The sequence below is a fragment of the Muscardinus avellanarius genome (assembly GCF_963383645.1).
Source record: "Muscardinus avellanarius genome assembly, chromosome: 22".
Lineage (NCBI taxonomy): Eukaryota > Metazoa > Chordata > Mammalia > Rodentia > Gliridae > Muscardinus > Muscardinus avellanarius.
In genome coordinates this window covers 45,280-188,144 of record NC_137808.1, presented here as the reverse complement: position 1 = coordinate 188,144, position 142,865 = coordinate 45,280, and the positions used below count along the sequence as shown (strand labels likewise).

The 142,865-nt window shown below is 48.1% G+C and overlaps 3 protein-coding genes across 3 annotated transcripts in view; 2 read left to right on the top strand and 1 right to left on the bottom strand.

The window, feature by feature from the left end:
- Nucleotides 1-11,082, top strand: part of FGD5 (FYVE, RhoGEF and PH domain containing 5) — a gene marked incomplete at its 3' end in the record, with an annotated part of 144,002 nt that extends 132,920 nt beyond the window's left edge. Inside the window, exons 14-21 of the mRNA XM_080718145.1 lie at nucleotides 111-190; nucleotides 2,988-3,087; nucleotides 3,367-3,504; nucleotides 4,887-5,016; nucleotides 5,427-5,560; nucleotides 6,555-6,683; nucleotides 9,517-9,671; nucleotides 11,046-11,082. Of these exons, the coding sequence (XP_080574271.1) occupies nucleotides 111-190; nucleotides 2,988-3,087; nucleotides 3,367-3,504; nucleotides 4,887-5,016; nucleotides 5,427-5,560; nucleotides 6,555-6,683; nucleotides 9,517-9,671; nucleotides 11,046-11,082 (903 nt within the window). The remainder of the gene's footprint in view (nucleotides 1-110; nucleotides 191-2,987; nucleotides 3,088-3,366; nucleotides 3,505-4,886; nucleotides 5,017-5,426; nucleotides 5,561-6,554; nucleotides 6,684-9,516; nucleotides 9,672-11,045) is intronic.
- A 22,999-nt stretch (nucleotides 11,083-34,081) lies between these two features.
- Nucleotides 34,082-77,840, top strand: NR2C2 (nuclear receptor subfamily 2 group C member 2; the record flags this gene model as incomplete). The annotated part of the gene is made up of 14 exons (XM_080718089.1): nucleotides 34,082-34,141; nucleotides 49,219-49,329; nucleotides 50,947-51,147; nucleotides 52,894-52,996; nucleotides 55,728-55,907; nucleotides 57,404-57,551; nucleotides 58,262-58,355; nucleotides 68,369-68,502; nucleotides 69,309-69,486; nucleotides 70,725-70,846; nucleotides 73,031-73,170; nucleotides 73,502-73,639; nucleotides 75,397-75,502; nucleotides 77,666-77,840. The coding sequence occupies 14 exons, from the start codon at nucleotides 34,082-34,084 to the stop codon at nucleotides 77,838-77,840; spliced, it is 1,890 nt and encodes a 629-aa protein (XP_080574215.1).
- Nucleotides 77,841-84,826: 6,986 nt separating this feature from the next.
- On the bottom strand, nucleotides 84,827-92,288 carry MRPS25 (mitochondrial ribosomal protein S25; the record flags this gene model as incomplete). The annotated part of the gene is made up of 4 exons (XM_080718144.1): nucleotides 84,827-85,028; nucleotides 85,331-85,418; nucleotides 88,397-88,503; nucleotides 92,155-92,288. The coding sequence occupies 4 exons, from the start codon at nucleotides 92,286-92,288 to the stop codon at nucleotides 84,827-84,829; spliced, it is 531 nt and encodes a 176-aa protein (XP_080574270.1).
- Between the last annotated feature and the right edge of the window lie 50,577 nt (nucleotides 92,289-142,865).

Sequence of the window (142,865 nt, the reverse complement as noted above, 5' to 3'; positions counted from 1 at the left end):
ACCGAGGCTGAGAGAGGACCAGGCCGCTTGGTTCACCCACCACTGATGGAAGCGGCAGGTCTGGGCTCCCAGCTCTGCGCTCCCTGAAGGGGCTGCTCTTGGTTTTCCAGGTCAGCCGCCCTGTGATGGAGAAAGTACCCTATGCGCTCAAGATTGAGACCCCCGAGTCCTGTCTGCTGCTCTCTGCTGGGTACGGAGGTGGGAAGGTGGCAGGTTTATGGGACCCCAGTAAGATTATAAGGATGCGAACATTTGGAACCACAGATAACTGGATATGTTGTTTTTATTCTGATGTCCTTTTAGATCCAGTGTCTTCTCATGTGTCTTAACCTTTTTTTTTTTTTTTTTTTTTTTTTTTTTGGTGGGTCTCAGGATGGAACCCAGAGGCATTCTACCTCTGAGCTACACCCCCAACCCTATTTTTTTTATTCTTTATTTTGAAACAGGGTCTCACTGAGTTGCAGAGGGCCTCACTAAGTAGCTGAGGCTGGCCACGAACCGCGATCCTCCTGTCTCAGCCTCCCAAATGCTGGGATTACAAGTGTGTGTGCGCCATCACGCCCGGCTTAACCATTTTATAGTAACAGATCCCTTTGAGAACCTTCAAGCAAAACAAAAACTTTAGCCAGGTATTGTGGTGCACACCTGTAATCCCGTTACTTGTGAGACTGAAACAGGAGAATTACAGGTTCCAGGACAACTTAGTTAGACCCTCAGCAACTTAGCAAGACCTTATTTCAAAATGATAAAGGCTTTGAGAGGCTGAGACAGGAGGATCGCGGTTCGTGGCCAGCCTCGGCTACTTAGCGAGGCCTTTTGCAACTCAGTGAGACCCTGTTTCCAAATAAAGACTAAAAAATAGGGCCAGGGGCATAGCTCGGAGGTAGAATGCCCCTGGGTTCCATCCCCAGTACCATAAACAAACAAATAAATAAATATAAAATAGGGTGGAGGGTGTAGCTCAGAGGTAGAATTCCCCTGGGTTCCATCCTCAGTGCCACAAAAATAAATACATAAATAAATATTTGTTTTTCATGAGCATAGATTCCCCAAGTTTATTGGCTGCTTTTCAGAAAAATTACTTAGTATCCCCCAGGCACATCCTCTGCTTCTTCTTCTTATTCTGTAGACCCTAATTATACCCAAAGGTACTACACTCCAGCGGAGCTCCAATAACCCTCGGGGCTGTTATCACTGACTTTGCAAATCCCTGGTCTGGAGGCCTGGAAGTCCAAGATCAAAGTGCCTAGAGTCTTGGGGTCTGTTAAGGGCCCTTCCTCACAGGTGGTCCTTTCTCTCTCTAACTTTATATGTTTTATAAGGACACTAATCTAACCCTTGTAATCCCAATACTTAGGAGGTGTAGGCAGGAGGATTGAAGATTTATGACCAGCCTCTGCAACTTAATGAGACCCTGTTTCAAAATTTAAAAACAGCCGGGCGTGGTGGCGCACGCTTGTAATCCCTGCGCTTGGGAGGCTGAGACAGGAGGATCGTACAGGTTCAAAGCCAGCCTCAGCTGGTTTAAGAGACTGTGTTTCCAAATAAAATATAAAATGCGTCTGGGAGTGTAGCCCGGAGGTAGAAGGCCCCTGGGTTCTATCCCCAGTACTACCAAAAAAAAATTTTTTTTTTAAACAAATTGGACTGGGGGAGTAGCTTAGAGGTAGAATGCCCCTGGGTTCAATCTCCAGTACTAACCCCCCCTTAAAAAAAGCACCAAATCCATTGATGAGGGTCTTACCCTTTTGACATAATTGCCCTCCAGCACCATCACCTTAGGGTAAGGATTTCAACATTTGAAGTTTGGGGAGAAACTACACATTCAGATCAGAGCACACAGTAGGGCCTTTTTTAAATCAGATAAGTGCATCACGAAACAGACGAAAAGAATAGAAAAGAAACATCAGTGTTTCGTTCTGGGCTGGCTTTGTGCAGGCGGGGGGGTCCTGGGAGATGAACCCAGGAGCACTCTACCTCCGAACTGCACCCTCAGCCCTATTTTATTTTTTATTTTGAAACAGGGTCTCACTGAGTTCTGAGTTAAGTTACTGAGTTAAGTTACTGAGGCTGTCTGCGAACCTGCGATCCTCCCCTCTCAGCCTCCCAAGTCCTGGGATTACAGGCGTAGGGCCAGCTGTAGCCCTGGCTTTAAAGAGCATCCTTAGCTGGGCGTGGTGGCGCACGCTTGTAATCCCAGCGCTTGGGAGGCTGAGACGGGAGGATCGCACAGGTTCGAAGCCAGCCTCAGCTGCTTAGTGAGGCTCTCAGCAACTTAGCGAGACCCTATTTCCAAATAAAATATGAAAAATAAGTCTGGGAGTGAAGGTCCTTGCGGCCCCTGGGGGTGGCTCTAGGTGGATGCACACACACCAGCCTGCCTGCGGGCTCTGGTAGGTGTGTTTGCTCTCTGAGCATTTGTGAGCACACCGTGGTGCCAGGCCCCAGGCCGAAGGCGGGATGACTTGGCCCTCCCTTGACGTGCTCAGGAGCCTGCATCGCGAGGACCAGTTATAAACTGGCCCGATGCGGATCAGCAAAAGCTGTAACCATTGAGAGTGGTAAGGACAGGCTGGCACACCTGCCAGCCGGGTCCTGCGTGTGGTTTATTTGCTCCGCGGTCACCCAGGTAGGTGACAGATGGTTTTCAAGGCCTTCAGGTAGGGATGCCCACCACCCCCTGGCCAGGAGCCGATGCCCCTGCCCAGCCTGGCACCTTCCCGCTAGCCCAGACTGAAACTCCTGGGGCAGCGGGCCTGTGTATTTCCTTCAGCAACGGGCATCGGGCTCTCTCCCATGCCCATCCCCTTCTGCCCACTGCCCTGGCTCCCTCCACTCTACATGGTCCCTCCAGCCACTCAGCTTTCCTGGGCAGGGCGAGGGCGCCCCCTGGTGGCTGTTGTGAGGATTTCTGTGCTGTCGTGGTGGGGTGAGAGCCTGGGTTTGGGTGCAGTGAGGGCGGGAGGCTCACCTGCCGGTGCCCACAGCTCCTATGCAGAGCGGGACGATTGGTACAGCTGCTTGAACAGAGCCATCCCTGAGGATTGCAAGACCCAGGCGCTGGCCGCGTTCCACCACAGCGTAGAGGTGAGTGGGGCGTGGGGCCCCGTGCCAGCCTGAGCATGGGCACTCCTTGGCAGGCACACTGGGCTGCTCACCAAGGGGTGCCTCCCTCCTATCCTTGGGGCACTGGGTCTGAAGCCCAGCCAGGCTTCGCCGTGCATCCCCCACCACGCCTCACAGTGGTTGCAAACCCAGGAGGGGTTCATCAGACACTGGTACCTGCGGAAGACGGGAACGTGGGCAGGGCTGCCGAGCTGCCCTGCTGCCGTCTGCCAACCATATTGCTCGCCCGATTCCCTCCAGATCCGGGAGAGGCAGGGGGTGAGCCTTGGGGAGAGGCCCCCCAAACTGGTGCCTGCCACAGACGCCACGAGGTGCATGAACTGTGGCTGCGACTTCTCCCTCATGCTGAGAGGCCATCACTGTCGCGCCTGCGGCAAGGTGAGTGGCGCCAGGGGAGTCTGAGGGGCGCCTCTGCCCAGCCCCAGTCCAAGGCCCCTCCACATCTAACCCTGAGGGAGAGGGAGGAAGAAGCACAGCTGTCGCTTATTCCCATTTTATCAGTAGCCTCAAACCTTGGCTCCAAATCCCAGGCCTGTTCTGTTACCCATCATGTTTTGAAAAGAACACAGTAAGCCGGGCGTGGCGGCGCACGCTTGTCATCCCTGCATTTGAGAGGCTGAGACCGGAGGATCGTGGTTTGCGGGCAGCCTCGGCTACTTAGTGAGGTCCTCTGCAACTTAGTGAGACCCTGTTTCAAAATAAGGAATAAAAACTAGGGCTGGGGGTATAGCTCGGAGGTAGAATGCCCCTGGCTTCCATCCCTGGTACCATAAAAAAATAAAACCTCCAGTGCCACAATAAATAAATACATAAACAAACAAACAAATATCGTAAGGGGGTTTGGTGGCACACACTTGTAATCCCAGTACTTGGGAGTCTGAGATAGGAGGATCACAGGTTTGCAGCCTACCTCAGCAACTCAGTTGAGGCCCTGCTTCAAACTAAAAAGTAAAAAATACAAAAAACCAAAAACAACAAAAATTGACTGGGGTGTAGCACAGAGATAGAATACCCCTGAGTTAAATCCCCAGTACTACAGAGACAAAAATAAAAAATAAAGAGAATATGGTAAGCCAGGTGTGGTGGTACACACCTGTGATCATAGTACTTGGGAGGCTGAGACAGGAGGATTGCAGGTTCAAAGCCAGCCTCTCTCTGCAACTCAGTGAGACCCTGTTCCCAAATAAAATATAAAATAGAGCTGGGAGGGTATAGCTCAGAGGTAGAATGCCCCTGGGTTAAATCCCAAGTACCCCCCCCCAGAACATGGTAGCATGCAGGATTATGTGGGGTTTTTTTTGTTTGTTTGTGGTACTGGGGGCAGAACCCAGGGGCTTTCTATCTCCGGGCTATACTCCCAGACCTATTTTCTATTTTATTTGGAAACAGGGTCTCACTAAGTTGCTGAGAGCCTTACTACTAAGTAGCTGAGGCTGGCTTCGAACCTGTGCGATCCTCCTGTCTCAGCCTCCCAAGCGTGGGGATTACAAGCGTGCGCAGCTACTCCCGGCCAGGGTTATGGTCTTTGATGGAGAAAGTATTGTGTCATGGTTAAGGGCACAGCCTCCTCAGAAAAAGAAAGAGACACTTACTCAGAAACACGGCACCATTGGAGCTAAAAAGGCAGGGCTCACTGCACTGTGATGGTCAGAACTCGGGGCTCCCTGGAGGAAGCAAGGGGTGGGTTTGCAGGGGAAAAGGTGTGGGTCCTCTCTGCGCATGCCGAGAGAGTGACAGGCACCCATGCGTGTGGTCTGCAGATCGTGTGCCGGAACTGCTCTCGTAACAAGTACCCCCTCAAGTACCTCAAGGACCAGGTGGCCAAGGTCTGCGACGGCTGTTTCGGGGAATTGAAGAAGAGGGGTGGGGCCATCCCGGGCCCCATGAGAGGTAACTGGCAGCTCTCACCTTCTCCTAAGGGGCCTGGTGGCTTCTCCCCCCATCTCCGGGGGCATCTCTGTGGCCCTCGGTTTCCCCAGAAAGGAGCTATGGTCTGCCTGGAGGGAGAAGAAGCTCTGCCCCAAAGTGGCTCTAGGGTCCTAGACAGCTCGGTCACACCAGGGCGCCCTCTCCCTGCCTCAGTTCCATGAAAAGTCAGCTGGTGCTCCCGGAAAAATGTTCAGACTAAGGACCTCCAAAAGCCCAGCTGCCCCTTAAGAGGCCCTGTGGGGAGCCAGGCAGGAGAGAGGCATACCCCGGGGCCTGCTGAGGTCCTCAGATGGATGACAAACCAGCCCCTGCCAGAGGAGGGGGGCCCAGAGAAAGACCCCCACCTCCCTACCCGCTCCTCTCCTCTGCAGAGCGACCTGTGAGCATGAGTTTCGCCCTGTCCTCACCCCGGTTCTCCTCGGGTAGTGCCTTGTCTTCCGTCTTCCACAGCATCAACCCCTCCGCCTTCAAGAAGCAGAAGAAAGTCCCTTCGGCCCTGACCGAGGTGAGCGGGGGATAGGACTCGGAAGGTGTTTGGTCCTCCTGGGCAGCCCTGTCCCCGCCTGGCTGGTCTCTTCTGGGGACTGCCTTGCCCTTTAGGAAGGGCAGGGCTGGAGCCAGGCACGGGGACACATGCCTGTCATCACAGTACTTGGGGGGGCTAAGACAGCAGGATCGCAGGTTCAAGGCCAGCCTCAGCAAGTAGTGAGGCTCTCAGCAACCTAGCGAGACCCTGTTTCCAAATAAAAAAGAAAATAGGGCTGGAGGTGTAGTTCAAGGGTAGAATGCCCCTGGGCTTAGTCCCCAGCAACACGCATCTGTCATCCCAGTACTTGAGAGGCTGAGACAGAGAGATTATAGGTTGAGGCCAGCCTCAGCAACTCAGTGAGACCCTGTTTTGTTCTGTTGTTTTTTTTTTTGTTTTGTTTTGTTTTATACTGGGGATGGAACCCAGGGGCATTCTATCTCCAAGCTACATCCCCAGTCCTACTTTTTATTCTTTCTTTGGAAACAGGGTCTCACTAAGTTGCTGAGAGCCTCACTCAGTAGCTGAGGCTGGCTTTGAACCTGTGCCATCCTCCTGTCTCAGCCTCCCAAGCGCTGGGAATACAAGTGTGCGCCACCACGCCTGGCCCCCAATTCTATTTTTTATTCTTTATTTTGAAACAGGGTCTCACTAAGTTGCCGAGAGCCTCAATAAGTACCCGAGGCTGGCTTTGAACCTGCGCGATCCTCCTGTCTCCACTTCCCAAGATAACAAGTGTGCTGGGATTACAAACTGCCAAGTGCCTGCGAGGGCTGCACCCCAGCACAGTTTAGGCGCCTGTTCTCCGAGGCCCTGGGAATCCTGTTCCCCACACCCTGAAATACTGTTTTGGCTAACTCTAAGATTGTTTTGCTATCCAGAGATCCTGAGGCCGTATCCGATTGCAGACCGGTTTGCTGTGGCCTTTTGGCGGCTTGAACTGCGGCCTGAACACTCTGTTTCCTCCTGACAGGTGGCCGCCTCCGGAGAGGGCTCCGCCATCAGCGGCTACCTGAGCCGGTGCCAGAGGGGCAGGCGGCCCTGGAAGAAGCTCTGGTTCGTCATCAAAGGCAAAGTGCTCTACACCTACGTGGCCAGCGAGGTAGTGGTGTTCCCGGCTTTCTCTCCTCTCTCCCATGCGGCCCCCCAGTGCCCAGCTGGGGCCCGCCTGCACCCTGTCACCTGCCTGAGCCCCGGCGCGTCCGCTGCCAAGTCTTGAGAGAGTGGTGCTGCAGGATGTGGGTTCCCAATCCAGAGGCGTTCAAGGTTTCTCTGTGGAGATCAGAAGGTCCAAATATGGACCCCTGCAACAAAGCAGTTAATTAATTAGTTAATTAATTCAGTGGTACTGAGGGTTGAACCCAGGGGCATTCTGCCTCTGAGCTACACCCTCCACCCTATTTTTTTATTTTACTTTATTTTATTTTATCTTATTTTATTTGCAGTACTGGGGATAGAACCCCAAAGGTATTATACCTCCAAGCTACACCCTCCACTCTGTTTTATTTTATTTGCAATACTGGGGATGGAACCCAAAGGTATTTTACCTCTGAGGTACATCCCCAACCCTATTTTTTTTTTTCGGTACTGGGGATGGAATCCAGGGGCGTTCTACCTTCCAGCTACACCCCCAGCCCCCCTTTTTATTATTCTTTATTTTGAAACAGGGTCTTACTAAGTTGCAGAGGGCCTCACTAAGTAGCTGAAGGTTGGCTGAGAACCTGAGATCTTCCTGTCTTGTCTCCATTTATTTATTTGTTTCTTTTATTTTTGAAACAGGGAAGGGCCTCACTTTTCAGCCTCCTAAATATAGGGATTACAGGCATGGGCTACCACACCCGGCTGCGATATAGTACTTAAATGCCGCAGGCCCAGCACCTAGAGTAACCCAGGCGTGCTACCAAAGAGCACTCCTTTGTGTTCTCACTTTGTTTAGGACAAAATTCAACTGCCTTCAGGAAGCTACTCCTTTTTTTTTTCCCGTCCATCCATCTATCTTTCTTTCTTTCCTTCCTTCCTTCCTTCCTTCTTGTGGTACTGGGAGGAACCCAGGGGCTTTTCTGCCTCCAGGCTACACTGCCAGACCTATTTCATACTTTATTTGGAAACAGGGTCTCACTAAGTTGCTGAGAGCCTCACTCAGTAGCTGAGGCTGGCTTCGAACCTGTGCCATCCTCCTGTCTCAGCCTCCCAAGCGCTGGGATGACAAGTGTGCGCCACCACGCCCGGCTTCTTTTTCTTTTTTGTAATGCTAGGGATTGAACTCAAGGGCATTCTACCTCCAAGCTACACCCCCAGCCCAGTTTGAAACAGGGTCTCACTAAGTTGTGGAAGGTCTAAGTAGCTGAGGTTGGCCGTGAACCCGGAACCTCCTGTCTCAGCCTCACAAGTACTGGGATTACAAGCGTGAGCCACTACACCCAGATTGTCCATTTCTTTTAGTAGCACAATGCTGATAACCTTAGTAACTCTTATAAATAAGTAAAATATAAGCCCGGCATGGTGGCGCACACCTGTGACCCTGGTACTTGGGAGGCTGAGACAGGAGGATCGCACAGATTCGAAGGCAGCCTCAGCTACTTAGTGAGGCTCTCAGCAACTTAGTGAGACCCTGTTTCCAAATAAAATATAAAAAATAGGTCTGGGGGTATATCCTGGAGGTAGAAAAGCACCTAGGTTTGATCCCCAGTACCACAAAAAACAAACAAAAACAAAGAATGAAAAATAGGGCTGGGGGTATAGCTTGGAGGTAGAATGCCCCTGGTTCAATCCCCAGCAACACAAACACACACACACACACACACACACACACACACACACACACTAATTAATTTATCTGTGGTACTGGGGATTGAACCCAGGGGCATTCTATCTGAGCTGTAACCCCAGCTCTATTTTATTTTTTAGTTTGAAATAGGGTCTCAGTTGTTGAGGGCCTCCCTAAGCTGCCGAGGCTGGTCACAAACTTATGATCCTCCTGTCTCAGCCTCCCCATAATGGGTTCCAGGTGTGCACCACCACAACCAGCCCCAAGTTTTCTTACACAAACGACTTTCCTTCCTCCTCATGTCACCATTCTAATGTGCTTGATAATCTTTGTTTACATGTGTTTTTATGAAGTCTGTATTATGTACATGTAATTTTCAGATACATAATGAAGTGGGTGAGCATAAGAACACTGATATAAAATCTCTTCCCACCGATTACTTGTTTTTAAGATCTAAGCCGGGCATGGTGGCACACACTTGTAATCCCAGCATTTGGGAGGCTGAGACAGGAGGATCACAGTTCAAAGACAGCCTCAGCTACTACTTAGCGAGGCCCTTTGCAATCCAGTGAGACCCTGTTTCAAAAATAAAAAGAATAAAAAATAGGGCTGGGGGTGTAGCTCAGAGGTAGAATGCCCTGGGTTCCATTCTTAGTACTGCAAAAAATAAAAAATTCTGTCTGTAATCTCTGGAGATAGTTTGTTGAATTGCTAGCAACTTCACAGCAGATGTTGAGTGCTTGCTACTGAGATATACTATCAATGAGTCTGGGGGAATAGAGACAGCATTATGTTATCAGAAGGAACTCCGGAAAACGGAGACACGGAATAATCTTGTCCGTGTAAAGAGTACGAGGAGGTGACTCTAAGCCCGAGTTCTGGTGTGTGCGTAGCCGCGGGATCTTGGAGCAGAGCCGTCTCTGAGCCTCTGTTGGGTCTTTGAATGGGAAGGGAACCTTCAACGATTGCGGTGGAGAGTAAACAAGGTAATGAAGGTGAAGAAGTCCTGGCTCCTGGTCCATTGTCCCAGACGGCACACTTCTTTCCCGGGTCATCTGCGCCCTGGTCCGGGTCACTCTTCATGCCGCTGGAGGCTGCGGTCCGTGCCGGCCTCCCCACCGTGTGTGGCGCTGTGTGTAACACCCGTCTCCCCTTTTACTCTTTCCAGGACAAGGTGGCCGTGGAGAGCATACCTCTGCTGGGCTTCACCGTTGCCCCAGAGAAGGAAAAGGGCAGCAGAGAAGTAGGACCTGTTTTTCACCTTTACCACAAGAAAACCTTATTTTATAGCTTCAAAGCCGAGGATACCAGTTCAGCTCAGAGGTACTGGAATTGATTATGCTGTATCTCCTCGCTGCCCTCAGAAACAAGTTATTGTCCAGAGCTTTGGCCTTTATTTTGTGCTGTCCATCCTGTCCCATCAGTCCCGTAGGGCCACGGGACCACCTCATTGTTCCTGGCCATAATGTGTGTATGTGTGTGGTTACTGGGGGTTGAACCCAGGGGTCTTCTGCCTCTGAGCTATGCCTCCGGCTCTATTGTTTTGTTTTGTTTTGTTTGGTGGTACTGGGGTTCCTGGAAACCCTTCTATCTCCAGGTTACACTCCCAGACCTATTTTTATATATTTAAAATTTGGAAACAGGGTCTCTTAAGCCAGCGAGGCTGGCTTCGAACCTGCACCATCCTCCTGTCTCCGCCTCCCAAGCGCGGGGATTACAAGCGTGCGCCACCACGCCCGGCCCAGCTCTATTTATTTTAATTTGGAAATAGAGTCTCGGTAGAGGGCCTCGCTAAGTTGCTAAGGCTGGCTGCAAACCTGCTATCCTCCTGTCTCAGCCTCGCAAGTACTGAAACTCCAGGCATGCACCACCGCACGTGGCTAGGATTTTTAGACCGTTACAGTTCATTTGTACAGGTGTGCACTGACTCAGTAAATGTTAAAACTGTGTTCCAGGCTTTGTGTATGTTGCATGTGTGTGTTATCGGAGGTTGAATCCAGGGGCATTCTACCTCTGAGCTACACTCCCAGCCCTATTTTATTTTAATTTTGAATCAGGTTCTTCTAGGTTGATTAAAGCCTCACTACTTGCTGAGGCTGTCTGCAAACCTGTGATCCTCCTGTCTCAGCCTCCAAATACTGGGATTACAGGCATGCACCACCATGCCTGACTTAGGCCTTTTGCTAATATGAAACGTGTGTTCTTTTTTTTTTTTTTTTTTTTTTTGGTGGTACTGGGGTTCTTAGAAGCCCTTCTACCTCCGGGCTACATTCCCAGACCTATTTTTACATTTTTTTTTATTGGAAACAGGGTCTCCTAAGCCAGCGCACGCGGCTGGCTTCGAACCTGCGCGATCCTCCTGTCTCTGCCTCCCAAGCGCGGGGATTACAAGCGTGCGCCACCACGCCCGGCGAAACGTGTGTTCTTTGACCTCAGGCTGACAGCAATCCTGGCCCTTGTCATTTTTTCTTTTTTTTCTTTTCTTGCAGTACTGGGGATAGAACCCAGTATCTACCTCTGAAACAGCCCCAGCCCTATTTTTCATTCTTTATTTGAAACAGGGTCTCACTGAGTTGCAGAGGGCCTCACTACATAGCTGAGGCTGGCCGCGAGCCGTGATCCTCCGGTCTCAGCCTCCCAAGTGCTGGGGTTACGAGGGTCGCCGGTCATTTCTGTAATACTGTCTTCTTCTCACAGGTGGGTGAAGGCCATGGAAGATGCCAGTGTGTTATAGCAAGTCGTCAGGCGCATGGACTCAGAATGAACTCTTAGGCTGATATGTGAACTTTCTAGAAGCGACTGTGGATACGTGTCTGGACTCATTGTGGGGCTTGGCTTTCCTGCCGCCGGGCTCCTCGCGCACACCTTCACGAGTGGATCCTTACGGAATATTTATGGACCTCTCCTCTTCTGTCTTCGTGTTTCCCAACCTGTCATGAACGATTTCCTTACCCAGCAGTGAGGTAAAATTTAGTTAACCTGAAGAAGATGTGGAACCGGTAGGAAAATCTATTTAGAAATGCGGGCTTTTTAATAGAATTTTTTTTTTTTTTAGTAGGAATTTTTCCCCACTTTTTCCTACTGTTGCCTTTCACTGGGGAGCCTCGGGAGGAGGAATCAACAGCTACTCTCATTGAAAGCACTTTATTTTGCTGAGCCGACACCTCCAGTTCTGTGTGTCCCAAGTCACTTCCTGCAGACCAGGGAGGGAAGGAAGAGTTCCCCAGGCTGATTATGCCATGGCTTACAAAAGGAGGGCTCCCCCTCCCCCAGGTCCTCCACAACACCCCAGTGCTGGAAATGAAGCTGGCAGGCCAGGCCTTGCAGGACAGCTTTCTGTTACTGTTTTACACAAAGCAGAGAGGGTGTGAGGAGAGAGATTCCTCGTTAACTCTCATCGCAGTCAGGAAAACCACATCCTTTCCTGACACCCCGTGTCCATGCTCCTGTCCTAGGCTCCACGGAAAGGCATTTCTGACCGACCTTTTGGGAAAAGCCCCATGTCAAGGACTTATTTACAGGAAATATTTTCAGGGAAATTTTGTTTTGTTCCTAGTTTGCGGATCTTTTCAAAGGTTTGCAGTAAATGTATAATTAATGATTCAAACCAGGTGACAAGACAGTTCTTTTTTTTTTTTTTTTTTTGTGGGTCTGGGGATGGAACCCAGGGGCACTCGACCTCTGAGCTACACCCCCTGCCTTATTTCTTATTGTTTATTTTGAAACCGGGTCTCACTGAGTTGCAGAGGGCCTCACTAAGTAGCCGAGGCTGTCCGCGAACCGCGATCCTCTAGGTCTCAGCCTCCAGAATGCTGGGATTACAAGGGTGCGCCACCACGCCCGGCTGAGACAGTTATTTTTGTGAAATTTTTTAGGGCTTAATTCTAGCTGAAACATTTTTTGCCATCAGACTATACAGAGATGGGCCTCCGAGCCAGACCCCCAGCACAGCAGCCCCCTCCATGCTTACACTTCCTGTGGTTCGTTACCTGAGGTCAGCTGTGGTCTGAAAATATTAAATGGAAAATTCCAGAAATAAACAGTTTGTGTTTTAAATAATTTTACTACAGTATATTTTCCCAAATGAGCATTAATCTTATTGAGACTAATTTATAAGTTAAATTTTATCATAGGTATGTATATAGAGGGCAATATGCTGTGTGTCGTGTGATTATGATTTTTTTTTTTTCGGGCATCCACTGGGAACCGTGTCCCCCAGAGATAAGGGGGAGACTTCTTACCAGGAAGTGGGAGTTTCCTCTACCTGCCTTTGTTTCTAGCTTCAGTTAAAATTATGTATGAAAGCCATCGCGAGGTCTCTTTTACTTTTGAATTATTTTATTTTGCAAAGCTGGGGATGGAAGCCAGGGCTTCATGACCCAAATGCAGGCCAAGTGCTTTACTACTGAGCGACACCATCCAGCCTCCTTATTCGTGTGTGTGCGGCACTGGAGATGGAACCCAGGGGCGTTCCACCTCTAAGCTCCACCTCTGGCCCTATTTTATTCTTACATTTTGAAACAGGGTCTCACCAAGTTGCGGAGGGCCTCATAAATAGCTGAGGCTGGCTGTGAACCTGCGATCCTCCTGTCTCAGCGTCCCAAGTACTAGAATTACAGGCATGCACCACCACGCCCAGCTACCCTTTTTTTTGTGTGTGTGGTACTGGGGTTCCTGGAAGCCCTTCTACCTCCGGGCTACACTCTCAGACCTATTTTATATTTTTATTTGGAAACAGGGTCTCTTAAGCTACTGAGGCTGGCTTCGAACCTGCGCGATCCTCCTGTCTCCGCCTCCCAAGCGCAGGGATTACAAGCGTGTGCCACCACGCCCGGCTTACCCTTTTACTTTATATGATCAGATTTTTAATTCTCTGAAAGAGGTAATAAATAGGGATTTTATTTCTCTGGTCATAGCTACCTTGATAAAACATCAATAAAATGTTCTGGAGCCAGGGGTGGAGGCACAAGCCCTGTAATCCTGACACTTGGGGGGGCTGAGATAGGAAGATGACAGGTTTGAGGCCAGCCTCAGTAATTTAGGGAGACCCTGTTTCAAAATAAATAACAAGGCCAGCAATGTAGCTAAGAGGTAGAATGCCCTTAGGTTCAATCTCTAGTACTCCCCCTCGCCGACACACACACACACACACACACACACACACACACACACACACACACACACGGTGGATTTTGTAGAAGGAAGCCCGCAGGGCCCTGTGACTCGAAGGTTTATAAGGATGGTGTTGCTGGGTAAGTCATTCACCCGAGGCGCTGGGAGCCGTGGTGTCTTCTGTGACCCAGAGCCCACTCACGCTGTGCCCATGGGCTGAGGGAGAACGCTACACATCGGACATTTTTGCCCGTGGTCCAAAACCCATAACCCAGTGGGGAAGAGCTTGGCGTCACCATAAAAGCAAAGCCAAGCCCTGGGTCCTGCTCTCTAACAACACAAAATGACGGTAGTATGTACGAGAACTTTCTTTTTATGCAGGAGAATTACAACAACGAGCAACGGGTGCGGTTAGGCCTTTACTTATTCATCTCGCCTCTCCGTTGTTTATTTTTTATTTTTATTTTATTTTTGTTGCAGTCCTGGGGATGGAACCCAGAGGCATTCTACCTCCGAGCTACACCCCCGGCCCTATTTTATTTATTTATTTATTTATTTATTTATTTATTTATTTATTTATTTTGGCGGTACTGGGGTTCCTGGAAGCCCTTATCCCTCCGGGCTACACTCCCAGACCTATTTTATTTTTATATTTATTTGTTTATTTATTTATTTATTTATTTTGGCGGTACTGGGGTTCCTGGAAGCCCTTCTACATCGGGCTACACTCCCAGACCTATTTTTTTTTTTAAACAGGGTCTCTTAAGCCAGCGCGGCTGGCTTCGAACCTGCGCCATCCTCCTGTCTCCGCCTCCCATGCGCGGGGATGACAAGCGTGCGCCACCACGCCCGGTCTCGGCCCTATTTTTTTATTCTTTATTTTGAAACAGGGTCTCACTGAGTTGTAAAGGGCCTCACTAAGTAGCTGGGGCTGTTTGTGAACTGAGATCCTCCTGTCTCAGCCTCCTAGGTACTGGGATTACAGGTTCACGGCCAACTTCATCCATCTCTCCTCTCAATTGTTTATTTTTTTATTTTTATTTTTTTTTTGTGGTACTGGGGATGGAACCCAGGGGCATTCTACCTCTGAGCTATACCCGCAACCCTGTTTTTTTATTCTTTATTTTCAAACAGGGTCTCACTGATTTGCGGAGGGTCTCACTAAGTAGCTGAGGCTGTCCGCGAACCGCGATCCTCCGGCCTCAGCCTCCCGAATGCTGGGTTGACCAGCGTGCGCCACCGCGCCTGGCATCTTGATTGTTTTTTTATCACCTCTGAGGAACACACACACACAAGGCTGGCTCTGGCCTGTTTCTCAGAGTCAGTGAAATCCCAGTTTCACTGAAATCAGGTAGCGCTTCTTCCCCAATTACAGCTTCACAGCTTCCTGCAGAGTGATATTTTTCTCCATCCTGGGCTGGACTTTGTAAGTAATGAGAACTGGTCTTTCTTTCTTTCTTTCTTTCTTTCTTTCTTTCTTTCTTTTTTCAGGTCTGGGGATGGAACCCAGGGGCATTCTACCTCCGAGCTTCACCCCCGGCCCTATTTTTTATTCTTTATTTTGAAACAGGGTCTCGCTAAGTTGCAGAGGGCCTCACTAAGTAGCTGAGGCTGTCTGCGAACCACGATCCTCCAGTTCTCAGCCTCCCAAATGCTGGGATTACAAGCGCGCGCCACCACGCAGTCTCTTTAATTTTGAAACAGGGTGTCACTGAGTTGTGGAGGGCCTCACTAAGTAGCCGAGGATCGATACTCCAGTCTCAGCCTCCCAAATGCTGGGATGACAAGCGTGCGCCACCACGCCGGGCAAGAACTGTTTCTTATTACTAAAGCATATCAGAAATGTAGTGCCAACAGGCACGGGATTCCTGGGTTCTAATAAGCATTCTCTGGCATACAGAGTTATGGCTGAGTTTTCTGGCCATGTTGATAAACCATCAGCTTTCCCCAGGATGCAGCCTGGCCCTGGGCAGAGCTGTCCAGCGAGGGGCTGACGCGGGCCTGGCTTTGCGCATGCGCTCGGGGCCGCGGCCAGAGGGTGGCTTAGTGAAGCCTGGTCTCCGCTCCGTGCAGCCATTCAATTGAGCGGTAGTATAAATGTCACCATTAAACACAGAAGCTGCAGCCGGGAACCAAGGCCACTGAGGCCGAGGGTGTTAAGGACGAGGCCTGGAACCGACATTTTGTCCTGCTACAGATCAGAGTCAATGCCTTGGTGGGCTCTTCCTCTAATTAGTTTAGCCAGTGTTTTGTGGCTTCTGTGGTCACAGAGAATCCTGTGCTTGGTTAAGAGGATGGGTGTGTCCGTGCTGAGATGTGCGTGGCGGCACATCCCTGTTACTCCAGCTATTTGAGGTCCAGGCCAGCCTGGAAAGCTTAGCAAGACCTTGTCAAGAATAAAAAAAAAATAAGAGCCGGGCGTGGTGGCGCACGCTTGTCATCCCAGCATTCGGGAGGCTGAGCCCGGAGGATCGCGGTTCGCGGACAGCCTCAGCTGCTTAGTGAGGCCCTCTGCAACTCAGTGAGACCAAGTTTCAAAATAAAGAATAAAAAATAGGGCAAGGGGTGTAGCTCGGAGGTAGAATGCCCCTGGGTTCCATCCCCAGACCCGAAAAAAAAAAAAAAAAAAAAAAGGATAAGAAATAAGCCGGGCGTGGTGGTGCACACCTGTAATCCCAGGATTTGGTAGGCTGAGAGGAGGGTCGCAGGTTTGATGCCAATTTAGCAAGGCTCTATGCAACTGAGTGAGACCATTTATTTTCTTTCTTTCCTTTTCTTTTTGTGGTACTGGAGATTGAAAGAAAAAAAAAAAAGGCAGAGGGTGTAGCTCAGAGGTAAAATACCCCTGGGTTCAATCCCCAATACCACACACACACAAAAAACCCAAAGTTAATTATCTCAGGTATTTTGTTAAAGTGATAGAAAGCCGACTATTACATTAGCTGAGTAGAGAGGGACAGGTGCTGGGGACCCCCCCCCCCAGTGTCGACCCTCTCACCAGATCTTCTGGAAGACTGTGGTTTGGATTAGCAGAAGTGCAGCGGCTGTGCCTTGTCAAGGATTTGGGGGATGATATGGGACAGAAACCTACAGGGCAATTATTTGAGTTGTCTATGACATATATTTGATAAATATTATAATAAGCGGTATTGAGCAGGCTGGCTTGATATTACCTGTATTCTAAGTTCCCGATGGAACATAATTGTCAAACCAGTAGCCAAGCCGTAATGAACTCTTCTGGGCTCTTGGGAGAGATTTTGTATTATTTTGTGTGTATATATATATATTTTTTTTGGGGGGGGGGCTGTGCGTGTATGTCTTTGTGTATTACTGGGGATGGAACCCAGGGCGTTCTACCTCTGAACCGCATCCCCAGCCCTTTCCACTGTTTGGAGACAGGGTCGTGCTAACCTGCCCATCTGGCCTCTCAACCTCCTCTCTTTGATTTCATTACCTGTCAGGAGCTTGAGATGCAGAATTTGTTTTATTGTGTGTGTGTGTGTGTGTGTGTGTGTGTGTGTGTGTGTGTGTGTGATGTGTCTGGGGACTGAACAGAGGGGCATTCTATCTCTGAGCTACACTTTCAAATCTCTTAAAATTTTATTTATTGAAGATTTAGAGGAGTTTATTAAAAAGATTCAGGAGATAGTCACAGCCCCATGCCATTCAGGAGTGGCATGGGGGGGGGGGCGTTGGTTTGAACAAATTCACCGAAAAAATTTTTATTTTTTTAGGTACTGGGGATTAAACCCAGGGCTTTCTACCTCCAGGTTACACCCTCAGTTCTTTTTATTTTTTCATGTCGAATGAGGGTCTCGCTAAGTTGCCGAGGCTGTCCTTGAACTTGTGATCCTCCTGTCTCAGCCTCCCAAGCGGCGGGGATTACAAGCATGAGCCACCACGCCCGGCTAAAAGTCCACATTTCTTCCCACATGCACCACCCAACGTAGCTGCCCCTAATCAGAAGTGCCACAACCCAAACCAGTGAGCCCGGTGTTTCGGTGAAATATGTTGCGGTGTGGGAATGTTATGGTTTTGGGGAAACTGTCCCGGGGACCTCTGTTAGGGTTCCGGACACAATTACCCTCAAATCATAGCAAAACCTGAAAATCAGAAAAACACTTGAAGATTTAGAGAAGTTTATTAAAAAAGAGAAATACACAAGTTACAGCCCCATGCCAGAATGGCATGGGGGTGTGGTTCAAATGAATGCCCACCCAAGATACAGCATGTGGACAGGACTTTTTATACCCATGACCTCCATCTTGTTTACATAATTCTGACTACTAAACATCCCTGTAAGGTCCTCCCCAGCAAGGTGTGGCGAGGTGTCTCCTTTCATGAAGGTCGAAGGTCTATCCTAGCTAATCATGTAGGTCTTTAGAAAGTCCTAGCTCCCCTCTATTGACTTGCTAATTACTTTTAGCCAAGTCAATCTAAGTTTCAGTAGCTGTTTGCTTCCTGACCGAAGCCAAGCCTTTCTCTCTCCAGGTCTGCCATTTTGACACAGCTATTTCTGAACTATATCTATTAATAATCAGAGCTTTCTCAAATCTTCCTAAGCAAGGGTATTAACTTTGTTATTCTCTAATTGAAACTGATAACACCATTGACTGGTAAGTATTGACTTTCCTAATACAGGGAAATATTGGTTACCTAAGTCATAATCAAAACATCAATGTACAAATCAAATTTAATGTTGAAACCCAGAGCCTAGAGGAACATTGGTATTTACACCAGGATTAGTTATCATAGTTATCATCATAGAGATTGTTTCCTGGGGCTAGAAACTTTCAGTTGGCTCTGTCAGAAGAGAGTGCATTACGTTGTGTGTGTGTCCACCAGTAATCCCAGTACATAGGGCTGCCCAGGTTCAAGGAGGTGGAGTGTAAGTGGAGACAGCATTCGGGCTAAATCATAAGGGAGGCATTTGACCTCCGAGCTACACCCCCTGCCCAATTTTTTATTCTTTATTTTGAAACAGGTCTCACTAAGTTGCAGAGGGCCTCACTAAGTAGCTGAGGCTGTCCGCCAACTGCGATCCTCCTGTCTCAGCCTCCCAAATGCTGGGATGGCAAGCGTGCGCCACTGTTTTTTGATGACACTTATTTTTTTTTTGGCGGTGGGACTGGGGATGGAGCCCCCAGGCTCACTGCCATTGAGCCACACCCTCAGCATTTCCTATTTTTGAGACAGGGTCTTGCTAATTTGCCCTGGCCGGCCTCAGACCTGTGGTCCTGGCAGCTGGAGTAGTGACTCACTCTTGGGCTTCGCTGGCCAGCCTGGGAAGAAGCCCAGGCCACGTAGGGAGGCCAGGGAGGTAAGTATTCCTGTGTTAGCGTCGACCCCAGCTTCGGCCACTATCTCTGAGCACAACCAGGAGGGCCCTGGGAGAGCCCTAGATTATTTACACACACACACACACACACACACACACACACACACACACACGTATTATATATATACATATATATACACATATATATACACACATATATATACACACATATATATATGAAGTGATTATTGAGCCAGGTGTAGTGGCTCGTGCCCGTAATCACAATACTTATGGGGCTGAGACAGGATTGTAGGTTCGAGGCCTTAGCAACTCAGCGAGACTTGTTCCAATATAAAAAATAAAAATAGACACCGGGCGTGGTGGCGCACGCTTGTCATCCCCGCGCTTGGGAGGCGGAGACAGGAGGATCGCGCACGTTCGAAACCAGCCGCGCGCGCTGGCTTAGGAGACCCTGTTTCCAAATAAAAATGTAAAAATAGGTCTGGGAGTGTAGCCCGGAGGTAGAAGGGCTTCCAGGAACCCCAGTACCACCAAAATAAATAAATAAATAAATAATAAATAAATAAATAAACAAATAAATAAAAATAAAGGGCTGGAAGCGTGACTTAGGTAGAATGCCCATGGGTTCAATCTCCAGTACCAAAAAAAGATTACTGGCTTTTAGGCCACTGAATTTGGGCGTGACGCAGCAATAACAATAGCACGCCTTTCTCGGCTCTCTCCCCAAACTCACTAAAAACAACAAATGAAACAGATAATCCGAAGAATAAAAGTGCAAGTGGCACAGGGTCCAGACAATGTTCTAGAGATGGAACTCAGGGTCATTCTCCCTCGGAGCTACAACCCTAGCCTTATTTTTTAATCTTTTTTATTGTTGAAACAGGGTCTCATTGAGTTGCAAATGGCCTAAGTAGCTGAGGCCGTCCACAAACTGAGATCCACAAACTGAGATCCTCGCCTCTGCCTCCAGAATGCTGGGCTTACAAGGGTACGCCACCACGCCTGGGTCAGAAAATGTTCTTGGAAAACAGAACTGCGTAGACAGTTGGCAGCTGACTCGACAGGGAGGGGTCACCACATCCCTGCAGAGGGGCACGCCAGTGGACGCACCAGGGGCCCCACTCCTGGTGACTCAGGAACAAGGCCCAGGTGTCTTGCAAGGCCAGGGTGGGACTGAAGATCCAGAGACGCCGAGTGTGGTGGCGCACGCTTGTCATCCCCGCGCTTGGGAGGCAGAGACAGGAGGATCGCGCAGGTTCAAAGCCAGCCCCACTGGCTTAAGAGACCCTGTTTCCAAAAATAAAAATAGGCCTGGGAGTGTAGCCCGGAGGTAGAAGGGCTTCCAGGAACCCCAGTACCACCAAAAAAAAAAAAAAAAAAATCCGCAGAGACATCAGTTGAGCCTTTGTAAGGAGTCATGAGCACACTATAGAGGCAAGTGCCTGTCCTTTCTCCATCCTGGCAGGAAGCGGGTTTATTCTTTGGGAAGAAAATAAAAGCTGGGCATGGTGGCACACGCTTATAATCCCAGCATTTGGGAGGCCGGGACTGGAGGATCGCGGTTCACAGACAGCCTCAGCTACTTAGTGAGGCCCTTTGCAACTGAGTGAGACCCTGTTTCAAAATAAAGAATAAAATATAGGGCTGGGAGTATAGGTTGGAGGTAGAATAACCCTGGGTTCCATCTCCAGTACTGCAACAAACAAAAACAAAACTAGAAGAGGCTGCAGACTCAGACACAGGCCTGGCTAATACTATGTGGTCACCAGAACGCTTCACCTCCCAACCTTCAGTCCTAATACACAGTAAAAATGCAAGAAACAAGCTGGGCATGGCGGCACACACCTGTAATCCAATTGCTTGAGAGGCTGAGACGGAGGATCTCAGGTTCAAGGCCAGCCTCAGCCACTCAGTGAGGCCCTTCACCACCTAGTGAGACCGTTTCAAAATAAAAAATGAGGCTGTGGGTGTAGCTCAGTAGTAGAATGACCCTGGCTTCAATCCTCAGTGCCACTACTAACACACACACACACACACACACACGGTAGCTCATGCTTGTAATTCCCAGTACGTGGGAGGCTAAGATAGGAGGATCCTAGGTCTGAGGCTAGACTTAGGAACTTAATGAGACCATTTCAAAATAAAAATATAAGGGTTGGGAGTATAGCGTGGGGGTAGAATGCCCCTTGGTTAAATACCCAGCACCACAAAAATAAGTAAAATTGGCTGGGGCTATAGCCCAGAGGTCGAATCCTACTGGGTTCAATTCCTATACTCACCCCCCACAAACAAAATAGATGAGGAACGATTTTACCACAAGCAGAGACCTCCCCAGGTAGCCTGCCAGAACTTGACTTTCACAAAGGCGTGGATGGGCAGAAAGGGCTCTCTTCCTGTCAGTCCAGGATGGAAATAATGATAAATGTTATTTATTCCACTTGCTAAGCACGTGACTGTGGAAGTCACCCTCCCTCTGAAGAGGTCTCAGCCGCTTCCTCTGTGCAAACAGGATAGTAACATCTGCTTCAGGAGATGACTGTAAGATTAGTGTAAGTGGTATTCAGAAAGTACGCCCCTTTTGATTCCACGTTCTTAAAAATATAAGGCCAGGAGCAACTGTAGGAGGTTTAAAAGTTTATTTTACAAACATGTAATAATTATGCTAACAATATAAACACAAGTCTGATACGTTACTATATGCAGTAATAATGCATAAGATATTATAAACACGAATCCAGTTATTATACGTAAGTATTTTGTTGTTGGGGATGGAACCCAGGAGCATTCTATTTCCAAGCTACATCCCAGCTTTTTTTGTGTGTTTTTTTAAAATTTTTAAACTGGTGGCGCACGCTTGTCATCCCAGCATTTGAGAGGCTGAGACTGGAGGATCGTGGTTCGTGGACAGACTCAGCTACTTAGTGAGGCCCTCTGCAACTCAGTGAGACCCTGTTTCAAAATAAAAAAACAAAACAGGGCAGGGGTGTAGCTCAGAGGCCTAATGCCCCCAGGATCTCACTAAATTGCTGATGTTAGCCTTGAATCTGTAATCCTCCCGTTTTAGCCTCCCAAGTACTGGGATTACAAACATACACCAACTTGCTCAGCTTAAATGTATTTATGAAGGTAATTATTAAACATTTCCAGTTTATGAGAAGTTACCGCAAATAATATACATTATTAAAAAAAAACTTAGCCAGGCGTGGTGGCACACGCTTGTACTCCCTGCGCTTGGGAGGCAGAGACTGGAGGATCGCGCAGGTTCAAAGCCAGCCTTGCTGGCTTGAGACACCCTGTTTCCAAATTAAAAAAAAATAAATTAAAAAAACTAACTTTTTCTTTTTGCCATGCTAGTTATTAAACCCAGGGTTTCACCCATGCTAGGTGAGATATTAAAAGATAATATGCCATCATAGAAACATTAATGTTTAGTTTTTTTTAATGTACAATTGTAATGTTTCTCTGAAAACCTTACTGTTCTGAGTTTTACACTCCATCTAGAGGCATTACTTGGAATTAAAAATTCATTTTTTGGAAAAAGAAAAAAGCTGGGTGTGGTGGCCCATGCCTGTAATCCCAGTACTTGGGAGGCTGAGAGAGGAGGATCGCAGTTTCAAGGACAGCCTTGGCAAGTAGTGACACCCCGTTTCAAAATAAAAATAAAATAGGGCTGGGGGCATATGTATCTTGGAGATAGAATGCCCATGGGTTCCAGTACCACAAAAAGTTTTAAGTACACTACAAAGCAGTCCGTGTATACAAGGATTTACCATCAAAATACTGTCAGTTCAGGCTCCTCACCTGGCCTTTCAGGTTCTCACCCACCTCAGCTCAAATGCAGAGGCCTCTTCTACTTACAGCATCGGTGGTTAACCGAGGTATTAGGAATGCAGCTTTTTTGGCACAGGCTTGTAATCCCAGAATGTGGGGGGCTGAGACAGGTGGACTGCAGCCTCGTGGTCAGCCTCAGCTACTTAGTGAGGTCCTCAGTGAGACCCTGTTTTCAAATAAAATAGGTCTGGTTTTGCAGCTCAGAGGTAGAAAGGTCCTGGGTTCAATCCTCAGTACCCCCCCCCCCAACACAGAAAATCCTATAAAACATTAGCCAGGGATGGCGGTGCACATCGATCATCTCAGCACTTGGAGGCTGAGACTGGAGAGCTGCAGGCTCGGAACCAGTCTCAGCAACTCACTGGGACTGTGTTTTAAAATAATAAAGGGCTAGGGTTGTAGCTTGGAGGTAGAATCCCCCTGCTAAAAAAAGAAGGTTAACCACGCATCTTGGGGTTCACGTTTACTCCTAATGGGAGAAGAAAAAAATACATTCCTATGGGCTATGCCGAGTCCGAAGCATCATGGAGGGAAAGGGAAACAAACACGGAGGGGCCTGGAGGCTGCGGAGGCCTGCAGCCTCCCAAGCAAAACGACAAGTAACTGCACACACCCTCCTTTCCAGGTTCCCGTCAAGGGCGCCGCGGGACCACAGGCTCGGAGTCCTAGTGGCCAAGCTTGTCACCCCGGCCTTGGGAGGCGGAGACAGGAGGATCGCGCGGGTTCGAAGCCAGCCTCAGCTACTTGGCGAGGCTCTCGGCAACTTAGGGAGACCCTGTTTCCACATAAAGTAGAAAATAGTTTTGGGAGTGTAGCCTGGAGGTAGAAAGCCCCTGGGTCCCATCCTCTGTAATAATAATAATAATAATAATAATAATAATAATAAAGGTTCTGGTGCGTTTCCACTTTTTGTTTTCTATCGGTACTAGACATGGAATTCAGGGGCATCTCCGAGCCACACCCCCAGCCCTATTTTAAAATGTATTAGGAAGCCGGGCGCGGTGGCGCACGCTTGTAATCCCCGCGCTTGGGAGGCAGAGACAGGAGGATCGCGCAGGTTCGAAGCCAGCTGCGCGCGCGCTGGCTTAGGAGACCCTGTTTCCAAATAAAAAAATGTAAAAAATAGGTCTGGGAGTGTAGCCCGGAGGTAGAAGGGCTTCCAGGAACCCCAGTACCACCAAAAATAAAAAAATAAAATAAAATAAAATGTATTAGGAAACAGGATCTAAGTTGCTGCGAGCCCCAGTAAGTAGCTGAGGCCGGCTTCGAACCTGTGCGACCCTCTTGCGTCAGCCTCCCAAGCGCGGGGATGACAAGCGTGCGCCACCACGCCCGGCTCGCTCTTCTTTATTTTGAAACAGGGTCCCACTGAGTTGCAAGGGGCCTCACTAGGTAGAAGCGGAGGCTGTCATCGGACGGACCTGCGATCCTCCCGTCTCGGCCTCCCAAACCGCTGCGCCACCGCGGCCGGCTGCGTTTCCAATTCCGCCGCGGCCGGGGAGGGGTGGGGGGCGGTGCGCCTTCGGACCTTTAAAAGACCTCCTTTAAAAAATAGCACAACAAAGCCGGCCGTGGCGGCGCACGCTTGTAATCCCAGCATTCGGGAGGCTGAGACCGGAGGATCGCGGTTCGCGGACAGCCTCGGCTACTTAGGCCCTCTGCAACTCAGTGAGACCCGGTTTCAAAATAAACAATAAAAAATAGGGCAGGGGCTGTAGCTCGGAGGCTGAATGCCCCTGGGTTCCATTCCCGGACCCGCAAAAAAATAAAATAAAAAAAGAACAATACAGACCGCCAGACCCGCCCGAGGCCTCAAAGCGCGCTCCCCTGCGCGGCCGCCCGCGTCTCCACGGCCGAGCTCCGCGGGCGCCGGGGCGGTGCGGCCGACGCCGGCCCCGGGCAGCTCGGCGGGTCTGCAGCCCCGCGCCGCCGAGCCCAGAGCCCGCGCCCAGCCCGCGGCCGGCCGGAAGCGGCGGGAGCGCGCGCGCGCCGCAGCCAATCGCGTGCTCGCCCGCCCCCTCCGCGGCGGCGGCGCCGGGAGAGGAAGAGGAACACTCGCCCTCCTCCTACCAGCGCGGGCGGCGGCGGCGGCGGCACCGGGGTCACGAACTCTGACCTTTCACTGACGAAAACAATAACAAACGCCCCCGCCCGCGCCCGCGCCCCCGGCGCCTCGTCTCCGGCCGGCGAGCCCGCGCCCGGCCCCGCGCTCCGCCGCCGCCGCCGGGGCCCTGGTCCGCGCCGGGGACGCCGCCGCCGCCGACGCGGGAGCTGCTGCGAGGCCGCCGCGGCGCCACACCCGGAGGTAACCGCGCGGCGGGCGGCGGCGCGCGGCCCCGCCACCTGGGCCGGGCCCGCCCGCGGCCTAGCGGGGCGAGCGGCTCCCGGCCGGCGGCGCGCGGGTGGGGCGCAGGGGCCGGGCCGCGGCCCCGCCTCGCGGCTGGCGCGCCGCCAGCGCCGCCATCTTGTTCTCGTTGGAGACGGCCGCGGCCGGCGGGCGCGCCTGCCCCGGGGCCTCCTCGCCTCCTGCGGCCGGCGGCCCGCCCGCCGCGCTCCCGGCCCGCGCCCCGCGCGGGTAGCCGGCGGCCGCCTCGCCCCGCTGCCGATTTTCCCGAGAGGGAGGGAGGGTGAGGGAAAGGAGGAAGGCGGGCGCCGGGCGCGACCTCCTGAGCGACAGTGGAGATGACCAATCGGTCCCCAGATAGGAGGCCCCGGGCCCGAGGCCACGCCCCCAGCGCTCCGCTGATTGGCCGCCACGGGAGGGGGCGGGCCCCAGCGGCGCGGGCGCCCTGGCGGGGCGGGAGCAGAGGCCGCGGGGCGGCGTGACCGGGGCGGCGGGGGCGTGGCCTCGGGGCGGGGGCGTGGCCGCGGGAGGCGGGAGGCGGCTGGGACCGCGACCGGGATGGCGGCCGCCCGGGTTCTGGAACGCGTCCCTAGTGAGTGCTGAGGAACAATAGTAGTAAGGGTGATGAAGCGCAGTCTCCGGAACAAGCTGTTCGGAGCCCGGCCGGCCCCGCCCGGCTCCCGCCCGCCTGTGGCGAGGCCCCTCTGGGAGCCGGGGTCCTGGTCTGTGGAGCGGGTGCTCGGGGGGCCTCCGAGCATGGGTCGAGGGTGTTGCTGTGGAGAGCGGGATGTGGCGCCGCCAGGAGTGGGGAGTTGAGGGCCCCCGAGTCAGCCTCGTCTCTTTCTTGCATTGACTACGAGCATCTTGGGCATCAGGGGATCCATCCCGCGAACCTGTCATCCTGGAGTTGGGGGCTGGGGGTGAAAATCAATGAAATAAAAAGGGAATTCCAGGAAGCGGCAAGTCCCCTGATAGAAATGGGACTGGAGAAAGCGGTAAGAAGGCAGAGGGGACTGACGATCAGGGAAGGCTTCTCTGCGGATGTGATGTTTGAATGGAGGAACCCCAGAAAGGAGTGGGGTTCCGGACAAACAGCATGGGAAACGGCGTGGGTGAAGGTGGAGAACAGGCCGGTTGTGGCTGGGGAAAGATTGGAACTAGTTAACTCTCCATTATCCCCCTCTCCCTCCAGGCCAAAGTCTGTGAAGTATGGCAGTTACCTAATGGAGAACAAATCTTACTTTAATAATAAAAAGAAAGGCAAGAAAAATACAGTCTTCAAGCGAATTGCTGATGAATACACGACTGAGAGGCAGAGCCTCAGGAAATCACTTTACTTCCAGGTTCTAATCCTTTGCCTCTTCTGTCCTTCAATTCGTTAAATATTGGCTGAGCACTAAAACCCCAGGCATTGTGCGCTAGGCCAAGACACTGACCCTCCAGTATGGATGAATATAGCCAGGTCTTGTGGTGCACACCGTCTTTCCAATACTTGACCTGGAGAATTGCAAGTTCAAAGTCAGCCTCAGCAACTTAGTGAGATCCTGTTTCAAAATAAAACAGGGCTGAGGGTGTAGATAGGAGGTAGAATGTCCTGGGTTCATACTCCAGCACCCCCCAGACGTGGAAAATGTATGAATGCGATTCTGCACACGTGGATTCTCTTCTGTCTGTCTTAACATATACATAAACATATTAAATGTTTTAGGCAGAAACTAAATAGTATTGTGATTAACAGGTCAACATTCACTGGCAGTGTGATTTTGGGGGTAAATTTTTTTCTTTTTTTCTTTTTGCAGTATTAAGTATTGAATACAGAGGTCTTCAAGCTCCACCCCCAGCCCTATTTTATTTTTATTTGGAAACAGGGTCTTGCTAGATTGATACAAATCTAACTACTTTCAGAGGCTTTCCTCCAACCGAATTTGCGAATTTGTGAATTTGTGATCCTCCTGTCTCAGTCTCCCAATTACTGGGAATTACAGGTGTACACCACCATGCACAACTCTTTTTTATTTTGAAACAGTCTAAATTGCAGAGACTGCCCCTGAACTGGCAATCCTCCTGCCTCAGCCTCCTGGTCACTGAGAGTACAGGTGTGGGCCACCACACCTGGCAGCAACAAAGTTTTTTAGGCATTTTGGTGGAGGAGTGGAAATACCGGATGGAACAGTTGATGCGTGTGTTTTTACCTTGTCATTTGGCGTTTAGTCCAAAAGTGTATTTAGAAAACAAAATATGGAGCTGGGCGTGGTGGCGTACACTTGTAATCCCAGTACTTGGGAGGCTGAGACAGGAGGATCGCAGTTTTGCCGCCAGCCTCAGCTACTTAGTGAGACCCTGTTTCAAAATAAAAAGAATCAAATTGGACTAGGGGTGTAGTTTGGAGGTAGAATGCCCCTGGGTTCCATCCTCAGTACCACACACACACACACACACACACAAGACAAAGAATGGAACCAACTAGTACTAACCAAAGTCTAAGGTGCCTCACAATTAGGAGTCTTTTATAGCTGGGTGTAGTACTGCACGTTTGTAGTCTCAGGACTTGGGAGGCTGAGACAGGAGGCTCTCACATCCAAAGCCAGCCACAGGCACTTAATGAGACCCTCCACAACTTAATGAGTCTTTTGTAGACATTACATTAAGTTCCACTAGAACTCATGTAATGGTAGAGGCCCTTTTCCTGCTCCCTGTTTAAAAGTATTTCCAAGGCCCGTCAAGGATCTCTGCACCCCATGCGCCCTGTGCCCCGGACACACTGCCGTGTCTACCTTTAGCCGCTGTGACAGCGCGGCTTACCTTCCCCCCGGCCTGCAGTGCCCAGATGCCTGTCCGTCACAGTCTTCATTCCGGTCTTGCAGATCTCTGCTCAAGCAGTCTTCCCTTTCTCAAGGAAGGCTTCCCTGATTCCCACGGCCGGTCTAGATCATATTCATTATATTGTGTTTCCGTTAGGGCCTCTATCTCACTTTGAAATTGCACACTCCATTGTGTGATTGTTTGGTTGACATCTGTCCTCCTCATACCACACCATATGCTTTAGGAACAGGAATCATTTTGCTCACAACTATGTGTCCGGAGTGCCTGGTAGTGTGTATTGTTGACAACTTAGGGTATCACTGATAACTAAGTTCTTGCCCATTACTGAGCAGCTTTTTATACATACCTGTTTGGCAATTGAAATAGTACTGCCAGCAATAAAAATGTCTATTGTGGTGTTTGGATGGATTGAGGAAGCAGTCCCTGACAGATCTGCCGCTGCGTGGAGATGTGGATTCGAGTGAGGTGACTCATCTGAATCTTTTTCCCCTGCATATATGTTGGTTTGCTAAGTTTTTCAAAGGCAAGATGTAGGTAATTTATTTACAGCTTGGTGCAGTGGCTGAGACAGGGGGAGCATAAGTTTGAGGCCAGCCTCAGCAACATAGCAAGACCCTTAGAAAGGGAAGGGTAGAGCCGGCGTGGTGGCAGATGCATGTAATCCCAGCATTTGGGAGGCTGAGACCACAGGATTGTGGTTCGCGGACAGCCTCAGCTAATTAGTCCCTGTTTTAAAATAAAGAATAAAAAACAGGGCAGGGAGTGTAGCTCCAATGTCGAATGCCCTGGGTTCCATCCCCAGACCCACCAAAAAAAAAAAAAAAAATTGGAAACAGAAAGGGAGGGATGGGATTACAGCTCAGTTTTGTCAGTATTAGCCCATCTCTGGGTTCAATATCCAGTACCATCTCCCCCCGAAAAAAAAGCTTAATAACACTAATGGAATTGCATGTTTAGTACCATGAAAGTTTAATAAGTTCATATGTGAATTAATAGCCCAAATGTAATCATGTCCCTTACTATGTCTGAAGAAACAGAATACCGAGCCTACGTTACTTACTTTAGGGAGGGTATTGGGGGTTAAACGCAGGGGCACTCTACCTTTGAGCTACACCCTGGCCTTATCATCATCATCATCATCATCATTATTAATTTTAAACAAGGTTGTGCTAAGTTGCTGAGGTTAGCCTCAAACTTTCAGTCCTGTGTCTCAGCCTCCCAGAGTACTGCAATTGCAGGCATACGCCGCCATGCCCAGTTGATTATGAATTTATTGAAATAAAAAATGCTAGTCCTTGTTTCTCTGTCATAGGGGATCATACAGCAGGGGAAAAGACTTTCATGGCCTTAGAGTTGGAGTTGAAAGTCTCTCTAGCCATTAATTTAATTACTGCATTTTATTTTTTGTGGGACTGGAGGTGGATGGGCCTTCTACCCCTGGGCTACATCCCAACACCTATTTTATTATTTATTTGGAAACAGGGACTTTCTAAGTTGCTGAGAGCTTCACTAAGTTGCTGAGGCTGCCTTAGAACCTGCAAATCCTCCTGTTTCCGCCTTTCAAGTATTGGGGTTACAAGCATTCTCCACCACACCTGGCTTTCTGTAGCCATTAATTTTTAAATATTTACCTTTCCAAAGGTAAATTGATTCATGCAGTAATGTTATTGGAAACCACATTTTAATTGTTTTGCCCAGGCTAAAAGCAGGTTTTACAAAGTACATGCCAAGCTTCTACTAGAAAGTCTGGTAAATAGAACCTTTTTTTTTTTTCCAGTACTGAGGATGGAACCCAGGGGCATTCTACCTTTAAGCTACTCCCTCAGCCCTGCTTTTTATTCTTTATTTTTTGAAATGGTCTCGCTCAGTTGCAAAGGGCTTCACTAAGTAGTAGCTGAGGCTGTCCTCGAACTACTATCCTTCCGTCTTGGCCTCCCAAATGCTGGGATTACAAGCGTGCACCACCATGTCCGGTTAATAGGACATTTGTATGTTCTTATTTTATATAATACAGAAGCTTAAAATGACATATTTTAAAAACAATAACTGCCATAGTTCTTTTTTTTTTTTTTTTTTTTTTTTTTTTTGGTGTTACTGGTGATGGAGCTCAGGGGCCTTCTAACTCCGGGCTACACTCCCAAGATCTATTTTATATTTTATTTGGAAACAGGGTCTCTTAAGCCAGCTAAGCCTGGCTTCGAACCTGAGCGATCCTCTTGTCTCAGCCTCCCAAGCATGGGGATTACAAGCGTGCACCACCACGCCCGGCTCAATTTTGTTTATTTTTGAATCTTTTTCTATCCTATTTAAGAAGATTTTTTAATCACTAGTTCAGTACTTGATTATTTGAACTAACTAGAGTAACCCAAGAATCGATAGTTTAATGAAAAAGCGATATATTACCTTACACCATTAGATTACTTATTCACTGCTTTCAATAGTTGTGTTGACATTGAGCTTTTGTTTTTGAGATGACATCTTTATAAAAAGAAGGAAAATCGTGTGTGTGTGACAACCTCCTAACTTTATGAGGACTGCTGGGGAGTTATTTATTTATTTATTTATATTTTTTTTGTGGTACTTGGGATGGAACCCAGGGGCATTCTACCTTCGTCCCTATCCCTATTTTATTCTTTATTTTGAAACAGGGTCTCACCAAGTAGCTAACCAAGTTCGTTGTCTGCGAACCTGCGATCCTTCTGTCTCTGCCTCCCAAGTGCTGGGATTACAAGCATGCACCACCATGCCTGTTTTTAATTTGTTTTTTAGGCAGGGTCTCTCTGTTGTACAGTCTGGCTGCAAACCCTTGGGTTCCATCCTTGGTCTGCAGGGATCCTCCTGCCTCAGCCTCCCAGGTTATGGGGCCTTGGAGGTGGGCTGTCAGTTCCCACCGAGTCCTTCGTTATCTTCAGGTGTCAGGTGACGCTGTGGCAGAGTGGAAAGTGCTTGTGCTGTGGAAGACTTGGCTGAAGCCAGGCCTGGTAGCACGCGCTTGTAATCCCAGCATTTGGGAGGCTGAGACAGGAGGATCCGGGTTTGAGGACAGCCTCGGCTACTTAGGCCTTCGCAACTCAGTGAGACCCTGTTTCAAAATAAAGAATAAAAAAATAGGGCTGGGGTGTAGCTCAGAGGTAGAATGCCTCTGGGTTCAATCCCCAGTGCTACAAAAAATAAAGGCTTAGCTCCCTCTCTGAGTTGTGGGGGTGGGCACTGGTGAGCCTCGGGTGGTCAGCGCTGGTGTGGGGCGTCCACTGTGGACCTAAGGACTCTGGAAGCAAGGGAGGTGGGCCCAGTGGAACAGCCCCACTCAGCCTGGCCACTGGCCAACATGTCCGGGTGCCTGGGTGTCCACACACACGGCCTTGACCTCGGTTCCACCTGTGTGCCAGGCCCCTTAGCCCACAGCATGTCAGCTGGGAGGTAGTCTGGAGTCCAGCCCCGTGCCGGAGTCCACCTCACCAGATTGGAAGTGTCTCTTCTTGCTCTGTTTCTCATCCTGAGGGACTCAAGTGATGCCGGCTTTTCCTCCATTTCTGATCATCATTTTTAACCATGGACATACTCATGTTCCTGTCACGCTGTAAAAGACACGGTCTTCCTTTTTCATGGAGGATCATTTGTGTCCACCCTAACTTGCCTGGAGGCTGAGGTCCTGCCATTCTCTCCTGTCCTGCTGTCCTTTCCCCATATTGTTCTGTGGCCTATGACTACTCATGTTGTCTGGCCTCACCGGACCACAGCTGATGGCCGAGGGACAGCAGGCTGGACGAGCCGCGCTCGTGGGGATGCGGAAGGGACTGAGAGGGTGAAGGCCTAGGCAGGCACTGGCGTAGGGCAGCATTTGCTCGGGGACAGGTTCAGACCAGGCATCTGGGCTTGGAGCAGGCCCGGGAGGTGAGCTGTTGAGGACCAGAAGGAGGCAGACTCTACTGCCCTTGCTGATCGTGTGCCTGGACTCCAGGCAGCCTGTGTGGAGAAAGAGAATTGTGGGGCAAAGCATCCTTTAGGACAATAAAAAGTTCCTCCTAGCGAGACACCCACAGTCCTTTAACAGGAGGCGAAAACCTTTATTCCATGATTACTGACAGTAACTCCCAAACTTGTAATTCTTGGAAATGTTAACATATAGATGGAAAGGAATTGTGGTCCAGATTTCCAGGCGTGAAGGAGGAGGAGACTGTTCTGTTCCCGGGCACCTCCTCCTGCCGAGGGCCGGATCTGAGCCCTGGTGCACCTTCATTGCTCTGGAGTGGCAGAAACGAGGCAGGACTTTTATTGACTTATTGACGTATTTATTGTGGCACCAGGGAGTGAACTCAGGGATATTTTACTTCCAAGCTACATCCCCAGCTCTATTTTTTATTCTTTGTTTTGAAGTAAGACCTCACTAAGTAGCTGAGGCTGGTCATGAACCTGCGACCCTCCTGGGATCGCAAGCGTGCGCCACCACCCCAGCTCTGCAAGACGGTGTTGAAGAGTTTTCAACCTGGCTGCCCACACATGCTCCTTAACTCTAGTGCCTGCCTTGAGTGGCGGCAGGTCTCCTCTGAGAAAGATACGCAGCGGAGAGCGTATGGCTCTCGAGAAGGTATTTGTACTACATTCTCTCCCTTCCTCCCAGTGCTTCTACAGTAACATTTTTTTTTTCTTTTTAACCCAGGTGATTAGGTGAATACTTTGGAATTTTTAAAAATAAAATCACCTTTTAATCGCTTTACCAAGGATAAAAGCAAATGTCAGTCCTCAGCTGGAAAAGGTGATAATTACAATGTTTGTTGATTTACTTATTACAATAAGAAGTCTTTAAGAAACAAAAACTTAAATTTATAGTGTGTTTCTTTTCTGAAGTGTAAGAGGTTTTTGTTTTGCTGCTGTTGTTAAGAATAATAAAAATGGACCAACTACATGGTTATCACAAATTTATACCGAAGCCCGTCATGGTGGCGCACGCTTGTAATCTCAGCATTTGGGAGGCTGAGATGTGGTGGCGCACGCTTGTAATCTCAGCATTTGGGAGGCTGAGATGGGATCGTGGTTTGCAGACAGCCTCAGCTACCTAGTGGGGCCTCTGCAACTTAGTGAGACCCTGCTTCAAAAATAAATAAATAGGGCAGGGGTTGTAGCTCAAAGGTAGACTGCTCCTGGTTCAATCCCCAGTAGCTCCCCCACACACACAAAAAAAAATTGGGTCTTAGCCAGGCATGGTGGCGCACACCTGTAATTCTAGTACTTGGAGGCCGACATGGGAAAATAGTAGTTTCAAGGCCAGCCTCGGCAACTTAGAGGACCCTTAATAACTTGGTGGGTCTGTTTCAAATTTAAAACACAGGGCTAGGGATCTAGCGTAAAGGTGGAATACCTTGGCTTCAATCCTCAGTAATAAAAGAAAATTGCATTGCATAATAGTCCTGTTTTTGATGGAGGAAGGACAAGCAGGTGCGTTTGTACAGGCTTTATGTGCAAAAGCATGGGACTTGTGCTGTCAGTGAGTGTGTAGGAAGTAGAGCCAATGTGGGCTCCCTGTGTGAGGTCTTTGAGATGGAGCGCTGGAAGGCGGCAGTATTGTATGCAGTCTTCAGGGGCCCTATCTCCTGAGCAGGAGAGGCCAGCCAGGGTGCTGAGTGCCTGTGTGCTTAGGTGACCCTGGCCAGTGCACCTTTTGGTCTTGGGATGATTTTCCTCAATTCTTACAAAGCGTGCCATCAAATCTATTTTCTCTGAGTAAAAGCCTGAATTGTGTGTGGTTTTCTAGTGGCTGAGGACTTAAACATACAGGTTGATAGATCGCAGGGAACCGTTTTTATCAGCAGACTCCCCCTGTGCCTTTCTTCATCAGTGAAGGTGTTTGCCCTTCAGCCTGTAGAAAGGTGTGTTAGTCCCGGGCGGGTTTGGCTTCTCTCTCTGCCAGTTGTAACACAGGTAGGGCCGGTGATAGCAATCTAGTGCTTTCTCCACGTCGCTCTCCAGAGCACCTGTCTCAGATGACCACCTTCCTGTTCTGCGTACCGAGCCATCCAACAGGTGCGGCTGACTCCCGGCCCTCTGGGCAGTTATAGCCCTGGAGGTCCAGTCATTAAACTTAAGATTCCTCTTTATCTGTACTTACCAGGAAAAGTTTTGTTCCCAAATCAAAATGTTTCTGCAAATTAATTTGGGTCCTTACCGTTGAAGACGCTTGGCCCGGCCTGGTAGAGGGCACCGCCCCGGGGCGATGGCACCAGCAGGAATTTGACTAGTAGTAGTTTTCAAGTAGCTCGCTTTCTCCACACCTGATAGAAGTTGCTGCATCTTTCCAAACAGGTTCTGTAATGATCTTGCTTCACCATGGCTACAAATGTGAAGGGGCTGGTTCAGCACAGAGTGGGGACCCAGCAGGTGGCTGAGGTGAGTGACAGGGGCTGCCGCCCTTGCTTTTGAAAGGGAAGAAAAAGCAGTGTGCTCCGTGGCTTCGAAACAGTCCCAAGGGATCGCATGTGCTCCGCATCCAAAGCAGGATGCCGTAGAAGGAAAAATAAAAGCCAGAGCGTTTATCCACCACATTTCTTGACATGAGTAGGATGCCGCGTGCAGTGAGTGTTACCCTGAGCCTAAAGGGAGTGGAACGTGATTCTGACTCGGGGTCGTGTAGTCTTCGTTCCTTGCACACTTGGTTCCTCTAGGAATGGTGTCAGGCCCGTCACCTGTGTGGTCAGCGGTCACTGCCACCTGCCTTTGGCCCTAGGGCTGAGGCCCGTGAAGCCGAGTCAGCCAGGGTCCCTGTTGAGGAGCAGTCGGGGGGGTTTGGAGGAGGACCTCCATGTGGAGTAGGTGGGCCTGGAGCTGGGTCCTGAGTGACAAGCAAGCTTTGTCACACAGACCGAGGGGAGTGGGGTGGGGAGCTCTGGGCGGATTCCGGGGAGGGCATCAGTAGCTCAGTGTGTACAGGCCTCTTGAGGTGTGCAGGAGGTAGTCAGGGCCACATCTTGAAAAGCACAGTCTGTCATCATTTCTAAGGTACTTTGAATATTCACTCGGCACCAGGCCCATGCCAGGGCCTGGTTCTCTCAACCTCTGGAGGTCAGTACTCTTAGTATTCCCAGAGTCATTGGCCAGGGGTGCACTGTAGCAGGGCTGCGATTCGGACCCAGGTCTTTTCACTTCTTGTAGCGCTCCTTCAGTTAAGCTGGGTCGTACTGTAACCTGGAGCCATTTCAGATGTGCATTTTGAGTCATATTTCTAATACAAAGACAAATTTACCAAATAATGACATCCAGAGAAGACTTTTTTTGGGTAGTACTGGGGATTGAACCACCCAGGGTCATTCTACCTCCAAGCTACAACCCAACCCCTTTCATTTTTTTATTTTGAAATGGTCTTGCTAAGTTGCTGAGGTTGGCCTCGAACCTGTGACCTTCCTGTTTCTGCCTCCCAAGTACTGGGATTGATTGCAGGCCAGCAGTGGCAGGCAGTAATGGGAATAAAGGATCCAACCTGAAGGGTTATTAATCCTCAGCTTTGGAGGGTTATTTAGTCAGCGAACTGTGAAGGAGCTTATTCCTCTCCTTCCCTTGGGCCAGGAAGGGGACACTGGTAGGTAGTAAAACAGGCCTTTTATTCTCCAGGAGTTCTTTGACAGAGGCATTAAGGATGAGATGGGCCCCACTAGAGGGGTGGTGGGAGAGGGCAGGATCTTGGTAGAAAGGGGCTCTCTGTGGGGAGGGGGTGTGTGCCTGCAAGCCTGGTTTTTGGGAGGTGGAGACAGGAGGATCACAGGTTAGGGGGTCAGCAACTTAGTGAAGCCTTATTTCAAAATAAAAACTAGCCGGGTGTGATCGCATACGCTTGTAATCCCAGCATTTGGGAGGCTGAGACCAGAGGATTCGCAGTTCACGGACTGCCTCAGCTACTTAGTGAGGCCCTCTGCAACTCAGTGACACCTGGTTTCAAAATAAACAATAAAAAATAGGGCAGGGGGTGTGGCTCGGAGATCAAATGCCCCTGGGTTCCATCCCTAGACCCGCAATAAATAAATAAATAAATAAATAAATAAATAAATAAATAAATAAAATAAAAACTAAAATGGGCTGGGGGTGTAGCTCAGAGGTAGAATGTCCCCAGGTTCCTCCCCAGTACCACAAAGTAAAAAGAAGGGCGCTCTCCACAGTGAGTCTGGCCATGAGATCACACCGACCTTGCCCTGCGTCTGCGGCTGGTCTTACGCTTTCTTTACCCACCTCAGAAATGGGCCGCTCCTGGGTTGCTGTGAGGACACAGTGAAGTTATGCCACCTGGAGAGTGTTAGCAGGTGCCATGCTTTTTAAATGATGAAGTTTTTGTTTTCATTGTTGGTTTAAGTTGAGCCATTTGTTTTGAGGATGTAGAGAAATTGGAAATTTCGCGTGTTCCTGGTTGGAGTGTAAATCAAATGTCCATCAGCTATGGAAGTTGTTAAGAAAGAAATAATAGGGACAGATAAAAACCGGTAACCGGAGCGCTGAGACCTCACGTACACCTAGTGGAGAATTAAGCTTGTCGTTCATATTATGAATGAAGTTAATTTTTCCAGAGGGGCTTTAATTTTTCTAAGACTTCAAGATTTCCCTCCATGACTGGAAATTCAAAGCAGATGCAGACGCATAAACACACATACTATATTTTTTAATTGTTACCTATAGTAAAGGTGTAAAGGTCTTTGGAGTTGGTGTGCGTGGTAGCCCACACCTGTAATCCCAATAATTGGGAGGCTGAGACAGGAGGATCATAGGTTCTCAGCCTGGGCAATTTATCTAGGCCCTCAGCAAATTTTAGCAAGCCCCTGTTTCAAAACAAAAGGGATGAGAGATAGAACACCCCTGGGTTCAATCCCCAGAACTGACAAAAAAAAAAAAAAGATATAAACAAAGAGATACTTTTGTAATGGTATAAGATGTTCCGAGCTAGGAGAAATTTAGGAGTTAACGTGCTGAGGTTTTTTTTTGTTTTTGTTTGCCTTTATTTTTAGTAATGGGGATTGAGCCCAGGGGCATCCTGCGAGCTACAATCCCAGCCCTTTTTACTTTTTATTTTGAAACCATTGCACCAAGTCTCCCAAGCTGGTCTCAAACTTGCGATTTTTCTGTCTCAGCCTTCCAAATACTGGAAATACAGGAGTGTGACACTGCTTGGCTTGCTGAGGCTTTTTAAGTGTTTGCTGAGTAGAAGAAAGCAATCATTTGTGCACTGAAACCCTGGGTGTTGATGCAGTGGAAGTGAGCTGGCTTTCTAGGTCTCTGCCAGGCTTTTCCTTGATCCCTGGACGAAGAGCATAGGCTCTGAGTAGGAACGTCTCACGCTGGCTGAAAAGGCCAGCGTCTTTATTACTCTTATTCAAAGTCTGGGCTTACGTCTTTATTGTAGAAAACTTACAGTAATGTTTCCATGGAAGGGAATGTTTTAAAAACAGAGCTCGCAGTTCTTAAACAGCACTGGCAAGGACACATCTGCAATGGGGAGAAAGCATAGGCACTGCTCAGGTTTTGCCCTTCCAGGACCTGCACGCCCAGGTCATTATGATAACGGTTGGTTAATTCTGCCCAACAGGACACTTTGCATTTTTAATTTTCTTGTCAAAGTAGAACCTACATACATACATACATAGGTGGATGGACAGATTGATTTAAAGGGTGGCCAGTATTATGTTAAGCTTGGAACTAAAAAGAACAGGCTTCTGAACCAGCCCTACCTTTTCCTTCTTGCTAAGTCTTCTCCAAACTTGAATCCTCTGCTGTCTAACTCCTTGCTTCTAAAAATACCTTTATCGTGCTATTTCTTGATTGACCAAGTATAGACACTTTTTGTTTTAGAGTGACTGTTTTGTGATAAAACATAAATAACACAAATTCCCATTTGAACCCTTTTACATTGTAGTAGAATATATAGAACATAGATTTTCCATCTGAACCAGGTTTAAGTGTCTAGTTAGTTCAGTGGCCTCAAGTACCTTCGCCTTGCTGTACAGTCCTCCCCACCGTCCATCTCTAGCCCTCTGAAAATCTTGTACTTATTAATATTAAATCCCCAGGCTCCCTTCCTCTACACCCCTAAAAACACCATCCTCTCTGAATTTGAGTCTAGGTACGTCATACAAGCAGAATTAGGATTTTCTAATTTTCATTTTCTTTTACCTCCTTGGTTAGATTTATTCCTAGGTATTTTATCATTTTTGTTGTCAATGAAATTGTTTTCCAGAAATCTCTTTCAATTGATTCATGGTTGGTGTATAGAGAGGCTACTGATTTGATTGTTTTTAGATTGATTTTTGTATCCCACTGCTTTGCTGAATTTGTTAATTAGCTTTAGGAAAACCCTTCGGTTGAGGTTTTTGGGGTCTTGTAAATATAGGATCATGTCATCTACAAATAGGAAAATAACTGAAACTATCTCTTTTTGTTCCAGTTTCTCTATGTTCTCAACAGCACTTATTATTTTCTAGATCCCCCCCCCCCAGTAGTACTGGGGATTGTACCCACTGAACTATATATCCAGCTCACTTTTTATTTAGAGACAGGGCTTTTTGAAGTTACCCAGGCTGACCTGGAACTTGAGTGATCCTCCTGCCTCAGCCTCTGGAGTAACTGGGATTCTGGGCATGTGTTATTGCATCAGGCTTTTTTTTTTTTTTTTTTTTTTTTTTTTTTTTTTTTTTTTTTTTTTGTGGTGCTGGGAATTGAACCCAGGCCATTTTACCTTCAAGCTCCACTCCAGCCCTACTTTTTACTCTTTATCTTGAAACAAGGTCTCACTAAGTTGCGGAGGGCCTCACTAAGCCATACTAATGGGTGTAAAGTGATATTGTGAGTCTGAATTCCATTTCCCTAAAGATGAGTGGTGTCTAACAGCTTGTCTCCTCTTGGAAAAGTGTCCACTCCAGTTCTTTGTATTTTTGTTTATTTGTTGTTTGTTTTTGGGCACTGGCGGTCGAACCCAGGGCATTCTACCTCCAAGCTAGCACCTCAGTCATTTTTTTTTTTCTTTTACATTTTTATTTGGAAACAGGGTCTCCTAAGTCAGCGCACGCGGCTGGCTTCTAACCTGCACGATCCTCCTGTCTCTGCCTCCCAAGTGCGGGGATTACAAGCGTGCGCCACCACGCCCGGCTACTGCAGTCATTTTTTAAAAATTTATTTGTGTGTGTGTGTGGTACTGGGAATTGAGCCTGGGGGCTACAACCCCAGCCCTATTTTTTATTCTGAAACAGAGTCTTGCTAAACCTGTGATTCTCATCTCAGTCTCCCAAGTACCCTTGTTACAGGAGTATGCACTATTATACCCAGCCTTCAGCTTTCTTTTCTTTTCTGTTTTGCAGAATTGGGGCGTGAACCTAGGGGCATTCATTCTACCTCCATCCTACACTCCTAGCCCTATTTTTTAAAAAACATATACTCATTTAGCCGGGCGTGGTGGCGCACGCTTATAATCCCTGTGCTTGGGAGGCGGAGACAGGAGGATCGCACAGGTTCGAAGCCAGCCACGCTGGCTTAATATAAAGTATAAAATAGGTCTGGGAGTGTACCCCGGAGATAGAAGGGCTTCCAGTACCACCAAAAAAAAAAAAAAAAAAATATATATATATATATATATATATTTATATATATATATATATATATATATATATTTTGTGTGTGTACTTTGTTTGTTTGTTTGTTTGTTTGTTTGTTTTTCTGGTACTGGGGATGGAACCCCAGGCATACTACCTCCAAGCTACACCCCAGTCCTATTTTTTAGTCTTTTTATTTTTGAAGCAGGGTCTCATTGAGTTGCGATGAGCCTCGCTAAGTAGCTGAGGCTGTCCTCAAGCCGTGATCCTCCGCCTCTGCCCCCATCCCACCATGCCCAGCTTATATACTCTATTTTGAAACAGTCTCACTAAGTTGTGAAGAGCCCCACTACTAGGTAGCAGAGGCTGGCCTCCAGCCTGTGATCCTCCTGTCTCCGCCTCCCAAGTCCTAGGGATTACAAGCGTGCGCCACCACGCCTGGCTAGCCTTATTTCCTAGAGTAAGCACTAGACTGTTGTTTCTGTGTATATAGCTCTAGCCATATCCATCTCCAGATCCTTTGTAAGTGCCTGATGTTTAGTCAGTAGATAATCTTTCTAGTTCTCTAAGTATTTCTCAAAAGTAGATGGGTAAAAATATGTAAGCTTCCCAGAACCTTGGGCGTGGCAGACCGTTATACAAGGCGTTCATATCAGTTACATTTTCTTTTTCCTTCCTTAACGTCTCCTTTCCCCCTCTCCCTTCCTTCCTGGAGATTGAGCCCAGGGGACAGTCTACCTCTGGGCTACAACTCCAGCCCTTTTTATTTTAATTTTGCCTTTGACACAGAGCCTCCCGATGTTGCCAAGGGTCTTGCTCAGTTACTGAGGCAGGCCTTGAGCCTGTGACCCTCTGTCCTAGCCTCCCAAGTACTGCTGTGCTTCTTGTATTTCTTCTACCTCAGATGCAGTGTGAGGGCGAAGGTGCTGTGTGCAGAACATTTGCGTTCTTCAGATCTCTCCACTCCTGAGAGTTTTAAAACTGTTTTGAGTTGGTTGGATTCCATGGTAGCCTTATTGTGCTAGGTCTGTTACAGAGAGGAAATCCTTTAGGGAAGGAGGGTGGAGGAGAGAATTTAGCAAAGGCAACAATCTAGGTGAAGGGAGAGCTTTGTAAAGCACAGTGTCTTCCCTAGAAGCAGTTAATCATATTATTAGACAAACTGTGTCAGCAGCTGGTGAAACTACAGGAACCTGGAGATGCTGCTGCCATGGTTACAGGAAGAGGCCCTGCACTTGACCTTCAGCACAGCAGGTCACACAGAGGGCATCTTTAAACAGCCCTGTCTGGTTCTGGTGAGTGGAATCAGCGCTGGCAGGGTTTGAAAGCACATGCCTGTGAATTCCCTCAACCACCCTGGCTGGTTTGGTTGGCCTGGGAGATTGCTGAGGAAAAATGTAAATGAAGCTGCAGGGAGCCAGCGGCTTGGTGAGTGTGAGGTCTCCTCTGCGTCGGGGAGGAGCCTACTTTAGTGCAGCTCATTTCAGCAGGCGCCTGTCTTTAAAGCACTTAGCAAAACAGCCAAAGATTCAGATATCCACGTGTATTTGAAGCATCAGTTTGGGATCTATGGCTTTGCTAACCTCCTAGCAAATTGTTTCTTCATAGGAACTTGTATTTGGGTATGCTGGATAAATTCAGGTGGGGCAAGAGCTGTTTGCTTGTTGTTTTTTAGCTAGTTATTTTGCCTATGAACAAGGAATTTATGAGTCACAATGCCCCCCCCCCCCTTTTGGCGCTGGGGATTGAACCCAGGGACATTCTACCTCTGAGCTATACCCCCAGCCCTGTTTTGTGTTTTTTTTTTTAATTAAATTTTTTGAAACAGGGTCTCACTAAGTTGCAGAGGGTCTCACTAAGTAGCTGAGCCTGGCTGTGAACCTGCAGTCCTCCTGTCTCAGCCTCCCAAGTACTAGGATTACAAGTGTGCACCACCACGCCCGGCCAGCCGCAATACTCTTAAACATCTCATTGTTTTATGTATTTGTGGGAAGTAGTCATTGACTGTGGATCTCGTTTCTGTCCCCAAGATTTTAGGGGTAGAGTTTCATCTTTTTAAAAACCTATCCTAACAATTGGTCAATTTAAAAAGTGGGTAAATTACTCTGATATAAATTAATGCTCATTTATAATGATTTTACACTTCAAGAAGAGCTGAACTTGCAAGTCATCAAAAGTAATTCTTCAGAAATACGGTGCACAGGCTAGCCTTAAAAGGTTCAAACCCTTTGTGTGCTTAAGGGTAGACTCCGTGAAGACCAGCAGCCTCTAGTGGGGCGTGGTGGCGCACACTTGTCCTCTCAGTACTTGGGAGGCTGAGGCAGGCGGATCACAGGCTCTCAGCCAGCCTCAGCGACCTCATGAGGCCCTCTGCAACTTAGCGCAAGACCCTGTTTCCAAATAAAAACTAAAATCGGCCTGGGGGTGGAGCTCGGAGGTAGAATGCCTGAGTTCAGTCCTGTCACGTACGTGTGTGCATGTGCACATGCACACAGACACACACACACACACACACACACGACCGGCAGCCTCCTGTACATTCACTCCACTCTCTCAGACACAGGTTGCATGACAAGGAGAGTTAAATCTTTGCCCAGTGACCCTTCACCACACCCAACTCTTAAATGAGTACAAAAGGAGGATGTAGCGCACGCTGCAGGCTGGAGAGTCCTCTGCTCGAACCCTTCCCCTGCTTAGGCATTATGGGTCATTATCCTGGGAGTGTTGCGTCGGAAGCTCCTTTTTCATACCCTGTGAACTGTGCTGCCTGTTAATCACCCATGGGAATGTTGCAAGCAAAACTCAAAGTCAGTTGTAGGTTTAGAAAGCATCCTTCTCAACTCATGCATCTTCAGCAAAAGCTGCATATGAATCATACAAATTTTTTCAAATATTTATCTCATTAAATAACAAAGTCAGGTGTGGTGGCGCGTGCATGGAATTCCAGTACTTGGGAGACTGAGACAGGAGGATCAGAGGTTTGAGGCCAGTCTCAGCAACTTAGGCCCTCTGCAACTTAGACCCTGTTTCAAAATACAAAATAAATTAGGGCTGGGGGCGGAGCTCAGAGGTAGAATGCCCCAGCGTTCACTCCCCAGCACCAAATAAAGAAATCAAAAAGCTGAAATGCCAAGGCAGTGTAGGGCTGTCTTGGCTAGAGACGGTTCCCATTCCAGGGTGAACACATACTGACGTCCCATTGGCCTCAAATCCCTGTGTCGGGGAGCCACACTCCCTCATCCACACAGGGAGCTTCTTAGGTGGGTAGGTGTTGAACTGTTCCTACCGGAAGTCTAATTAGACACAAAAGTAGAGTAAAAGCACAATCTAAGCAGAGCCCCAGGCCAGAGGTTAGAGAGCAGAGACTTCTGACTGTCGCTCTGCGGCAAGGCACTCACAAGTGTTCACTGCGCAAGGCCTCCTGTGCCTGCTGGGCTTGGAAACAGGAGAGAGCGGACTCTTCTGCCTGCCCTCCGCGGTGGCCACAGGCAGGCAGGGGAGTGTCTAGGCTGCTACAGGACCGGGCAAGGAGTCCGGCAGGGCAGGCAGGGAGCAGGGCTTTGTTACGCTCTGGAGACAACGCGGGTGTGGGTGCTGGGCAGCGTGGCTAGCCTTAGAAAGGAAGCGAAGTCGAAACAGCTGGCTTTACCTTCAGGTGATGGAGACGGCCCCGGAAGGCGCATGCGTAATCGTGTGTTGACACCAGTTTGCTGCGGTCCTAGGGGTTCTCCTGTGAAGTGCCGTCTCTGGGCTTTAACACACCTGGGTGTTGTCAGGCACACAGGTGTACTCAGCGTCAGTAAGCAGTTCTGTTCTTGCAACCTGAGTGGTTGAAGGGGTAGGAGGCAGGTGACGGTGGAGGCCAGGACGGACATAGGCAGAAAAGACAGAAAGGAGACTTCAGTGAGGCAGAAACACATCTCGGGTTTTTATAGCCCGTTACTAGATTCACCTTTTATCACTGTGCCGAATGACTCTCAGCATGCTTTTGGCAGAAAGTAGGTTTCCTTCCTTGCTTTCTGGTCATAATATTAGGCTTGAAGTTCATACGTGGCTGCAGGAGGCCCCAGCATTGCTTCACTGCCTTCAAGCAAGACCGTATCTAGGCAGCGCCCCCACCCCTCCTTTCTAAGCTTCAGGAGTAGGGTGTCCCAGACATTTTCCTACTAACCTGCCACTTCAGAGTTTAAGCATCACTACACTGAACACCAGGTGTAGTTAAGGCTTTTCACTCCATCTAAATGTATTCGTGAGTCCCACTGCCAGCACGGTCCACGCTCCCTCTCCGTAGAGTCCTCTGGGCTGTTCATATTAATGGAATCTTATTTCTTTTCTTTTTTTCTTGTGTGTGTGTGTGTGTGTTACTGAGCATGGAACCCAGGGGCTTTTCTACCTCCAGGCTCTACTCCCAGACCTATTTTATACTTTATTTGGAAACAGGGTCTCACTAAGTTGCTGAGAGCCTCACTCAGTAGCTGAGGCTGGCTTCGAACCTGTGCAATCCTCCTGTGTCAGCCTCCCAAGCGCGGGGATTACGAGCATGCGCCACCACGCCCAGCTTAACGGAATCTTAAACATACAAAGATGTCCCTAATCAGGTAAGGACACAGACCCCGGAGTTTAGCCTGCTGCCCAGGACCCCAGGACGGCTGTAGACCTGGGGAGGAGCCTCCTCTGGCCCACCCTGCCCTTCCCTGTAGGCATCGTCCCCCACATACACTGGAGGGCCGCACCCCTGCTGACCGCCCTCTGTGCCTGCCACAGCTCCACGGTGGCGGAGGGCTCAAGAGGAGCGCAGCCCCAGTCACCTCACCTAGGCGCTATTTATTTGTTCGTTTATTGTGGTGCTGAGGATTGCTCCCAGAGGCATTCTACCTTCAGGCTACATTCTCCACCTTATTCTATTTCTTATTTGGAAACAGGGTCTCCCTAAGTTGCTAAGAGCCTTGCCAAGATGACAAGGCTGGCTTCAATCCTGCAATCCTCCTGTTTCAGCCTCCCAGATACTGGGGTTATAGGTGTAGGCCACCATGCCCAGCACCCTCAGCCTGGGCTTTTTGTGTTTTATTTTGAAACAGTCTGGATAAATTACCGCCTGCTGATCTCCAACCTACAATCCACCTGTCTTCACCTCCCAAGTACTGGGATTATAGGCATGTGCCACCACACCAGGCTCATTGCTTAAAAAGAATTAGCCTTATTACGATCCATATCACATAGTATACAGTTGTTTAAAGTGTATAGTTCTGCAACTTTTTAATTCACAGATTATGCAACCGTCACCACTATCTAATTACAGAACTTTGTGTTTGGGGGGGCTACCCAGGGGTTCAGTCTCTAGTTCTGCCTCTGAGCTATACCCCCAGCCCTATTTTATTTTTAATTGTGAAACAGGGTCTCACTCAGTTGCCAAGAGCCTCACTAGGTTGTCACGTCTGGTCTCAAATCTGTGATCCTCTGTTTCAGCTTCCCAGATGCAGGATTAAAGGCGTGGCCACCACACCTGGTTGCAGATCATTTCCTTTACCCCAAAAGTAGCCCCCCAGAAACCCTAGACCCTTAGCTGTCTCCCTGTTCAGCTCTCACCCTGTACAACCACTGATTTACATTCTGTCTGTATATAAATAAATGCTTTGCTCAGGACCTTTTATATAAACAGGAGTCATACACCCTGGTCTTTTGTGACCAGCTTCTTTGACTTAGCATAATTTCCTCAGAGTTGACCCATGTTGTAGTATATACCAGCATTCCATTCCTTTTTACTGCCAGATAATGTGCCACTTACGGGATGTAAACCACATTCTCCTTATCTGTTCATTAGCTGTTAAGTACTGGGCTCTCATTTTTCACTTATGAGGATTAATGTTCTTAGGAATGTTGTATACCAGTTTTTCTGTGAATGTGATATTTTCTTTTGTGTATATACCTAAGAGGAGAATTGCTGGCCAAATAACAGCTCTATTTTTAAACCTGTGAGGAACTGCCCGATTGTTTTTCAGAGTAGCTGCACCATCTTCGGTTCCTGTCAGCACCTGGTATCACCAGCCTTTTTGCTGTGACCATCCCGTGTGTGCAAAGTGCTGCTCACAGTGGTTTTGAGTCGCTGTGATGTGGCCCTATCTCTCACGTGGTTGCTGGCCATTTGCGTATCTTCTTTAAAAGTCTATTCAGCCGGGCGTGGTGGCACACGCGTGTAATCCCTGCACTTGGGAGGCTGAGACAGGAGGATCACACAGGTTTAAAGCCAGCCTCAGCTACTTAGTGAGGCTTTCAGCAACTTACGAGTGTTTCCAAATAAAGTATAAAATAGATCTGGGAGTATAGCTCTGAGGTTGAAAGCCGGGTTCCACCCCCAGTATCACCAAAAAAAAAAAAAAAAAAAAGTCTATTCAACTGCTTTGATGGGTATCTTAATTTTTTTTTTTTTCTGTCTTAAGTTACAACGATTCTTTTGTGTTCTGGCAACAAATCTCTTATCAAATATATAATTTGAAAGTTATATTCCTCATCCTATCGGTTTTCTTTTTATATTCTTTATATAGCCTTTTAAGTGCCAACGTTTTTACTTTTGATAAAGTCTATCTTACCTATTTTTTGTTTGGTTGCTTGTGAATAAGTGTAATAACTAAGAAACCATTGCTAATCTAAAGTTACAGAGATTTACACTTTTTAAATTTTTTGCACAGGCATTGAACCCAGGTTCACTTTTCCTCTGAGCTACAACCCAGGCCTATTTTATTTTTTATTTTGAAACAGGGTTTCATTAAGTTGTCAAAGGCCCCACTAAGTTGCTCAGGCTGGTTGGGAACCTGCCACCCTCCTGTCTCAGCCTCCCAAGTATTATCGGCGTGGCCACCACACCCCGTGTAGTTTTAAATTTTTTTGTAGGATGTGAAGTTGAATTTAATATTTTATAATCAAATAAAAGAATTCTATTTGAGAGACTCACTGTATAATTTTATCATATTTAGTAAAGACATACACTGCTTAATTCTGGCTTTAGAGAATTTTTCAGGAAGTTCATGATAATAGTAGCTATCTTTTGCTGACGAGAATGGATACTTACATTGTTACCAGTCCCATAAAGTAGTAACAGTATGTCCATATTAAATTAAAGGACACTGACGTTTAGAGGATTTAATTGAAGTGTTGAGGTAACAATACACTTTCAGCGGAGACTGATTCCACATAGCCTGGAGACTGATTGCACATAGCCTGTGAGTTAGGCAAGTAATGCCCAGGGCTTTAAAACCTCTCGCAGGTAAGACAAGGATCTACACTAGTATTTTGTTGTATTATTTGATCAGTCAAGAATTTCAAATGTCTGAAGCTGACAGAAATAACTTGCAGACCAATAATAGACTCAAACAGAAGTCTAAATGTTTATTATCAAAGAAAGATTGAATGCATCTGTTCTGACTGGCATGGTGGTGCACACTTGTAATCCTAGTACTTGGGAGGCTGCAACAGAAGGATTATGACTTTAGGCCAGCCTCAGCAACTTCATGAGACCCCATTTCAAACCAAAAATAGGCTGGGCGTGGTGGTCCACACCTGTAATTCCTGAGCTTTGGAAGCTGAGACAGGAGAATCATAGATTCGATGACAGCCTCAGCAAGTAGTGAAACTTTCATCAACCTAATGAAACCCTGTTTCAAAAGAAAAATAAAATAGGGCTGGTAGTGTAGCTGGAAGGTAGAATGCTCCTGGGTTTAATCTCCAGCACCACAAAAATAAATAAGAAGGGAGAGGTAGAATGCCCCTGGGCTCAATCCCTACCACAAAAACGAAAACTAAGCCTTATTTTTTCCTGAGAACATTTGAAATTTGCTCTCTTGGCAATTTTGAAATGCACAGTATACTGTTATTATATTCAACAAGCTGTGCAGTAGATCTCAAATATCTTCTGAAATTTCATCTTCTTACTATCATCTTGATTTCCCCTACTCCCTAGCCTCTGTAACTACTGTTGCACACTGCTTTTGTTTTTTGGTGTGTTTTTTTGTTTTGTTTTGGGTGTGTGTATGTGTTTATGGAACTGGGGATTGAATGCAAGGGCACTGTACCTCTGAGCAACACCCTCAGCCCTAGTTTAGTCTTTTATTTTGGGGGGTACTGGAAATTGAGAGCTCAAGGGCTAGATCTACCTCCAGCTACAACCCCAGTCCGATTTTTTATTCTTTCTTTTGAAACAGGGTCTCACTGAGTTGCAGAGGGCCTCACTATCTGAGGCCTTAAGATACTCGCCAAGTATCCGAGGCTGGCCGTGAACCCGGATCCTCCTGTCTCAGCTCCAAGCATTGCTATTACAAGTGCGCTGCCGCGCCCGGCTTGTGGAGTGTGCTCATGATGGAAGGGTGTTAGGTTTCTGTCAAAATGCCTTTTCTCTCTCAGTGGACATGATCATAAAGTTTTTGTCTTATTTAATTATTTTTGTGATGCTGGGGATTGAACCCACGGACCTTCTATTTCTGAACTACATACCCAGTCGTTCTAATTTTTTGGTTTGAAATGGGGTCCCACTGGGCTGCTGAAGATCTTACTAAGTAGTAGAGGCTGTCCTTAACCTGTGATCCTATCTCAGCCTCTCAAATATTGGGATTCCAGGCATACGCCATGTACCCAGTGTTTGTTTGTGTGTATATTGCAGTATTGGGATGGAACCCAGGAGCATTCTACCTCTAGCCACACCCCCAGCCCTATTTTTTATTCTTTATTTTTGAAACAGGGTCTCACTGAGTTGCAAAAGGCCTCATTAAGTAGCTAAGGCTGTCCTCGAATCACAACCCTCCTGTCTCAGACTCCCAAATGCTGGGATTACAAGCATGCGCCACCACGCCTGGCTCTTTTCTATATTCTTTAAATAGGTGTATTCCATTTTTTGATTTTTAAATGTTGAACCAACCTTGTATAAACCCCACTTAGTCATGGTGTATTCTCCTCTGTATATTGCTGGATTTGTTTTGCTTTCTTATTTTATCTGTATTCATAAGGAATATTGCCCTGTAGTTTTTTTGTTATGTCTTTGTCTGGTTTTGGTATCAGGTAATATTGGACTCTTAGAATGGATTAGGAAATGTTTTCTCCTGTTTTTTTTTTTTTTTTGAGGTTTGTTAAGGTATTGGTGCATGATGTACTATGTGTAGAGGGGGTTGCTAGGGATTGAACCCAGGGGCTTTCTACCTCTGAGCTACACCCCCAGCCCCACTTTTTTTTTTTTCCCCCTGAAACAGGGTCTCACTAAGATGCTGAGGGCCTTGCTAAATTGCTGAGGCTGGCTTTAAACATGTGATCCTCCTGTCTTGGCTTCCCTAGTACTGGGATTACAGGTGGGCACCACATGCCTGGCTCTTGATACTCCTTTAATCGAGAAAAATACTATCTTCTCGCTTCAGGTACCCAGGTGACCACTCAGCACCTTGACTCTTGCCATTGGTAGGTATTGACTCAATTCCAGACCCTGTGTTCCTGATGGGCTAGAGGCTGGCAGGACCTAAGTACTGACCCCAGGAGTTTTCAGGGTCATGCTGGTTTTCTTCGTTATTCCCACAGTGCTGTGAGGGCCTCTCTGGAAACATCACTAAAGAGGATTTTATAGCTGGCTTTGAAGAAAGTGAAACATTCAAGGATATCTCTGAAAAAATTATTTGGTAGCTTCTTAAAAGTTGTGCAGAGGAAAACTAAGTATCTCTTTGGTTTTTCCTTGCATTTTCAATATTAGAAACAACTGTTTTGAGATTGTATTTTGGGGGGCGAGCCTGTGTCAGTATCCCACCTGTTCCTTTGTTATTCTGTGTTGATAACTCAGCACTGCACAGGTTTACCACTCCAGGCCACAGCAGATGCCAAAGGCGTGGTCTTCAGGCTGCCATTGGCATCTTTCTGAGCCCCCATCATCACCCACAGGCACCGTGCACACAGACCCATCGGCCGGAATCTCCAGGGATGACCAGCCCCTCCCCGCGCATCCAGATCATCTCCACCGACTCCGCGGTAGCATCACCTCAGCGCATTCAGGTACCCGTGCCAGCCCCACGTGGGTGCCGCCACTGCTGGGCAACCCTGCCCCCCTTAAAATCCTGCCCAAAAACCTGCCGAAGGGATTTATTAAGCTGGTGTGCCTCTTGGCCATCAAGTACAGTACCACCTCACTTATTTAAAAAAAATAATAAGCCGGGCGTGTTGGCGCACGCTTGTAATCCCAGTACTTGGGAAGCTGAGACAGGAGGGCCACAGGTTTGCCTCCAGCCTCGGCTACATAGTGAGGCCCTCCATAACTTAATGAGACACTGGTTCAAAGTACAGAATAAAAAAATAGGGCTGGGGGTATAGCTCAGAGGTAGAATACCCTTGGGTTCCATTCTCAGTGCCACTAAAAAAAAATATAAATAATAATGATAATAGAAGAAGAAAAAAAATTTCACTGACCTTTTTATTTTTATTTTATTATTTATTTACCTACACTAGGGATTAAACCCAGACCTTGCACATGCTCGGCAACAAGTGTTCTACCATTGAGCTACGTCCCCAAACCTAACAAACTTAATTTCAAAGCAAAAGTCTGGCCAGGCACGATGGTGCATGGCTTAGAGTCCCAGTACTTGGGAGGCTGAGACAAGAGGAGTGCAGGTTCAAGGCCAGTGCACTTAGTGAGACCCTCTTTGAAAATAAACCTGAGGCTCCGGGGTAGGATGCCCCTAGATCAAGCACAGTGTCACCAAAAAAAAAGAGAAAGAGGTCTGAGCTGTTTCAAAAGATGGGGATGAGCCATTTTATTACTTACTTGATTTCAAATTGAGAAGTAATATATATCCTATCAGTTAAGAGCAGGGCCACCACCTATAGTCACATCTAGTACCCCCAATAAATCTTGGGCAATTCTTTTTTTTTTTTTTTTTTTTTTTTTTTTTTTTTGGTGGTCCCGGGGATGGAACCCAGGAGCATTCTATCTCCAAGCTACACCTCAGTCCTGTTTTTTCTTTTGAAAAAGGTCTCACTGAGTTGTGGAGGGCCTCACTAAGTAGTTAAGGCTGGCTGCGAACCTGCGATCCTCCTTTCTCAGCCTCCCAAATGCTGAGATGACAAGTGTGCGCCACCATGCCTTTCTGGCCATTTTAAATACCTTAACTTTTTCTGTTCAGAAAACACACATAGTAGTTTTTAACTAATTCAAGTCCACCTAGGAATGTAGCCATCTCAGTTGGTGCAACTTGTCCACTCTGATAGTTGTGCAATGACAATATCGCCCAACAGTGCGTCTCCTAGAACATATTTCTGTCACCAAAAGCTGTATGATTGTAGTTGGTTATGGAAGATGCCTCTCAATCACATGACTGTTTTTATTCCTTAATGGCAAAAGAAGTGTAAGGAAAATAAGAATTGATAAACAGGGAAAGGAAGCCAGACATTTGACTTGCATCACTGGGTTATGGTGGCCGTCTTGTTCGTGCAAGGCAAGGAAGAGCCCTTCTGCCTGCGCCGGCCAGCTCGAGGCCCTCTCTCCACGGCTTCCGCTTGCCTCATCCCTGTCACTCCTGAGGCTGCCCAGTCTTGCATCCTGCTCCGCTCAGTGACCCTGTCTTTCGTTTTCTCTGTGACTGATCGGCCTCAATACCGGTGCTCGTGGTCTTGTAGATTGTGACCGACCAGCAGACAGGACAGAAGATCCAGATAGTCACCGCGGTGGACGCCTCTGGCTCCTCCAAGCAGCAGTTCATCCTGACCAGCCCAGATGGAGCTGGAGCTGGGAAGGTGATCCTGGCCTCCCCAGAGACGCCCAGCGCCAAGCAGCTCATCTTCACCACCTCGGACAGCCTGGTCCCTGGCAGGATCCAGGTAGGGCCGGGCAGCACCGTCCCAGGCTCCTGCTGCGGAACCTGTTCCCGACTTATTTTCACCTTGGTCTTAGAGGCCAGAGCCTTCCCTAGAGGGTCCTACAAACATAGTAGGTTGCTGCTCTGGCTAAAGTAGAAAACCAGCAAGCCCAGAAGACAGTCAGCACTCAGAGGGGATGGGAGTTGAGCCAAGAAAAGCCAGGAGCACCGAGGCCACAGGGACGTTTACGCTATAAGGCCACGTGACCGCAGTGCCTGGCCCGGGATCGTGTGTGTGCGTGTGCACGTGCTTGTGTGTGCGTGCAATACAGGGACTTGAACCCAGGGGCATTCTTCCTCTGAGCTACACCCCAGCCCCTTGTTCTTTCTTGTTTTGTAACAGGGTCTCACTCTGTTGCTGAGACGCTTGCTGATTGACTGAGGCTGTCCTTGAGCCTGTGATCCTCCACTCTCAGCCTCTCAAGTACTGGGATGACAGGCATGCGCCACTCTGCCCAGCTGCAGGCCTGTGATATTTTAAAGGCACCATTTAGGTCTGACCACAGCCAGTCACTTGTAGCTCTGACCTCTGCCACCTCGTCAAACCTGGTCCCAGCTTCTCCTGTTCTTCCTTGCTCCTGTAGCCCACTGGCTCTGGGCCCTCAGTTCTCGACTCCATCTCCGCCCTGCCTTCTCCTCCTGCCAGCAGGCTGGGGGCGGGCCAGGCTGGAGGAGACAGGTGTCCATCATGAAGCTGGGGAACACTGCAAACGAAGCAGGTAGAGAAGAGCCGTGAGGCCGGCACCGTGTGGTGGCCGAGCATGGAGCTCGTCTGTGTGCGCATAGCTTCTATGCTTTAAGGAGTGTGTTAAGTTTTGCATTATATAAAGCTTAACATCTGAGCCAGGCGTGTGGCTCACTGTAATCCAGAAGGACCACAGGTTCAAGCACAGCCTCAGCAAGTAGTGAGACTCATCAACCTAGTCAGACCCTGTTTCAAAATAATAGGGCTGGGGGTGTAGCTCGGAGGTAGAATACCCCTGAGTTCCATCCACCGAAGCATAAAGAGTAAAAATTTAAAAAAAAAAATTACCACCTGCTCCGTGTTCAGGGCCATTCAGATTGTGCCACCATTCGTCATTGTAACTTTTTTCATCTTCCCAAACTAATAAAACGCTCTGCCCGTGAGAATGCCACACACCGGTGGCAGGGTGAAGATGTCGAGGCGGCTGCTGCTCCGTGTCATTGAACAGTAGCTTTGCCGTTTCCCCGTCCTGCCCTGGCCACCGCCGTGTGAGCCGGGAGACTCTGGGTGCCACCTCGGTGAAGTGGAATCACACCGCGTTTGTCTTTTCCGACCCGCGTACTTCACTTAACATTATGTGTTCGAGTCTTCTGAAATGTTGTAGTACATGGTAGAACGTTTTTCCTTTTTAAGACTAGATACTAGTTCCTTGTACGTATATACTATGAAATAATTTTTTTTTTTATCTTAGAGGACACTTGAATTGTTTCTACCTCTTGTATATTACAGATAATGCTGCTGATTCATGTTTGGAGGGGGACTCTAATATGGAGAAACTTAAGGAAGGGAAGCATTTTCTTGTTGTGATGAGCTCCACTGAGAGCAGGCCAGCTAGATGTCAGACGACGGTGTCAGCGGGAATCTTCCCAGTCCCACTTAGAAAGCCCCGGCTTGAGATTTACGGGTAGACTTTGCTCGGTGGCTTCTTTGCTCTCAGCGCTGTTTGTTTGTGATTTCTCATAGATCGTCACGGATTCTGCATCTGTGGAGCGGTTGCTGGGGAAGGCGGACGTCCAGCGGCCCCAGGTGGTGGAGTACTGTGTGGTCTGTGGCGACAAAGCCTCTGGTGCGTGACCGGGTTCTGCTGGGCCTACCCTGGACCAGGAGCCTGACTTGGCTGCCACGGGGCGAGGCAGGGTTAACTGAGAAAGGATGTTATCTGTAGGCTCGTAGATTTTAAGCATGAACTGCACTTTTCTTATTCGGGTGGTAAGCAAAATAGTTTCTCACATTATTAGGATCAACAGGAAAAGTCAACATTCCCTGTGATCTGTGAATCTTGGTCAAGAGTCTAGGATTTCTGTACTATGAAGAAAGTAATCTTTTTTTTAATCTAGTTAATATATGCCTAGTGTTCTGCTGTTCACAAGATGTGCTGGTTAGTCTCCTTCATCCCACCCAGTCCCATTAGCCCTCAGAGTACTTCAGTGTGATAGACTGCTGTAACGGAGGTGCAGGGCGCGTGGGTTCTGGCTGGAGTCCGGGCTCAGGAAGGGCCTGCAAGGCAGCCGTCCTGGGAGCCTTGGCTGAGTACGGCTATGCTGCTGCCGAGAGCAGGACGGTGTTGGAGCTGGTAGAGCCAGGGCTCGGCAAGTTTGCTGCCCACCCCTGGTGTCCTGGCGAGCTCCTCCTGGGTTCTGTGGGTGAGTGTGGGTGAAGGGGGACTGGAGAAGGCATCTGGCCCAAAGGTCAGGCTCTGGCCCACTAGCACTGGGGCCGGGGCCTGCTTCTGGTGATGCCAGCAGCAGAGGCCTGGGTTCTGTTCCTGCTGGATTCTACTTCTTTGGCAACAGTTCACATGAACTTTGGATGCTTTGTTGTCCTTAGTTTTGTTTTGTTTTTACGTGTGTGTGTGTGTGTGTGTGTGTGTGTGTGTGTGTGTGTGTTACACTCCCAGCCCTGTTTTATCATTTTATTTATTTATTTATTTATTTATTTATTTATTTATTTATTTGCGGGTCTGGGCATGGAACCCAGGGCCATTCGACCTCTGAGTTACACCCCTGCCCTATTTTTTATTCTTTATTTTGAAACAGGGTCTCACTAATTTACGGAGTGCTCCACTAAGTAGCTGAGGCTGCGATCCTCTGGTCTCAGCGCTCCTGAATGCTGAGATTACAAGCATGCGCCATAATGCCCGGCTTTTATTTTGAATTAGGGTCTCACTAAGTTGGGAAATGTATCACTAAATTGCTGAGGTTGGCTGCAAACCTGTAATCTCAGTTCTTGGGAGACTGAGACAGGAGAATTGGAGGTTCACAGCAGGCCTCAGCTACTTAGTGAGGCCCTCGGCAACTCAGTGAGACCCTGTTTCAAAATAAAGAATAAAAAATAGGGCAGAGGGTGTAGCTCAAAGGTAGAATGTCCCTGGGTTCCATCCTCAGTACTTCAAAAAATAAAAAAAATTTAAAAAAGATTGGAGGAAGCCTCTTAGACTTCACCTTATGATCTGCAGAAGATCAGAAGCTCCGATACTGTGCCCAGGGCTGCCTCTGCCCCCGCCTTGCCCTGGTGAAGCCCGCCCAGCTGCTCTCTGATGCCCTTTCCCACCCCAGGAGGCAAGGGGACAGTGCTGCCTCTGGCCAAGATTACGTCTGTAATCCCAGTACTTGGGAGGCTGAGACAGGAGGATCACAGGTTGAAGGACAGCTGCCCTTTTGGCCTCCTCTGAGCTTAGAGAAAAGCCTAGTCACACGGGCTTTCAGTGCCACTGTCTCCAAATACTAGAAGTCACTTGAGCCAGGAGCATGAGAAAGGGAGTGCAGTGCTCACAGAAGTAGAGCCGAGGCTGTGCGCTTGGCCCTAGAAATGGCGCCACGGACTAGAGCTTATGCGGATGCCCTGACTGCCCTGACTCCACCGTCAGGAACAATCCTGTGAAGTGTGTCCTGGAAGAAGTTGGCTTACAGAAACCAGAGAGAACCAGAATGTCCAGTCAGTCCCAGCTGGAGACCAGGGCGCTAGGATGTGTGCATAAGTGCTTGATAAACTAGGAAGGCTTGGGGAGGGGTTGTTTGTCTTTGGTTAAACACGGTCAGAAAATGAACTGTTTGCCAGGTGTGCACATCTGCAATCCCAGTACTTGGGAGGCTGAGACAGGAGGATCACAGGTTTGAGGACAGCCTCAGCAAGTAGGGAGACTCATCAACTTAGAGAGACCGTATTTCAAATTAAAAAAAAAAAATCAGGCTGGGATTGTAGCTCAGGTGGGACACCTCAGGGTTCAACCTCTAGTAACACACACACACACACACACACACACACACACACACACACACACACACACCAGCATTCCAGGAAGGGTATGAGTGGTAACTGCAGTTGTTTCATGGGTCACAGCCACCATTGTTTCCCCCAATGTAAGTGCGGGGACAGGAGGTGGACTGGGCTGCCGGAGTGGGGCACTGGGTGCTAGAATGGTGCACGTGTGGACTGCCCGCACCGCTCCCGGCAGGATGGGAGCCGGGCAGCTCCGTGGCCCAGGTCCAGGTGCGATCCTGCACGGATGGCACGAACCAGGGCCCCCGGAGTGCTCTCCCTGTGTGTAGGGCCTCTGCGTACCAAGAACATCAGGCTCACGTAACCTGTGTGTGCTTGAGGTTTTCCCTAATTTCAGGACCGTCGAGGAATCACGTGGAGGGGAGCGGTGGCCGTGCCTAGTGCTTAGGCCGCGTCTCCGTGGGCTCAGCACCTGACGGCGCACGCCCCGACCACCTGGGGAGTCTTGTTTTCCAAGCAGAGTGTGTGGAAGATGGCCTGTTCTCTCTGAAGCGCTTCCTGTCCTCGTCTCCTTTCAGGCCGACACTATGGCGCGGTCAGTTGCGAAGGCTGCAAAGGCTTCTTCAAACGGAGCGTGAGGAAGAATCTGACCTACAGCTGCCGGAGCAACCAGGACTGCATCATCAACAAGCACCACCGCAACCGCTGCCAGTTCTGCCGGCTGAAGAAGTGCTTAGAGATGGGCATGAAGATGGAGTGTGAGTGTGGGTCACAGGCCATGGTGTCGCCCCGAGGCGTTCTGTATTGACCCAGGAATCCACTTAGGAGCAACGGACCCACGCGGGCCCTGTCTTGGCTCACTTCCTGGGCCAGCACTGCCGGGCATGTGCATTCCCTGTTCCAGGTCGGGACGTCCAGGAAGTAGGTGGGGGTGAACACACTGGGGTACAGCTGACAGCAGCGCACCCCAGCCCTGCTGCCGAAGCGCTCCGGCCGGGGACGTGTAGCCTCAGCCCAGACCCTGGTCCTCGGGCCTGGCGCCAGCCCTCTTACAGTCGAGTCATAAGGGGAGAGCTGTTGCCCTGGTGTGGGCAGCCAGGGCGGGCTTGGGCCCTCCTCAACCTGCTGCCAGAAACTTGGGTGTGAGGAATTCTAAAACCAGGCCCTCGTTCACATGGGCCAGTCCGCATGGGGTCCCTTCCCTCCCTAGTGGTGAAACCGTGAAGCCCAGGATCCAAAGTCAGCAAGAGAGAGATCCAGGGAGAGCAGGGCAGGGCTGGCTGAGCGCGCACGGAGGTTAGCAGAGGCAGGGCGGGCGGCCCTGGACCTAGGCCTGCAGGCTCCCGCTGCAGGGCGAGCGCATTGCAACATGGGGCCCTAGGGAGACTGACAGCCAAGATGCTTCAGAACTACGTTTCTACTTCTAGGAATAGGAAATTGCACACTTTACCAGGCAACAAATGAAAACGTGTTCTTTGAGAAATTTGAATTATCAGTCTAATTTCTTCCTTAGTATAATGTTTTTATCTCATCCAGTGATCCTGCTGTTCCCCAAAAGTCAATAAATGTGTCGCTGGCTTGGTGGGCGACAGGCCACCTTGCCAAGCTGTCTTTCTCAGTAGTGACTATTTTTACTCAGAGCAGTGACTGAAATTCATCTCTTATGATAATGGCTGTAACTGCAGACTCAGATCCAGTGAATTTCATTCACTGAGCAGGATACCTGGATATCTGAATCCAAGTTTTTTTTTCTTTCCCTTTTTAAAGAAAACTCTGTTCGCTTGTGGTATGCACATCTGTTCTTTTATTAGATTGCTGAAGGGAGAAATTACTAATGTGATAAAAAAAATTAACGCCCATTAAATAGTTGGTCAAAGCTGTTCAGGCTGGAGTTGGAAATTAGACTGATTGCTCTGTCCTGTGTGGCATGCAGCAGTGTCTGTTAAGGGCCTGCTTGGAAAGTGGCCTTTCTTCTCTTGGGCAGTGCGTTGCTAGCAAGATGTGAAAACCCAGAGAGCCCCGGGAGGCCTCCACAGCTTGCTGCCGTCTCCAGCTCTTTGGCAGGCCTTTGACGCTGACCTGGCGGTGCTTGGCCTTGAACCTCTCTCCCCTGTGAGAACTGAGCCGAGCGAGCCCAGCACCAGTGCTTCCCACCCTGCCCTACGGCATTTACTGAGGGAGAGCCCCTCCTTTAGCACGGGGTATGGTTTTTATTGACTGACTCTAAACGTGAACCTTCATGTTGTGATTTAAGCTGTGCAGAGCGAACGGAAGCCGTTTGACGTGCAGCGGGAGAAACCAAGCAATTGTGCTGCTTCAACAGAGAAAATCTACATCCGGAAGGACCTGAGAAGTCCCCTGATAGCTACTCCCACGTTTGTGGCAGACAAGGATGGAGCAAGGTCAGTCCCTGTGCTCACAGAGGGCCGGCTGAGGAGCCTGGAGCCTGACCAGCGGAGGCGCCGGCTCGTTGGCCCCGGGAGGAGGCGCCTGCTGCGGCCTGGCTGTGCCTCGCCCCACACCCCCAGAGCTGGCCATCACACCCTGGGCTGTCCTGAGGCCGTCTGGCTTGGGGTGGGTGGTTCTAGCTCGGGGCTCTGGTTATAGCCTCCAGTTTAGGTGCCATTCATACAGAGAATTATTCTTTAACTCAAGATTCACATATTTTTGCCGTGTAAATGATAGGTTGAAGGTGAGGTGAGGTCCCACATAGTGCCCCAAGCTAGCTTTTCCATTCTTTTTAATGTACTCTGTGGAATTGTGTAACAAGGAACAGAAAGACGGAAAGCGAGATCTAAAACATGTTGTGTAGAGGACCGGAGCTGCGGCTGCCTGGTTTCTGAAGGTCAAGTTAGCTTTTTGGCGGCGTGGCCACAGCCTGCAGTCAGCATGGAACCCCGGGGCTGCGCACCTGTGTCTTGAGCTACCCAGCCACGTCACACGTCTCACTGTCTGGAGAAGAGGGCTGTTCGCCACGCGGTGGCTGGGTCTAGTTAGAGCTTTTCTACCAGCAGATAGCTTTGCAGGCACGGAAGGGACAGGGAAATGCAGCATGACCATCCTGTGCATAAAATGTTGGAAGCTACTCTGGGTTTCTTTATGTCTTAAATAGACAAACAGGTCTTCTTGATCCAGGGATGCTTGTGAACATCCAGCAGCCTTTGATACGTGAGGATGGCACGGTGCTCCTGGCCGCGGACGCCAAGGTGACGTTTTCTCCTCCCACCTCCTTCCTCTCCTCCGTGTGGTCCGAGCGGCTGCGGTTCTGTGTGCCCACCCTTCCTGGCCTCTGCAGCTCAGCTTGCTCCCGTAGTGCAGCCATCCTGGGATCCATCCCAGAGTCGCTGGCGGCTTCTTGGAGCACTCAGTTAGGGCTGCTGGCCACGGTCATTATAACACACCAGAGTTCAGACTCCAGCTTGGTGCACATTCTGTGGCTCTGTTCTCAGTATGATTTTTTTCCTTCGTGTACACACATTATCAAACACCAGCGTGCTATGAAAAGAGCTACTTATCCTAAGATGGTCTTTTACTAAACCTCCAGCTATTAGATGATGTTTAGTAGGAACCTGAGCCAGAAGGCCGACAGTTGTGAAGCTTGACTGGGGCAAATCAGCCGTAGCGAATTCAGCTGTGGACAGAGCTGTTTGTGAGTCCAAGAGGTAGACAGCTGGCTACTTTCTATGATTAGCAAGGGCTAGGGTCCTGTGGGCAGAGGACATTGTTCCGTTAGTAGTATAAAGCAAGTGACTAGGAAATAGCACCAGGTACACTGAAAGGGCCGTCCTGCAGACTTCCGTCTGATCTGCTCTTGGCGCATCCATGCACACGCTCAGGGCACTGGGCAGCATCCTCTTTGAGGACGAGGCCTGGCCGGCATGGCGAGCTGCCCTGCACATTTGGTTCCCCAGGCTGGGCTTTGAGCTTCCTGTCATTGAGGGAGCTGGTTATCCAGCAGATGTTCTGGAGACTGGCTCTGACTACACAGTGGAATGTACAGAAACCATAGGCCCCAAAGTAAAGTTCCAGCCACCTTGAACCCAGGTCATGTGCAGCAGCTGGTCACTGGTGCAGACGGAGACCCATCTCGGGGCCGCTGGGCCTGTGCTTAACAACCATGAGCCTCCTCCCACGCCAGTTTTCTTGATGCTGATTCCACATGGTTGGTGGGAAGCTGGAGGAAGTTAATTTGAAAAGCTCTTGGCACGCATGAGCCCTTGAGTGTTCACTGTTGAGAACTGTCACTGGATGACAGAGAATGGATGCCAAAGCTGCATGAGAAGCTGTAGTCAAGAGAGCTTTAGAATCAGACTCCTGTCCTGCCTACTCCTCCTCCATGGACTGGGACGACAGGGCCACCCCTGAAGCTTGTGCATGTTAGACATGCAAAGCCCCTGAGGGTAGCTATTATCAGACTCATTCTAAACTTTTTACTTTGAAATAATTTTACACTTAAAATAGCTTACTTTGGCCAGGTATGACAATATACACTTGTAATCCCAGTACTTGGGAATCTGAGACAGGAGGATCACAGGTTCAAGACCAGCTTCAGCAACTTAGCAAGGCCTCTGTTAGATGGTTTCAAAATAAAATAGGGCTTGAGCTGTAGCTCAGAGGTAGATGCCCCTGGGATCAGTTCCCAGTACCACCCCCCACCCCGCAAAAAAAAGCTTACTTTGTAAAAAGAAACAAGCTGTTACAAAGCTTCACCAGGGTCTCTTGGTGGCTGCCGTAACTAGAGCCAGGGCACTGATGGTCAAAGTGTGTACGTTGTTTATGTCTTTTCTTTCTGTCCACTCTTCTTAAAACTTTATTTTTCTTCAACATATTTTTCTATCATGATGACTGACCTAAATCTTAACAGCAGTACTACCATAATTTGTGTGTGTGTTGCTAGGGATTAGACCCAGGGACAGTCTACTTCTGAGATATGCCCCCAGCCCTTTTTATATTTTTGTTTTGAAACAGGGTCTCCCTAGGTTGCCTTGAGCCTTGCTAAGGCTGGGGCTAGCTTTGAAACTGTGATCCTCCTGTCTCAGCCTCCCAAGTACTGGGGTTACAGGTGTGTGCCACCATATACACCTCACATATTTTACTATATACTGTGATTTGTTAATCTGCTCTCTGGTTGTGACATTTTTATTGGTTTTACTCATTTATTTATTTTTATTTTTGCTGTACTGGGGATTGAACCCAGAGGCATCTACCTCCAAGCTACTCCCCAGCCATACTTTTATCCTTTTTTAAAAAAAAATTTATTTTCTTGAAAGTAAATGTTATACATTTAATCTGTATTTGGAGCCGTCCCCCGTCCCCCCCGTTTCCCTTCCCCACTCCCGATACTTTTAATACCCAGGCTAACCTTGCTATATTCATACTTTTACACCTATTTGGAAATAGCCACTCATCAGTCAAGTTCAGCCTCCTTCCTCTCTTAGTTTTCCATTCAAACTTTGCTGAGATTTCCCTTCCATTATCTGGAGTCCCTCTGGTATCCCTGATGCTCACTCATTTGGGCATATTAGAGGAAACATATGTCCCTTCTCTTTCTGTGTTTGGCTGATCTCACTTAACATAATGCTTTCCAGCACTTTCCATCTTCATACGAATGACGTGATTTTGTTCTTCTTTATAGCTGAATAGAATTCCATTGTGTGTATTTCCCATAACATCTGTTGATGGGGGCCTAGGTTGTTTCCAAATTTTGACTATTATAAATTGTGCTGCTATGAACACAGGTATGCATATGTTGCTGTAGTTCTCTGTTTTCAACCCCTTTGGAAAAATACCGAGGAGTGGTAAAGCTGGTCATATGGTGGATCTATTCCCAGTTTTCTAAGGAATCTCCACACATATCTCCATAGTGGCTGAACTAGTTTGCACTCCCACCAACAATGTAAAAGAGTTCCTCTTTCCCCACATCCTCACCAGCATTTATTATTGTTTGATTTCTTTATGCTTGCCAATCTGACTGGGGTTAGATGGAATCTGTTTTGTTTTGATTTGCATCTCCCTGATGGCCAGTGATGAAGAACATCTTTTCATGAATCTATTGGCCATTTGTATCTCTTCTTTTATAAAGTGTCTATTCATTTCATTTGCCCATTTCTTGATTGGGTTGTTTGTTTTGCTAGTGCAGAGTCTTTTGAGCTCTTTGTATATTCTGGATATTAGTCCCCTATCGGAGTGGTGACTGGTAAAGATCTTCTCCCGTTCTGTAGGCTTCCTCTTTAGGTTCTTTTTTTTTTTTTTTTTTTTTTTTTTTGTGGTACTGGGGTTCCTGGAAGCCCTTCTACCTCCGGGCTACACTCCCAGACCTATTTTTACATTTTCATTTTGGAAACAGGGTCTCCTAAGCCAGCGCGCGCGGCTGGCTTCGAACCTGCGCGATCCTCCTGTCTCCGCCTCCCAAGCGCGGGGATTACAAGCGTGCGCCACCACGCCCGGCTCTCTTTAGGTTCTTGATGGCTTCCTTCGATGAGAAGAAACTTTTTAGTTTGATGCTATCCCACTTGTTGATTCTTGCTTTAATTTCCTGAGCTTTGGAGGTTTTGTTGAGAAAGTTACTGCCTGTGCCTATATGTTGTAGTGATGAGCCTATGTTCTCCTCTAATAACTTCAGTCTCTGGTCTGATTTCTAAGTCTTTGATCCATCTTGAGTTGATTCCTGTGCATGGTGAGATATAGGGGTTTAGTTCCATCTTTCTACAAATAGATAGCCAGTTCTCCCAGCACCATTTGTTGAAAAGGCTGTTTTTTCTCCAGCGTATGAGTTTGGTCCCTTTGTCAAAAATTAATTGACTGTAGGTGTGTGGATTTGTTTCTGTATCTTCTATTCTGTTCCACTGGTCAGTGTACCTGTTATTGTGCCAGTACCATGCTGTTTTTACTACTATTGATCTATAGTATAGTTTGAAGTCTGGGATTGTGATGCCTCCTGCGTGATTCTTGTTGCTGAGAATTGCTTTGGCTACTCTGGGTCTTTTCTTTCTCTATGTAAAGTTCATGATTGCTTTTTCTAGGTCTGTAAAGGATGTAGTTGGTATTTTAATGGGAATTGCATTGAATCTATAAATCATTTTTGTCAGAATGGCCATTTTGATGATATTTATTCTGCCTATCCACGAGCATGGGAGGTCTTTCCATCTTCCAAGGTCTTCAATTTCTTTCTTTAATGTTTTATAGTTTTTGTTGTAGAGGTCTTTTACATCTTGGGTTAGGTTTATTCCTAGGTATTTTATTGGTTTTGAGGTTATAGTGAATGGAATTGATTGTTTTATTTCTTTCATTGTGGATTCATTGTTGGTATAAAGAAAAGCCTCTGATTTCTTTAGGTTGATTTTGTATCCTGCAACTTTGCTGAATTTGTTAATTAACTCCAGAAGTATTTTGGTTGAGTTCTTAGGGTCTTCTAGGCAAAGGATCATGCCATCTGCAAATAAGGATAATTTTAATTCCTCTCTTCCTATTTAAATTCCTTTGATTTCCTTCTCTTGTCTGATTGCTGTGGCAAGAGTCTCAAGGACTATATTGAAGAGGAGTGGTGATAGTGGACATCCTTGTTTTGTTCTCAATTTTAGGGGAAATTCTTGCATTTTTTCTCCATTCAGTATAATGTTGGCTTTGGTTTTGTTGTATTTTGCCTTAATGATGTTGAGGTATGTTCCTTTTATTCCAATTTTCTGTAGTGTTTTTAACATGAATGGGTGTTGGATTTTGTCGAAGGCTTTTTCAGCATCTATTGCTATGATAATGTGGTTTTTATTCTTGATTCTATTTATGTGGTGGATGACATGTATTGATTTGCGTATGTTGAACCAGCCTTGTTTTTCCGGGATGAAACCAACTTGGTCATGGTGTATTATTCTCTTGATATGGTTTTGAATGCATATGGCTAGTATTTTGTTTAGAATTTTTGCATCTATGTTCATTAAAGATATTGGTCTATAGTTTTCCTTTCTTGAGGTATCTTTATTTGGTTTGGGGATTAATGTGATACTGGCCTCGTAGAAGGAATTTGGGAGAGTTCCATCTCTTTTAATTTCCTGGAATAAGTTATGAAGTATTGGTATTAGTTCTTTACTGAAGGCTTTGTAGAATTCAGCTGGAAACCCATCTGGGCCTGGGCTTTTCTTTGATGGAAGAATTTTTATTGCCATTTCTATTTCATTGTTTGCTATTGGTTGGTTTAGGCTTGCTATGTCCTCTTGGTTCAGTTTAGGTAGGTTAACTGTGTTTAGTAATCTATCAATTTCTTCCATGTTTTCTTGTCTAGTGGAGTATAAATTTTTAGTTTCTGATAATCCTTTGAATTTCTTCACTCTCTGTGGTGATGTCTCCTTTTTCATTTCTGATTTTAGTAATTTGCATTGATTCTCTTTTTCTTTTGGTTAGGTTGGCCAGGGGTTTATCAATTCTATTAACCTTTTCAAAGACCCAGCTTTTTGTTTTGTTGATTCTTTGAATTGTTTTTTTGTTCTCTATTTCATTTATTTCTGCTCGAATTTTAATTTCCTGTCGTCTGCTGGCTTTGAGGTTGGACTGTTGCAGTCTTTCTAGATCCTTGAGTTGTGCCAATAGGGTCTGAAGTTGGTGATTCTGAGTCCTTCTTATGTGGGCATTCAATGCAATAAACTTTCCTCTTAATACTGCCTTCATAGTGTCCCAGAGATTTTGGTAAGTTGTGTCTCTGTTTTCATTTATTTCCAAAAATTTCTTTACTTCTTCCCTAATTTCTGCTCTTACCCATTCATCATTCAATAGTGTATCATTCAGTCTCCACGTATTTGCATAGTTTCTTTTGAGTTTCCTGTTGTTGATTTCTACTTTAATTCCATTATGGTCTGAAAAGATGCAAGGAATTATATTACAACTTTTGAATTTTCTGGTGCTTTCTTTGTGTACCAGGATGTGATCTATTTTGGAGAAGGTTCCATGGGCTGATGAGAAGAATGTGTATTCTGTAGTTTCTGGATGAAATGTTCTGTATATGTCTGTTAGGTCCATTTGGTTTATAGTTTTCTTTAGTTCTAAAGAGTCTTTACTCAACTTTTGCCTTGAAGATCGATCCAGTGGTGTGAGAGGCATATTGAAGTCTCCCAGAATTATTGTATTTGGGTCTGTTTGAGATCTGATGTCCTGAAGGGTTTGTTCTACAAACGTGGTTGCATTCACATTTGGAGCATAAACGTTTACTATCATTATATCATCTTGGTGTATTGTTCCTTTTAATAAAAGGAAGTGCCCTGATTTGTCTCTTCTGATGTGTCTTAGTTTAAAGTCTGTTTTGTTGGATATCAGGATTGCTACCCCTGCCCTTTTTTGTTCTCCAGTAGCATGGTATATCTTTTTCCATCCTTTCACTTTCAGTCTGTGAGTGTCTTTGGCTGTTAGGTGAGTTTCTTGCAAACAGCATATATTTGGGTTATGTTTTTTGATCCACATTGCCAATCTATGTCTTTTGATTGGTGAGTTAAGTCCTCTGACGTTAAGAGTTATTATTGAAATATGATTTTTGTTTTCTGTCATTTTGTATTCTGTCATCTGTTTGGTAGCTTTTTCTTTTTTCTTACTTAGAAGCCCCTCTGATCACTTTCCTCTCTTCTCTGGTTCTGAAGTCTGCTGCTTCTTTCTTCTTTATGGTTTATTTCTTTAAGTATTTTCTCTAGTTTGGCTTTGAATTCATAAATTTTTTGAGATTTTGATTATCTTGAAACACTTTTATTTTGCCGTCGACTTTGAATAGTAGTTTTGCTGGATAGAGCAGTTTCGGTTGGAAGTTATTTTCTTCCAAGGTCTGGATCACGTTGTACCAGTCTCTCCTGGCATTCATGACCTGGGTTGTATAGTCTGGGGTGATTCTTATTGTTTTGCCTCTGTATGTCACCCGACCTTTTGTTCTCAATGCTGTTAAGATCTTTTCCTTGGCCTCTCTGTTAGTCATTTTGACTATTAGGTTGTGCGAGGAGGTTCTTCTCTGATCTTGTCTTAATGGTGTTCTGTATGTCTCTTGAACATGAAGATCTATCTCTCGTTTCATGTTTGGGAAGTTCTCCAAAATTATTTCTGTGAAGAGATTACGGATGCCCCTGGTCTGTACCTCTATCCCTTCTTCAATGCCTTTTATCTGTAAGTTAGGGCGTTTCATGTTGTCCCAAATTTGCTGTATGTTTAGGTTTTATTGCTGTAATGACTTCTGCATACTATTGACTGTGTTTTTGGTGTTGGGTGAACTGTCTTTTAACAGTGATATTCTACTTTCCATTTCCTCTAATCTTCCAGAATTTCTTTCTATTGCTGACTTCATTTCATTTATTGACTCTTTCATTTCATTCCAAGCCTCTTTCTGATTCTTTTTTAGTGTTTCTAACTCATCTCTCATCTCCTCTAAACTTGTTTTAAATCCTTTCATCATATTGTAGATCAAGATTCGGAATTCCCCTTCCTGCATTTCGTGTAGGTCAGTATTCGTGATTTCTGCCATTTCTCCATTATTCCTAGTTCTCATATTTTCAGAGTTCTCAGGTCTGCTTTTCTGCTGTCTTCCCATCGTTAGTGGGTATTATTTTTAGCCCAGTCTTTGTATTAGGACTTTAGAAAAGACTTATCCCCCCAGAAAAAAAACTTATCCTTCCAGAAAACCAAAAACCAAAACAAACCCAAAGACCCAAAAAGTAAAACAATACCAAACCTCAATAGTAGAAAATAAAATATAAAAGGATAGAAAAATAGTAAAAAAAAAAAAATAATAATAATAATAAAAGAGATAACAGTCCTACTATGTTGCTGATATATGGTGAATCTTGTATTTGCTTGGAGTGTCCCCTTGTGGCCCCGTGCAGGTATCGCGCCTTAAGTCTTTGGTCCTGGAGTTGAATTGGCCCACTTTGCGCACACTGGCACTCACATATATCGTACTCACTGTGTGCTTGCCGGGTCCGTGGCTCCTCGGAATTCACACCGGCAGTCCAATCTGCGGCTCTGAAGCTCTGGCAGCTCTCCCGTATCCTGCTGACTTTTCGCTCCCGCGGTGAGCAGGTCCACTTCCCGGTCCCTGCCGCTCTCCGGGTGTGTCTGCGGGGCCGCCTTTGTTGAGTGCCGCTCAGGAGCTCCAGTTCGCTAGCAACTTCAGGTATTGGAACTCTCTGGTCACTTTCAGGTTTTGGAGCTTCTCTGGGAATGTTAAAGACCCAAAAGTCCCATTTGGGCCAGCGGCCCTGAGGCCACTGCGCCTGCGCCTGCACTCCGCCAGCCGCCGAGTCTTCAGCTCACTATCTGCTTTCTTTGTGTGTTGTGGTGAATCTTGCAGTTCAGTTGCTGGATTTTTTCTCCCGTACTCTCCAAGTCTGTTTTGGATCGTACGTTTAATTTTTTCTCTATTAAGACACTTCTGTCTCAGTAGTTGAACTTAGTTTGCTTCAGCTAGTGAGGGACACTGCGTCTCTCCGTCGCCATCTTGGAAATCCTTCTTATCCTTTATTTTGAAACTGGCTGTCACTCAGCTGCAGAAGGCCTCACTGAGTAGCTGCAGCTGGCTGGAAACCTGTGCTCTTACTGTGTCAGCCTCCCAAGTACTGGGATTACAAGTGGACGCTACTATGCCAGCTTTTGTGATTTTAGTTGTTCACTTTTATAATCAAGACACAGACATCTGTGTATACCCATCTTGGATTATTTATGTCTGGCTTTTTAAAATTGAAATATAATTCTCATACCATATCCTTTTAGTTTATAATTTAATGGTTTTTAGTATATTTACATGGTTTTGCAACTATCACCACTGATTCTAGAATATTCTTCATCACCCTAAAACAAACCATGAACACCATTCAGTAGTTATTCCCCCTTTCTTCCAAAACTCTGCTAGCCACTAATCTGCTTGCTGACTCAAGTTCTATACATTTTGTATAAAGGGAATTCTGTGGTATATGGTCTTTCACACCTGGCTCCTTTCACGTGGCATAATATCTTCACGGTTCATCCAGGTTGTATCTTACACCAGAAGTTCATTCCCTATTGTGGCCAAAACTGTGCCACTGTACGTTTATAGCACATTGTATTTCTCCATCCCTAAATTGATGGGCCTTTGGCTTGTTTCTACTTTAACTGCTGGTCACGATTAGGAACTCCAGCCTCGTTTTCAAAGCGACCTTGCTAGATTGCAGTCTCACCTGCCGTGGATGCGGCTCCAATTCCTCTTGTTACTGTCTTTCGGATTGTAGCCGTCCTAACGGTCGGAAGTGGTGTCTCAGTGGGATTTTCATCTCCAGTGATGTGAGCGTCTTGGTATGTGCTTATTGGCCATTTGTATATCTTCTTTGGGGTATTATTTTTCATATCCTTTGTGAATTTTTAAAATTATTTATTTATTTATTTATTTACTTACTTACTTATTTATTTTGGTGGTAGTGGGGTTCCTGGAAACCCTTCTACCGCCAGGCTACACTCCCAGACCTATTTTATACTTTTTATTTGGAAACAGGGTCTCTTAAGCCACCACGGCTGGCTTCGGACCTGAGCAATCCTCCTGTCTCTGCCTCCCAAGCACGGGAATTACAAGATGCGCCACAATGCCTGGCCCTTTGTGAAATTTTAAATCTAGTTGTCTGTTTATTGTTCAGCATTAAGAATTCTTTGGATATTCTAGCCACTAAACCATCATTGTGTATGTGACCTTGCAAATATTTTCTCCCATTCTGTGCACTGTCTGTTTAGTTTTGTGGGTTGTCTTCCCTGCTCCTCTCCCAGCCTTGGTCCTGCGGATGGAATCCAGGGCACTCTACCTCCGAGCTCCACCCTCAGCCCTATTTTTTATTCTTTATTTTGAAGAAGGGTCTTGCTGAGTTGCCCAGGCTGGCCTCACAGCTGCAGTTCTATCTCACCTCCCAGGTCCTGGGCTCGTAGACACTGTGCCTGTCTCCAGTTGTCTTTTTACAACTTTCTCAATAAGTCTTTGGAGGCACAGTAGTCTGGTCAGTGAAGCCCAGCCAACCCGTTGTTGTTGACATCACCACCGTGTCACTGTGTCGTAGGTGGTACACTTATGTGGCCACTACCATCACCAAGGGCCAGAAACTGACTCTTCACCCCAAAGAGGTCCCTGTGCTGCTCGGTGCTCACACCCAGCAGGTGTTTTTGAAGCAGATCACACCTCTACTGGGCTCAGAGTCACTTGCATGTGTGTTTTTGTTTTTAACGTGACAGTTTTTTTGTCTCACAGGCTGAAACAAGCCAGGGAGCCCTGGGCACACTGGCAAATGTAGTGACCTCCCTTGCCAACCTAAGTGAATCCTTGAACAATGGCGACGCTTCCGAAATCCAGCCAGAGGACCAGTCTGCGAGTGAGATCACTCGGTACGGGCCGCGGCGCGGGCCCCTGCTTACGTGTGCTCATCCTATGCTTAGTTAAGGGCTACATGACCCTGTGCTTCTGCCTTCTTTCAGACTTTAACTTGCTTTTCTTCCAGTGAAAAAGGGAACGAGGTAAGTCATTGCAGGCAGTGGCAGCCTTTCCATGATCATTTTTGCTGCACCTGCGTAGTAATAACTCAGCCCCTCTCTACATCTGTTCTAGCCCATTTTTCCCATGAACATTTTCCCCAAGTAGGTAGGTAGGTATGTATTAGCTGATGGAGAGCGCAGGCTGGGTGTGTATTAGACGGCAGAGAGCTGCGCATTAACTGATGGAGAGCACAGGATGGTCCTGCGCAGCGCTCACTGGCTGCTGAGCGGGTCTTGGGTGACAGGCAGCCAGGTGTGGAGCTGGGACCACGGGACAGCTCTGGTCTCTGCTCACTTACTACCTGACAGCAAGTTGAAGGTCTGCGTCCAGAAGAGGCTGAGCTTTGCGTTAGGTAGAACTGGTTCTACCACCTGTGGCCTTGGAAAATTGATGTCTGTGGGCCTCAGCATTCACACGTTAAAATGGGGAGCTTCTACCTGTAGAAGGTGGCTTAAAAATAAAAATTCTATGTGAAAATAGACGTAAAACATATAGCTCATTGCCTAAGGTGATAACTAACAGCGTCAGCCAGGCCCTCAGCAGGTGGATTGAGCTGTCTTTCCCTGGATGCCTGCTTTCCCAACGATAGCTCAGCCACAGCTCCGGTACCCTAGGAGCTGCAGGCTCACACACTTTCTTGCTTTGTGTTTGCTCCCAGGGCATTTGATACCTTAGCTAAAGCACTTAACACCACAGATAGCTCCTCGCCTCCAAGCCTGGTAGACGGCATGGACACCAGCGGAGGAGGGAGCATCCACGTCATCAGCAGAGACCAGTCAACGCCCATCATTGAGGTCGAAGGCCCCCTCCTCTCAGACACACATGTCACGTTTAAGGTGAGCGCTCGCCCACCGTGCCATCCGGCCCCGCGGGGGTGTGGGGGAGAGAATCCGTCCAAAGCTGCTGGGCCCTGAGCTCATGTGCTCACAGTGGGGTTTGTCATCAAGGCTTCAGGCAGGACCTTGAATTCCAGAACGTGCTACCACTGTGAAGTGTTGCCCCTCGTCTCTTGCTCACGGTGCTGCTTGGTTCTGAAGGTAACCCTCAACTGAGTGTGGTGCTGTCTGGTGAGGGTGAAGGCTGACCGCTGGGCCTTTGCCTTCCCATGGCAGCAGGCTCCAGTGCAGGCCCCGGACACATTCATCTCCTCTCTGTAGTAGAAGCCCTGTTTAGTCTTCAGGAGGCAGGCCGCTGCCGCTGGTCCCATGTCTGTCCTGCACACAGGAAGTAGATCTCCGCCGCTCGTGAGGCATGTGGTTGGGGCCTCACAGGTCCCCACTCTCCTTCACCGCTTTATTCTCTAGGTGTCCAGAATGTTTTCTCATTCCCGCCTCTTGTCACTTAGGAAGGTTGGCCCCTGCTCGTAGCTGCCCCAGTGCCACTCCAGCTTCAAGGGCATGGCGCTCCTGGAGCCAGGCTACCATTCTGCTAGCGAGGTGTCTTCCTCACAGCAGGAGGCCTTTTGCTGAGGCCCTCCACTAGGTTGAGGCCGCCTAAAAAATGCCAGCTAGCCCATGGGATGGACCCCTGTGCTGATTCAAATTGGGCTTTAACCTATAGTGCAAAGTAGAGTAAACAAATAGCAGTTGAACTGAATGAGCCAGGCTGAGCTGGGAAGTTTCCAGGCCACAGCTCACATTCCAGGGACCATCAGGTCCTGCTTCACCAAGCAAGAAACATGGGCGAGCCGGGCGTGGTGGTGCATGCTTGTCTTACCATCGGTACTTGGGAGGCTGAGGCAGGAGGATCGCAGGTTCATGGCCAGTCTCGGCTACTTATGAGGCCCTCTAAAACTAAGTGAGGCCCTGTTTCAAAATAAAAAATAAAAGAGGGCTGGGGTGTGTGGCTCAGAGATAATTGCCCTGGGGTCCATCTCCAGTCCCTAAAAAAGAAAACGTGGGAGCTGATGCAGGCACTTGCTGCCCAGACTTGCTGCACAAAAGGTTCTCCAATCAGGCACTTCAAAATCAGACAGTGCCTCTGGTGGCCAGCCTTGTTGGAATGAGGCAGGGACACACGTTGACAGCCGTCCCGGCCCCTCTTCACCTCCCATGTCATGCGCTGCCTCTTCCAGCTGACGATGCCCAGCCCGATGCCAGAGTACCTCAACGTGCACTACATCTGCGAGTCGGCCTCCCGCCTGCTCTTCCTCTCCATGCACTGGGCTCGGTCTATCCCAGCCTTCCAGGCGCTGGGGTAAGTGGCTTCCATCTGCGTGCGCCTGGGTGAAGGCCTGAGAGAGCTCTGGCTCGGGTAACTCTTCCTATGGCCTCGTCCACTCATCCTGAGTTTCCCGTAAACTATGGCCAGTGGGCCAGTAGCGAGGGACCATGGCAGGCAGTGCCGCGGCGCCCAGACCTCTGGAGCCCAGGTGCCGAGGACTCGTGCAAGGGCTGTTGCTGGGCCGGTGGCAGATGACTGCCCCACACAGCATGTCATCACGCTTCCTCAGCTCGGTGCCTGCTGTCGTGAGCAGGAGCACCGCCTGGGCGTCCTCTCTGCAGCCCCTTCCCTGCAGATGGAGCTGGGTGTGGGGCTGTAGGAAGCCTTGTGCTCGGCACCCCACTTCTTTGACCCTCGTTTCCTCAGCAGAGTCCTTGCCAGCTCCAAGGTCTGTGAAGTTCTTGGCGCGGTGCTGGCATGGAGGGAGGTCTTAAGGCGGTGTGATGCGGAGAGGTTGGGTGGTGTATGGCATGGCCCTCAGTAGTAGTTGGCGTGGTCACCATGCTCCGTGATGAAAGGCAGGGCATGTACGGTGGCACGGGCCTGTAATCCCAGTACTTCAGAGGCTGAGGCAAGACGATTGCTCATTCAAGGCCAGCCTCAGCAACTTATCACAGCCCCTAGCAATCTAGTGACACCCTGTTCCACAGTAAGAAAGTAAGGCTGGGGGTGTAGCTCAGAGGCAGCATGTCCCTGGGTTCAATCCCCAGTACAACAAAAAATAAATAATAAGTAGGGAGTCGGGCATGGTGGCGCATGCTAATCATCCCCACATTCAGGAGGCTGAGACAGGGAGGTTCACGGACAGCCTCAGCTACTTAGGCCTGCCGCAACTCCTGAGACCCTGTTTCAAAATAGAGAAAAAAGATTATATAAAGTTTCATGATAAAAATAAATAAGTAGGGTTGGGGTATAGCTTAGAGAAGGAGCACCTCTGGATTCTGTCCCCAACATTACAGGAAAAAAAGAGGGGCGGGCCAGGACTGGTCTGTTGTCAGGAGAACCGGACGGGCAGTGTCTCCTGCAAGCGCTTGTTAACCCTCAGGACAGCAGCCTACACCTGCTGCCCTCATAGCTGGTGTGGCCCAGGCGTCCTGCCAGTAACCCAGGCATTAGTAATGTGGGCTTACAAAGTAGTGCACCAACCATCCTGGATGTGTTGTTTTTTACTTGAGTAATTTGGGACTTCCTCCACAGAATGAGCCCAGGCTACAGAAAATAATGCTGCCACCGAAGGTAGGTGGCTTTACGTAGGTTTCACAGGCTCCTCCTCCGTCCTGTTTAGGGTGTGAACATAATGAAGCAGGAGGCGTGTGGCGGGGTGTGTGGGAGGCCGCCCAGCACCTGGGTCTCATGGCCTTCCGGCTGCGGGGCCGCCCCTGAGGCGGCTGGAGGAAGCACCTCGGGCAGCTTCTGAGAATGAGGATGGCTTGTTTTGCACTGTGCCAGCCATGCTGTCTTGAGTAGAGAGTCCCGAGAGCAGAGCTTAAGTCTCCCTGGCTGGGCCTCCCCGCTCCTGCAGTGCCTGCCACCTCCCTCGGGTTGCAGGGTTTGGAGTCCACACTCGGCGCTTGTCTTCCATCTCTGCAGCCTCTCAGGAGTAATCAGAGGACCTGAGGCAGGCACCCATCTCCTGGGGCAGGCAAGCAGAGGGCTGAGGCAGTAGAACGCTGTGGGGAATGATGGGCTGGCCATCCCTATTAAAAGTGCTTCCTTCAGTCTAAAAATTGTGTGTGTGTGTGTGTGTGTGTGTGTGTGTGTGTGTGTGTGTTTAACCCAGGGGCATTCTACTTCTGAGCTACACCCCTATTCCTTTCTATTTTTTAATTTTGAAATGGGTCACACTAAGTTACTGAGGGCCTCACTAAGTTGCTGAGGCTGGTCTCGAACCTGCAGTCCTCCTGTTTCAGGGGCCCAAATCCTGGGATTACAAGCATGCACCGCTACACCTGGCTTAAAGAATCTTTTCTAAGAGAATAGCTAATTATCAGCAGGACACTCGTTAAAAGCACTGGGAGACTACTCCACAGGCTTGGTCATTTTCTGGGTGGGAATGGTTGTAGACAATGCTGCACACAGTTGTTAAATCCCCTTGTTCGGGGAGTGCTGGGATTTGGGGCCTCACTGCCACACTCAGCCTTCTCTCTGTGTTCCCAGGCAGGACTGCAACACCAGCCTGGTGCGGGCCTGCTGGAACGAGCTCTTCACCCTGGGCCTGGCCCAGTGCGCCCAGGTCATGAGTCTCTCCACCATCCTGGCTGCCATCGTCAACCACCTCCAGAACAGCATCCAGGAAGGTAGGCCTGGCTGTGTGCGGGTGGGCGTGCCTCGGCCCAGCCCCGAGGAGGCCTGGCACAGCGTCCGCCTCTGTCACCCCGGCTGTGGCGTGCGCTGCCAGCCAGGTCGCCCTGCCGCCTCCGTGGGCTGAGGCTCCGGAGTTCGTTAAGTGATGCGAACTCTATTGGTCAGAACATCCCAATTTCTGCCAGCAGCCCTCTTTCAAAGGATAAAAAAACATTGACAGCTCCACCTGGTGACCTATACCTGTAATCCCAGCCAACTCTGGAGGTTAAGGTAGGCTCTATGGTTCTTACCAGTTTTTCTCAGGGGATCTGTGATGTTTTCTAGATAAACTTTCCGGCGACCGGATAAAGCAGGTCATGGAGCACATCTGGAAGCTGCAGGAGTTCTGCAACAGCATGGCGAAGCTGGATATAGATGGCTATGAGTACGCATACCTTAAAGCTATAGTTCTCTTTAGCCCCGGTAAGATATGCGCTGGGGACTCGGCACTTTTCCACTGTCTACTGATGTTTCCCAACACGGTCGCGTTGTCAGAGGTGTAGAGAGAACCCTGCCAGACTGCACGTGACCAGGCGTTCTCATGATAACTGCTTTGCTAGCTGAGCCAGAAATACAGCCAGAAAATAACAATGTAAATACAGCCCTAAAGAAATACGCTGTGAGGCCAAGTAGATTTAATCTGTGTCCTAATTAAGCCATCGGCCAAGCAAGACTGCCCCCTACAGAGTAGGGCCGCGTCGGGATGCTGCGCTCTTTCTCGTCACGCTGTCTGCCGGTGTTGGGCCTGTCCGCGTATGGTCCAGGCCTCCTGCAGCCCGGCAGGCTCACATACGGTCTCTGGCGGCGGCAGCAGCAGCTGCCGTGGCTGTGCAGGGACATGGGTGGAGAGCAGGAGTCGCCGGACTGGCTTCTCCAGCTTGCTCTAGAGAGTTCCCTCAGGCTGAACGCTCACCTGGACCACAGGGCCCAGGCACAGCCGAGCTCTCATCCTCCCCCTTCTCCTTTCAGCCTTCTACTCACAGTCAACAAAACAGCTAATAAAAAGTGGGAGAAATTATGTAATTAAATACCTAGACAAGCCAAGCGTGGTGTCGCACACCTGTGGGCCCAGTCGTTGGGAGGCTGGGACAGGAGGATCACAGGTTTGAGGCCAGCCTCAAGTACTCAGTGAGGCCCTTTGCAACTTAGTGAGAATCTGTTTCAAAATAAAGAATAACAAAAGGGCTGGGGGTGTATCTTTGAGGTAGAATGCCCCGGTTTCAACCCCCAGTACCGCAAAAAAAAAAAAAAAAAAAAAAAAAAAAACCTAGAAAGTGGTCATTTTAATTTTTATGTTGTTTTAAAATCAGTGTTTTCTAGAGGAGTATGATGCCAAATGTTTAGAACCAATCCAGGTGTGTGGGGCTTTTGAGGCTGGGGGGGGGGGGGTCTATTCAGGACCTCAGCCCCATCATGGGAATCTTATAGTCTTGGCAAAAATCAAAAGGGGAGCCTGAGACAGGAGGATCATGGGTTCAAAACAGGCTTCAGCAACTTAGTGAGGCCCTCTACAACTTAGTGAGACCCTGTTTCCAAATAAAATAAAATAGGTCTGGGGATGTAGCTCGGAGGTAGAGTGCTCCCTGGGTTCCACCTCGAGTACCATCGGAATCAATCAGAAGCGAAGCCAGCATTCTAACAGTGTTCAAGCAGATCAGCCTTTAGGGTTCACCCTGTTGTGTTGGGGATTTGTCAGAGGCCTGAGTAAAAAGAAATACTAAGACAGGTGCGGTGGTGGATGCCTACGATGATCCCAGTTCTTCAGAGGCTGAGGCGGGAGGATCACAAGTTCAAGGACAATCTCGGTAATGTAGTGAGACCCTCAGCTTAGCAAGGGGCTGGGGGTGTAGCTTAGAGGTAGAACGCCCCTGGGTTCAATACCCAGGACCACAATAAAAAAGAAAGGGAGGGAGGGCGGGCAGGCAGGCTGGTGAAGTCAGGAGAGGTGGGTTCTGCTTTTAATCTCAGCTACTTGGGAGGTTGAGGCAGAAGGATCACAAGTTCGAGGCCGGCCTCAGCAAATTAGCAAGACCCTGCCTCAAAAAGTTCTAGGGATTTGGCTCCATGGTAAAACCCCCGGGGTTTAATCCTAGTATTGCAAAAAGAAAGAAAAGAATAAGGATGCTGCAAGGTGAGGCTTGCATATACAGAGGGGAATTGTGGGAATGTTCTGTTTTCAGATCACCCAGGTTTGACGAGCACGAGCCAGATTGAAAAATTCCAGGAAAAGGCCCAGATGGAGCTGCAGGACTATGTTCAGAAAACCTACTTGGAAGACACCTACCGGTGAGGCGCACAGGCACGTGCTCCTGCTTGGGGCCAGGAGGGGTGTGGCTGGTGCGTGCGCAGCCGCCTGGCAGAGCTGGCCCGGCCACACCTGACTTGGTGCATGTTGGTGTGGGCGGCCCGGGCACGGCCCGTCCGCTTGGTGCCGTTTCTGCTGGGGCTAGTGCTCTGCGGAAGGCCCAAGTTCTCACACAGTTTGGCTGTTCTGCCCGTGTGGGCAGTGTGGAGGTATGCTAGAGCACTGACAGATGTTTTCGCTGATAGAAACTGGATCTGACCTCTAGAGAGGCCTGGTGAGTTAGACAAAATGATAATTTTACCCTCAGGTAATCTGATGGGAAGAAGGTCCCTCCATTGGGTGAAAGGTAATCAGTGATAATATTTAATCAGTGGGCAGCAGAGAGCATATACAAATTGGCCTTGCTGGCACCGATTTGAGCAAGACAGCTGTCCAGATCTGCCAAAGAGCAGAGTGTGCAGATCGGCCTCGTGTCACTGCTGCTCACCAACTGGGGGTGATGAGCACCTTTCCCTCGAGTTACTTCCTGCTTCCCACCCAACCTGCACCCTCAAAATAAGCAAAGCCCTGCCTCCTCAGGCTTGTGGCTTCTGCCTTGGACTCGTGCAGCTCTGAGCCCAGGCTCCCCTGCCTGGTGCTTCTCACAGCCACGGCCTCGCCCAGCCCTTCCGCCTGGCTGTTCTCTAGCGATGGAGGTCCGGGCCTCACCTTTCAGCACTCCTCCACCAACATGCAGCTTTTGCAAAACCACTTTCAACCAGAACTCCTCAAGACCTCCTCATGAGTGTAGAGAGAGACCGTCCAGTACCGGCCACACCCAGAATCCACATAGCTGCCTGTGTGAAGGCAGCTCGCTCCCCTGAGGCTCAGGCCCGTGGCTCACCTAAATTCAGCAGCTCTGGCCTTGGAAAGTAGAGTTTCTACAAAAATCCTGAGCCGCTCCTAGTTCAGGTAGAGACCTGGGTGGGAGGCCACCGAGGATAAGTTGCAGCACTGCAGTACTGTCCTGGTCCGTGTCCATGCCTGGCCCAGCGCACATAGGACACTTGGAATATAGTGTCTGTGGCCTCCAGGTTTCTTCAGGATGAAAACATCACACTGCTTCATTTTTAATGTTAGATGGACCCTGGAAATGTGGGCAATGCAAAGTTTTACTAGGAAAGCTCACTCCAGATCCCAGTACCCAGAGCCCAGCCATGAGCACTGAGGAACTGCCCCCCAGTCTCCCTTTGCGTGCTTATGAGCAAGTGTGGTGGCGCACACCTGTAATCACTGCTTCGGAGGCTGAGACACCAGGGTCACAGGTAGAAGGCCAGTCTCAGTAACTTAGCAAGTTCCTCTTCATCCTTGCAAAATAAAACAGGAGCCAGGCACAGTGGCATATGCTTGTAATCTCAGTACTGGGGAAGCTGAGACAGAAGGATGAAAAGTTCAAGGACAAGCCGGACGTGGTGGCGCACGCTTGTAATCCCTGCGCTTGGGAGGCTGACACAGGAGGATCTCATGGGTTCGAAGTCAGCCTCAGCTATTTAGTGAGGCTCTCAGCAACTTAGTGAGACCCTGTTTCCAAATAAAATATAAAATAGGTCTGGGAGTATAGCCCGGAGGTAGAAAGCCTCTGGGTTCCATCCCCAGCACCACTGGGGAAAAAAAAAAAAAAAAAAGTTCAAGGACAGCCACAGCAATTCAGTGAGGCATTGTCAACTTAGCGAGGCCCTGTAGTTCAGAGATAGAATGCCCCTGGGCTCAATCCCCAGTACCACAAAAATAAATTAAGAAGTTAATTAATTAAGATAAAATAGGGTTGTAGCTCAGAGGTAGGACACCCCAGGGTTTGATACCAAGCACCAAAAAAAATTTTCATTCAGATTAAAAAAATTTTTTTAAATGTTTAAATTTTCTATTTTTTTAATTAAAATGTTTGTGTTTACATGGAGCCAGGGAGAACATATTTGTGCATATGCCTTTGTACTCGCTTTTCTGATTTTTCCTCTCACCATCAATTCCTGGGAGAGGAGCAGTTGGTGTGTGGAGGCAGAAGGCGGGCCTGCTGAGTTGCGCGATGCAGTCAGGGCCCCGGGAGCCAGTCCTGGCCAAGTAGACGGCCGCTAGCATCCTCTCTCTAATGGAGCTCCCTCTTCCAGATTGGCCCGGATTCTCGTCCGCCTGCCGGCGCTCAGGCTCATGAGCTCCAACATAACAGAAGAACTGTTTTTCACTGGTCTCATTGGCAATGTTTCAATAGACAGCATAATCCCCTACATCCTCAAGATGGAGACGGCAGAGTACAACGGCCAGATCACGGGAGCCAATCTGTAGTGTCTGACACACACCTGCCGCCAGCAAGACTCTCCAGGACCATCAGACGCAAGGAAAATCACAGTAGTGGTATTTTGGTATGTGCACATATTACCAGTATGTTAGCCATTTCCTGCCTGGTTTCTTATCTGTTAATCCCAGACCATAGCAACTAAAAGACAAGTAGGGTCTACTTTTCTCGCCATAAAAAATGTTTTAATGCCTTTTGATGAAGCAGATTTTGGAACAAACTTTTAACTCAATTTGTATTTAGAAATTCTCAAAGGGCAAAAAACAAATAAGTTTTATAATGTCAGAAATTAGTATTAAAGAAAACTAAAAGAACCGAAGAGAACAGTATGTGTGTACATATGTTAAAAACTGTCCTTGGAATTCATAACTACTAATTACCAGGGTAATAACATTAGCACTTTCTAAGTACTTATCAAAATTTGTTATGTTAACATCTTATATATGGGCAGGGCAAATGCAAAACTGTTCATGTCTTTGGCTAGATTGCTAATGGCTTCTGTGAAAACTGACTTGGGTACAGGAGACAATCATTTGTATTTAAGAAAAGAAGTCACCATTCCTAACTGTATGCACATATTGGTGGTGTCGAGCTGGATTCCTACGAATGAAAACGTGGCGGTGGTATCACGTGCCAGGCGGAGTGTGGCTGTGCATTCGGTGGCGACACAGACCAGCAACTTGCCAGCCACAGAACTGGCACTTGTCGTGTTCCTCGACCACGTGGCCCTGGCCTGCGCCGGGTGTCTGCAGATTTCCAGAACCTGGGGCGCTCTCCTGCTGACTGAATTAAATTGCAACTTGTCAGATTCACCTGCCAAGAGTTGTATGATACCTCCGATTGAAATCTTCAGCTCGACTCCACCTCTTGCGGCAGCTGGAGCCTCCGAATCCTTGGCGGACTTCCTGGACAGGACCTGGAGTGGCTGCGTGCTGTCCCATGGGGTGCGCCTTCTGGAGCGTGGGCCCTTCGGCGGGCCTCCGTTCCTGACACCCTGTGAAGCAAGGGCCTTGTTTCCGTGGTCAGAGCTGCTTGCTTGGGCCAGGGCCTGGTGTAGCCGAGTGGGTTTCGAGACAGTTTCTTTCTCTTGGTCTTAAATATCGGGTTTTCACCATGTCTGCAGACTGGCCATCTCTGCCGGTAAGTCGTAGGATGTTCTGGCACACTGCACTTTGGTTCTCCCAGGTGTGTGCCGTCAAAGCGTTCCCGTGGCTTTTGCGTGTGTGTGGTACTGAGGACTGGATCCCGGGGAGTTCTACCTCTAAGCTACATCCCCAACCCTTTTTTATTTTATAATTTTTAAACAGTCTCGGTTGGTTACTGAGTCTTACTAAGTTGCTAAGGCTAGAAGCTATCATCCTCCTGTCTCAGCCTCCCAAGTACTTGGATCACAGGCAGGCCTCCATGGCATTTTAAATGATGGCTTCGAGAAGCAGACTGCCCACTTTTGCAAAGCAGCCTGCATGTTCAAAGTGAGTCTTTCTCCTCAAATTATAGTGACCATGCTCTATTAATTTTTGCGGTACTGGGGATTGAAGTGGGGCGTTCTGCCTTTGAGCAACACCCCCCCCCCAGCTCTATTTTTTATTCTTTATCTTGAAACAAAGTCTCACTAAATTGCAGAGGGCCGGGAACTGCGATCCTCCTATCTGGGCCTCCCAAGTGCTGGGATTACAAGTATACACCACCATGCCCAATTGTGATCAGTTTTCAAGAACAAAAGTCACTCACAAGGCAGTTGTGCATAACTTGAAGTTCCGTGGATATGAATCCAGTTTTCTGTTGGAGGAAAGTAGCCCGAGGAAGTCTGGGTCCAGTGCTTTGTGTTTTGATTAGTCCAGATTAAGAAAATACCTCCTGTAGGTTAACTATGTGGCTGTAGAACCTGTTGAGCAGATGCTGTCCGAAAAGATCTCAGCACACTGCCCCGCCCTGTCGCCACGTCCAGGCAGGGCAGGCCAAGGGGTGGGTGCCTCCGCCTGAGGTGTGAGCAGCGTTTCACCTAAGTCACTGTAGTGGATGGAGTGAGACAGGACCTCCAGCTTCCAATGGGCAGTTCCCCCTGGGACTTAACTGTATCATTGTAGGGAGACGCATGGGTAGCAAACATTGGAGAGTATGGGGCAACCATTACAAAGTGACAGAAGGATTAATTTTGCCAATTGGTAAGTATTTTTTAGTTTCGTAACCCCAGAGTTTCAAATCTTAAAATTAAAGGCAAAAAGGCTGTTCAAGACAGTGGAGTTAGGGTGGGTCTGATTCATCCTGGCTGGTGAAGGGCTTAGTGGAGGACATCTTGTACATCTGCGCGGCCAATACAGCAGCTGCCTGCTCTTCCTCTTTTTGGGTGTGAGCTTACAGACCTTACTCTCAGCCTGCTTGGTGGCAGCATCTGTGCATCCTGTGTCCATTAGGCCAGTTAGACTCAGGCTGGATAAGGAAGTACTGATCTCTGCTGAGGTAGCACTGGAGAAAACACGGCGTGTGTGTGTGTGTGTGTGTGTGTGTGTGTGTGTGAGAGAGAGAGAGAGAGAGAGAGAGAGAGAGAGAGAGAGAGAGAACACACACGAGAACCCAAGGGCATTCTATCTCTGAGCTATGTCCCCAGCCCTATTTTATTTTTAATTTTGAAATAGGGTCTCACTAGGTTGCTGAGGGTCTCATACTTGCTGAGACTGTCCCCGCACCTGTGATCCTCCTGTCTCAGCCTCTCAAGTACTGGGACTGCAGGTGTGCGCCACCACACCCGGCTCCTGGGCCTGCCTCTGAGCTCTTCCCCGGCAGCGGCAGATCGCAGGGCCCTTTCTGGCTTTGCTCCTTCACTGGTTTCCCAGGTCCAGTTTGCTTTCCTTTGCAATGGCCTCTTGAGATTCACACTGCCCAGTCGTTTCAGGTTTTGGCCTGCAGGTACACTTGTCTCATTAAGTTGAGTTAGGGTGTCAGCCCAAAGCCAAGAATATTTATGGAGATCTTGAGTCAGTACTGAGATCCGGCCTTCACAGGGTTTTCAGCCTTAGTCGTTTGAGGGATTGAGAGCAGCCCGCGCCCACTGGGTTCCTGAGCAACTTGGCCGTGAGCCCGCCCGCCCTGGGAGGTGAGACAGACACACAGTGGCACTTACTGGTTGAGTGGGTTCTTGTGCAGATGTCCATATGTATTGAAATTTGTGGAGCTCACTACATACCAGCATAACAGAAGAGACGTTTTAGAAAAAGACCAGGTTCCTCCCGGAAGGTATTTCGAGACCTCTGTCACCGTCCTGCCAATCTGTATATGGGTATGTGCTAGGGGAGCTGCGTTATCTGTCTAACTGGTGGGGCCTGCCATTCTTGTTTCGGTTTTTGTATTTGAGGCTAATTCAGTTAATTGTGTTATGCCCTTGAGGGATCACTGTTAGTTCATCAGTATTACACGTGGCAGTTGGGACACCAGCCAGGGCGCTCACAGTGGACACTGTGGCTCCCAGGTGGAGTAGCAGAGTGCCGTCTGCACCCACGGCTGCTCGGGATGGTCAGGCAGAAGCCAAGAATGAAGGACTCTGGCTGGAGCTAGTGGTTTTATTCTGAGGGAAAGCCCTAGTTCTGAGGGGCATTTCCTGCAGAGCAGTCCCCTCACGCCTGTCCAGCACCCCTGGCTGTGGGCTCCCCATTGTGAGGCTGGAAGTGTTTGCTGTTCACAGCATAAGCAGCCTGATGTGCATGGGGTTAGTCGGTTCCTCTCTGTACAGGCTGCTAAGGGCATGGCCGGCTGGAGGCGCTTCTCTCCCAGGGAGCTCTGGGAGTGGCAGCCACAGAGCAGACCCCAACCCGCTGCTCCCCTTCTCTAGAGTATGTGGCTCTTAGTAGATGTCTTGACTTTTATGTAAATTTTAAAGCTGACCCCTAACGGAGACAGGGTTGGTCTGGGTCTTTTGTACACAAGCTTCTGGATCTCGTGCGTGTGCCTCCCACCAGCGTACACTTGGTGTGCCCAGCCCTGGTGGGTTCCTTCAGCAGCATCGCGTGTGTACAGATTTATAGGCTTGTATGACTAAATGAATGTACATGTGTTTATAGCTTCATTGTACAGTGTATATAATGTGTATGTGTACATAGATGTATAATATGTATACAGATATGTAGCCACGTATCGATCCCAGCTTTCCTGCTGTTTAAAGAGTTTATGATAGAGTTGCTAATGTAAATTGGTGTGTGCATCCCAATGCCCCTGACCAGGAAGATGTGTATTCTCTGTTTTCACATAAGGGGCAGGAAGGCAGTTTATCCTAATGCCGAAACTAAGTGGTAATGGTAGCCTACTTTTTACACACGTTTATGGCCTACCTGGAGGAACTTGGTGGCCCTTGATGCTCCAGATGCCCTGAGCCCTCCGAGTGGCCAATGGGCATGGGCCAGGGGTGCAGGCGGGCCCTGGCAGCAGCCCACTCAGAGGCAGCAGTGGTTTCCCGGGTTTGCATTCCCAGCAAGACCTGGGCACCGTGCTGCGACTACTTGCCACCTAGCACTGGCTGAAAAGAAATGGCTGGGCTGGCCTCTTAAATGTGGTCCTGACTGCTGGCCAGCCTCGTGGCTTCTCAGCTGCAGGCACACGTGACTCCAAGCACGCGAATGCAATTCACTATTAGGTTTTTCAGATAAAAACTGCATTCTAATAGGAACATTCACCCTTACAGCCACAGACGCCGTTTCCTCGTTTGGCCTCCTGGTGCACTTCCCTCGCGACGGGGCTGTAGGTTGAGGCAGGAGCTGCCCTTGCCAGCCCCTGGGTGCCTGAGCTGGTGAGGAAAGTCACCGACCGGTGACCACAAGTTGCTCTTTGCTTTTGAAGTAAGCGGTTGCTGTTTGATAGACACGAGAGAGAGTATTCAGTGCCTTTTGTGGGTCTTTAGCGCTCGGCTTCCCTGCGTCGATCAAGTAAATGTCTGCGGCCACGGCCACGGGCCTCACCCATCCCTAGACTTTGCCCGTGTCATTGCCTGTTAAGACAATCACACCATGGAAAGGGGCTTTCCACTTCAAACACAAGGGAAGCTTGACAGGCTCTAAGCGAATCTTTACATTTCCTTTTGGGGCTGTCTTAGCAGTCTAAGAGTAACTAAACCGTGAGCTTAAAAAGTATCTTTGGGGGAATGGCAGGTTTTTTTTATACACAGCTGTACTTTGATGAGAGGCCAATAATATTGGTGTCTTTAACAGAAACAGAAAACGCTCAACATTTACCCACTGAGTGTGTTAAAGCTGAATGCTGGGATAACACTTGGTAGTAGACTTTCTGCTGAAAGGTGGGTTTTCATTAGGAGAGTAAAATCAGTTATTTTACTGACCATAGCATTTGTGAGTTCAAATGCTGCTGCCACGTACAACTCAAGTGCTGGAATATTTTTCTAGTCTCTGTCCTCCCAATTACCTTGTAAAACAGTGTTCACCTAGTTTTATAATTGAAAAGCTGCACATTTTTTCATAGTATCAATTGTAGTTTTTACCTGTAGTTTGGATGTCTGTTAAAATACAGCTGGCATTACCAGCCCTTTTAAAAGGACTTCTATGAAAGGCAAATTTGGGTGTTTGATTTTCCGGGGACCGTTTCTGTAACCTCTGCCCTTCATAGTAAAGACTATGTCGTTTATGCCATTACTTTCTAATTCCAGGTTTAAAACCTGTTGAAGGCTGTAGCTCTGCACAGCTCTCCTCCCCATGTGAAATCAGGTTTGTTAGGTGATGGCACTTAAAAAATAGCATGTTTTTTTTTAAACAGAATTTTATATCTAATCAATGTCTCAGTCCTGAGGAATCTACATTGTTGTGTCTGTAGAGTGTTGCAGTGCATGGGTTAGCTTTATGCATTTTATTAAATGCTGTTTCATTGTGGCATTACTGTTGTGGCTTAATACTACTACCTACATGAGGTTTCTACTATTAAAGTGTATTAAAGACTAACGTGCACCTGCTTGTCATTTCTCCTCACGATACAACAGCACCGGCCCAGGGCGGTCTCCTGGACGGCTGTGGACGAGGTCAGCCACCTCCACCTTCACACCAGCTGACAGGTGGCACCTCGGCCAGGGACGATGTCTGCCAAGCTGCTAAATAACATACTGGAACAGTGCGGCAGCCCCTGGCTGGGTGTCACACAGATGTTTGTGGGTGTGAGCAGAGCTGGGTGTTCTGGGTGACAACGTGCCCTTCAGCGCGAGTGAAGAGCAAGAGGAAAGGCACCTGGTAAAGTGTGGGTCAAGCAGCTCCATAGAGCCATCTTTACTGGTTTTCTCCTGCTTATGTTTGAAGCCCACCTTGTCGCTGTGGAAAACAGGAAGACGGGTCTACAGGGGCATAGCAGCCAGGTGACGCTGCCGTGAAGCACCACGAGCCCAGCTGGGCTCCAGCTTGAACTCCCACCAGAGATCTCCAGAAAGCTCAGGGTTGCGGCTCCGGCTTCTTTGGGCCCTGGAAGGAGGTTCCCGCGAGGCTGGCTATCTCACTGGTTGCAAAGATCTTCCAAAGGGCAGGATAAAGGCCTCAAGGAACGCTCCACGGAAGTAGAAAGGCCACCAGCCAGCCAGCCTGCCACTGGCTGGGTGGGGCCGGGCGGGCAGCAGCAAGGAGGGCTGAGGAGCCAGCCACTGGCCTTCTAGGACGCCTGCCCGCCACCGGTGGAGCCACAGGCCCGGTGCCAAGTGTCGTGAGCCAGGAACAGCAGCAAAGGAGAAGGGCCACAGTCACAGGCTTCTGACGTGATGGCGCCAGCACCTCCGCCCACTGCAGAAGGGACCAGCCTGCTGAGCCCAGCGAGCCTCTGCCTCACCCCCAGGACATCCATGTCCTTGGCTGGGTTTCCCAAAAGCCAGCCGAGCTAAAGGACACTGGCGCCTGGGGAGAGAACCTCGGGAGGAGGTGGGTCTCTGCCACCCCAGGCAGAGGCAGGCGCAGCAAGAGCAAGTGGTGGCTTCAGGGAAACCTCCTGGGGCCTGACTCGGGGCTCAGTCCTGGGCAGCGGCGGCGGCGGCGCGCAGGGCAGCGCGGTACTTCCCAGTCATCTCCTTGGGCAGGGGCACCACGCCCGGGCAGGGCACCTGCCCCTCCACCTCGCACATGCACTCTCGCAGGCAGTACTTCCGCGGGCCGAAGTTGGCCGGGTGTGAGAGCTGCTGCTTGACCTGCTCCTCCTTCTGGAGGGTCTCCCTGCGGCAAAGCACAGACATGGTGGACGTGGCAGGATCAGGTGACCGCACCCGGCCCGCACGGCAGCCTGGCGGCTCTCCTCCCGGTCTCTTCATCACAAAAAGTAATGAGGTGGCGACCCTTCTGTCCCCGTCCCCATCCCAGACCCCTGGTCACTCGTAAGGAGTAAAGCCAGGGCTGTGGGCGTCTTTACACCTGAGAGAGTGAGGCTCATGGGACAGCCCACACGATGGCCGCCCCTTTCCACACCCTCCTTTCCCTGCACCGCTGGGCTCCTCTCTGGCTCCAGCAGAGCCACTTACTCGCTCTTCCCCAGGATTTTCCTGATGTGCTCCACGATCTCCTTATTGCTCTTGGTCTCCATGTCCACCAGGACCTGTTCCCCAGAATCTGGAAAGAGAAGCTGAGCACGCACAGCGCTCCTCCCAGCCCAAAGGCTGGGATGTGCTACGCCATGACCCACAATGATGTTTCCTTGTTTTGTTAGACATGAGCAGAGGAAGAAGAGAAAAAAAACCGAGGAAGACAACACCGTACTAACAAGAGCAAAAGCAAGCTTGAAGCACCCATCAGGTACCACCCGTGCTCCCACACCAGGAGATCACAGACGTGAGCCCCAGGGGGCAGCGGAGAGGGGCTCACAGGCCACCTCCTCACGGGAGGCCGCGGTGGCTCCGCAGCAGGAGCCCATCGAGGATGCGCGAGGCCACAGGTTCCGGTGGTGTGGGAGGAAGAGAGCGTGAGGAGGAAGAACAGCTGTGCGCCTGTGGTGCCCAGGCAGACCAAGGCCGGGCAGGTGTGCACCTGTGATTCCCAGGCTGACCAAGGCCGCGCAGGCGTGGGCCCGCAGTGCCCAGGCTGACCAAGGCCGGGCAGGTGTGGGCCCGCAGTGCCCGGGCTGACCAAGGCCAGGCAGCTGTGTGCCTGTAGTTCCAGGGCAGATCAAGGCCGGGCAGGTATGCACCTGCGGTGCCCAGGCTGACCAAGGCCAGGCAGCTGTGCACCTACAGTGCCTGGGCTGACCAAGGCCCGGCAGGTGTGGGCCTACGGTGCCTGGGCTGACCAAGGCCAGGCAGGTGTGGGCCTGCAGTTCCTGGGCTGACCAAGGCCAGGCAGCTGTGCGCCTGCAGTGCCCGGCGCAGAGCTGTCTGCTAGTCACCTCTTTGAGGGAAACTTAGCCCCTTACCAAGTGGCTAGGTGAGGTGGGCACAGACGTCCAGGGGTGCTGTCATTTGCATGGGCCCGCCATGGCTTCTTGGCTGCCTGTGAGGGGCGGCACCCTGACCCTGGGCTATGGCAGCAGCCTTGAGGTAGCTCTGGCCGTGATGGGCGCCCCCTTGTGTTGGGAAGCCATAGCATGCACACCCTAGCACATGGCAGAGCAGCAAGGGCCCAGAAGCTGGACACTCTGTGGCGCCTCCGTGCCCTGGGGCGCCCTCACGCGGGGACCACTAGGCCCACACTGAGTCTCGCAGGGCGGGCAACTGGGCCGTGGCCCGTGAGCAAGCTGATGGGGAGGCCTGGCGCAATGCTCCCGGTGGCTGCTTCCACTCAGCTCCCAGGCGGCCGCGAGGCCTTGCCCTGGACTATCAGCGCCCGGCCACACTGTGGCCCTCCGAGCTCCGTGGGACAGTGAAGACAGGGTTAGTCAGGCTCCCTCCACTCTCCGCTGCCGGTGTGTGAAACCCACACCTTTTCCAAGATGCCACACTGTCTTAAGTAACTGCGCCCTGGCTAGCTGCCACTCTTGTGATCTGGTGCAGAGTGGACAGAGGCTATCTGCAGTGCGGGCATCCTTGTGCCAGGTGCTGCTCCGGAGGCCACGCATCTGTAGACAGATGTGTCCTGCCCCCGACTTCCCAGCCTTGGCCAGTTTCACAACATGTGTTTTCACTCTTAGTGTGTAATAGAGAGACGCTCACAGGAAGTAACTGAAGACACCACAGCTGGTCCCCGAGGCTCAGGTCCCCGCCAGCACCATGGCCACCTGGGCTCTGCAGAGGTGGGCAGGGAGCAGCCGCCGAGACTTGCAGGTGAGTGAGCAGAGAGCCGCCCCTCACCGAGGCAGCGCGGAGCTCACCTGTGGGTGCAAGTCTAGGTGCAGGAGGCTCAGCTAAGGCAGGAGAGGAGAGGAAGGGTAGACAGGAGGCAGGGCAGGTAGGCAAGAAGACGGAAACCCAGAAAACAACAGGTCAAGAAGCCCCATAGATGTTCGTTAACAATTTCCTTCTAAGACTGCCATGCCAGGCATGGTGGTGCACACCTGTAATCCTACTGCTTGGGAGGCCACCCTCAGCAACTTTGCAAGACCCTGTTTCAAAAAAAAAGATAAAAAACACTGGGTGTGGTGGCACACATTTGTAATCCCAGCATTCAGGAGGTTGAGACAGGAGGATTGTGGTTCATAGCCTCAGCTACGTAGTGAGGCCTCTGCAACTCAGACCCTGTTTTGTTTTATTTTATTTTATTTTTGCGGGTCTGGGGATGGAACCCAGGGGCATTTGACCTCCAAGCTACACCCCCTGCCCTATTTTTTTATTCTTTATTTTGAAACAGGGTCTCACTGAGTTGCAGAAGGCTTCACTAAGTAGCTGAGGCTGTCTGCGAACCATGACCCTCAGGGCTCAGCCTCCTGAATGCTGGGATTACAAGCGTGCGCCACCACGCCTGGCTTCAGACCCTGTTTTAAAATAAGGAATAAAAAAATAGGGCTAGGGTGTAGCCTGGAGGTAGAATGCCCCTGGGTTCTGTCAAATTGGCCTGCGGGTGCAGCTCAGAGGTGGAACCCCCTGGGGTTCAATCCCTAGCGCCACCTCGACAAAAAAGATTCGCTGCCTCCCTCCTCCGCCCACCTCCCACTCACACTCCTATTTACACTTCTCTGCACTATGTTCCTCTCTCACCCTCTAGGATCCTCTCCACTGTAACCTCCTCCATGATGCTGGACACTCTACTCCCCCGCCCTTCCTCCTCTACCCTTCTCTGCGTTCTGCCCACCCACCGCTGCTCAGTCTACCCTCCCTACACACCACCCTCTTCTACACAATAACACCCAACCTTTTGAGAGCTGAGGAATAAACCCAGGAAAGTAGCAGATATGAGTTCAACTTACAAAACTCATTAGCTTTTCTGTATGCCAACCATGACTCTACTGCAAAAGAAAGCTGGAAAACAATTCTGTTCACAATAGTCTCTAAAAGCAATTAAGCACTTAGGAATAAATAAATCTAACCAAGGAGGGAAAGACCTCTATAATGACAGTTAGAATCCCAAAGAGATGGAACAGGTCCTCGGAAGAGCAGGAGAGGAGGGAGGGAGGGAAGAGGGGAGATGTCAGGTCGGTGGCCACAGGAACCGGCCTCGCTCACCTAGGTAGAAGCGCAGAAAGGGCGATGGAGTCATGTTCTTAAACATCATGATCTGTACCCAGGGGTTCTTGTACTGGATTTGAGGTATGTTGAAAAATACAAATTTCCTGGAAAACAAAAACAGATTTTCCCCTAAAATTCTGTGCACACAGCCAGGCATGGTGGTACACGCTTGGGATCGCAGGTTCGTGGCCAGCCTCAGCTACTTTGGCCCTACACAACTCAGTGAGACCCTGTTTCAAATAAAGAATAAAAAATAGGGCTGGGGGCATAGCTTGGAGGTAGCCTTCCTCTGGGTTCAATCCCCAGTACCACCAAAAAAAAATAAATAAGTTTTGTGTACATGTATATATGCTTTTCTAGAGAGATATCCACAGCTTGCTTCAGGCTCTCAGGACCCTGTCCCCAAATGCTGAAGAAGAGCAGCAGGAGGGGCCCCCACTGATGCGCTCCTTGCTGAGTCACGGCTCTTGGTTATTCACTTAAGAAAAAAGAAATGCGAACCCTAAACCAGGCACGGTGGTTCAGGCAAAGGTCAGTACTGGTTGGTTCATAGGAAATCAAAATGGTTCAACACCCTATGAAGACATTCTCAAGATCATCCCACTAAGGTCATGGAAATTAAAGTAATTCCTTCACCTATTAGGTTGTTAAATTTTTTTTTTAATTAAAAAAGAAGTAGCTCAGAGGTAAAAGGCCCGAGTTTAATCCCTAGTACCACACACAAAAAAGAAGATAAAAACGCTGGGTATGTAGACAGGTAGAACTCCCCCAAGTTCAATCTCCAGTAAAAAACAAAACCAGCCAGATTACTCAATGTTTTCACATCTGCTTTTACAGACTTCCACACCCGAATGGATGGACACATGTGAGTTTTACTGAAGCATCTGTAACAGCAAAGAAGAAACATTCTGCGTGTGTATCTGACTAGGGATTGAATGGGGGAGCATTCTCCCTCCTTTTTTTTAATTGTAAAACAGGGTCTTAATTTAATTGTGAAACTGAGGCTGACTTTGCACTGGTTTTCTCCTGCCTCAGTCTCCTAAATACTGGGATTACAGGCACACACCACCTTCCCAGGCCTTTTAGAAACAATTTAAATGCCCACTGGAAGGGGACTAAATAATCACCACAGGGGTGGGCGAGGCTCTGTGGTAGAGGAGCTGGGTTCCATCCCAACACCACAGGGAAAAAGAGACACAAGTGCATGTGTCCAAGCACAAATCTAAACCCCTCCCCACCCTGGACTGTAAGGACTGCTCTCCCCTGTGGCTGTTATGGTCCAGCTGCTGGAGAGCAATGGCAGGACCAGGGAGGGGAGGAGAAGGCCATGGCCATGGCCTCCTCCCTGGTCCTGCAGCAGGCTCTGCTCATCTGCCAGGCCATAATTCCTTCCCCTCACCTCCCCCTGCCCAGTCCTGGAGTCTTTTTTTTTATGATACTACGGATTGAATCCAGGGGCATTCCATCCTCAAGGTACACCCTGAACACATTTATTTATTTTTATTTATTTTTTTTTTAAAGGGATCTCAGTAAATTGCAGAGGCTGCCTTGAACCTGCAACTCTCCTGTCTCAGCTTCCCAATTACTGGGATTATAGCCACACTGGAGCTAGACTGGAGCTCCTAAGATCACAAAGATGAAACAACGGAAAGAATCTGGACCTTTTGAGGACACTTCCACCACTAGGCAGAATTCACTAAAGGGAAACAGGATTCACAAAAAGGGAACATCAATCACAACACCTATTTGGCTAACCTGGGTATGATGATTACAAAGACATACTAATTTAAATACTGAATATTGCCAGATGTGGTGGCACACACTTGGAATTCCAATACTTAGGAGGCTGAGATAGGAGGATTGCAGGTTTCTAGCTAGCCTCAGCTACTTAGTGAGGCACCCTGTAATTTAGTGAGACCCTGTTTCAAAATAAGAAATAAAAACAGAAATGCCCCTGGGTTCAATCCCCAGTACTACAAAAAATAAAAATAGAAGCCAGGCGTGGTAGTGCACGCTTGTAATCCCAGTACTCGGGAGGCTGAGACAGGAGGATCATAGGTTCAAAGAGAGCCGCAGCAAGTAGTGAGACTCATCAACCTAGTAAGACCCTGTTTCCAAATAAAATATAAAATAGGTCTGGAAGTGTAGCCCAGAGATAGCATGTATTCCATCCCCATGACCACAATGAATAAATAATAAAATAAACAAAAATTTAAAAATAAGGCTAAGGGTATAGCTCAGAAGTAGAATGCCTCTTGGTTCAATCCTCAGTACCCCATACACAACACACACAAATTCAGAATGCAAATATAAAGCAGGCAGAGGCCTATTTGATAGATTATGGAAAAAAAGATTGCTATTAAATATAGAATTCCGCCGGGCGTGGTGGCGCACGCTTGTAATCCCCGCGCTTGGGAGGCGGAGACAGGAGGATCGCGCAGGTTCGAAGCCAGCCGCGCGCGCTGGCTTAGGAGACCCTGTTTCCAAAAATGAAAATGTAAAAATAGGTCTGGGAGTGTAGCCCGGAGTTAGAAGGGCTTCCAGGAACCCCAGTACCACCAAAAAAAATAAATAAATAAATAAATAAATATAGAATTCCAAGCCAGGAATAGCGGCACATGCTTGTAATCCCAGTACATGGGAGGCTGAGACAGGAGGATCTCTGGTTCATGGCCACATTTAGCAACTTAGTGAGGTCCTCTGCAACTTAGTGAGACCCTGATTCAAAGTGAAGAATAAAACAAGGGGCTGGGGGTGTAGCTCAGAGGTAAAATGCTACTGGGTTCAATCTCCAGTACTGCAAGAAAAGAAAAAATACATGTGTGTGTTCATGTATGTACACATAAATATATGCACAAATATATAGGTACATAGACAAAATTCCAGCATGTATGTGTATATATATGCAGACACATGTATGTATGTGTGTATATGCAGATATATAGGTACATAAATAGAATTCCAGCATATGTATATATCTGCATATAAACATATGTATGTGTGTATATAGGTATATGGACAGAATTCTAGCATGTATGTGTGTATATATATATATATATACACACACACACAGACGTATGTATGTGTGTATATATACATACACAGATTTATAGGTATATGAACATGGAATTCCAGCATATGTGCGCACACACACACACACGCATAGATATATAGGTATATAGACATGTAGAATTCCAGCATGTATGTGTGTATATATGTGTAGATATATAGGTATATGGACAGAATTCTAGCGTGTGTGTGTGTGTGTGTGTGTGTGTGTGTATGATATAAGTATATGGACATAGAATTCCAGCATATGTGTGTGTATATATGCATGGATATATACGTATATAGACATGTATAGAATTCCAGCATGTATGTGTGTATGCATAGATGAATAGGTATATAGCCATGTAGAATTCCAGCATGTATGTGTGTGTATATTATGCAGATATACAGGCGTATAGACATCTATAGAATGCAGCACCCCGGCCCCTGCAGACCCTCCCGCCCCGAGCCGCAACCGGCCCTATCTGGACCACGCTTCCCAGGTGCAGGCCGGGACCTCAGCAGCCGATGGCGACCCCCGCCCTGCTCCAGCCACGGAGGCCCAGGCCAGGCTCCAGCACGGCCACCCGCGGGGCAGGGGCGAGACGGCGTCCTCCCTAGGGCCTCGTGGTCTGGGCGGCGCGAGGTCCGCGCGGACTCCGCGCGGGCGGGCGGGAGGGAGGGATGGCGGCCGGCGGCCCACTGACCTGGCGCCCTCGCCCCGCTCCCCGTGCGTGTTGTAATTCACCGTCATGACCTTCACCGAGTCCTTGAACACCACGGTGCCCTGGCGGAGGTACTGCAGGGTGCGGCGGATGGGGAAGCGGCCCTTCATGGGCATAGTGGCTGCGACAGGGGCGACCCTCCAGCAGCTTTCAGGCCTGCTCCCCACGCCGCAAGGCATCGTGGGAGGCGCTCCCAGCAGGCAACGCGCCGCGGGGCATCCTGGGACTTGTAGTCCTGGCCAGGGCATTACAGTGGTGGGCAGGGTAGTTAGTAATCCCAGTACTTGGGAGGCTGAAACAGAAGGATCCCAGGTTCCCAACCAGCCTCGGCTACTTACTGAGGCCCTCTGTAAACTAGTGAGACCCCGGTTTAAAATGATCCCAGCATTTGAGAGGCTGAGACAGGAGGATCTGGGTTCGCAGACAGCCCCAACTACTTAGTGAGGTTCCATTCCCAGTACTGCAAAAAGAGAAAAATAAAGAATAAAAAAGTCGGGATGGAGGTGTCGCTTGGAGGTAGAATGTCCCGGGGTTCAATCCCCAATACTTCAAGAAAGAAGGAAGGACGTGAGGGAGGAAAGAAACACTACTTACTCTCATCCACACATGAGAGAAACATACAACTCTTGACTTTTTTAGACTGGCTAATCTCACTTAGCAAAATAGACTGTAGACTAGTCTTTACATCCATCTTTCTGCAAAGGACATAATTTTTTCATCCTCATAGCTGAGTAAACTTTCACTCTGTGCAGATACCACACATTTTCTTTATACATTCATCTGTGGAGGGACACCTAGGTTGGTTCCCTAAGATGGCTATTGTGAGTTGGACTGTCATGCATGTGGATACGCATATATTACTATAATATTCTTTTTTTTTTTTTTTGGTGGTACTGGGGTTCCTGGAAGCACTCCTTCCTCCGGGCTACACTCCCAGACCTATTTTATATTTTTGAAACAGGGTCTCTTACGCCAGCACGGCTGGCTTCGAACCTGCGCGATCCTCCTGTCTCCGCCTCCCAAGCGCGGAGATTACAAGCGTGCGCCACCACGCCCAGCAACTAAAATATTCTAACTTGGAATTCATTGGGAAAGATACCAAGGATTGCTATAGGTGGGTTATATGGTGGTTCCACTCCTAGTCTTTTGAAAAACTTTCATACTGATCCCCATAGATGTACTAATTTAAAATCTCACCAACAGTGTAAAAGAGTTTCTATTTCCCCGCATCCTCACCAGCATGTATGATCATATTTATTTATTTGTTTACTTGCTTATTTATTTATTGTGAAACTAGGGCTTGAACCCAGGGGCCTTCTATATTTTAGCTACACCCTAAACCCTATTTTTTTTTAAACAGGGTCTCACTAAGTTGCAGAGGGCCTCAATAAGTAGCTGAGGCTATCCTCGAACCTGTGATCCTCCTGTCTCACCTCCCAAGTAATGGGATTACAAGTGTGTGCCAGCACACCCTGGTGAGAGGTGTTTATTATTTCAATGTACCATTTGGAGTGTGTGTGTGTGTGTGTGTGTGTGTGTGTGTGTGTGTGTGTGTTTGGCTTTAAGTATTTTGAGTTTTTTGTAGTCTTCTGTTAGAGAAATAGCTGATATTGTCTCCCATCCTGTAGGTTCTCTTCAGACTCTTGTTTCCTTTGCATCCAAGAGTTTTTATTTTATTTTTTATTTTATTTATTTTTTTTTTGGTGGTACTGGGGTTCCTGGAAGCCCTCCTTCCGGGCTACACTCCCAGACCTATTTTATATTTTTGAAACAGGGTCTCTTACGCCAGCGCGGCTGGCTTCGAACCTGCGCGATCCTCCTGTCTCCGCCTCCCAAGCGCGGGGATTACAAGCGTGCGCCACCACGCCCGGCTGCATCCAAGAGTTTTTAAATGTGAGGATTTTCTTGAAGGAGTCTCTACCAGTGCGAAAATATATTGAAGAGTTAGCCCTATGTTTTCTTCTAGTAATTGCAAAGTTTCTGATCTAATTTCTAGATTTCTAGGTCTTTGACCCATCTAGATTTTTGTGTGGGGTAAGAGATGGAATCTAATTTTATTCCTTTCTCTCTGGACATCCAGTGTCCCCAGCATCATATGTTGAAAAGGCTGTCCTGTCTCTAGCACAGGTTTTGGGCACCTGTGTCAAGAATCAACTGGCTCTAAGTGTGTGGATTCATCTCTGTGTCTTCTCTTCTGCTCCTCTGGTCTGCATGTTCGTTTTCATGCCAATATCATTATTCCTGCAGCTCTGTAGTATGATTAAAAATTAGGTATTGCGATGGCCCCAGCATGATTCTTTTGTTCAGAGTTGCTTTGCCTGTTCCAAGGCTTTTGTTCTTCCATAGGAACTTTAGAACTGTTTTCTCTAGCTCTGTGCAGAATGCCATTGGTATTTTGACAGGAATGCCATCGAATCTGTATGTGGCTTTTGAATCTGTAAGGTCATTTTGACAGTATTTATTCTACCTACCCAAGAACGTGGAAGGTCTATCCATCGTCTAAGGTCTTCTTCAGTTTCCTTCTCTGGTGTTCCGTGGTTTTCACTGTACAGGTCTTTTTCCTCCTTGATCTTTTATTCCACAGTATTTTCCTTTTCAAGGCAATTTGGAATTAAATTATTTTCCAGATTTCTTTTTCAGTGTATTGGTGGCTGTGGCATAGAAAAACTATTGACTTTTTAAAGTTGATTTACTATCTGGCTGCTTGCTGCATTTATCAGCTCTAGATGTCTTCTGGTGAAAGATTTGTGTTATATATTCATAACAAATATATATTATATACTATATATAATGTAGCATATGTTATATTGTATATAATGACCATAAGATATAATACATTATTATTTATATCATAATAATATAGTAAATATATATTTTAATAGTATATATTTATTCATTCTCAGTATAGAATCATGTCATCTGCAAACAGAAGTAATTTCACTTCTTTCTATACTTGTATTTCTTTAATTTCCTTCTCTTGCCTTATAGCTCTGGCTAGAATTTCAAGTACTAAGATGAAAAGGAGTGGTGATAATGAGCATCCCATAATGTCCTCATCCTATTTCTCATGAGAGAACCTAAAACCCAGGAGGCAATAGGTCGATATATTTAAAGTGATGAATCCTTTGGCCGGCAACAGTGTTTTTCCCAGACAAGGCGGAATGGAGTTGTCCAGATGCCTGGTTCTTTCATGCTGCTCTAACAAAATACCGTAGGCTGGTAACTGATTAAAAAACAAGTCGTTTTCTTGAAGCTCCAGAGGTAAGGCCAAGGACATTCCACATTGGAGACGGTGGGTGGCTTGAACTCACTACATCAAGCCCTTTCTTTTCCTTTCTTTTTTCTTTTTCCTTTTTTGCACTAATTGGGATTCTACCCATCCTACCAATGAGTCTCAAACTTACAACCTCCTGACTAGCTTGGATCACAGATTTGTGTCACCATGCCAGTTTAATAAATGTGTGTGTGCCTGTGTGTGTGTGTGTGTGTGTGTGTGTGTGTGTGTGTGTGTGTATGTGTGTGGTCCTGGGGTTCAGCCCAGGGCCTTGTACACGCTCACTCTTTTCTAAACGTACACCTCCTGTCCTGGAAATGGAGCTTCATAGCCTAACCCCTCCTGAAGGCCCCTCTCAACACTGGTGCACGGGTTTGAGTCCTCAACTGGAATGCCGGGGACACACACGCTTAAACCACAGCAGCAGATAAGCAAGAGCCGAGGGAGTTGGTCACTAGACCTGTCCTGAGTGAGGGAAGTCCTTCAGGTGGAATATCTGGACGTTAGATAGGAACTCAGAGCTGGGTGAAGACAGAAAGAGCTCTGATAAAGGAATTTCATGACAGAAAAGTTAGTGTGACTTTTGTTTTCTACAAGATTTATGAGACTACTGTAGAAAAGACTCCAATTTCCAGTCCATATTAAAAAGGGAAAGGTCTTGGAGGCGAAAGGTAAGACAGCCCCAGCAGGCCGTGCCTTGCCCTGATTGGCCCATGCTAGCTGTGACATCACAAAGAGCCTCTATGAGGCGTCAGGCATGGGCTATATAAGGGCCTGGCCGTTGCTGGGCATTTGTCCGTTGAGTACAGGGAGCTCGTGTGTGGTGACCTGTAGGACTGCGTCTTGGTGCCTGTTGGATTTGGATTTGGCTTCTCTTTGACTTTGGACTTTGGACTTTTGATTTTAGGATTGAATTTTGGCTCAGGACTTTGGATTTCGGGCTTTGTCTTTGTCTTTACTATGGCTGGTAAGGACGAAGGGAGGGAGGCGAGTCCAGGCATCTCCACCGATAATCCCTGGGAGGAGGACCTCAAGGGCCAGTATACCATCATGAGGGAAAACGGCAGGGGCAACTTTGGCAGCATCCACCTGGCCCGCCATATCCTCACTGGGACGGAGGTGGCGATAAAAGTGATAGACAAATCAAGGCATGGGCTCCCCTACATGCCGGAGGTAGAGATCATGAGGACGGCGGAACATCAACATGTGGTCCAGCTCTTTGAGATTGTGGAGACACCGAACTCACTCTTTATCATCATGGAGTTCGTGAGCGGGGGCCAGCTGCCCATTGGCCTGGGGGAGGAGGAGGCCCGGAGGCTGTTTAGGCAGATCCTGTGGGCGGTGCGCTATTGCCATCAAGAAGGCATCGTCCACAGGGACCTGAAGCCAAGCAACATCCTGCTGGACTGGGAGGGGAACGTGAAGCTCATTGATTTTGGGCTGAGCCGCAAAATCACGTCTGGGCAGCAGCTGACAGCGTTTTGTGGCACTCTCCCATTCTGCGCTCCTGAGATGTACGAGCAGCAGCCGTACGGCCCCGAGGTGGACATCTGGGGCCTGGGGATCCTCCTCCACTTTATTTTAACTGAGACTCTCCCCTTCCAAAGTACCAGCTTTAAGGAGATGAGAGAGCAGGTCGTGCGGGGACAATACAAGGAGCCCACTCACCTTTCCCCCGAGGCTCAGGATATCATCAGGCAGCTGCTAACGGTAGACCCAGCCCAGAGGCAGACAGCTGCTGAAATTCTAGGGCACCCGTGGCTGGTCCAGGGCGAAGACATACCACCTCCTCCCAAGCCTCTCCCCAAGGAGCCCAATGCCTTGGTTTTAAGGGTGATGCGTTGCCTGGGTTATGACCCACACCTCACCTGGACGTCTGTGTCAGACAGACGTTTTGACCATCTGAGTGCCACCTACCTCATGGTACAACAGAGGGTGAGCCAGGGTGCAGCCCAGGTGAGGCAGAAATAACATCAGGCCAGGGCGCCGCCTCAAACTCCAGCACACCCTTCTGCTCTCCCCCCAGTGCGGAGAGCTAGCAAGCCTGCCCGTCCCTCCAGCCCGTTGGTCTCTGGGCATTCCCTGGACCAGGAGGACTCACAATCAGGACAGAAGGGAGACAGAAGACACAGCCTGCCACACATTCCCCTGGTCAGCATGGAAGGGAGTGGTGCCAGCCTGACAGAGAGTGCCAACAGCTTGCCAAGTGAGAGCACGCCCAGGGAGATCCAGATCCAGGTCAGCCTGGAGGGGAGAGGAGAGAGCCTGCCCAGCAGAAGTCCACCCAGCATGATCATGCTCAGCCTGGAGGGGAAAGGGGAGAGCCTGCCCAGGAAAAGCCCACCCAGCAAGATCCTGCTCAAAGAGAACCTGCCCAGCAAGGTACTGCCTGGAAAAAGCCTGGCCCATGTTCACCTGCTGAGGCCAGAAGGGAGAAGGCACGGGCTCTCTAACATTCAGCGCTGGGCCAGAAGAAAGAACATGACAGCTGGGCCCCCTCTCTGCAGACCATCGCAGAGAGAGAGGAGGACGTGCCAGTGCCTGAGGTGTGCACCCCTGAGCAGCGTGAACAGAGCCTGCCCAGCCCCTCTCTGCCGACCATCGCAGAGAGAGAGGATGTGCCAGTGCCTGAGGTGCGCACCCCTGAGCAGCGTGAACAGAGCTTGTGCAGCATCAGCGAGGAGACCCCCGCTCCCAGCCAGGCACCCCCGCACGACCTTGAGGCTGCATCCCCTGACGTCACCCACGGCTGGAGGCAGGCTGGCAAGAGATTTCTGGGCAGCATCATGAGAGCCTGCTGCTGCTGCCTGGTGGCCAAGAAGATTCGCCCTAGAACCAGCCAAGAAGCACAGAGGTGCCCTAAAACATTCAGAGCTAAGGTGTCTCCATCCAAAGCAGGCCAGTGAGCAACACCAAGGGCGCAGCAGACACAGCGGCCCTTCCCTGAGCAGTACAGCCCCCTGCCACCCACTGCCCAGCATGGGGGAGAGTCCAACAACCTGCCCAGCTACACCAGCCCAGCAAGAGCTGCCCAGCAACACCAGCCCAGCAAGAGCTGCCCAGCAATACCATGCCCAGCAAGAGCTGCCCAGCAATACCAGCCCAGCAGCACCATGCCCAGTAAGAGCTGCCCAGCAACACCAGCCCAGCAAGAGCTGCCCAGCAACACCAGCCCAGTGAGAGCCTGCCCAGCAACACCATGCCCAGCAAGAGCCTGCCCAGCAAGGGCCTGCCCAGTGAGAGCTTGTGCAACAGAGCCCACCTGCTGCCCCACATCAGAGACATAGGGAGCAAAGACACAGCCCAGTCCCTTTTCTGTCAACCATCGCAGAGAAGAGCATGAAGAACCAGCGAAAGCAGGAGGAAACCACCAAGCAGGTAGGACATGGAGTCAGGGCAGAAGGGGGCAGGGGCACAGGCTGCTTGCCATTCCCCTGGGCAGCCGGTCTGCCCCTTCTCAGGCAAGCCGGGACGAGGGGAAGGACTCTGGGAGCAAAGACACAGCCAGGTCCCTCCTGTCCCCAGCCCCACCCAGAGGAGATGCAGAGAGCAGGCCTGCCATTCTTCCTCACAGCTCAGAGGAGAGGAGACACAGCCTGCCTTGCTGTTCCTCTGTGCGGCCCCAGTGAGAGCATCCCACTCCCAGCACCATGGCCTTGAGGTCCACCAAGCTGGCTTGTCCCCTCAGGAGGGACTGAAAGAACAAGACATCCACTGCATGCAGCAACCCTGTTGGGAACCTGTGGCCACCACCATGGACAACAGTCACGGCTGGAAACAGGTAACCCAGAGAATTGTGACCCAGATCACAAGGACATGTTGCTGTTGCCTGCTGGCCCCAAAGATTTGCCCTGGGTCCACCCAAGTAGATCTAGCCAAAGGGGAGCAGAAGTGCCCTGTAGTATAGACTTACGAGGTGTCTCCAGTGAAAGCAGCTGCTGCGATGGACCCCAACAAGGAGGTGGTACACTACAGCATTCTCTTTTGCTTATGTTTGTATTTTGTCATTTTGAATTAATCATAATTATATTCATTCTATGAAATTATATGAAAACAGTACACTGTGGATGACTAACTCTTCCTACTTAACATATCTCTCAGCTCATGGACCCTGACTTGGACCACAGTGGACCCCGACAGACAGCAGCTGCAGTGAGATGCTCCAACTCATTGACGTTGGGCTGAGCAGCAGTATCTCTACCGGGCAGCGGCTGCAGTCCTCCCGTGACGTTCTCCATCTCTGCACCCTGACTTCTACCAGGACCATGATATGGCTCTCAGACAGAGATCTGGGACCTGGGCATCATCTGCCACTCTTTGCTCATGAGCTCCCTCTCCTCAAGACACCACCTTGAGGAGCTGAAGGAGCAGGCCCTGCAGGGAGCTATGAGATGCCCCGTCAGCTTTCCACAGATGTGCAAAACATCATCCACCACATGTTCACTGTAGACACAACCCAGAGGCCGTCAGCCCAACCAATCCTGGATCACCCGTGGTTGGGCCAGGGTGAGTATTCACCAATTTCTCACATGCCACTCCCCAAAACCAAACCCCTTGATCATGAGAGTCATGTCTGCTCCCCAAACACCTGAACCTCAGTTCTTGAAGGCCATGTTTTGCCTAGTGCACAGCCCACAGCAGAATTGCTACCTATGTACAAAAGATGATTGATTACCCAGTGGTCACATATGAGAGAGTGCAAATGGGGTAAACCAGGGTGCACTGCAGGTTAGGCAGGAGCATCAAGGCATTGGGCCACTTCCATCCTCACAGATACTTCTTCCTCCTCGCTCCCCCTAGTGCAGAGATCTGGTGAGTGTTCTCGTCTTGCCTCCCCCTTCTTGCTCTCTGAGTATTCACTGCCCAAATAAGACACAGAATCAGGGATGAAGGGTGGCAGGAGACAGAGCCTGCCGCCCCTTCTCTGTACAGTGAGGAAGGCAGCCACAGCTCGCCTGTCACTCCCCTGCCCAGGCTGGAGGAGACTCACTGCCTAGCAGTGTCTGTGACTCACAAAGGAGAAAGGAGAGAACTGGCCTGTTGTTTCCAAGTGGAGAATTTGTGGAGCAAAGACACAGCCAGGTCACCTCCTTTCTCCAGCTCCATCCAGAGGAGACTACAGAAAGCCTGCCTGTCATTCTCCTGCACAGCTTGGAGAAGAATAGACAGAACCTGCCAGCTATTCCTCTGTGAGGTCCCAGTCAGAGTACCCCCACTCCCAGCTTGGCCCTCCAGCATGGCCTTTTGACCCCCAGGCCACTTGTCTTCCCGGGAGCTATTGGGACAAAACAATTTCCCAACCACCAAGCAAGCCTGTTGTGCACCTGTGGCCACCACCATGGACAACAATCAGGGCTGGAAGTAGGTAACCTGGAGAATTGTGACCCAGATCATAAGGACCTGTTGCTGTTACCTGCTGGCCCCAAAGATTTTCCCTGGATCCTTCCAAGAAGATCCAGTATAAAGGAAACAGAAATGCCTTGTCTTATATACTTATAAGGAGTCTCCAGTGAAAGCAGCTGCTGAGATGGACAGCAAGAGGTTGTTCACTCCAGCATCTTGTTATACATGTAATTATATCACTTTCAAATGGTAAAGCATAGCTGGGCATGGTGGCGCACGCTTGTAATCCCTGCATTTGGGAGGCTGAGACAGGAGGATCTTGCAGGTTTGAAGCCAGCCTCAGCTACTTTGTGAGGCACTCAGCAACTTAGTGAGATCCTGTTTCCAAATAATATATAAAATAGGTCTGGGAGTGTATTTTGGAGGTAAACCGCCCCTGGGTTCCACCCCCAGTACCACAAAAAATGATAAAGCATAATTTTATGCATCTCTGGGGTTTAGTGTGATGCTTTGATAACTCTGTACACTGTGGGATGACTAACTTCTTATTATCATATCTCTCAGCTCCTTGGGACCTGACCTTGACCACAGTGGACTTGAAAGATACCAGCTAGAGTGAGAAGCTCCAACACATTGCTTTGGGCTGAGCTGCAAGATCACAGCTGGGCAGCAGCTGCAGTCCCCCTGTGGGGCTCTCCACTGTGCTCCCTGAGATCTACCAGGACCAAGCATAATGCTCCAAGATGGACTCCTGGGGCCTGGGCTTCCTCCTCCAATGTTGACTCGCACACTCCCTCCCTGCTGAAGGAGCAGGCTCTGCAGGGAGCTATGGGGTGCTCGCTCGCCTCTCCACCAATGCACAAAACATCATTGATCACACATTCACTGTAGACCAGACCCAGAAGCCACCAGCCAAACCCATCTGAGCTGAATATTAAGTATTCCATACTTACAAGGTGTCTGCAGCGAAAGCAAGCTGCTGAGATGGACACCAAGCAGGTAATGCACTCCAATGTTTTCATTTATATATGCATTATTTCATTTTCAATGACAAGTCACAATTGGATGCTTCTCTGGGTTGTAGTGTGATAGTTAGATAACTTTGTCACTGTGGGATGACTAATTTCTTCTAATTACCCTAGTTCTCGGCTCCCTGGACCCTCCCTTTGACCACAGTGGACTCTGACAGACAGCAGCTAGAGTGAGATTCTCCAACTCATGGACTTTGGGCTGAGTCACAAGATCACCGCTGGGCAGCCGCTGCCGTCCTCCTGAGGGGCTCTCCACTTTGTATCCTGAGTTCTACCAGGACCAACAAAGGCTCTGGAGTGGACATCTGGATTCTGGGTGTCCTCCTCCACTGTTGGCTCACAAATTCCAAGGAGCTGAAGGAGCAGGCCCTGCAGGGAGCTACAAGGTGCCCACTCGCCTTTCCCTTTGCACTAAACATCATCTACAGATGTTCACTGTAGACTCAAACCAGAGGCCATCAGCTAAACCCATGCAGCACACCTGTGACTGAGCCAGGGTGAGTATTCATCAAGTCCTCATGAGCTGCTTTGAAACACCTGAACCCCAAGATCTTGAGGGTCATTTGTCACCTGGGGTACAACCCACATTGGACCTGGCTCTGTGTCCAATGAATATTTGACCTCACCACAGCCACTTACCAGATGTTGCCAATGGGGTGACCAAGATTCACTGAAGGTTAGCTGGAAACCTCAGGGGTTGGGCCGCCCCCATACCCATAGATAGTTCTGCCTTCACTGTCTCCCAAATTGGAGAGCCAGTGAGAATTCCCTTCCTGCCTCCCTGTTTTTATTCTCTGAGCATTCCCTGGACACGGAGGGCACAGAGTCAGGGCAGAATGGGGCCAGGAGACACATCCTGCCTACTATTCCCCTGTGCAGTCTGCAGGAGGGTAGAGACAGCCCACCTCCCACTTCCCTGCCCAGCCTGGAGAACAGTAGAGAGAACCTGACTACTATTCCAGACGGGAGACTTGGGAGCAAAGACACAGCCAGGCCCCTTCTCTCTCCAGCCGCACCCAGAGCAGACTGCAGAGAGCCTGCCTGTCATTCTCCTGTGCAGCTCAGAGGAGAGGAGACAGAGCCTGCCTGCTGTTCCTCTGTGAGGCCCCAGGAAGAATACCTCACTTCTAGCATGGCTCTCTAGTATGGCCTTGAGGCCCAAAAGCCAGTTCTCTTCCCAAGAGCTAGTGGCACAAAAGGCTCTCCCTCCACCAGGTAACCCTGTTGTGAACCTGTGGCCACACCATGGACAACAACCAGGGCTGGAAGCAGGTCACCTGGAGAAATCCACCCCAATCCTAAGGACCTGGTACACATCCTGCTGGCCCCAAAGATCCCCAAAGATTCAACTTGGATCAACCACGTATCTCCAGTGAAAGGGGAGCAGAAGTTTCCTTTACTATTTACTTAGAAGGTGTCTTCTGTGAACGCAGGCTGCTGAGCTGGAAAAACACCAACAGGTAACACACTGCAGTGTTTTATTTTATATATATTTGACTATGTCATTTTCAGGTGATAAATCACAATTATGGCTGTTCTGAGGTTTAGTGTGATGGTTAGATAAGTCTCTAGACTGTGGGATGACTAACTCTTCCTAATTAACATGTCTCTCAGCTCCCTGGATCCCGACTTTGACCACGGTGGACTCCAGCAGACATTGGACAGACACACAAGGCCCTCTGAAGCCTGCTGGACACCAGGACCCCTCTGCTGGATGTTGACCTGATCCGTGTCTGCCTGACCTTGAGTAACCACTCTGGGCTTTGCTTTATCTGTACCTCATTAGGGTGATAATAATCCTGTACTTTTGTAAACAATGTAAGTTTGAAATGGAAGCAGACATTGGATGTCCCCACCCAGATCTGTTCAGCGTTGACTCCCTTTTCTGTGCTCACCCAGCCTTTCCTCAGGAGAAGCCTCTCGTATGCAGTGCATCTGGCTCTGGCATCTGGAGGCCTGAGTGAGGGGCTCAGGCCCTGACTCTGGGTGCTGGTGACCAAAGGTAAAAACATCAGCCCTTAGGGAAACCCTCCCCTGCCTTCCACCATTGCACAGGCTGGAAATACCCGAGGCCCTGGGCCGTGGGGAGATGGTGTAGTGTCCCCCACTGCCATGGGCCTTCCTCCTCCTGGACGTGATTTGAGACCAAGAGTCCTAGAGAGGTCTCGGCCCAGGGGCATCCTCAGGAGGCTGGGTGACAGCCTCTCAGGGGCAGGTGGCCGGGGCCTTTCCCACAGGACATCTTCTGCTCCTGGAAGATCATTTACTGCTTCATCTGTGTGGACTGAAGGTCCACCCTGTATGGCCCACTCTGTATGTTGTATCATTTCCCACCAAAGTACTGAGGCTATTCTGAGCCTTTGGGCAGAACAGTTTCTGCTTATGGAAACCCTTCTGCCAATTCATCCCAGTTTATCCTGTTGCAGCGCCCCCTTCCCATGGCACAGGAGAGCAGCTGTGAGACAAGAGTGTGGCGGGGATTCAGGTCAGGTGCTCTGAGTGTCCCTGTGCTTCATTATCAAGGCTCGTCTGAAGACTGAGAGACCCTGGCAGGTCCCTGGGACGCAGGGCAAGTAAGGGTGCTCACGGCTGGGGATGATGTGGCAGAGCGCCTGCGAGTCCTGAGAAGGGACCGTGCCCTTCCTTTCTCTTAGTGATGCTGCTCCTTTCTTGATGAGCTGAGGAAAAGACTGGCACTGGAGGACTCTTGGAAAATTTGGGGTCATGCTTGTCCGGGACATTTCATCTCATCTGCTACCCAGAAACTACATTGGAGGACACACTTGGAAGGTGGGTGCGAGGCTTCCTCCTGGTCCATGACCTCAGTGCAGGTTTTGTTTTGGCTGAAGGTGCTCGGCACGCATGGCTGCCAGACCCTCCTTCAGGGTGAGCTGAGGGAGCAGCTGGCAGGTCTCCTCACTTGGGCCTGTGGGTGGGACTGTCTTCACACTGGGTTTTGTGGCCACTCCCTGCTCTCAAGGAAGTATTTCCTCCTCTGTTCTCCAAACACCAGAGAAGGATCGAGTCATGTTTGTGGCCAACGAAGATCACTCATGACACTCCCAGCAATGCAGGGCTGGTGGCTGACCCCAGTGAGCCTTATGAAGAGCATGGTGAGTGGCACGGGCCTCCGCTGGACCCACAGACTCATCCTGGGGGAGGCTCAGAGTTGCTATTCCTTGCCCACTTAGTCTCAGCCAAGGCTGGGTCTGAGGCAGCATCAGCCATGGGTCTTCTCTGCATGTGGTGAGTCTTATCTCCCTCTAAAGTATTAAGGCTCTGCTGAGCCTTAGGGCAGGGCAGTTTCTCCTACTGAAACCCCTCTGCCTCTTCTCTCCTGAGTTTCTGCACTGACCTAAGCAGTTGGATGCTTCACAGTGATGACGTGTGAAGGGTGGATGCGGTGGCCTCCAGCAGTCACAGGTAGGTTAGGGCGACAGGGATGCGTCTGCTCAGTCAGGTTATGAGACTGAATCCTGCAGCATCTACAAGGTCTCCAGCAGGAAGGCACAGGCGCCGTAGTGCGGATTGTCCTATGAGGTGCTGGCTCTACAATCACCTGGCACAAGAAGGAAACTCAACACAGGCAGTTTTCTTAGCAGCAGGATTGCGCTCACTGAGTCAAAACTGTTGCACACTCTTGGTTCACAGCCCAGTAGAGCGATGGTCACTTGAGCCTAAGATGTCACTCTAAACACTGCTAGACTCACCAGATACTCAGTTCATCAGTTAAAAATTTTTTTGTACTGTGGACTAAACTCAGAGCCATTATACCTCAAGCTACATCCCATGCCTTTTTTTTTCTGGTACTAGGGATTAAACTCAGGGATATTCTACTTCTGAGATACACACACAGCCCTATTTTTATTCTGATATTAAAATAGTGTCTCACTAAGTTGTGGAGAGTCTCACCAAGTAGCTGGGGCTGGCTGTGAACCCATGAGCCTCCTTTATCAGCCTCCCAGGTACTGGGATTACTGGTCTCTGCTGCTACACACAGCTCAAAACCCACGTGCAATGGCCTGGATGATAACTGAAAAGACTTTGGATACAAACTGGTCATAAATATGGTTGAAGAGCTTGAAGCAGCTGCCACTGGAGTGAGGGCTTCCTCCTACTAAGAAATGTTTAAACACTATATAATGTACATATTCCAGCTGGGCATAGTGGTACATGCTCACAATCCCAAGTAGATGGGAGGCAGAAACAAGAGGATCTCAAGTTCAAAACCATCCTCAGTAGCTTAGCATGGTCTTCTACAACTTAATGTGACTGTTTCAAAATAAAAAAATAAATTAGGAGGACTTGAGGAGGACATAGATAGTATGCCCCGGGCTTATCCCAACTACAATAAATAAATAAAATTTGTACATCTTGCTGGGCAAGGTGGTGTACACCTGCAATCCTAGTATGGGAGGTTGAGAAAGAGGGTCATAGGTTCGAAGCCAGCCTTACACAGCTTTCAAAATAATTAGGCCTAAAGTTACAGTGCAGAGGTAGAATTCCTCTTTGTTCAATCTCTAGTACTACAAAAATATGTACATCAGGAGCCAGGTGTGGTGGTGCGTGTTTGTAATCCCAGCATTCAGGCGGCTGACAGAAAGATCGCAGTTCGCAGCCAGCCTCAGCTACTTAGTGAGGCCTCTGCAACTCAGTAAGACCCTGTTTCAAAAATAAAAAATTGAGCTGGACATGTAGCTTGGCGGTAGAATGCCCCTGGCTTCCATCCCCAGTACTGGGTAAACAAATGCACATCAGGGTTTAATTTTACTGCTGAAGCTGTCATCTATGTTGATTTACACTGTGTCCCTGAGATGCTAATGGGCACCACCACTGTCAGCACTTTCTCCTCTCAGCTCTCCATCCCCTAGAAATAATGAAAGAAGGACTTCTGCAGACCTAGTTGCGATCTTCACATGGAGGCAGTATTTCCTTGGAAAACCGTTTGCTCGGGATTGTTGGCAGACTTCCTGGGCAGCACTTGCACAAGTTCTTTTCCAGCAGTGAGGTCATTGAGGTTGGTGAGAAGTGGGGAAAGGGCTTGAGCTCTGGGAATTCGTGGGCCCTGGCTGGGAACCTGGCCTGGATCCCATGAAGCCCAGAAACTGCATGCATCTTGGAAGTAGGCCTTAACTCAGAAGGCTGTCAAAAGAATTTCTTACACTTGGGAGGCTGAGATAAGAGGATCTCAGGTTTGCAGCCAGCCTTAGCTACTTAGTGAGGCCCTCCACAACTTAGTGAGACCCTGTTTTAAAATAAAAAATGAAAAACAGGCTGGTGGTATATCTTGGAGATAGAATGCCCCTGGGTTCAATCTCTGGTACTCAAAAAAAAAAAAAAAAAAAAAAAAACTAACTAAAAGGAATTCACAAGTCCCACATGAAGCTGTAGGCATGAGAGCTCGCTCTGCAGCTGTTAAAGGTTTTGGTGGTGAGCTGCCTGCTGAGGGGCCACTACAGATTGACACTCCTCTGTTATTTCATTTTTCAAATGCCAGGGCAGCAGCTGAGTGTGGTGGTGCACGCCTGTAATCCCAATACATCAGAGGCTGAGACAGGAGGATTGCAGGTCATGGACAGCCTCAGGAAGTAATGAGACTCTCATCAACCTAGTGAGGCCCTGTTTCAGAATAAAAATAAAAAACTGGGCTAGGGCTATTACTAGGACTTAGAATGCCCCTGGAATCAATTCTTAGTACCACAAAAATAAAAATAAAAAACAAATGAAGGGTAGTGATAGGAGATTGTAGATCATTGAAGTGTCCTGCACTGGAATTAAGAGGGATTCAGCCCAGGATTTAGATACCAGCACAGAGCGCCAGGCCTGGAATGAAGGTTCTTGTGTGATGGGAATGGCATTTACTTTATTTTATTTTTGTGGTTCCAAGTTGGCCTACAACATATATCAGTGTACCATATGGAGAAGGAAGCCAATGGCCACTTCTGTCCAGCTGGGCCAAGGAATGCTGCCTGTGTGCCAGGTGTTTGACTCTGATCTGGATTCAGATCCAGAGGTAAGTCCATAGGGAGTGCCTGCCAGGCTCTGTGGCAACTGGACTGTGCCACCACACCAGGCTTAGAACACCTCTCACATTTCCCTGCTCATCTTCCTGTTCCAGGTTTGATATTGCCAAATGGAGACATTAACGGGAACTGCCTGTGCCTTGGAAAATGGCTGGTAGAAAAGTCAGGCTTTTCCTCCTTCTACTATAACACAGAGGAAACCAAGAGCTCAGACTGTGTCAACCAGTTCTGGGCCATGCAGGAATACAAGCAGAAATACTTGGATCTCTATCTCCAAGCTGATGAGGAAGATGAGAAGAAGCCAGTAGAATTTGAAGAAAATAAAGTCCACTGAGGCCAGTGCCACCAAAGTAGAGGCCGAGCTGATGAGGCCTTGAGCCCTGGACTGTAGTCCTTCCACACCACGTGACCTGGGCCTTTTGCAGAAAACGTTTAACTCACCTCTGAGAAAGTGTCTTTTCCCCGATTCTGTACACTGTAACATACAGAATAACTTATTTTGATGATCAAGAAAGAGTCCTGGCCTTTTCTATACTCACTGAAAAAAATAGGGGTTTATAGGTATTCTGTTCCTCATATACCTATTGTTGGATGCAGCTTCCACTTATGAATTTTCTTAATTGTCCAGAATTTTGCTGTTTGATATAATGTTCTGAGTATTCTCAGCAACCAAAAATCATTATCCAGGGATGTTTCTTGTGAGTGAGCTCATTTATTCTGATCCATTTTACTCCTTTTAGTAGAAGCAAGCCTCTTCCTTCTGAAGCTCTGGAGTGGAGCCATTCCTAACAGAAGAGGCTGGTGGTCAGATCTGGGTCCCGAGAACCATATTGCCCTGAATAGAAGAGACAGGTATTGTAGCTTTTCCCTGATATGGCCTGGTTTCTATGTTTGCGTTGAGCTTTATGTTGTCCACATTTAGAAGGTGGAGATTTGGACAGTCCTATTCCCAGCCTTCTCTAAGGAAAAGGTGGTTTTAGCTGTTTTCAAAGCCTAGATTTGGAGGCCGGGCGTGGTGGCGCACGCTTGTAATTCCTGCGCTTGGGAGGCAGAGGCAGGAGGATCGAGGCCAGCCGCGCTGGTTTAAGAGACCCTGTTTCAAAAATACAGAAAATAGGTCTGGGAGTGTAGCCCAGAGGTAGAAGGGCTTCCAGGAACCCCAGTACCACCAAAAAAAAAAAAAAAAAAAAAACAAAGCCTAGATTTGGGGCCACATTCACTCTGGCTCTCAAATCTGATCCAATGTGAGAGGTTGTGACTTAAGTTGTGCCCAGAGCTTGTGAGACCACCTGTGTAACCTTTGCTAAAGCATTCCCAAACAGGTGGGGACTGTCTCTAAAACCCTGAAGCTGCACTTGTCCAAGTGTACCAGGCAGCTTCCATGCTATCATGATCAGATCACTCAAAAGCAAACAGGTATTATGAATTCATATGTAATGGGATGCAGAAGAAAAGCATCTTTAATGTCCAGGACAGTAAACCCTTTAGATCCACTTGGTATCTGAGTCAAAATAGTAAGTGGATCAGGAACTATAGCATGTAACAGAACGACAGCCTCAGCTGCCCTTAGGTCTTGAACCAGCTGATATTTCCCACTTGGTTTCCAACACTGGGAGGATGGGTATGTTACATAGGGAGAAGCAGTGGACTAAAGGACCATATTTAAACCAGTCAGAAGCTGGGTGTGGTGGTGCGTGCTTGTAATTCCACTACGTGGGAGGCCGAGACAGGATGATCCAGGTTTGTGTCTAGCCTCAGCCACTTAGTGATGCCTTCTGCAACTTAGTGAGACCCTGTTTTAAAATAAAAAATTAGAAAAAAATGGTCTGAGTGTGTAGTTCAGAGATAGAATGCCCCTGTGTTCAATCCTCAGCAACACACACACACACACACACACACACACACACACACACACACTTAGAATCCAGGTGTTGTGGTGCACACTTGTAATCCCAGTACTTGAGAGGCTGAGACAGGAGTATTGTAGGTTCAAAGTCAGCCTTAGAAACTTAGTGAGACCCTGTTTCCAAATAAGAAATAAAATACCTAGTATCACACACACAAAAGAAATTTCTTAATAAGAGACTGAAGACCTCAGTGTCCCTCTGTATTGATAGGATACTGCCACCTCTGGGGTAAGCTTTTGGGGATTTTAATAAAGTAAAAACAGGCTGGACATTAATTGCCTTAACTGGAACATCAATGGCCCAAACCTGAGGGTCTACCCAACATAAAATATCCTCAGATATATTTTTTCTTTTATTGTCCCTGTTATTGCGAAATTAAGAGTTGCTCCCAAGAAAACTAAAAAAATCTCTTCCCAACAAAAGAGTGGGGACACTGGGAGAACTAAGAAGACTTGGGTAAAAGTTAGTTCTCCAAATCTACAAGCTAAAGGCATTGTAAGTCCTTTGGCGTTGGAGTGCCATCAACATCAGGCACAGTACATGTTTCTTTAGAAAGGGGTCCAGGAGAGATGAGCAGAACAGAGAATTGAGCCTTCATATCTGAAAGAAAATTTATCTCTTCACCTGTCATGTCAAGAGTCACCCGAGGCTGCTCTGTTTATGTGCAAAGCCTTTCTGAACCTCGGGCATCCTTGACCCCAATATGCAGTTTTAGGGTGCTCTATTAGCCCCTACAAGATTCTCCAAGCCAGGTCCGGGTCCTAACTCAGGGTGCATTATCAGCCCCTACAGAAAAAGGCAAACAAATTAAAAAGAATCCCTGAGATTCTATCCCCAGTTATTTTTTTTTGAGTACTCTTAAAATTTATAACCTCATTTTATAAGCATGCCAAAGGTGATGTGTTTGTGTTTGTGTGTGTGTGTGTGTGTGTGAGAATTGGAGGACATTTCCAAGGTAAGACAAATTTGATTAACAAGATATGTATGTATAAATATACATATATACATATGATGTATGTATTCTTACTAGGTAGGATGAATGCATTTCTAGCAAGGTTTTCTGTAAACCAAAGCACATTTTAAGTGAACAGTTTCTTTCTTTTGTAGGTGAAGCTTTTTTCTTTATATAATGTGAGCAGAGGCCAGGCATGGTGGCGCATGTACTTAGTGAGGCCTTCCACAACTTAGTGAGACCCTGTTTCAAAATAAAGATTAAAAAATAGGGCAGTGGGCGTAGCTCAGAGGTTGAATGCCCCTGGGTTCCATCTCCCCTGGTGAGACAGAAACAACATCAGGCCAGGGCGCCGCCTCCAACTCCAGCACACCCTTCTGCTCTCCCCCCAGTGCGGAGAGCTAGCGAGCCTGTCAGTCCCTCCAGCCCGTTGGTCTCTGGGCATTCCCTGGACCAGGAGGACTCACAATCAGGACAGAAGGGAGACAGAAGACACAGCCTGCCACACATTCCCCTGGTCAGCATGGAAGGGAGTGGTGCCAGCCTGACGGAGAGTGCCCACAACTTGCCGAGTGAGAGCATGCCCAGGGAGATCCAGCTCAGCCTGGAGGGGAGAGGAGAGAGCCTGCCCAGCAGAAGTCCGCCCTGCAAGATCATGCTCAACCTGGAGGGGAAAGGGGAGAGCCTGCCCAGGAAAAGCCCTCCCAGCAAGATCCTGCTCAAAGAGAACCTGCCCAGCAAGGTACTGCCTGGAAAAAGCCTGCCCCATGTTCACCTGCTGAGGCCAGAAGGGAGAAGGCACAGGCTCTCTAACATTCAGCGCTGGCGCCAGAAGAAAGAACATGATGACAGCTGGGCTCCCTCTCTGCAGACCATCTCAGAGAGAGAGGAGGATGCGCCAGTGCCTAGGGTGTGCACCCCTGAGCAGCGTGAACAGAGCCTGCCCAGCCCCTCTCTGCCGACCATCGCAGAGAGAGGAGGATGCGCCAGTGCCTGAGGTGCGCACCCCTAGCAGCATGAACAGAGCTTGTGCAGCATCAGCGAGGAGACCCCCGCTCCCAGCCTGGCACCCCCGCACGACCTTGAGGCTGCAGCCCCTGAAGTCACCCACAGCTGGAGGCAGGCTGGCAAGAGATTTCTGGGCAGCATCATGAGAGCCTGCTGCTGCTGCCTGGTGGCCAAGAAGATTCGCCCTAGAACCAGCCAAGAAGCAAAGAGGTGCCCTAAAACATTCAGAGCTAAGGTGTCTCCATCCAAAGCAGGCCAGTGAGCAACACCAAGGGCGCAGAAGACACAGCGGCCCTTCCCTGAGTAGTACAGCCCCCTGCCATTCACTGCCCAGCATGGGGGAGAGTCCAACAGCCTGCCCAGCTACACTAGCCCAGCAAGAGCTGCCCAGCAACACCAGCCAAGCAAGAACCTGCCCAGCGAGAGCCTGCCCAGTGAGAGCTTGCCCAGCAACACCATGCCCAGCAAGAGCTGCCCAGCAACACCAGCCCAGCGAGAGCCTGCATAGCAACAGCAGCCCAGCAACACTAGTGAGAGCTTGTGCAGCAGAGCCCACCTGCTGCTCCACCTCAGAGACATAGGGAGCAAAGACACAGCTCAGACCCCTCCTGCTGACTATCGCAGAGAAGAGAGTGAAGAACTTGCTGGTGATTTACCTGCCCATATGACAGCAGAATGGACAGAGCCCGGCTGCTGTTCCTCTGTGTGGTGATTTACCTACCCATACAACAGCAGAGTGGACAGAGCCCGGCTGCTGTTCCTCTGTGGTGATTTACCTGCGCACCCCACAGCAGAGTGGACAGACCCGGCTGCTGTTCCTCTGTGTGGTGATTTACCTGCCCATACGACAACAGAGTGGACAGTGCCTGGCTGCTGTTCCTCTGTGTGGTGATTTACCTGCCCTTATGACAGCAGAGTGGACAGTGCCCGGCTGCTGTTCCTCTGTGTGGTGATTTACCTGCCCATACGACAGCAGAGTGGACAGAGCCCGGAGGCTGTTCCTCTGTGTGGTGATTTACCTGCCCATACGACAGCAGAGTGGACAGAGCTCAGCTGCTGTTCCTCTGTGTGTTGATTTACCTCTGCACCCCACAGCAGAGTGGACAGAGCCCGGCTGCTGTTCCTCTGTGGTCATTTACCTGCCCATATGACAGCAGAGTGGACAGTGTCCAGCTGCTGTTCCTCTGTGTAGTGATTTACCTCCGCAGCAGAGTGGACAGAGCCCGGCTGCTGTTCCTCTGTGTGTTGATTTACCTCTGCACCCCACAGCAGAGTGGACAGCCCAGTTGCTGTTCCTCTGTGGTGATTTACCTGCCCGTACTACAGCAGAGTGGACGGAGCCCGGCTGTTGTTCCTCTGTGGTGATTTACCTGCCCGTACCACAGCAGAGTGCACAGAGCCCGGCTGCTGTTCCTCTGTGGTGATTTACTTCTGCACCCCGCAGCAGAGTGGACAGAGCCCGGCTGCTATTTCTCTGTGTGGTGATTTACCTGCGCACCCCTCTCCTCAAGACATCACCTTGAGGAGCTGAAGGAGCAGGCCCTGCAGGGAGCTATGAGATGCCCCGTCATCTTTCCACAGATGTGCAAAACATCATCCACCACATGTTCACTGTAGACGCAACCCAGAGGCTGTCAGCCCAACCAATCCTGGGTCACCCGTGGTTGAGCCAGGGTGAGGATTCAACAATTTCTCACATGCCACTTTGATCACAAGAGTCATGTGTTGACCCAAACCCAACCTGGCTGTGTCCACCAGAATATTTGACCTCACAATGGCCACCTAACAGATCGTACAAAAGGTGATCCAGGGTGCAGTCCAGGCTAGGCAGCAGCATTAAGGCTTCGAGCAACCTCCATCCCCATAGATACCTCTGCCTTCTCTCTTCCCCAAAGTGGGCTCCAGTGAGCTTCACTTCCCTCCAGCGTGACCCTCCTCCCCCTTCTTGCACTCTGAGCGTTCCCTGGTCAGGGAGGACACAGAATCAGGGCTGAAGGGGGGCAGGTGACAGAGCCCATCTGCCCTCCCCTGCCCAGCCTGGAGGAAAGTAGAGAGAACCTGCTTACTGTTCCCCAGTGGAGACCTTGGGAACAAAGACACAGCCAGGCTCCTTATTTTTCCAGCCTAACCCAGAGGAGACTGCAGAGAGCCAGCCTGTCATTCTTCTGCACAGCTCTGAGGCATTGAGCAGAGTATAGAGAGCCTGCCTGATGTTCCTCTGTGAGGCCCCAGTGAGAGTACCCCTACTCCTCGCATGGCCCTCCAACATGACCTTGAGGCCTCCCATACCACCTTGTCGTCTGAGAGCCATTGGCAGAAAAAGACTCGCCCTCCACTAGGCAACCCTGTTGTGCACCTGTGGCCACCACCATGAACAACAATCAGGGCTGGAAGCAGGTAACCCAGAGAATTGTGACCTAGATCATAAGAACTGGTTGCTGTTGCCTGCTGGAAACTGTACACTGCGGAATGAGTAACCTCTCCTAATTATATCTGTCAGCTCCGTGGGCCCAGATTTTGACCACAGTCGACTCTGACAGACAGCAGCTAGAGTGAGAAGCTTCAACTCATGACTGGGCTGAGCTACACGATCACCACTGGGCAGCAGCTGCCGTCCTCCTGTGGCGCTCTCCACTCTGCACCTTGAGCTCTACCAGGCCCAAACATAAGGCTCCAAGATGGATATGTGCAGCCTGGGGTCCTCCCCCACTCTTTGCTCACAAACTCTCTCTCCTCAAGACACCACTTTTGAGGAGCTGAGCAGCAGGCCCTGCAGGGAAGTTGCACAGTGTCCACTCACCTTTCCCTTTGCACAAAACATCATTCATCTGATCTTCACTGTAGACCAGATCCAGAGGCCATTGGCCAAACCCATCTGGGGATCCCTGTCTGAGCCTGGGTGAGTATTCTTCAATTCTTCATGAGCCACTTCCCAAAAAGCTGAAACTTAGAATCTTAATGGTCATGCGTTGACTGGGGTCCAAGCCAGAATGGCTACTTATGTCCAAAACAATGATCAATTCCCCAATGACCACCTACCAGGGAGTAAAAACGGGGTCATCCAGGGTGCACTGCAGGTTAGGCAGGAGCGTCAGGCCACCTCCATCCCCACAGATACTTCTGCCTTCACTATCGCCCCAGTGTGGAAAGCCAGTGAGCATTCCCTTCTCCCCTCCCTCTTTTTGCTCTCTGAGCATTCCCTGGCCAAAGAGGGCACAGAATCAGAGCAGAAGGGGGCAAGAGACAGCATGCCTGCCATTCCGCTGTGCGATCCACAGGAGGGTAGAGACAGCATGCTGGACACTCCCCTGCCCAGCCTCGAGTAGAGTACAGGCAACCTGCCTGCTGTTTCCCAGTGGAGGCTTTTGGAGCAAAGACACAGCCAGGCCCTCTCCGTTCCCCAGCCCCACCCAGAGGAGACTGCAGAGAGCCTCCCTGTCATTCTCCTGGGCAGCTCCAAGGAGAGTAGACAGAGCCTGCCTGCAGTCCTCTGTGAGGCCCAGTGAGAGCACCCCCACTCCCAGCATGACCCGGAAGCATGGTCGTCAGGCCCCAAATTCAGCTGTCCTCCCAGGAGCTATTGTCACAAAAACACTTTTCTACCAGGTAACCCTATTGTGTGTGGCCACCACCATGGACAGCAATCAGGGCTGGAAGTGGGTAACCCAGGAAATTGTGACCCAGATCATAAGGACCTGTGCTGTTATCTGCTGCCCCCAAAGATTCAACCTGGATCCATCCAAGTAGATCCAATGAAAAGGAAACAGAAGTTCCCTGTGTTATAGACATACAAGGTGTCTCCAGCAAAAGCAGGCTGCTGAGATGACACCAGCAGGTATTGTGTTGCTTTCAATTGATAAATGGATGTTTCTGTGGCTTTAGTATGATAACTGTACACTGTGAGATGACTAACTTCTCTTAATTGTCATATTTCTCAGCTCCCTGGGCCTGACTTTGACCACAGTGGACTCTGACAGACAGCAGCTAGAGTGAGATGCTCCAGCTCATGACTGGGCTGAGCTACACGATCACCGCTGGGCAGCAGCTGCCGTCCTATTGTGGCGCTCTCCACTCTGCACCCTGAGTTCTACCAGGACCAAGCATAAGGCTCCAAGATGGACATCTGGGGCCCTGGGTCCTCCCCTACTATTTGCTATATTCTATTTACTATCCTCAAGACTCTACCTTTGAGGAGCTGAAGGAGCAGGCCCTGCAGGGAGCCATCAGGTGCTCAACCATAGCTCACCCTGGTGGGTCCCTCTGTCCCCGTATTGATGTCCAGGAGTGGCAGAAGAGGAGCAATGGGGAGGAAACCTCGGGAGCCTCCAGCCCTGGTAAAGGGGGAAACTGGCCAGGGACTCCAGGCTCTCGGGCCGTCGTGAAGCTAAGTCCACCTGCCACATTCAGTTGCTGAGGTTGGCCTCAAACCTGTAATTCTCCTGTCTCTGCCTCTCAAGTACTGGAATTATAGGCATGTGCTACCATGCCCCACTCCATATAGTGTGTGTGTGTGCGTGTATGTGCAAAGTACTGGGGATGGAACCCAGTGTCATGCTACTTCCAAGCCACACCTCCCAGGACGTTTTTTCTTTTTTTCGTTTTTTTCTTCTTTTTCTTTTTTTTCCTGCAGCACTGGAAATTGAACCCAGAGACATTCTACCTCAGAGCTACACACCCAGACCAATTTTATTTTTATTTGGAAACAGGGTCTTGCTATGTTGGTGAGAGTCTCAGTATTTGCTGAGGCTGTCTTCAATCAGCAATCCTCCTGCCTCTGCCTCCCAAGTACTGAGATTACAGGCATGTGCCATAATGTCCCACTGTTTAGATGTTATATGGAAGAGTATCGCGTTGTATTTTTTTTTTTGTGTGTGTGTGTGTGTGTGTGTGTGTGTGTGTGTGTTACTAGGGATAAAATCCAGGGGCATTCAACCTCTGAGCTATATCCCCAGACCGATTTTTTATTCTTATTTTGAAACACGATCTCACTAAGTTGTAGAGGGCCTCAGTTAGTAGCTGATGTTGGCCTTAAACGTGCAATTCTCCTGTCTCAGCCTCCCAAGTACTGGGATTACAAGTGTGCACCACCATGCCCGGCCCTCTGTCTTTATTTTATGTGTGTGTGTCTGTGTCTGTGTGATACTGTCCATGAACCCAAGTAAATCATTCTGCTTCTGATCTGCACACCCAGCACCTTTCAGATTTATTTTGAAACTGTGTCTTGCTAGGTTGCCCAGGCTGGCCTCAAACATGCATTATTCCTGCCAAATTTCCAACACCTGGCTCCAGACCCTCCCTCTGCTCTAAGTGTGGTTTTTACTAGCTTGAGGTGCTAAGCTCACATTAGACAGCAGATGGAGCCATAACTCTACTTAAAAATTTGCTCCCCCCCATCTGTTCACTGACTTGGTTACTGAAACTTTATAGGCAGCCTCTATTTTCAGATATCATATATATCAGATGACTAACTTCTAGAATATACAAGGAACTTTTAAAACTCCACTAAAAACAATGCAAAATATCCGGCAAGAGAGTAAATTGTACTGAATGCACACTGCCTGACTTGAAACACAAATGGCCAATAGATGTGAGTGAATGCTCAACATCATTAACAATTGGGGAAATGCAAACCCACCATCTTGAGGTTCATTCATCTGACTGCAGTTAGAAGGCCAATCCTCAAAATACAGACAGTAATCAGTTTCTCATTTTCTCCAGTCCCAGGGGGCAGCAGGACCTTCAGCCAGTCTTCATCCAGCTCCCTGGTCACCACAGTCGCCATCACGCAAGGGATGACCACCAGCAGTGACCCCGGGCTCAGTGTGACCCAGGCATATGATGTCCTAGCCCTGCCCCATTCTGGTGAGAGGAAGGTGAGACCCGGGCTGTAGGCCAGGGCTGCGACTCAGCTGCCCCTGCCACCAGCCCTCAGGCCTCACCATTGTCACCTTTCTGTGTTCAAGCCTGTGCCCAGGGTGGGGAGCACATGATGAGGAAATGTTTGCTTTAGACAATTTTTGGAAGAAGACGTGTGGGAGTTACTAAGATTTCCCCCCTTTTCTTCTTGAAGTACGGGGTTGGACTCAGGCGGTCTACCACTCACTTCATCCCAAGGCCCGCTCCCCCTATTTTCTCCTGAAACGGTATGAATTGCCCTGACTGGCCCCAAATTGGCGATCCTTTTGCCTCAGCCTCAATATCTCTATCTTTTTCTTTTGTGGTACTGGAGATCAAAACCAGAGGCTTTCAACCTCACACCATTTTTGAATTTTTGAGGCACTGGGGGTGGAACCCAGGGACATTGTACTTCCGAGTTACACTCCCAGCCCTATATTTTAGTCTTTTATTTTTTGAAACGGGGTCTCGCTGAGTTGCAAAGAGCATCGCTAAGTAGCTGAGGCTGTCCACGAACCACGATCCTCCGGTCTCTGCCTCCCGAATGCTGGGATTACAAGCCTGGCTTTATTTTTTGTTTTGAAACAGAGTCTCACAGGGTTGTTGAAGCTGGCTGCAAATCTGTGATCCTCCTGTCACAGCCTCCCAAGTACTAGGCATGTGCCACCACACCCTGCCCAATATCTGTATTTTTGACTGTTTTGTGTATTTCTCAAGTTACTCGGGTCTTTTATACAGAACTGCCTTGTAGGACATTGAGGTGGTCTGTCTCCACATGTTCCCAAAAGAGGGTGGGGGTGTGTCCTGGCCAAGGTGAGAACTAGCAGCACCCGGGCCCATGTGCCAAGTTGGTAGGGCTGCTAATGCCCAAAGACAGTGTTTTGTACCTCATCCTGCCTGCTGGTAGACCCTTCAAAAACAATTACCTCACCTGAGGCTCTGTTTTAAAAGTTATATGTAAAATATGTATGTGAATGTATGACATGTATCATACACACATTACCAAATGTCTTTGGCCTTTGTCATTTAGCATGTAGGCTTGCCAAAGCTGCACTGTTTTTTAAAAGATGATTTAATTCAGCAAAGCTCCTGAGGAGTGTTAAGTGTTCATTACGTGACTGAATACACTTAGTTATATTCTCAAATGGTTCACGTTGGCTGTACAGATTCATTTTGTCCTGACTTTGAGGAGATGAAATGTGCTTTTAAATTTTCAGCTTTTTTCTGACACATCCATTTCCTTTTAATACAAGTTGATCCCTTGTATAACGTCGGCAACTAAACCGTGCCACTTAGCCTCATAAAACCTGTTACGCTGCGCTGAGGGGTGTTGTTAAAGACATGGTTCATTATGTCAAAATGTTCTGCTCTTTACTGGGACCCGTGGGAGATATTTCTCCTGGGTCTCAGTGTCCAGAAGAGCTGTGATCTCCCCTAAGAAGCTGATTTTTTTTTTTTAACTTTAGGAAACCTAAATTTACTAACTCCCTATTTTGTGTATGCTACTTGGTCCCTCAAGAACATCCAATACCAGATGGCAACCGAGAAAACCGCTAACAACCAATCTCCATTACCACAAAATCAGCACCTTTCATAGCCAGAAAACACCATCACCAGAGAAACAAAAAAATCACCAGGCTCCAGAGAGAAAGCGGACTGAGAACAGAGCTCAGAGCCACAGAGGAGATACACCGAGGACGCGGCAGCAGCGCCATACTGCCGGTGGCAGCGGCAAATTCACCGGATGGCTACAGCAAGCCGAGGTGAGCCGCTGTGGAACAGCCAGGCGGGATTTCTCGCCGCAGGTAAAATCTAAAGCTCCCAGTGGCTGAGCTCAGCACACGCTGCAGGGATTCAGAGTGGAAATCAAAACCAACAAGAAATACGCCAGCCTCATGGCTGAGGGCATAGCAGCGGCGCCATATTGCCACTGGCGGCAGCAGCAGAGAATTCACCGAATCCAGTACAGCTACATCTGCGTACTCAAGAACAGTGAGTCAAATTGCGGGCCACAGAGGAGAAATCCCAGTACTGTACTCCCTGGGACTTGACCCAGTGGGGGAGGGGCGGTGGCAGAGATATCACACCATAGGAGAACGTGCAACCTGGCACCCCCCATAGTCTAAAGCAGCCTCTATCGACTCTCTGGGTCGGAGACTCTGTGATACAACCCAGTAAAGGAGTAGTGGAGTCTGAGATACTACAGACTCGAGATCCAGAGCACCTTAAGTGAAGTCATAGTGACCCAAGGGAAGAACCCAGAGAAGGCACAAACTTCCGAAATCATGGGAAAGAGGAATAATACTGGAGCAATGAATGCCCACAACACCACAACATCAGAACCCGATAAAACAGAAAATCAGAGATTTCTAGAAGATCAAATCAGGAAAATAACTGTAGAAATAATAGAGGTGCTTCGAAAAGAACTCAGAGAGAGCCAAAAAGAGATAAAGGATGCAATTAATGAAGTAAAGGCCTCAATTCAAAGCACAAACAACCGATTAGACCACATGGAGAACAGAATCTCGCTCTTAGAAGATGATCATTCCAAAAATGAACGCATAGCTTCTAATCTAGGAAAAAATATCCAACAGCAGGAATCTGATATTGAAGAAATATGGGCCCATTTTAAGAGAGCTAACCTAAGAATAATTGGAATAGAGGAGGGAAAAGAAAGTGATACCAAAGGGATCAACAATCTCTTCAAGGACGTAATAGCAGAAAATTTTCCAAACATAGAGCAAGAGGTTGATACACAGGTCCAGGAAACTTATAGAACTCCCTTTAGACAGGATCGGAGAAGAGGATCCCCATGCCACATAATTGTCAAAATGACCAATGTGGAAGCCAAGCAGAGAATCTTAAAGGCAACAAAAACAAAGGGCCAAGTGACATTCAGAGGCAAACCAAATAGAATCACTCCAGACTTCCCAAACCAAGTCATGAGAGCCAGAAGGGCTTGGAGTAACATATTCCAAACTCTGAAAGAAAACAACTTCCAGCCAAAAATTTCCTATCCAGCAAAACTTTCTATCAAATTAGATGGAGAAATAAGAAGCTTCCATGACAAACAGAAACTGAAGGAATTTATGTCTTCAAAACCAGCACTAGAGAAAATACTCAAAGAGATTAACTACAAAGAAGAAATAGGTAACACACACCAGAACCAGAGAAACAAGAGTTTCCATCCAACAGTCAACTAAGATTGGTTATCTGTGGAGATTTATTACTTATGTTAGTCTTTTACCTATCTCTAAATGGTATTGTTTGCCTTTATTGTTGTTAATTTTTAGGATTTCTAGTTGGAATATTAATATACCTTCAGATATAGCTATTGGAAATATTTTATCCCATTCTATTAGTAACTGTTAACTCTGTTTACATTGTCTTTGGATATACAATTTTTTTTTTATTTTTTAGGGAGTTTGTATACTCTTCTGTTGCCGGTGCCATTGAAATCATATCCAAGAAATCACTGCCAATTTCAATGTTGTGAGGTTTTATGACCTAGATTTTCTCCTAAAAGTCTATAGACTTAAGATTTATATCTAGGTCTTTTATCTATTTTGAGTTAATATTTGTATATGGGATTAGGTAAGGGTCCAACTTTATTCTTTTCCATGTAATTATTATGTTTCAACAATATTTAGTTAAAAGATTATTATTTCCACCACCAAATGTTCGTGGAAACCTTGTCAAAAATAACTTGACATTATAGGGAAGAATTTAGCTCTAGGCTTTTATTTAACTCCAATGGTTTATATATCTGCCTTTAGAACAGTACTACACTGTTTCAATTATTGTAGCTTTATATGGTTTGAAATCAGAAAATATATATCTTCTAGCTTTGTTCTTTTTCAAGATCATTTTGGGTATCTAGAGTCCATATTCCATATTAGGATAGATTTTTTTTTCTGAAAAATAAATATATAAATATATGATAGTTTCACCTAAAAAAATAGAAAAAAATATTCTCTGGTAAGAAAAAAAGTAAAAAGAAATATTGAAATGTTATCTTTATATCATCAAAAGCTTGGTATCAGACAAATGAAATTGTTATGTGAGATTATCTTTTTTTTTTTTTTTTTTTGGTGGTACTGGGGTTCCTGGAAGCCCTCCTTCCTCCGGGCTACACTCCCAGACCTATTTTATATTTTTGAAACAGGGTCTCTTACGCCAGCACGGCTGGCTTCGAACCTGCGCGATCCTCCTGTCTCCGCCTCCCAAGCGCGGGGATTACAAGCGTGCGCCACCACGCCCGGCTGAGATTATCATTTTTAATTTTGGATAAATTGCTATAATACTAGATGTCAACCACTAAGCCAAGCATGGGAGGGAGGGATGGGGAGAGAATGGGGTGGGGATCGGGTGGGGGCTGACTGGGCGATATGTGCATGTATGTCTACAAAAGTTTGTATCCCACTATTATGTATGAATACAGTGCACCAATAAATATATATATATATATATATATATATATATATATATATATATATATATATATATATATATCATCCAATACCCACCTCTATCAAAGTGAAGGACCTATGTATGGCTTGCATTCGGGTGCTAACCTCACCTGAAACTTCATCCTGCTTTTCCTCTCATAAATTTTCCCTTAACCACTGAACAGATTTTCTACTTTGAGTGTTTACAAGCTTTCAAAAATATATTTTTAGAACAAGACAGAAAACACACACACTGATACACAGTTTAGGATTGACAACCTTTGCCACCTTTGAGGATTATAGATTAGACCATGCAATACCCTTATTACTTAGCAGCCAGAAAGGCAGGAGAAGAGAAGATGGAGAAAGTAGGGTAGAAGGTGAGGGAGGTGTGAGAGAAAGGTGTGTGGCGTTAACACCACAGGTAACTTGTACCTCTTCTCCCTGTTAGAAGCAAGATGAAAATTAAAGTAAAAACAAAACAAAACAAAACAAAAAAATGTACTCAAAGATGAGCAGTGTGTTTGTGGATATATTTAGAAAAGCGAAGAAGTCATTTTCTTATAGCAACACTGTTTTGTAATACTCTTTAAATATCCAGAAAAACCAGTGCCTGTGTGAGCATTGTTTGGAAACAGATACATGGGCCTAATTTATCTTTTTTGAATATTAATTTGCAAAATATTCACTAGGTTTTATTTTCTTTATTTTTAACAGGGGAGAGCGCGAACGCAGTTCCCCACTACTACAAATTATGCAGTTGAGTTTCCAGCATTTGGGGAAATCGCAGGGGTCAGCACATCCAGAGTGCAGTAGATGAGCCTCGCCCTGGGAAAACCACCTTCGTGATCATGGTACCTCCCCTGCCAGGTAAGTATTCATTCACTAGGTTTTAAAGAAGTAGGTTTTGCTTGGTTGTTTTTATTGTTTTTAATACCACTCTGGGAGTCTTGGCAAAGCTTTTCCTATGGATTTTTCTAATAGTGTTAGATAACTCATAGGCACATAGTAAGATATTGGTAGTGGGGTTTTAGGCTTTTTTCACTACCAAGATTTAGCCCATGAACAGAGAGTGTGGCACATGCCTGTAATTCCAGCAACTCAAGGAGGCTAAAGCAGGAGGATCTCAAGTTCAAGGCCAGCCTGGATGGCTTAGCAAGACTCTGTTTCAGAATAAAAAGGGCTGGGTATGTAGATCAGTGGTAGAATGGCCCTGGGTTCAATCTCCATGATCACAAAACAACCACACACATTTTACTAGAATACCTGGAAACTAGAACTAAAGCTAATAATTTTAATAGGAGATGCATTTGTTCTTGGAAACCATAGTTAACTCAAATAAAAAACTAATATGCTATGTGTAAGACTTTGTTTTCCTTCATTAGAGTTGTGATGACAGACATCCTGCCAAAATGATTCCTTCAAAGCCCAGACTTGTCATACCCTATGAGCTCGAGACACTTTTTGAAGGACTTAGCAGAGCCGTGTTCAAAAGCAGACCGTCAGACATCATCCAGTTTGCAGCTGTTTATTTTAAAGAACTTCTTGTGTTTAGAGAAGGTTTGTTCACGATTTTGATCACATATTTTTGCTTTGAAAAAGCATTTTAAGTTGGGAGTTTTATGTACTGATATTTGATTTCCTGTATTTATTCCTCCAGAAAATAAGTCTCTGGATATAAAAAATCTGGTTAAAGAGTTTCATCAGAATAAAGGTCAGTTCCACAAATAGTGAGAGTTTTAATAATGTTGGTTTTAAGTCACTGCACGGTTGCTAGCATACATTTAGTTTCAGAATGGTGTCATCTGGTATTTCTGTTTAATCTCATTAATGTTTTATGTATAAATAATCACACTGATGCAGTGTGTATGTGTGTGTGTGTGTATGTGTGTGTGAGGTATGGGGAATTCAACCCAGAGGTCATTCTCTGAGCTATACCCCAGCCCTATTTTATTTTTATTTATTATTATTATTATTATTATTATTATTATTATTATTATTATTATTATTATTGTGGTACTGGTGTTCCTGGAAGCCCTTCTACCTCTGGGTTGGGCTACACTCCCACACCTATTTTATGCTTTTTTATTTGGAAATAGGGTCTCTTAAGCCAGCGAATCTGGCCTCGAACCTGCGCGATCCTCCTGTCTCTGCCTCCCAAGCACGGGGATTAGAAGCTTGTACCACCACGCCCGGCTCATTTTTATTTTTGGAAACAGGATTTTGCTAGGTTGATGAGTCTCACTACTTGCTGTGGCTGTCCTTGAACCTGCGATCCACTTGTCTCAGCCTCCCAAGTACTGGATTTACACTGGCTGGTGCCTTTTTATTAAATCATTTTAGAGAGTTTTAAATTTTAGAGAGTTATAAATCTTAAAGAGACACATCTTTTGCAAACCATTTGGCACAATGAATGTACCTGAATGCCTAAAACAGTGTGTATAAGTTATGACTGAGACCCCTGTCAGTATGCCCTTCTTTAGGGAACTATCGTGAAATTTAAGACAATTGCATTTTATAGAAATGAATCCATAAAACATAGTGAGATACTTTATTAAAGCTGTGCAGAATGATCATGGATAATTAAAAAAATAAGATTCCATGAGTTGCCAGACATTTTCATAACTCTATCACTTTTGTGATGCAAAGAGTTAACAACCATAGCCCAGAGAAGTTAGGAGTAAGGCTTAGAAAATTGCAAAGAGCGTGAGGGTTTGAATCTGCATTGAAAGCGCCCCAGAACAGAAAGCAAGATTGAGAACAGCACAGGTTAGTGTGTTAAGGGTGGAGGATGCAGTGCCTGTTTGAGGAGTACTTTGTGTCTCTTGCTGCTTCCCTGGGAGCACTCGCAGCTCACCCTGGGAATAGGGATGGGGACCTGCTCGCCATCAGCAGCCTACACAGCCGACCTTCACCACCCTTCCTCTCCCCGTGAGCCTGGCTTCCAGGGGTCAAGGTCATTGTTGTCTCTGTGTCTTTTACATCCCCCCGCTCCCCAGAGCCTGGTGTCTTTAGGATGGTGCTCACCTTCCAGGGCCTGATATCATGGTGGCAGTCCACCTACATATGCCCATTCTAGGAAATTCTTCCTTGGATCCTCTTGTTTTTTGCTCTTGTGTTATTTGATCAAACAGATACTTATCCTATCTGAATCAGTGTAAGATCCCCAATTTCTCAGTCTTCTCAGGAGAGTTTCTTCATTAATCCAAACCATTAGTTGGTGAGACTTCAAACTCAGAGCTGGGCCTTGAACCTGTGATTCTACTGTCTCAGCCTCCCAAGTACTGGGATTCTAGGCATGTGCCACTGAACCCAGCTCTATGTCTTATTTTTATAGAGGCTTATACATATTGGCAACTATCCATTCATAGCTCAACAAATAATACATTTGAGGCAAATCCCTACTGAAGTTTACAAGGCTTTGGCACTATTCGTCAACTTCCCTAGGGTTTTTGTTTGTTTGTTTTTTATACTGGTGCTCAAACCCAGGAGCATTCTACTTTTGAGCTACATCCCCGGCTCTATTTATTTTTTATTATGAAACAGAGTCTCGTAAGTTGCTTAGGCTAATCTCAAACCTCCAATCCTCCCGTCTCAGCCTCCCAAGTGCTGGGATCATAGGAGTGTGCCACCGCACCTGAATGTCTAGGCACTTCCCCACAAGCAACGCTATGCTAAGTCCCTAAACAGGAATGGTACCGTGCCAAAATTACCCTTTTTTTCTAGAGTCTGGTATTGGCCTAGGCAGGATGGTGATCATTGTACCAAGATAAGTGTTTCTTTAAGCTTAGAAAAAGTCCTATCACTCAAGGATGATGGTGCATGGGTCCTTTCTGTTTGTTTGTTGTGGTAAAAATAATCAGCTGAGGATAAGACCAAGTACATCATTGAGCAAAAGAACTGAGTGTCAGACTGGGAACTAGAAATATAGTATGCCCTGGGTTAGGAAGCAGATCTAGCCAGTCAGGGAAGCTGGGACAGGAAACCAGGTTCCTGAGGTGAGGCTGGGAGTACCAATGCCAGAGCCAGGACACAAGAGAAGATGTCTTAGTGTTTAGCTTTACAGGCTTGATATACAGTACTTGGGAGGCTGTGACAGGTGTGACAGGTGGATCGCAGGTTAGAGGCCAACCTCTGCAACTTCGTGAGACCCTGTTTCAAAATAAAAGAATGAGCCAGGCGTGGTGGCGCACGCTTGTAATCCCCGCACTTGGGAGATGGAGACAGGAGGACCACGCAGGTTTGAAGCCAGCCGCGCTGGCTTAAGAGACCCTGTTTTCAAATAAAAATAATATAAAATAGGTCTGGGAGTGTAGCCCGAAGGTAGAAGAGTTTCCACAAACCCCAGTGCCACAAAAGAAAAAGGAAGAAAAAAAGAAAAAGAAAAAAGAAAAGAATAAAATAGGGCTTGGAGGTGTAGCTCAGAAGTAGAATGCCCCTGGGTTCCATCCCCAGTACCACAAAAAAAAAAAAAAAAAAAAAAAAATTAGGGCTGAGAATGAAGCTTAGATGTAGAATTCCACTGGGTGCAATGTGGGGTGTGTGTGTGTGTGTGTGTGTGTGTGTGTGTGTGTGTGTGTCTCAAGTGAAAATGGGCAAAGGCGAGGCTAGTCACTTCTCAGTGCTTATCAGCCAGGCTACCCAGTCCCCACTGTTCCCAGAGGTACTGTATGGGTTAGTTTGCCAGCAAGAATGAGTCTGCCACGGTGGCAGAATTAATTTATTATCTTACCCACTTGGAGGAAAAAGCCACACACAGACTTGGCATCAGTGGGTACTGTTCCCAACACATTTTTATCCAGTTACATTTTCCCCCCTGCTATGGCAATTTTTGATCATTCTAATCCTGTTACAGTGGTATCCCCAGAGCCTGACATTCCTTTAGGCTTTGCAACTCCCTCTCGGCTGTCAGAATGTCTCTTGAGAGGTGCTGGACTCGAGTGGAGGAGGTGGTAATGCCTTACCTCTCGCACCTCCTCTGCAGCCGTTCAAAGTCCAGTTTAGCAGTTGAATCAGTTGGATTCCGTTTCTCATGTGTATGCCAGTTGTCCGAGGGACTTGCAGGATTCGACTGGAGGATGCTGTCTGTATTTGCAGAGCCAGATGGACGAATACAAGTGGCTGTTGGGTAGGTTGATAAGCAGAGATAAGCTGGGTGGGGTCCACAAGAGAGGATGGCACCAGTTTGAAGGAGGCAGGTGGAGAGGTGAATGGAGAGTCTGTGCAGGGGGAGGGCGCTCGTGGGAAGCAGGACTCCTACCCGGGACATGGATTTGCAGGTAGAAATGTTGGTGTGGGGTCCAGAGAGGATGCCTCATCCCCGTGAGGGGGCTGAGCCAGCGGAGACTAAGAGGAAGCAAGGTGTGGGAAAAGCCAGGTGTGGTCACGCACACTTATAATGTCAGTACTTGGGAGGCCAAGACAGGAGAATCTCAGGTTAGTCGCCATCCTCAGCTACTTAGTGAGGCGCTCAGTAATTTAGACCTTGTTTCAAAATAAAGAACAAAAATAGATCTGGGCTGTAGCTCAGAGGTAGAATGAGTTCAGTCTCCAGTACCATAAAAAGTATATATGTGCATATATATGTGTATAAATCACAGGAAAGTAGCTGGGTCTTGTGACATTTGGAAATAAGGCCATGAACCACCAAAATAGAGATGGGACATGGGGCCAACAGTAACGGTTGCTCAATTAAGGCTGAATAGGCAGCCCCTTGTCCAAGGGAAAGCGACCAGCCTACCCATAAACATGATGCTTACCCAGGTTCAGCCCCGGTGGTGATTAAGGCAATGGGGTCTTTTTTTTCATTTTTATTTATTTTTTTCATTTTTTAATTGGTGCACTGTATTCATACATCATAATGGGATGAAAAGAACTTTTGTAGACATACATGCACACATCGCCCAGTTAGCCCCTACCTGATCCCCACCCCGTTCCCTCCCCATCCCTCCTTCCCATGCTTGGCTTAGTGGTTGACATCTAGTATTATAGCAATTTATCTAAAATTAACAATGATAATCTCACATAACAGTTTCATTTGTCTGATACCAAGCTTTTGATGACTTAAAGATAACATTTTAATATTTCTTTTTGCTTTCTTTCTTTTTTTTATTTTTTTTTATTTTTATTTTTTTTTTGTGGTACTGGGGTTCCTGGAAGCCCTTCTACCTCCAGGCTACACTCCCACGGGCTACACTCCCAGACCTATTTTTTAACTTTATGTGGAAACAGGGTCTCTTAAGCCAGCGAGGCTGGCTCCGAACCAGCACGATCCTCCTGTCTCAGCCTCCCAAGCGCGGGGATTACAAGCGTGCGCCACCACGCCCAGCTTTTTTTTTAATTTTTAATTGGTGCACTATATTCATACATCATAGTGGGATACAAAAAACTTTTGTAGACATACATGCACACATCGCCCAGTCAGCCCCCAACCGATCCCCACCCCACTCCCTCCCCATCTCTCCTTCCCCTGCTTGGCTTAGTGGATATAATACATCTAGTATTATAGCAATTTATCTAAAATTAACAATGATAATCTCACATAACAGTTTCATTTGTCTGATACCAAGCTTTTGATGACTTAAAGATAACATTTCAACATTTCTTTTTGCTTTCTTTCTTACCAGAGAATAGTTTTTTCTTTTTTTTTAGGTGAGACTATCATATATTTATATATTTATTTTTCAGAAAAAATCTATCCTAATATGGAATATGGACTCTAGATACCCAAAACGATCTTGAAAAAGAACAAAGCTAGAAGGTGTATATTTTCTGATTTCAAACCTCAGAAAGATACAGTAATTGAAACAGTGTAGTACTGTTCTAAAGGCAGATATATAAACCATTGGAGTTAAATAAAAGCCTAGAGATAAATTCTTCTGTATATTGTCAAGTTTTTTTTTTTACAAGGTTTCCATGAAAATTTGGTGGAGGAAATAATAATCTTTTAACTAAATATTGTTAAAACATAATAATTACATGGAAAAGAATAAAATTAGACCCTTAACTAACACCATATATAAATATTAACTCAAAATAGATAAAAGACCTAAATATAAATCTTAAGACTATAGACTTTTAGGAGAAAATCTGGGTCATAAAACCTCACAACATTGAAATTGGCAGTGATTTCTTGGATATGATTTCAATGGCACTGGCATCAGAAGGGTAAACAAACTCCCTAAAAAATAAAAAAAATATATTGTATATCTAAAGACAATGTAAATAGAGTTTCAAGTTACTGATAGAATGGGATAAAATATTTCCAAATGCTATATCTGAAGGCATATTAATATTCCAAATAGAAATCCTAAAAATTAACAATAAAAGCAAACAATATAATTTAGAGATAGGTAAAAGACTAACATAAATAATGAATCTCCACAGATAACCAATCTCAGTGTTCTGTTGGATGGAAACTTGTTTCTCTGGTTCTGGTGTGTGTTACCTATTTCTTCTTTGTAGTTAATCTCTTTGAGTATTTTCTCTAGTGCTTGAAGAGATTGTTGATCCCTTTGGTTTCACCTTCTTTTCCCTCCTCTATTCCAATTATTCTTAGGTTAGCTCTCTTAAAATGGGCCCATATTTATTCAATGTCAAATTCCTGCTGTGAGTTTTTTTTTTTCTAAATTAAAAACTATGCGTTCATTTTTGGAGTGATCATCTTCTAGGAGTGTGATTCTATTCTCCATGTGGTCTAATCAGTTGTTTGTACTTTGAATTGAGGCCTTTATTTCATTAATTGCATCCTTTATCTCTTTTTGGCTTTCTCTGAATTCTTTTTGAAACACCTTTGTTATTTCTATAGTTATTTTCCTGATTTGATCTTCCAGAAATCTCTGAATTTCTGTTTTATCAGGTTCTGATGTTGTGAGGTTGTGGGCATTCGTTGATCCATTGTTATTCTTCTTTCCCATGATTTTGGAAGTTTGTGCCTTCTCTGGGTTCTTTTCTGGGTCACTACGAATTCATTTAAGGTGCTCTGGATCTCGAGTCTGTGGTATCTCAGTCCCCACTACTCCTTTACTGGGTTGTATCGCAGAGTCTCAGACCCAGGGAGTCAATCGAGGCTGCTTTAGACCATGGGGGGGGGTGCCAGGTTGGGCGTTCTCCTGCAGGTAGTTGTGACTATGGTGTGATACCTCTGCCACCGCCACTCGTCCACTGGGTCAAGTCCCTGGGAGTGCAGTACTGGGATTTCTCCTCTAGGGGCCACAATTTGACTCACTGTTGTGAGTGCGCTGATGCAGCTGTAGTGGACTCAGTGAATTTGCTGCTGCGGCCGCCGGTGGCAATATGGCGCCACTGCCACACACTCAGTCGTGAGGCTGGCATAATTCTTCTCTGGTTTTGAGCTCCACTCTGAGTCCCTGCAGGGTGTGTTGAATCCAGCCTTTGGGAGCTTTAGATGCTCCCTGCGCTGAAAAATCTGCTGAATCTCACCCGACTGTTCCGCAGCGGCTCACCTCGGCTTGCTATCCACCGCTCCTCTCTGGAGCCTAATGGGCTGTTGAGTGCATTGGTCTGGTGCCGTCCGGTGAAGTCGCCGCTGCCGTCGGCAGTAAGGCACTGCTGCCACGTCCTCGGACGTGAGGTCAGCATATCTCCTCTGTGGCTCTGAGCTCTGTTCTGAGTCCCCCTCCTCTCTGGAGCCTGGTGCTGCAAAGGAAGATGGCGCCCGCGCCATGGCTCCGTCCACAGAACTGTGGTCTGGTTTCTTTCTGGTGTCTCATTTTTCCAGCCCTCTTTTTCTCTATCCCTTGTATTTAAATTTTTTGTTTCTCTGCTGATGGTGTTTTCTGGCGATGAAAGGCGTTGATTTTGTGGTAATTGAGATTGGTTGTTAGTAAGGCTCGTAAGCCCTGCTTTTCTCCGTCGCCACCATCCCAGAAGTCCTTCAGTGGGGTCTTTGGAGCTGGGGTAGTTACCTGTCTTTGGTGGCCGGTCCCAGGAGGTCAGGGGCTGAACATCTTGGCTCTGGGTTAGAGATTGGTATGGTTGGTCTCTGCCAAAGGGCTTGTGTTACCAGCGCCCCTCTCGGCCACACTTGAAGTGTGGGCTGGTTGGCGTCCTGTTAGCAGGGAAAGGCTATTTCTGGTTGCCTTGGACAGTATTGTAATTGATATTTAGCCTGATCTCTTTTTAATTTTTTTTTCTCTATGAATTTTTTTTTAATTTTATTTTATTGGTGCACTGTATTCATACATCATAGTGGGATACAAACTTTTGTAGACATACATGCACACATCGCCCAGTCAGCCCCCACCCGATCCCCACCCCATTCTCTCCCCATCCCTCCTCCCCATGCTTGGCTTAGTGGTTGACATCTAGTATTATAGCAATTTATCCAAAATTAAAAATGATAATCTCACATAACAGTTTCATTTGTCTGATACCAAGCTTTTGATGATTTAAAGATAGCATTTCAATATTTCTTTTTGCTTTCTTTCTTACTAGAGCATATTTTTTTCTGTTTTTTTAGGTGAAACTATCATATATTTATATATTTATTTTTCAGAAAAAAATCTATCCTAATATGGAATATGAATTCTAGATACCCAAAACGATCTTGAAAAAGAACAAAGCTAGCAGATATATATTTTCTGATTTCAAACCATATAAAGCTACAATAATTGAAACAGTGTAGTACTGTTCTAAAGGCAGATATATAGACCATTGGAGTTAAATAAAAGCCTAGAGCTAAATTCTTCCCTATATTGTCAAGTTATTTTTGACAAGGTTTCCACGAACATTTGGTGGTGGAAATAATAATCTTTTAACTAAATATTGTTGAAAAATAATAATTACATGGAAAAGAATAAAATTGGACCTTTACCTAATCCCATATACAAGTATTAACTCAAAATAGATAAAAGACCTAAATATAAATCTTAAGACTATAAACTTTTAGGAGAAAATCTGGGTCATAAAACCTCACAACATTGAAATTGGCAGTGATTTCTTGGATATGATTTCAATGGCACTGGCAACAGAAGAATATACAAACTCCCTAAAAAATAAAAGAAAATATTGTATATCCAAAGACAATGTAAACAGAGTTAAAAGTTACTAATAGAATTGGATAAAATATTTCCAAATGCTATATCTGAAGGTATATTAATATTCCAACTAGAAATCCTAAAAATTAACAACAATAAAGGCAAACAATACAACTTAGAGATAGGTAAAAGACTAACATAAATAATGAATCTCCACAGATAACCAATCTTAGTTGTCTGTTGGATGGAAACTCTTGTTTCTCTGGTTCTGGTGAGTGTTACCTATTTCTTCTTTGTAGTTAATCTCTTTGAGTATTTTCTCTAGCGCTGGTTTTGAAGACATAAATTCCTTCAGTTTCTGTTTGTCATGGAAGCTTCTTATTTCTCCATCTAATTTGATAGAAAGTTTTGCTGGATAGGAAATTTTTGGCTGGAAGTTGTTTTCTTTCAGAGTTTGGAATATGTTACTCCAAGCCCTTCTGGCTCTCATGACTTGGTTTGGGAAGTCTGGAGTGATTCTAATTGGTTTGCCTCTGAATGTCACTTGGCCCTTTGTTTTTGTTGCCTTTAAGATTCTCTGCTTGGCTTCCACATTGGTCATTTTGACAATTATGTGGCGTGGGGATCCTCTTCTCCGATCCTGTCTAAAGGGAGTTCTATAAGTTTCCTGGATCTGTGTATCAACCTCTTGCTCTATATTTGGAAAATTTTCTGCTATTACTTCCTTGAAGAGATTATTGATCCCTTTGGTATCACTTTCTTTTCCCTCCTCTATTCCAATTATTCTTAGGTTAGCTCTCTTAAGATGGGCCCATATTTCTTCAATGTCAGATTCCTGCTGTTGGATATTTTTTTCTAGATTAGAAACTATGCATTCATTTTTGGATTGCTCATCTTCTAAGAGCGAGATTCTGTTCTCCATGTGGTCTAATCGGTTGTTTGTGCTTTGAATTGAGGCCTTTACTTCATTAATTGCATCCTTTATCTCTTTTTGGCTCTCTCTGAGTTCTTTTCGAAGCACCTCTATTATTTCTACAGTTATTTTCCTGATTTGATCTTCTAGAAATCTCTGATTTTCTGTTTTATCAGGTTCTGATGTTGTGGGGTTGTGCACATTCATTACTCCAGTGTTATTCCTCTTTCCCATGATTTCGGAGGTTTGTGCCTTCTCTGGGTTCTTCCCTTGGGTCACTATGGCTTCACTTAAGGTGCTCTGGATCTCGAGTCTGTATTATCTCAGACCCCACTACTCCTTTACTGGGTTGTATCACAGAGTCTCCGACCCAGGGAGTCGATAGAGGCTGCTTTAAACTATGGGGGGTGCCAGGTTGCACGTTCTCCTATGGTGTGATATCTCTGCCACCGCCACTCCCTCACTGGGTCAAGTCCCAGGAGGCCCAATACTGCGATTTCTCCTCTGTGGCCCACAATTTGACTCACTTTTCTTGAGTACGCAGATGTAGCTGTACTGGACTCGGTGAATTCACTGCTGCTGCCGCCGCCGGTGGCAATATGGCGCCTCTGCCACGCCCTCGGCCATGAGGCTGGCGTATTTTTTCTTCTCTGGTTTTGATTTCCACTCTGAATCCCTGCAGCGTGTGCTGAGCTCAGCCACTGGGAGCTTTAAATGCTGTCTGCGCCGAAAGATCCCGCCTGGCTCTTCCGCAGCGGCTCACCTGGCTTGCTGTAGCCGTCCGTTGAGTTCGCCGCTGCCGCCGGCAGTATGGCGCTGCTGCCGCGTCCTCGGGCGCGTGTGTCTCCTCTGTGGCCCTGAGCTCTGTTCTCAGTCCGCTTTCTCTCTGGAGCCTGGTGTTTTTTTTTTTGTTGTTGTTTTTCTGATGATGGTGTTTTCTGGCTATGAAAGGCGCTCTTTTTGTGGTAATGGAGATTGGTTGTTAGCGGGACTCTTAAGCCCCGCTTTTCTCGTTCGCCATCTTCCCGGAAGTCCCCCCTAATTTTTTTTTTGTTTTATCTCTATTATTTAACACCTTGAAGATCATTTTGTTTTTGTTTGGGGGGTGTAATAGAAATGAAACTCACGGGTTTCTGCTTCTGAGCTATATCCCCACCTCTCTATTTTTTTTTTAATTTTTTTTTTTTTTTTTTTTTTTTTGGTGGTACTGCGATTCCTGGAAGCCCTTCTACCTCCTGGCTACACTCTCAGACCTATTTTATACTGTTTTTTTTTTTTTTTTTTTAATTTTGGAAACAGGGTTTCCTAAGCCAGCATGGCTGGCTTCGAACCTGTGTGATCCTCTTGTCTCTGCCTCCCAAGCACGGGGATTACAAGCTTGCGCCACCACGCCCAGCTCCCATTTCTATTTTATTTTGAAAAAAAATAAAGTTCTTACTCAGTTGCCACAAGCCCTGCTAATTTTGTGAGACTTGTCTCAAACCTGTAATCCTCCTGTCTCAGCCTCCCATGTAATTTGATTACAGGCATGAGCCAACATGCTAGACTTTGAAGCATGTTTTAATGAGATTTTTTTTTAGGATGTTGACAGCTATTTTCAAATTTTTGGATCTTTTTCTGAATATCAGGGGATGATTGATTGGTAAATGAAGTGGGCATTTAGATCAAATGGTCCTTTTTTTTTGCAGTCCTGGGGATGGGACCCATGGGAATTCTACTTTCAAGCTACACCCCAGCCCTATTTTTTAATTCTTACTTTGAAACAGGGTCTCACTGAGTTACAGAGGGCCTAAGTAGCTGTCTGCAAACTGTGATCCTCCTGGCTCCGCCACCCAAATGCTGGGATTATAAGTGTGCGCCACTACACCTGGCTTGTCCTGTTTCTGGGTGTGTTGGTACAAGCCTATAATCCCAGTACTTGGGAATCTGCAACAGGAGATTGTACGTTATAGCACAGCCTCAGCAATTTAGTGGATCAATGAAACAAAAATCACATAAAAAGCCGGGCGTGATAGTGCATGCTTGTAATCCCCGTGCTTGGGAGGTGGAGACAGGAGGATCACGCAGGTTCAAAGCCAGCCGCGCTGGTGTAAGAGACCCTGTTTCCAAATAAGAAAAAAGTATAAAATAGATCTGGGAGTGTAGCCTGGAGGTAGAAGGGCTTCCAGGAATCCCAGAACCACACACAAAAAAAATCACATGAAAAATGAGGAAATATTTTGAACCGAAGATAAAAATTCATCACATGAGAATGTGTAGATTTCAGTTAAAACTATGTAGAAGAATACAGAAAATGTGTCTGTTTCTGTTAACTCCATGTTTATTTCTTTTTTATTTTTAAATATTGGCAAATATTTTGTTCCAGTGCACATTTTTAAAAATTATTGTTTCTTTTGGCTATGAAACTTAATCCTGTGTGTGTCTCTGTGTGTGTACACATACTTATATACATGTGTGTATATATATTTTTTGGTAGTCCTAGGGGTGGAACTCAGAGGGTTTTACTTCTGGGCTATACTCCCAGACCTATTTTATATTTTGTTTGGAAACGGTCTCATTATGTTCCTGAGAGCCTTACTAAGTAGCTGAGTCTGGCTTGAAACCTGTGCAATCCTCCTGTCTCAGCCTCCCATGTGCTGGGATTACATGTGTGCACCACCATGCCCAGATAAATTCTATATATTTATCATGCATAACATATGTGTGTGTGCTGTGGCCATGCTAACTCACACTCATATATGTGGATGTTTATAAGTTTTGAGGGGTGGGAACACTTAAAATCTAATCTGTACAACCTTCAGGTACACTGTATATTCAGAGTTTTATTCCTCGTGTGTGTGTGTGTGTGTGTGTGTGTGTGTACATTACTGGGGAGGGAACCCAGAGGCATTCTACCTCTGCACTACACCCCCCAGCCATTTCTATTTTGAAATAGGGTCTCACTAAATTACTGAGGCTGGTGTGAATCTGTGATCCCTGTGAGCCTCCAAGTACTGGAATAAGTATTTGTCTTGCTGTATTTATCCTCCTTTACTGAAATTTTGTATTCCATGATCAAAGTGATCTGATGACTAACATCATTTGACCCTTTAATAACCCCCATTTTACTATTTATTTGTTTGAATTCGGCCTTTTTTTTTTTTGTATTTGAGTTCATGAAATATTTTTCTTTTATGTGCCCCAGTTCGTCCTTCTGTCTGTCCTTCCTTCCTTCCTGGGATTGAGTCCAGAAGCATTCTATCTCTGATCTACACCCTAAACCCTTTTTAGATTTTACTTGAAATGTTCTCACTCAGTAGATGAGAATCTCACTCCTCGCTGAGGCTCTCGTTAGCCTGCTGCCACTCACTTATATGAAATGGCTCTATATTCATATTTATATTCTCGCTTATATTAAATGGGATATAAATGGGCTGTCCTCATTTATATTCCCAAGTTTGAGGCCAGTCTACGCAACTCAGTGAGACCTTATTTTAAAATTAAAAATAAAGTAGAAATGTGTCGCTCAGAGGAATACTTCTGAGTTCAATCTGTAGAGGAATAAAAAATATATTAAAAAAAGATTTTCCTCTTCCCCCCTAATGTATTTAAACATATCGAAGTCAACCACTAAGCCAAGCAAGGGAAGGAGGGATGGAGAGGGAATGGGGTGGGAATTAGGTAGGGGTTAAATCAGTGATGTGTACATATATGAACATACAAGCATTTTACCCCAATATGATGCATGAATATAATGCACCAATAAAAATTTTTTTAAAAGAAGGTACTCTGCCAGGCGTGGTGGCGCACACTTGTAATCCTCGTGCTTGGGAGGCGAGAAAGAAGAGAGAGAGAGAGAGAGAGAGAGAGAGAGAGAGAGAGAGAGAGAGAGAGAGAGAGAAGGGAAAGTGTAGGCCAAGTAGGCCAAACCATAACACCGGGGACTGGAAGGCTGGAAGGCCGTGGGCAAGACAGGCAGGCAGTCAGGCAAGCAGACACTGAGAGAGGCAGGCAGGCCAGCTGGCAGATGGACACACACACACACACACACACACACACACACACGAACGCATGCACGGAAGTGAAGGCACACACCCTGGACCCCCTTCTAAGCAGCTCTGCCCGGCACATGTGAAAGCCATCGAGATAACAGGAGCCTTATGCCTCACTCTCTCCCTCCGAGGTGATGCCGCGCGCGGAGACTGGCTGCAATCAGTGCCTCAGTCCATCTCTGTTTTTCTTTTTGCCCCCCCCCACCACCCTTGGAAAGAAGCCTTGGGATACAGCATGTCACCTTCATGTGTGACTTCAAAGCGCCCATCATTGATGGGCCACTGATGAGGCAGAGGTAGAAAATGAGAGAGAGAGAGAGAGAACCCCTGTACTTGGTGAGCATGCCGACCAGAGACCAGAGAATATCGCCTGCCTGAGAAAATGAGGGGAAAATGTGTTGCTAGCCCGTTGACTGGGTCACACCGATATGAGAATATGAGTTTAACAAAAAATGATGAGCCGGGCCCTAGTCCAGGAGGGATGTGATCGATCTCTGGGTCAGATCAGGCTTTCATCTATCACCTTTGGTGGACATCTGACTCGGAAATCCCACCGAGGGTGGGCAGCAGGGCGGTCAGAAAGACAGCGATGCCAGCTGGAGGTCCAGAAAACCCGAGTTTCCTAGAAGTGTGTGTGTGTGTGTGTGTGTGTGTGTGTGTGTGTAGAGTGAACGAACGCCTCAGAAGTGGATCTGATCTCCCAGAGGTTACAGAAAGCGAGGAGTCCGAGGGTGGAGTCGACCCAAGTTCAAAGTTCGCTGTCATCCATGCTAAGAAGCCAGCCAGCCGATGGTTGGTTGGTCGGGACAAAACCCAGCAAAGAATACAATTCACACGGGGCGCTCATGGCCGGCCAGTGGAACTTGTGGAACTTCTGGGAGGGAGGGAAGGAAGAGGGAAGTAAGCGCTATCACACTCTTTTCTCTCTCTGCCTTCCCTCCTTCCTCCCTCACCACATGAGTAGCGCTCCGCCCTCAAGCCAACTCCCCCAAGGGCAGGAAGGAGGAGGAGGAGGAGGAGGAGGAGGAGGAGGAGGAGGAGGAGGAGGAGGAGATTTCTGGGGAGGGAACAGTGGAGAGATTAAGGCCCCACCTCCCCAGCAATGATCTCACAATCATTGACACTTCAGTCGTACTTCGGGCGACTTGCAGTTATTTAAATAGGTGTCCGCTAGATGGTGCCCGAGAACCGGGAAGAGGATGTGGGTCTCTGAAGAAAGTGTGTGTGTGTGTGTGTGTGTGTGTGTGTGTGTGTGTGTGACAGAGATGAGAGAGAGAGAGAGAGAGAGAGAGAGAGAGAGAGAGAGAGAAAGTGTAGGCCAAGTAGGCCAAACCATAACACCGGGGACTGGAAGGCTGGAAGGCCGTGGGCAAGACAGGCAGGCAGTCAGGCAAGCAGACACTGAGAGAGGCAGGCAGGCCAGCTGGCAGATGGACACACACACACACACACACACACACACACACACACGAACGCATGCACGGAAGTGAAGGCACACACCCTGGACCCCCTTCTAAGGAGGACTCAGAAAAGTGGATCAGGGATCAGAATGTTTGGTTCAAAGTAGAAGAGCCAAGAAAACCTGTGGCATCGCCATCCTCTGTTTTGTCTCTTTTCCCTCTTTCCTATCACCCCCTGAAAATGCTGGAACCGCAAGTCTAAAAGCGTGTGCGCCACAAATAAGAGATGGAACCCAGAAACGGTCCGGGAGGACCCGGATGATAGGAAGATGGCGGGTTCAAAGCCAGCCTCGGCAACCTATTGAATCTCCCAGGAACTGAGCGAGGCCCTGTTTTCAAGTCAAGAAATAAAATAGGGCTGAGGGTATAGCTCGGACGTAGATTTGCTCTGGTTTCATTCTCCGGCACCAGAAAAAGAAGGACAGAAAGAACAAGGAGAGGGGAAGAACACGGGGCTGGCTGGGGAGCACATCTGGGGACTCACAGCTCTTCTTTTCTTGGAGGACACACACTTGTTATCTGAGGGCTGGGCAAATGGGGAGCAGGTGAGGGAGGTGAACTCTCTTCCCTCCATCGTGGACCACTGCCGAATGTAGGTAGGCCTAGACTTCTCTCGTTTATCTCACTGAACATTCTGTAGCCTCACAAGATCAATGCACCGGTAAACCGAAAGAATATTCTAATTATTGACCCACTTGTCTGCTTCTCTCTCTCTCTCTCTCTCTCTCTCTCTCTCTCTCTCTCTCTCTCTCTCTCTCCTGAATTCATAAGGACAAAGGTGCTCAGGCAAAAGCATCCACCGGCTGCCTCCTCCCACCGCACACAGGTGCCTTCTGTCTTCCCCCAATAAATCTCAGCTGCGGGTTTCACCCAACAACTGCAGGCCCTACCTATCTATCCCCAGGGACAGAGGAGAGACAGCCAGGGCGGAATCAGGGGTCCTTCACTCTCCTTTTGAGGTCAAAGATATGCCAGTTACAAGAGTAAAACCATTCACGCACACACAATTGCACAGAGGTCTCGGGGTGATGATGTCTTTTTATTCATTCAGGCGGGCCCCCGGTATACCTGAATGACTCCAAAGAATTCTCCTCATGTCAAGAGAAATCGACATCCCCCTCCCTGCATGACAGAAGTCAATCGCAAAAGCAGACAGCTAGCTAGCTGCCTTTTTCTCTGATATCTGCACCCACACCGGCACTCCCGGCACTCCCGGCCTGCGTGTCAGTCAGGGAGGTGTGTGGCAGGTGGAAAGGCCTGCAGCTTCTGCCAAAAGCAAAGCAGGTTGTGTGTGTGTGTGTGTGTGTGTGTGTGTGTGTGTGTGTGTGTGTGTGAGAGAGAGAGAGAGAGAGAGAGAGAGAGAGAGAGAGAGAGGGAGAGAGAGAGAAATCTGCTTTCTCCGCAAAGACACCGCTTCCCTGAATGACACACAACTTTTTGTTTTTTTCTTTTTCCGGTACTCCAAACCGGGAACAGTCTAAATCTGAGTTTTACCTCAAGACCTACTTTCTATTCTTTACTTTGAAACGGGGTGGCGGGGGGGCTCACTAAGTTTCAGAGGGCCTCACTAAGTAGCTGAGGCTGGCCGCCATCCTATGATCCTCCTGTCTCAGCCTACCTAGTACAGAGATTCCAAGGGAATCCAAGTAACATTTCCTTTTTTGAGAGTGCACTATCTTTCTCCCATCCATCCGTGTCTCTGAATGGGGAGGGGGGGTTTGTCCAGTTATCTCTGCCTCCCTCCCGGTAAGCCTCTCCTGTTACCCTCCTTTGTTCGTTCATCCTATCAGGGACACACAGGTCTGACTTCCCCGATCCAAATATATGAGTGACTTGGTTAGCAGAATCAGGGGCCTATCTGGTAGCAGCTTAGAGAAAGAGAAGAGGGTTTGTGTTGTTTCACCTAAGTATGAGAAAGAAAGAAAAAGAAAGGAAGGAAGGAAGGAAGGAAGGAAGGAAGGAAGAAAGAAAGAAAGAAAGAAAGAAAGAAAGAAAATGAACACGCCAGTGGCAGTCGTTGCCGCAATGACACAAGGCTGTCCTCCTAGAACTCTGGAGGTGGCTGAGACAGGGAGCAAGATGTCGGGTTTGCAGCCAGCCAGCCAGCCAGCCAGCCAGCCAGCCAGCCAGCCAGTCAGCTAGCCTCCCTCAGCAAAGCAATGAGATGTCATTTCCAAATAAAAATAAAAATATTTCTGGGGGAGCCGAGCCGGGCGTGATGGCCCACGCTTGTCATCCCAGCATTCGGGAGGCTGAGACCGGAGGAATCGCGGTTCGCGGACTGCCTCAGCTACTTGGTGAGGCCCTTCGTGATTCAGGGAGGCCCTGTTTCCAAAGAAAGAATAATTACAAAAAGAATAGGGCCGGGAGTAGCTCCAAAGTAGAAGTAGAAAGATGACACTGACACCGGGTTCCATCCCTATTACCGCTAAACAAAACAAAACAAAAATAGGTTTTGGAAAGTGTCTCTCAGAGGTAGGGTGCCCCTTAAGTTTCATTGCCAGCAAACCACCAGTGAGTGAATGAATATGAAGGCCCTGGGTGTAGCTTAACGATAGAAGAATGCCCCCGGCTGGGTTCAGTCCCCAGCAGCAGGCATACCGAGTGAGTGAGCGATGAACCAAGATTTTGCTGTTTCCTTTTTTGATATTCTTCTCTTGGAATCCTTTTTCGTTTTATTTGTCTATTTTATCTATCTATCTATCTATCTATCTATCTATCTATCTATCTATCTATTTCTGCGGTACCGGGGATGGATGGATGGATGGATGGATGGATGGATGGATGGATGGATGGATGGATGGAGCCCAGGAACATTCTTCCTCTGAGCTGCACCCACCCCATCCCCCGCCCCAGCCCTATTTTATGATTCTTTATAGGGTGTCACTGAGTGGCAAAGGAAGGGCCTCACTAAGTAGCTGAGTAGCTGAGGCTGTCCGAGAGCCTGGGATCCTCCTGTCTCAGCCTCCAATATGCTGGCATTATCAGCGTGCACCAGCCGCCGTGCTTGGCTTATGACGGGCTTTGGGTATCGGTGCACTAGAGTCTCACGGCCTACTGTAAATTAAATCATATCAACAATGGTGGGCTGTTTGCTGCTGAATTTAAAATGGTAGGAGAGAGAGAGAGAGAGAGAGAGAGAGAGAGAGAGAGAGAGAGAGAGAGAGGTGGGGGGGGGTGGGGGGCCTAAAACGACAAAAAGAAAGAAAAGGAAAAGAAAAACCCTTCTCGACGAGGTCACTTTCAGATTCGGGAGTCTGTGTGGAACAGACACACACACTATCTATCAATCACTTGTAGGTCCCTCCCACCGAGAACCACTCCCTCTGGAGTTCCCATTTTAATTAATCAATTTCTTTATTTATTCATTGTGTGGATCTGGGGATGGAAACCAGGCACATTCGACCTCTGAGCTACACCACCCCAGGCCCCATTTTTTTTTTATTATTATTCATTTTGAAACAGGGTCTCACTAAGTTGCAGAGGCCCTCTGCAAACCACCATCCTCCTGTCTCAGCATCCAGAACGCTGAGATGCGAGCGTGGGCCACCACGCCCGCACGGCAGCGGCGAGTTCCCGTTTTTTTTCAAGAGATAAATGGCTTCATGGGTCACACAGATCCCAGGGACTGGAGTGAACTTTCACCCTGAAGATCAGAGGTGGGGGGAGGGGAAGGGAAGGGTAGGGAAGGAGGTGAAGTAGGAGGCTGGGAGCAGTAGCTCAGTCTGGAAAGAGCAGGAGCCACAAGGCAAAGTTCCGTCGCCCCAGGCCCTGCCTGCATTCCAATAACAAAAGGCATTTAGGAACAGACATTTTGACCGGTCCTTGGATTTTTCCCTTTTTCTAAATGGAGGGTGGGCGGGAGCAGGACAGCGCGCGCGCGCACGCACGCACACACACACACACACACACACACACACACACACACACTCACGGACACACTCACGGACACACTCACGGACACGCACTCAGGCCCACTCAGGCTACAGGCCCAGGCCCAGGCCGGGCAGGGCCTAAACCAGAGCTGTGCCTTCCACAGCTTCCCCCCCCCAACCCCCCCACCCCCCCACCCCCACCCCCACCCCCGGAGCATGCCTTTGTCTTTGTCATGACTGGATTTGCAAAAGGAAGCCGCCCGGTTCCCTTGACCACCACCTCGTTGCCAAGGTGACGGTGGGGCGGATCTCTCTCACCTGCGCCAATGCGCCTGCGCAGCCCAGGCTAAAGACCCGCAGCTCCCAGCCCTGTTCCTTCCTCCCATCCCCCACCCTGGCGGCCCGCCAACCCCCCCCCCCCCCATCGATCGGTATTTCTCGCTCAGCTCAGCCAGCCTCAGCAATTTAGAGAGGGAAGCCAGCTGAGATGGGAAGATCAGGGGTGCGTTCGTTCGACCACAAGTTAAGCAAGTGA